Source organism: Chenopodium album, chromosome 18, assembly GCF_948465745.1.
Source record: "Chenopodium album chromosome 18, dcCheAlbu1.1, whole genome shotgun sequence".
Lineage (NCBI taxonomy): Eukaryota > Viridiplantae > Streptophyta > Magnoliopsida > Caryophyllales > Amaranthaceae > Chenopodium > Chenopodium album.
In genome coordinates, this window is record NC_137851.1 from 47,465,491 (window position 1) to 47,609,669 (window position 144,179).

The 144,179-nt window shown below is 35.0% G+C and overlaps 8 protein-coding genes, 2 non-coding genes and 1 pseudogene across 11 annotated transcripts; 10 read left to right on the plus strand and 1 right to left on the minus strand.

Annotated features, from left to right (window-relative positions):
- The first annotated feature begins 24,055 nt into the window (after window positions 1-24,055).
- On the plus strand, window positions 24,056-25,987 carry LOC145592255 (uncharacterized). The gene is made up of 2 exons (XM_081648705.1): window positions 24,056-24,530; window positions 24,966-25,987. Exons 1-2 carry the CDS (start codon window positions 24,056-24,058, stop codon window positions 25,985-25,987), a joined length of 1,497 nt encoding a protein of 498 aa, XP_081504831.1.
- A 20,191-nt stretch (window positions 25,988-46,178) lies between these two features.
- On the plus strand, window positions 46,179-51,171 carry LOC145592465 (mechanosensitive ion channel protein 6-like). Its single transcript, XM_081648917.1, has 5 exons — window positions 46,179-48,391; window positions 48,912-49,035; window positions 49,235-49,528; window positions 49,642-49,844; window positions 50,636-51,171. The coding sequence occupies exons 1-5, from the start codon at window positions 46,452-46,454 to the stop codon at window positions 50,922-50,924; spliced, it is 2,850 nt and encodes a 949-aa protein (XP_081505043.1). The 5' UTR covers window positions 46,179-46,451; the 3' UTR covers window positions 50,925-51,171.
- Window positions 51,172-56,442: 5,271 nt separating this feature from the next.
- LOC145592466 (glutathione S-transferase-like) lies at window positions 56,443-59,680 on the plus strand. Its single transcript, XM_081648919.1, has 2 exons — window positions 56,443-56,746; window positions 59,092-59,680. The coding sequence occupies exons 1-2, from the start codon at window positions 56,542-56,544 to the stop codon at window positions 59,556-59,558; spliced, it is 672 nt and encodes a 223-aa protein (XP_081505045.1). The 5' UTR covers window positions 56,443-56,541; the 3' UTR covers window positions 59,559-59,680.
- An 857-nt stretch (window positions 59,681-60,537) lies between these two features.
- Window positions 60,538-60,754, plus strand: LOC145593367 (small nucleolar RNA U3). The gene has a single exon (XR_014102709.1). It is a non-coding gene; the product is annotated as a small nucleolar RNA U3 (small nucleolar RNA).
- A 35-nt stretch (window positions 60,755-60,789) lies between these two features.
- On the plus strand, window positions 60,790-69,687 carry LOC145592256 (26S rRNA (cytosine-C(5))-methyltransferase NOP2B-like). The gene is made up of 17 exons (XM_081648707.1): window positions 60,790-60,867; window positions 61,695-61,716; window positions 63,811-64,073; window positions 64,206-64,269; window positions 64,482-64,618; window positions 64,716-64,799; window positions 64,908-64,982; window positions 65,076-65,147; window positions 65,231-65,304; window positions 65,611-65,663; window positions 65,834-65,943; window positions 66,933-67,001; window positions 68,376-68,450; window positions 68,704-68,796; window positions 68,887-68,972; window positions 69,080-69,179; window positions 69,440-69,687. The coding sequence occupies exons 1-17, from the start codon at window positions 60,790-60,792 to the stop codon at window positions 69,452-69,454; spliced, it is 1,470 nt and encodes a 489-aa protein (XP_081504833.1). The 3' UTR covers window positions 69,455-69,687.
- LOC145593368 (small nucleolar RNA U3) lies at window positions 61,914-62,128 on the plus strand. Its single transcript, XR_014102710.1, has one exon. It is a non-coding gene; the product is annotated as a small nucleolar RNA U3 (small nucleolar RNA).
- Window positions 69,688-73,692: 4,005 nt separating the features above from the next.
- On the plus strand, window positions 73,693-78,007 carry LOC145590969 (uncharacterized). Its single transcript, XM_081647349.1, has 2 exons — window positions 73,693-75,450; window positions 77,040-78,007. Exon 1 carries the CDS (start codon window positions 73,769-73,771, stop codon window positions 75,197-75,199), a length of 1,431 nt encoding a protein of 476 aa, XP_081503475.1. The 5' UTR covers window positions 73,693-73,768; the 3' UTR covers window positions 75,200-75,450; window positions 77,040-78,007.
- Window positions 78,008-78,860: 853 nt separating this feature from the next.
- On the plus strand, window positions 78,861-83,819 carry LOC145590970 (putative disease resistance protein RGA1). Its single transcript, XM_081647350.1, has 2 exons — window positions 78,861-81,618; window positions 83,091-83,819. The coding sequence occupies exon 1, from the start codon at window positions 78,861-78,863 to the stop codon at window positions 81,030-81,032; it is 2,172 nt and encodes a 723-aa protein (XP_081503476.1). The 3' UTR covers window positions 81,033-81,618; window positions 83,091-83,819.
- A 4,709-nt stretch (window positions 83,820-88,528) lies between these two features.
- On the plus strand, window positions 88,529-93,124 carry LOC145590971 (U11/U12 small nuclear ribonucleoprotein 25 kDa protein-like). The gene is made up of 4 exons (XM_081647351.1): window positions 88,529-89,485; window positions 89,572-89,677; window positions 91,907-92,006; window positions 92,204-93,124. Exons 1-4 carry the CDS (start codon window positions 89,221-89,223, stop codon window positions 92,297-92,299), a joined length of 567 nt encoding a protein of 188 aa, XP_081503477.1. The 5' UTR covers window positions 88,529-89,220; the 3' UTR covers window positions 92,300-93,124.
- Window positions 93,125-96,285: 3,161 nt separating this feature from the next.
- LOC145590972 (rhomboid-like protein 19) lies at window positions 96,286-104,818 on the plus strand. Its single transcript, XM_081647352.1, has 9 exons — window positions 96,286-96,435; window positions 96,551-96,686; window positions 96,915-97,039; window positions 99,560-99,620; window positions 99,736-99,902; window positions 101,419-101,524; window positions 101,656-101,852; window positions 101,946-102,083; window positions 104,507-104,818. The coding sequence occupies exons 2-9, from the start codon at window positions 96,663-96,665 to the stop codon at window positions 104,607-104,609; spliced, it is 921 nt and encodes a 306-aa protein (XP_081503478.1). The 5' UTR covers window positions 96,286-96,435; window positions 96,551-96,662; the 3' UTR covers window positions 104,610-104,818.
- An 838-nt stretch (window positions 104,819-105,656) lies between these two features.
- On the minus strand, window positions 105,657-106,475 carry LOC145592257 (high mobility group B protein 9 pseudogene; annotated as a pseudogene). Its single transcript, XR_014102362.1, has 3 exons — window positions 106,424-106,475; window positions 105,981-106,382; window positions 105,657-105,873 (listed from the first exon to the last, which is right to left on the minus strand). The product of XR_014102362.1 is annotated as a high mobility group B protein 9 pseudogene (transcript).
- Between the last annotated feature and the right edge of the window lie 37,704 nt (window positions 106,476-144,179).

Genomic DNA, 144,179 nt, shown 5'->3' on the forward strand with positions numbered 1-144,179 from the left:
TAAATATAATGCTATATGTTTGAAATTTTATTATTGTTCTATAATTTTGGTCTCATACAGCAATCAAGCATATTTCTTCATTAGCCTATAAATTTCAATATTTCTTCTTAAAATCGATTGACAATTTTAGAGCTGATTATAATCAATCATGTTGAACATAAGCTTCTTAGGAATTTACATCAATCATCATATCATGACGAGGTAAATTTATAAATCTCTATCCGATTGATTGCTATTAAAAACCCTAGTATGCAAGAGAGCTACAACTTAATCTGTAATTAATACTATAATAAATTTTTCAATAGGCTAAGCAAATGTAATCAACTGGTTGTTGGTGCAGTGGTGATTGAAACTGTATTTGGTAGAAAGGACTGTGTGTTCGATCCCCCACAACAACAATTAGGAGGAGACTGAAACCTAACCTCCTAGAATTGATCTCCGAATCGGGATTAACCCAAAAGATGAATCGAATGGAAAAGAAAAACGGGCTAAGCAAATGTCGGAGGAGACTTTGATTCACTTACATGCCCTCATAGGTTAACTCTTCTTTCGTACAAGATATTGTCAACGAGTCAATGGTACTTTCTCACTATTTTTCTTCCTATGTGGATCAATTTCCATGTGGGTACAAGTGGATTTTCAATGATGTTTGAATTTCATTTTCATATGCATACTCAATGTCTGATAATTCATTTATGAAATATTAATTCATTTCTTAGAATTAGCTTGTTTTTCCAGACATACATATAGACTAGGTTGTTTATGAGATCTTAGAGGCTTAAGAGCGAACTTATAACTTGAAAGTTCAGCTAATGCCATCAATCCACCCACATTAATCCTACATTAACATATACAAAATCTTTATACCACATCTTGTTCGTATTATATGCAACTTTGGTTATTATTTGTGGGATAAAAGAATTCCAAAGTTGCATATAATAAGAATCGGAGGTAGTAGCTTATTATGTTTTTATAAAATCTTCAATAGACTAGACAAATAATCGGTACTCCCTCACATACGTAGTAATAGAGAGAAGTAGGAATGTAATTTAGGGACGGAGGGAGTACTTTAATAAGAAGACTACTTGAGTAAAGATCGTCATATATATTTTAAAATACTTTGAGTTAGTTAAGATGTTATGATTAATGAAAAGTTGAAAACACCATAATTTATCATGTTTTTCATATGAATAGTTTAGAATTATACCATCCCTTTTAGAAATAGTGATAAGACCATCTTCAATGGTGAAACTCAAATTTGAGTATTGAAATACAAAATGAGTTTTTTTTTACCTCCAATGGTGATACCATACTCACTTCTCATTTTAGCAACTCATGTGAAGCCTAATTTCCCAATGGTGAAACTCTCTAAAATATACAAATGTCACTTTCAATTTATGGCTCACCAAATCCATTTATTTTTAATATCAAACTAGCATAGCACCCGTGCGATGCATGACTTACAAATCTTATTACTTATATTCATTTCACAAAATTTTAAGATAAAACGATTTAATGAGTAATAATGAATTCACTTACATAGATGTCTTCATCATGCATTTATAACCTCTTAAAATAATTATATCTACTTTAAAGACAACTTTTTTATTATTAAATTGAATGTAAAGTGTTTAAATATAATTCAACTCAATCAATGAACTACTGATAATCAATCCCTACATTAAGTCAATTTTTTTTTCTCATTTCTACTTGAGTCACTGGCCACCTCATTTTAAAAATGATTAAACTCTGTCCACCAATTCAATGTATACAACGCTTTTTTTGTGTGACTAGCACGGCTGACATACGCCAAAACACGAGTAACCCCAAATTGACTGAGTGTCTCTTAACCAATCGAATAACCCTGACCAAGTAACTCCGGACCGACCGAATAACCCCTGACCAAGTAATCTTGGCCACACAGTGTAGCCAATGCAACTAGATATGAAACTTTGCGAACTCAATATATGCTTGGAAAAATAATTTCTATTATAAAACAACATGATCACTGTATTAATATTATGTTTCGTATATCACAAATAATGTCATATCTTTTTTCTCTATGGCCTCTAAAACACTTGAAATTTAACATGTAACTTCTAAAAAAAGGAATTTTTATATTTACATATAGCATGAATGTAGTCACATCTTTTTATAGACATTTGATATGTTTATCACAATTTTTTGTATGCGGCCTGCTGTCGTGCGACAGGGGTTACTTGAGTTACTCGGTCAAGGGTTATTTGAGTTGTCGGGGTTACTCAAGTGACTCGGTCAGGGGTTACTCGAGTTACTCCTGACCGAGTAACTCCTCAAGTAACCCCTGATCGAGTAACTCCTCAAGTAACCCCTAACCGAGTAACCCTTCGAGTAATCCATGACCAAACCCCTCAAGTAACCCTTAACTGAGTAACCCCTCAAGTTACCCCTAACTCCTTAAATAACCCTTAACCAAATTACTCGAGTATGTAACCCCTGACCGAACACTTTAAATAATCCTGGCCTAGTAACTCAAGTAACCCCTGACCGAGTAACTCAAGTAACTCATGATCGAGTAAAACCCCTGACCGAGTAACCCCTCAAGTAACCCTAGAACCGAGTGAACCCCTCGAGTAACCTCTGTCCGAACCCCTCAAGTAACCCCTGACCGAGTAAGTCGAGTAACCCGTTACTGAATAACTCGGGTAACCTCTAAAAATATAACTCGGGTTACCCCTGTCACACGGTGTGGCCTGTTGCACCAAAAAGTTGTTGTAGTTTTATTATGTATGTAAATATTAGTTCTCATATTTTTCTTTCCCTCATGGAGAATAAAAAATATGAAATTATCTTGTCTCATCACCTATTAAATTTTATCACATGATGAATCAACCTCATCACCACACACTTATTGCATCTTCCACATCCAAAAATTTGCACGTCTAAAAACTGAGAAGTCACTGCTTAGTATAATTTTTTTTTCAAAAATTGTAACCTTTAGCTATATATGACCTTAGAAGGATGCGTAGGCTTGCCCTTAATTGTTTGATTTATTATTATTATTATTATTATTATTATTATTATTATTATTATATGTAATCATTTGATATTTTTATTGCACATACAAGTATATAATAGTGAAAAAAAAATTATACGTACACAGATATAAGAGAAGTCAAAAAAAAATAATGCATATTACTCTTACATATCACTCGTGACAACATATACAAATATACAATGCATTTTCTATGCGACAGGCACACCGTGTGGCTGCTTGTAAGGAGAATTAGTAACGCCTATGACACCGACAAGTTAACCCCTATTTTATTAACAGATTAGAGTAGTCCCTTATTATACTTATTGAATAACTCTTAAATTAATAAATAAAGTATCCCCTACAACACTCACAGTGTAACCATTATAACACTTACTAATAAGTAAGCCCTGTATTTTCCTCAAAAACAAAAGAAAAAAAAAAGCCCTATATCACTAATTGAGTGACCCTTATAACACTAACTGAGTAACCCTATGCTGGCTGCCCACATTGATGAATAAAAAATACAATCAAACTTTGCATACATGTCGATGCAATAGTTTGACTTAGTTTTTATGTAATTAAATATCAATAAAAATTATATTCTTGCTTAATTATAAAACCTTAAATCAATATCTATTTAACAATTTAAAATGATAAAATATGAATTTATTACATTTATTAAATAAAAAATTAAAAAAAAAAGTAAAATAGATAAACTACAATCAATGTTAATATTATAGATAGTGAAAAAAAGTCTAACATGTCAGTTATAATAGAAAGAATGGAGTAAAAATTAGTGTCGAACTATGTATTTAGAAATGAGAATTATGGTTTATAGAGAATTATATATCAATCAACTTTTTTATAATTTGTAGATGTTATGCATGAGTGTGTTGTGACTTTAGTTGTCGAATAAATGGTTTGTTTATAGGTTTAGCAAAAGTTTTAAAACTTATTATAATAATTCAGAGATTTTGCGTTTAGGAGTTCTGTAGCAAAATATTATAGCAAATGAATTATATATAGCATGTATAATTTTTCTTAAAAATTAAGTATGATATACCTAAAATCATATGGTAGAAAATTAGTAAAGTCATTATAATTGTATCACAATTTACATTTATTTTTTTAGAGAAAACACAATCTACATATTTATAAGCTATTTACGATTCACAACGTGTCTAATTGTTTAAATATAAGCTAGAAATCACATTATTATCAAGTTTGATCTTATTAGATTAAAATTGTTATAACTTTTGATCAATATATCAACTTTGTATAATTTAAATTAATGCACAATTATATATAAAAAAAAATTATGGTCAAAATAGTGAATTGGAGATCGTTTAAATGTAACACTTAACAAAGTGGAGGTAATAGTGTAGTACTCCATATTATATTTTTTAAAATAAGATATATAATTTATACACATTAGTATATTTGAGTGATAATCTACATTTATAATAAAATCAAATATATCTTTTACTAATCCGTAATATAAACTTGACTTAAATATATGGAGGGAGGCCAGGGTGAGATCAATGAAGAAACTTGAAAAGGTCATATCCCACAAGTGTAGTCTCAAGTTGAATTTTTCAAGATAAATAATTAGTTGAATTGAATTTGATAATATTAGTGTGGTTGACAACAAAGCACAATTAGCTTCAACTTCATTAGGAATGGTGTTAGTAGCCATAGGAATAATGTGAAGAGGAAAAATAATTAGGTTGAAGGAATAACCTGCTTTAATATAGATGTACGCGTGCTAATAAAGAAACCTAAAATATAATGTATGGAGTACAAAATAACAAAATATACTCTTCTTGAATTAAGCAATCTAAAGTCAAATGATATGGACTAAATATATGCTGAAAATTCATGAATAATATTAATTGAGAAGCGGTGTATTTTTAATAATAGAATCTTTGACAATTATACATTTTACCAAAAAAAATAATATAAAATTAAAAATTAAAAATTAAAAAATCTAAAACAGGGACACATGACAACCATGGAACTAGTGTACCCTATTTTAGTATAGTATATAGATAGATATTGTAAGATTAAAAAAAAAAGGTAAAACTTAAATAAATTACAAAATAATTAGAATATTGACAAGGGACCCACACTTTTTGTCAAATGAGACTCAAAATTGAGTATCTAAACTTAGCAACTTTCTTTTGGAGTTGCTAACTTTAAATACCAACTTATTGGTATACATTGCAAAAAATACTCTTTCTCTCTTAAAATACTCACTTGAGCCTCACCATTGGAGATGGTCTACAAAACATAAAATCGAGTACTGTGAAAAATCACAAAAAACCTCAAGAGGGTAACTTATCTAGTTATACTCTAAAGTCACTAACATACACGAATGAGAAGAAGCAATAGAGTAAATATAAAAACAAGACAATTAAAGACCAAATAAAATGCCATAAGAAGACAAGAAACAGTTACCAAACAAGAGGCTGCTTTGGCAAATTAGGGAATGATAAAGTACAATTCTATCATCTTGTGCTGCACCTCTCATTGTCCACTTTTCTTTCTGTTTTTCTTTTTCCACATTTTTCCTCTTTAGGAGACACAAATATCAAATTTTTAAAATGGATATTTATTCTATGTTTTAACATATTTTAACCCACTTATATTTTAACATATTTGATACATTTGGTTTTTTTACCCAAAACACTAGCTTCTTTTAAATACAAATTCTTAGTTGTTCTCGGATAATAAATTTAAAGTTATGAGTATACACAGGTACGGTGTTTTTTTGGTTCATTTTGTCAATTTTACTCATTAAAAATTCTTTAAATAAGCAAAATTGATACGTAGAGTAAAAGAAATACTCGTATTTAGTTACACCTAGCGTTAGGTGTACTTGAAAACAAGACACATTATGTGTATTGTAGCATTATTTTGCTCTAAGAAAAGATACACAATTATGCATGATTGAGCTCGTTTTTGCTCAAGACTCAAACCTTGACTTAGACCAAATTGATCAAAACAAAGAAAATAAGAGAATTTGTTAACAAAATAAAAAGATACTCCCTTTATCCCAAAATAAAGGACACAATAACTTTGAACGAATCGAGTAGATAGATAGAAATGCGGTAAATTATATTAGATTAGCTTTAAAGAAAAAGAAAACTCTAAAACCTAGGGAATACTCTTACTTAGGTTCAAAGAGCAAGGACATGTGATCTTTAAGATCCAATAATATTTACTATTGGTATGAAATGACCTAGTTCTTTTTAAACCAATCGATTAAAATTGAGTTTTACTCAGCAGCGATTTTGATAAGTCGAAGAGAATAGGGTCTAAGACCAAAAAAAAGGTAAAAATGGAAATGGAGAAAAAGAAAAGACAATAGCATAGCATAGAGGGGATAATCAATCCCCTATGGCAATAAGTATTGTCATGCCAAAGTTGGTTCAAAAATAACATCACCTCACCTCACCTCACATCTCTTTTGCACAAACCCTCGCAATTTATTGACTTCATTTTTTAAACGACATTAATATGATTTTTGTTTCCTTGTTAACTCTTCCTCCCTTTTACCAAAACCAAAGTATTTTCGCATCGAATAGGACGTACATGAGTGTTACATTTGCTTTTCATAATCGAATCCAAACCCGAAAATTACCTAATTTATTTGCATTTCGAATCAAAGTCCTTATCTTATACATATATCCTTAAAAATTAAACTCGTTGACATCTATACAATATTATAAAGTACAATATGTTAAAAGACTTTACTTAAATGACTAGTATATAATTTATTTCATGGAGGATACGAAAATTAAATAAATAAAGAATAATTGTCAAATGTAATTTAATCATTTAATGTTTAGGTATGAATTAGACGAGTATTACTTGCGATGACGCATTATACATTATAAATAGCTACAAAAAACGAATCTTCTACCCTTTCTTCATTAAACAAGAAACAAGAAATAGTAAATGCTACTGCTTGTATTATTAATCTTGAAATTATACAACTTCTTCAATTTTCTTTAGAAAATGAAAACAAAAAAAGGCTACATTCAAAAAAGCAAACACAACCACGGTTTTCGATAATAATAAAAAATGAATCTACAATAATAATAAAAAATAACATATTTATACAAGGACAATAAAAACCATCATGAATACACGATGACCTAGCTAATTTCATGTAACGCTAAATTATTTCTTTTTTGTTAGATTTGAAAAATGAAAAGTACTAAATTTCACCAAACTAGAAAGCTAACAATAGAGTACAGATAATTGTATAAAAAGTTGATAAATTTTATACGATGAGGGAAAAAAAAAAATGAGCACAAACCTCGTCATTTGTGTGATGCGTCAAGAATTATGAAAGTGTATATGAAACCAAAAAATCACTTATAAAACCCTACCATTTCTTAGTCGAAAGAGCCATAAAGGACAATTATATAATGAAATTCGATTCCATGAACAAACCCCATGTGGTAAATTATATGGAAGAAGCACTAAGATATTGGCACGGCTCAATCAAAAGACCAATAGAAAGAGAATTTTCTTTTTTTCAATATAAACAATATAATTTTAGCAACAAAAAATATTTAAAAATCTCTTAAATAATCTCTTGAGTGAACCGGGCCAACATCACAATGACCCTTCCAAAATGATTACTAACAAAAACAGAAAAAAAAAAAAAAAAAAAAAAAAAAGTCACAAATTTATGAGAGAAAAAAAATATTTGAAAGAGAGAAAATAAAAAAGAAGAGAAGAAAATGTGAGTAAAAAGGGAATGTCTTGATCAAATTTAAGGAGAGAAGAGAGGAGAGAGTGCATTAAACAACCTCCTCTACCAAAACCCAAAGTTAGGACCAGAGCATTTATGTCACGCGGCCCCCCATTTTATTTAATATCAAGACATTGGGTTATTTTTTTATTTTATTTTTATTTTTATGTTTATGTTTATGTTTATGTTATGTAGTGTAAGTGTGTAACAAACCAAGCAAAAAACATGGCAAAAAAGACTCAAAGTCCTCATAAAATGCACATTTTGATGATCAAATAAACGTTATGAGTTGAATATGAATGAGTCTTGTTTGTGATGTTTGGTGTGTGATTTGTCGAGTTTAGACTCTAGATGAATAGCTCGTGTATGTCGTGGATGGATGCTTTCACAATCAGATCGTTTTGTTTAGTTGCTTATGAGTGAAGTATGACAACTTTACGTTTGAGTGATGTTAAAACTGCGAGTTAAAAAATAGATATTTGTTAAGAAATATTGTGTGGATATCTAATATCCTATTTGTATCATTTCGGAATATTCTAGATCTAGGGTTTATTGTTATAATTATATTGTATGTATATATCTTATCCCCCATTCTATGGAATAGACTAATCTATTTTCTTCCTAATTTCTCTCATATTCCCTTTATTTCACAACAATATTGTAATTATTTTGAAATAACAATCCTAATTATTTTTAACACACTAGTGTTAATTATCTTGCTAACAAGCAGTCGAGCGCCCTAGGGCATTGAATAACTCATTAATATATCACCAGAAATAGTATTTCGTAAGTTAGGAATGCTAGTCAAAATTGCGCGTCAATCGGTATAATTAATATATATTTAACTTTGAAATTTTCACTCTTCTATAATACTCCCTCAGTTTTTATTATTTGCATCAGTTTGACCGGCACATTTGATGAGACGCAACTTTGACCATTAATATCTTTAATTGTTAATTAGTACTCCCTCCTCCCCAAAACTTCGACCCTTTTGGCCTAATTTTAGTCCCAAAATGATCGACCAATTTGCATTAAAATACCCACCAATTTACAACAATATTTGTGCAAAATTAGCTTCCCCATATAAAATTTTGTTTTTTCATGTATTTTTAATACTTGATCTCTCTATTTTTTTACAAACCCCATGTAAATTTAGCTTTCCAATATGTTTTTATTTCTTTATTTAAGTTTTTTAATAACCGCAAAATCAACCCAAAATGGTCGAAATTTTGGGGACGGGGGGAGTAAAAATTATAACAAAATTATATTATAAAACTAGACATTGTGACGAATCTAATGATATATTATATAATAACATTTATTTATTTTATAGAGGTGAAAAAATTAAGTCAACCATGGCATGTGAATAGTACAAAGATCAAAGTGATGCATTTAAAAAAAACGGAGGGAGTAACTATAACTAAAGTAATCACTGCTGACATCATTACTATTCACATGTCAATCTTTCATAAAAAATTTCCCGCCAAAGCTAATAATGACATCATTATTTTTTTTTTCAACATAAATAATAGTTTGAAAATGGGAAATTAATTATACATTTTTTAACAGATTTTATATTTAAATTGACTAATTACATAATTTTCAATGGAATATTTTTTTTTTTTTAAAAAAAAAAGGTAATTGGACTATTTCATTTTCAAATAAAACATTATATTATCTTTCCTCCTATTCCATATACTTTATTATATGAAATGAGATTTCTACTCTTTATTAACTTATCAATTTATTAGATTTTGCTTAACTAATTATTCTACATATTACACACAAATTAGCTAAAAAATTATTGTTAAAATCGTACATTGCGTGAGCCTAACCTAGTAGTTCTATTATCTAAATCCCCAAGGGTGCTTGTTAGCTTTTGTCATATATATTATTATTTACTCTCTCCGTTTACCTATTGAAAGAGTACGTATATGTTTTAATTATGCATATTCATATTTAATCTAGTAATCCAATTTTAAATAAGTAAGAATTTTAAGTTGCCCCCTCTTCTCTCTTTTCTCTCATGAATAAGTAATTTTTTCGTGAATTAGACTATTTTCAACCATTTTATTTAATTGAATTCAGTTTTTTGCCTTTTGTTTTGATTTGCTTTGCTTTGTTCACATATGTGAGATTATGTCCCAAATTTTTTTGGATTTTTTCTAATTTTATGGGATTTTGATTCTCATCTATAGATGAGAAATTTATTGTTAAGCTTTTATAATAATTAGGAAGATGATTTGGATTCAAATATATGGGTTTAGGATTTGTTATCAACTCTTAGATAAAATATATATATATATATATATATATATATATATATATATATATATATATATATATATATATATATATATATTCAATGCAAATTGCAAATATCTCTATTTAAAAAGATGTGAAGATATCGAAAATCACACTGATCGTGTCAAGGTTGAAGTGGTGGAGTGTGAGTTATGCCAAATATACAAGATAGTTATAGTTGTGATTGTAAAAATTAGATTATTTTCTTTAATAATTTCGGGATTTACAAATCTTTATTATATTGCAGATGTCATATGGCTATTCATTAATGTATTATTTTTCTTTCCATCCAAAAAAAAATTAAGCGTAGTTTTCAAAGCATGCAATCCAATTACGCTCTGTTTTTACAAATTTCCAATGCAATCTACCGTTACATAAGCAAAATAAATCAACTACTTATAATAATATTTTCGATATAAAACCGCTAATTGAATTTGTTGTTTTACCTTAGACTTTAATATGAAAATAAAAATGCTTTTTTTTTAAAAAAAAAAAAAAAAGAAAAACTTTCAAAAGGTAATGTACAAGGTAAAACTGCTAATTCAGACAAAACATCTAATTCAGGGCTTGTTTTCAGTTTCCTGTTTTTTTGAAAACTAAAAACCAAAAACAGGAAACAAGAAAAAGGTGTTTCCACTTTTTTGTTGTCAGTTTTCAAAATTATCATGATTTTAATAAGTCTAAATATTTTTTGATCCATTATGTGACATATATAATGTACTTTTAAAAAACAAAAAACCAAAAAACAGAAAACCACAGCGATGCCAAACGGACCCTCAATTAACAGTTTTTTATGTAAATTGGTAAAAAAGTTAATATTTGTAAATAATGTTGACATGGATGGTAGATTGAGATTTTTGTTTAAAAGGGCATTATTGAGGAACTTGAATATCTTTGGGCAATTTATATGGAAGTCACTCTATATTTTAGTAAAAATTGGATAGTACACCTAGCTGTACCATATATGCGCATGGTGCTTCCAGTTAAATAAAGAAAGGCGGAAAGAACATACTTCTGTTTGACAAAGAACATGCCGTGTTTAACAAAGAACATACCTTTGTTTGACAATATGTTCTTTGGGTTTGATGAGTGTAGGTGTTCTTTGGGTTTGATGAGTGTAGGTGTTCTTTGGGCATGAACTATATTTCCTTTACATTATAACTTATGCTCTTTATCGTATGTTGATTATACATTTTTTTTAGTTTCAATAATAAAAAGTATGTTCTTTGAATTTGGCTCGTATGTTCTTCGAGATAATGAGTGACACCTAAATCCTATTTTTTTATTATCATATATCATATTTAAATTATTTTTATTGTCGTATATTCTTTGAATTTGATTAGTGTGTTCTTTGGGTATGGACTATATATTCTTTATATTTTAACTTATGTTCTTTTAACATATGATCTTTTGAATTTCGAAATTTGAGATTTAATTGGAAAATGAAATCTTGATTATTTTAAGTTTAAAATAATTTTAGAGGGAGAAAACTGAAATTATTTAGATGGATACCTAAAATTATTATGGAAAGTTGAATTTTTTTTTAAGTAGATAATCTTGTGCATATTCTTAGCTCGTTAGTTTCCTTATTTCTAGGCTAATTATGCTCTTGGTTATTGTATGCATTATAACGTTACGAATAAGAGAAAACTCTTAGCTTTCATGGTATCAAAGCTAATGATTTATACAGGAATTACCTAATAAGGGGTATAAGGGGATACACTGTATATTATTTAGGTCGGCTGATCGGGGTTACCAAACATGAGCTATATAAGGGTAACATGTTTGTGTGTTGTAGGAGTAACTTGTTTACCTATTTAATTGTTAGCAAATACATTTTACTTGATTTGGTTGTACGTTGGTGCTCTTAATTTTTTGATACAATACATTAGTAAGTTCTGTTCTCTTCGATTTCAATTGATTTAGAAAAAGGAAAAAAAAAACATTAGGTTCTTCAGTCATGGTACGTTATGTAGATGATGCTAAATCACATTTTTATTGTTAAAATTTTTATTGATGTTTGAATTTTAGCCTTTGATGTGTATAATTTTGTAAGGAAAGAGGGTTACTAAAAGGAGCAAAGTCAATTAAATTTGAGTACGTGCATTTCTCAATTTGACAATGTTAATGTGGGTTGACATAGCGTGGGGCCATACGGATTGCTAACGATACAAAAAATGAGTTGTGTTTTGTAGAAGTCGTTCGAAGCGCACCTACGTAAACATGCGGTAAATATGTTTGACACTCTTAGGAAATGAGAATTGACATATGATTAGGGACTAAGCAAAATAGGGAGCCGCCAACAAGATTTTTAAGAAACTTGTAAACAGTTCACGGATCATAATAAGGCAACCATGATAAGGGACAACGAAAAGCAACAACGATTGATTTGTGAAGGTTACACCCCATTCATAATTCCTGAGATTACTAACTCCATATGATTCGAAACTACGAAAGGAGGATCGGAGATGATGGTACGAAGTGAGTCATGGAGTCAGATTTGCCTGTATTGGTCTCTACTCGATTCTTATTATGAAAAGTAATTCCTGCAATCTCAAAGGCATACAAACAAAGATTCAATTTGCTCCAAACTAATACTCCCTTTTTTTTTTAAATGCATCATTTTGACAGGCACATTTGCCAAGATGTAAATTTGACCATTAATATTTTTAATTTTCAATTAGTAAAATTTTTAACAAAATTATATTATGAAAGTAGATATTGTTAAGAATCTAATGACATATTATATAATAACATTTATTTATTTTATAATAGCAAAAAAATTAAGTCAAACATGACATGTGAATAGTGTAAAAGTTAAACTGATACATTTTAAAAAAAAATGGATGGAGTATTAGACTACATTGGTTGAATGTTAATGCAACAAATGATTCTAAAATATTAGTGATCACTTTATTAAACAACAAGATTAAAAATGATCCTGAACCGGTCGTCCAAATTATTTTATTAGGCATTATTTTCAATTATATATTCCCTTTAACATGCAATAATAAGGTGATCAACAGTAAACAATAGAATTAACATTACCATTAACATTGGAAGCAATTTAATAACCATAATAACACTATTAGTATATTAAAAACATAACAAGAATCGTTAGAAATATAACAGGAACAAACTTACTTTGATTGCTTTTGCTTGCAACTATAAAACAATAAACGCGTTAGTAACTTCAAAGGAAAATCAATAATAAAATGGAATTTAAATGAAACTAAAGTTGATTTGGGGCCCAACCCTCAAACAGTTCTACCTTCCACGCCTTGATGTAAGTTTAGAATTTCGGGTGTTGTATGGAATCCGGGGAGTGCTTAAGAGAGGAATGATGTAATTAGGAAATAGGTTTAAATATATATATATATATATAAAATTCAAATGAAACTAAAGTTGATTTGGGGCCCAACCTTCAAACAGTTCTTTGTACAGAATTAGGCTCCACTGAAAGCTTCCAAAAAAAAAAAAAAAAACCAGGTACCTCCACTTCATCACCTACCATCAGATCTGGACTTATGGAAGAAATCTTTTGATGATTTTTTCGATATCAACCAACTGTTGATGGAGCAGGATAGAGATATGGTAACAGATAACAACAGCACACAATCAGGGTCAGATTCAAACGAATTTAATCATCAGCAAAACAATGAAGGCAGTGATATTAGGGACTCACAGTCAGAAGCAGAAGAGGAAAATCAGAATGCAATCCATGGCAGGCACAGCAGAGAACTTAACATTGAAGAAAAAAGGCAAATAGTTAAAAATATACTGCTTAATATGGAAGGGGACTCATTTCCAAGAGGCATACTAACCTCATCAACAATCAAGCACCATGTACACAGATCAACTACAAGTAGATAGTTCAAAGAAATAAAAAAACAGATTCAATTGGGGAATGTAGTTGATGTCAGGAGCAAGAAATTAGGCAAGACAGGACCCAAGCCCAAGGAATACTCAGATGAGTGGCTTATGTCTGTGCCACTGTATAAGAGAACCACAAATAGGAGTTTTGGTGCAGCACTTAGAGTTGGCAATTTCACCCGAACCCGAGAATAACAGATCCATCCGACCCGAAAATATGGATAAAAACCCGACCAAAGGCGGATTATAAATGGATGAGGGTGGATTGGGTGACGGATCGAGTCGGATTCGGGTGGACCTTCATCCAACCCGTCACCCGATCCACCCATCCATCCACATATATATATTATTAGCCATTTAATAAATATAAACAAATATTAAAATAAATAAATATATATATAGTATTTTCTACATCTAGAAGCTACTGATGGAATAGAAAATCAAATACAGTCTACCGTTTAATTCATGGGTGTTGATATAAGTGGACTACTTTTCCAAATCCGATTTTTTTAAAAAAAATTAGAATGCAAATAGAACTTGAATTTCACCCATTTATCACCCGATTCATCCATGGATGATGGATGGATCGGATATGGATGGAGTTTGGATCGGGTGACGGATGGTTCGGGTGATGGATGGGCATAGGCGGATGGATGCGGATGGAGCATAATCCGACCCGTATCCGATCCATTGCCACCCCTAGCAGCACTGAAGGTACCTCATGTTGTCATACATAGGGTAAAAAAAAAGGGAGACTGAGGGCAGTTACAGCAACAAATCACCCTGCATTAAGTGACAATCACAAAGTGGCAAGGGTGAAATGGGTGCTAAATCATGTTAACCCTCTTCCTAGTGAGGGTGACCCTGCTTCTATGGATTTACAGCATTACATCCACATTGATGAGAAGTGGTTCTATTTGAACCCACAAACAAGGACTTTTTACCTTACATCAAATGAAGAAACACCATATAGAGCACAACAATCAAAGAGGTTCAATTAAAGGCCATGTTTATGGGAATGATTGGAAAGCCTCTATATGATGAGCAAGGACTTTTTACCTTACACCAAATGAAGAAACACCATATAGAGCACAACAATCAAAGAGGTTCAAGTTAAAGGCCATGTTTATGGGAATGATTGGAAAGCCTCTATATGATGAGCATGGTACAATGATTCACTCATGAAAGTATGCTTTGTTTCCATTTGTGAAATATGAGATGGCCAAGAAGAAAAGCAAAAACAGAGATGTAGGCACCATGGAAACAAAAGCAATTCAAAGTGTGAACAGACAAGCTATTAGAGACATGATTTTACAGCACATCATTCCAACAATACATGCACAATGGCCAGCACAATTGTCAAAGAACATAATCATACAATGGGACAATGCAAGGCCTCATCAAATTCAAAGAGATGAGGAAATTTTTGCTGCCACTCAAGCAAATGGGTTTAAAATCCAATTTGTATTTTAGCTTGCCCAATCCCCTAACCTGAATGTGTTGGATCTTCGTCTATTCAAGGTAATACAGTCAATACAATATCAGTCATTCCCAAAGAATTTGGATGAACTTTTGGAAAAAGTTGCTGAGGCATTTGAGGGTTTTGATCCAACACCGAACAAGTATTCATGAACGATCACTCTACAGTCATGCATGATAAAAAAAATATTGGGAAAACAAGGTGGGAATAATTTCAACCCACCATACATGGCAAAAGAAAGACAAGACAGGGAAGGGACTCTCCAAGAGATACTTGAAGTGGATAGGGACCTCATTACATAAACTGTCAACTACCTAAACACCATTTTTATTCCAACAACAGGAATTCAAGAAGAAACACAGGAGATGGATGTGGATGCAGATTGAAGTTATAGGGATGAAGTAAACAACCTTTTGAAGTTGAAGATCAAGATGAAGATGCAAGTTTTTGAAAATGGAGATGCAGAACAAATATTTTTGTTTATCAAGATGCAAACAAAAACATCTACACAAGATCACTGACTGCCACACATAACCAGTAACACTTATACTTTTTTTTTTTTGCTTGTTTTTGTATTGGTTATGTGTCTTTTGGTAAATAGGATAGGAACATCAGTAAGGCAGTCATTGTAGTGTAGAGTACATGAAATAGGACTTATGTAAAGTGTCAATATTTTGAATATGAAACAAACCCAATCACACATATGGTTGTTGTAGCATCACAATAAATTAGGGAGCAATATCCATCAGATGGGATTGTCTTAAACATGGAAAATTCCCTACACAGGGTACCTCAACAACAACCTCTACTTGAAGTAGTTGGAGCCATCCCTTGGTAGGGAGTGCTATCAGATGAGTCCCTTAATCATGTGAAAATTAATGATGGTATGATGCATGTATGTAGAGGGACTCAATGCACCAACAACACAGGTAAAAGTTGGGACTCCAGAACATAACATAGGGTACACAGAGCAACACAGAGCAACCAACAGAGAAGGGACTCAACATGAGTAATCTGTTGCTCATAAAATACCAACAATGAAGCTCAACATCCATGTACTACATCATTCACCTCAGTTTACAACCCAACAGTTATTTCTCATCAACTTAATACAACACCAAGGGACTCAATCAGTGAACCCAACAACAACAACCAACACAATGAACCAAACTAGACCTAACAAAAAAATCCAAAGCGCTAACACATACAACATCATAACAAATCCAAAGCACCAACTGATAGAACATCAGAACAAATCCAGCACAAAGAACCAAACTAGGGTTAATAAGCCAAAGCACCAGCACTACAACATAATAACAGATCCAATCACCAACATTAATGAGTAAAATGAAAAAAATACTAATTTCAAGGACATCAAAGTGAACATATTAAACACATCATAAGCAGTTTGACAAACACATAGGATAAGATCATAAAAATCAAAGAGTTGGGGATAGGAATCGTTACGCTGCAAGATCGATTACTGGGAGGGAAGTCATGAGGGTATTTTTTCCACAAAAAAGCCATATAATTAGGGTCCCAGTTGCTGCAGTCCTCCGTCAACACATATCAGACCCTTTTCTTCCCTCTAGAAGACCTAGCAGTTACGAAAGCCTTGAGGGAGTTAGGGAAAACTTCGGCAACGGGATCAGGGGACTCAGGATCGTCCAACACAGCAATAACCGCCTCACTCCCTCTGTGCTCCACCAGATCTGACTCATCAGAAGGGTATTCCTTTTGAGGAACCACTTCACTTGGCCCTTCTTTCAAAGCCAAAGGACCACCAACCCCAAGATCTAGACCCGATATAGCCTCAGTAACCTTTGTTGTCACTGGATCTACGCTCACAACCTCCTTTTCGTCCTCACTTGAACTGTTCGGACCAATTTTAGCCCCAATTTTTCCACGGACATACCTCGAGAAAGAAGTCGAGCATCGACGAACTGGTTTCATGATTTCAGTTCCTTGCTGCGCTTTGTAAAGTGAGAAGGGAGGGTCATTGTCCTTCACACTTCGATCAAGGGACTCTTTTTCATTTGGGTGGGAACTCATTTTGATTTTGATTAGGGTTTCACAGAGAGAATCAGTGGGAGATGGAAGAGCGTAGAGGAGAGAGAAGAGGGAATATGAAGGTAGATCTAAGGTTTATAAAGGAATTGTGGAGAATTCTCCATAAGTTGTTCAAACTGGGCAGCATATTCAAAAGGAATTGAATGCAAATCAATGAATGAGGTGGTTGGGAGATCAGTGATCTGTGATGAAATAAGTATGAGGGGTTAACTTTTGGTGGGAGTGGTTAAATTAATTGATTAGATTAAGTGATAAGTAATTGTGATTAAAAATCTTAAAACACATTAAAAAAAAATAAAGTAAGGGCAAGATGGACATTTTACACTAAAAAACTTACTATAAAAGGAAAACAAAAATTTGTTGTGAGTAATGTAAAACGACCATTTTTGGTAATTGTTGCGAGTAACTTGAAACGGAGGGAGTATATATATATATATATATATATATATATATATATAAGGAAGGCTCATATAAGAACCCTCCTCTATATATAAAAACCCAATCTTATATAAGAATCAATCTCAGCCCTTTATTAGTTTTGATCTAACCATCTAAAATGATCCTTTAGTAATGACATTTCTGTATTTTGTGGAGTTTGTATTTAGAACATAGAAAAAAAAAATTAAAACATAGGAAAAATTTTAGAACATAAACAGAAAAAATTTAGAACATAGGAAAAAAATTTAGAAACATAGCAAAAATTTAGAACATAAGCAAACAAAAATTTAGAACATAAGAAAAATAATTTAGAACACATGTTGAAAAAATAATTTATGAACATAAGCTGAAAAAATAATTTAGAACATAGGAAAAAATTTAGAACATAAGCTAAAATAATAATTTAGAACATAGGAACAAATTTTAAATATAAGCTAAAAAAAAAATTTAGAACATAGGAGATAATTTGGAACATAAGTAGAAAAAATTTAGAATATAGGAAAAACTTTAGAATATAAGCAGAAAAAAATTTAGAACATAGGAAAAAGTTTAGAACATAAGGTGTTCTTACATAAGAAAGAGATCTTATATAAGGAGGAATTCTTACCGGATCCCTCTCCGATATATATATATATGTGTGTGTGTGTGTGTGTGTGTGAGAATGTGTGTTGGTGCCCCAAAACTGTGAAATCAGCCTCGTATTTATAGAGAAAATGCGAGGGGTGAGCTACGGAACCCTAAAAGTGAGGCGTCACGGAGAAATGAAACCTAGAAATTTCTGTTTCACAACAGAATTGTCGTGGCACGGCAAAAAATGTCGTTATGCGGCAGAATTCGCCGTGGTGCAGCAATCAGATTTCTGGAATTTCGTCCAAATTCATTTTTATCTTATTTTACATTAAGTTTGGGATAATTAGGCGTCATTTCAGCTATTCCTAGCTTAATTAGGTTTTAGGATTTTACATATTTATTAATCAGGCATAATTAATAAATAAAAAGAAATGGATAAAAAGAGTTTGGGCTAGAATGAGGATTGGACAATGTTTGAATAAACATTTGGATTGAAAATGTGGGTTGATTTGTATGCTGTGTTTAATTAAAAAAAAAAAGAAGAGGATTTTAAGCATTCTCGAGATTAAATATTTGACCCGACCAATAATGGCGGTGAGCCGATGAAAGGTTGTTCATCATCGAGTTTGGTTTTGAGAAGACATTTTTAAGTGTCTACATATATTTTCGCTTCATTTCATTTGTCACTTCTGCCTTACCCTCATCAACTGGCTCCGCTATATTATACTTTTCCATGTTTTTTTTAATAATGCATCAATTGTCTATCTTTTATAGCAAAATTCAACTTAGCTTAGAGAAATTTTGGCCGGGTTAATCAATGTTTTAGCTTTTGTTAATTTTCAAATTACAAAAAATACAAAAAAAATAAAAAAAATAAAAAATAAAAATAGTTTGAGAGATCATGTCCTTGTGAAGATTTTTTTTTTCTTTTTAATGATCTTTGTGATCTTGAAGGTAATTCATCAATCTCTTGTTTTTTTTTTTTTTTTTTGGTTGTTGTTGTTGTTAAAATCAATCTCTTGCTTTGTTGTATGATTATTGTGAAAATAGAATAGTGTATCCGGAAAGAACTTTAGACATATTTTAAAGAATATGGGAGAAAAAAAAAAGAACATTAGACATATTTTAAAGAACATGGGTAGAAACACAATCATGTTCATCGCTCAAATGTGTTAATACCTTCTCTTTCTTAAACAAAATTCTTTCCTTAATATCTTGCCAAAGATACACACCAAACATACTATTCACACACTTGAATATGTGTGGTATAAAATCTACCTCCCACTTTCTCCACTAAGTTATACTAATGTATTACCGAGTACAATATATAAACAAGGAGAAATACTCTTTTCTAATGTGAGACATTTCTGTCCTTGATTTTTCCACTCATTTCTTTCACATTACATCAAGAATTTCCAACAATTTCTTGAATCAAATCGTCTCCAATCCCTATAATACAAACGAATAAACGATCCATCAGAGAGGATTGTTCGAACCTCTTTTTAAGATTTTTATTTGATACTCGGTAATATATTTAGATCTTTACTCCATAAACAAAACATTAAAAAATACGAAGTATACATCAAAAAACAGTTGACTAATATTTTGACATTGAAAAAAAAAAAAAAAAGGTAACATTCACAAATAAGAAGCAGGCACAGGATCTGACAACAAAGGTAGGGAGGCAGGGGAGCTCACAAATCATTAATTGAGAAGTGTAAGTTGAAAAAGAATCAAATTAATCATCCCACAAATTTCTTCTTTGTTCAGACTCGTAAAATAGAGTAAGTTGCTCTACATTTATTGCAAAAATTAGCAAGGAATCTGAGCAGAAGAAAGAAAAGGAAACCCAACACATACAGAATTACAGGTACAGCTCGTTGGACGTTGGGTTGCTTTTTTACATTTACATTATCCCAACCTAAGATTTACAATTATCATTTATCAAACAAACCCACTTCTTTATTAGTAGCATTTATTTCATTGCCCCTTACCATGTTCCTGCCCTACGGAAAAGGAAAGCTTTTTCAACTTATTGTATTTATTTCGCCTCGTTCTTGTCCTACCGATCGAATATTATCTTTGGTAACCATGTACTATAGGGTATAGGTCATGTATTTTTAGACCCCGATTCATTTACTACAAGGTTGTCTCATCAAAGTTTTCATCGACAATATTGATCCTTTTGAAAATGACCTACGTATAACACAAGATTAATTTCGTTAATAAAAATGATATATAAATAAAACCAAAATTTGTAAGGTTTTTGAAGACGAGCTAGCCAAAGAGGTTAGGTCTCGAAACATAGCCTTGTAAAATCCACGTGAATAGAAGTTGTGCAGATGGTGTGCAAGGTGAGCGATCATACAGGTCCCCTAGAATCCTAAAAGGGTCTCAAATGAGATACAAATTCATCGTTTGCAATAATACCAAGAAAAAAAATACTCTGGCTCGATGATAAGAACTTGAGAAGTGATAGTCCCCAAATTAATAAACAACAAGTAGTACAAGTTGAAATTTTGAGTTCATGTTTTTGTTGGGCATAGTTTTTGAACCATGAAACAAAGACTTATACAAGTGTTATACCAGGCTATGCCCCGCCCCTGCACGGCTGCACAGGAGATGGCATGGTAATTGCCCTAATTGGTAGATCAAATAAGAAAACAGTATGTATGTACTAGTTATCAATAATCATATCTCCCAACAAATATTAAAACACATTCCCTCGTTCCTCCCTGTGACATTACTGAGCACTCACGATTCCTAAAGATTACTTCACCATCAATGTTTGTTTGTTTCAAATATATGTACTTGTATAAGAAAATATTGGAGTTTACACATTTAAAATGAAAACTTTATAATCATCAAATTTTGGATGTTTGACCAAATGAAAAAGCCAAAAGTCAATCAAAAAGTTAATAAAAAGTCATTTACCCAACAAGGCCTATAAAATTCGAGGTAAGACATGTTCACATTTTCTAAACTGAGTAGAGTTGAGCTGAACTGAATTGAACTGATAAGAGCTGAACTGAAGTGCACTGAATAGAGCTGAAATGAATATTTTATGAGAGATGGAAATTAGGAGCTGAACTGAAGTGCACTGAATAGATCTGAAATGAATATTTTATGAGAGATGGAAATTAGGAGCTGAACTGAATTGAACTGAAGTGAACTAAAACTAAGCTAAAGTGAACAGGCCTTACCACTTAATCAATTTAATAAACAAAATTTGTTTATCAAATGGCAAAATGGTAAATTAAACAACATATATGTCCAGTCATCATGGCATTTTCGTAAATAAATCAACAACAGTAGGACCCATATTTAATACAAAACAGTTGATTTACTTACAATTTTGCCACTTGATAAACAAAATTTGTTTATCAAATTGATTAACTGGTATTGTCTGATAAAGTACACTTAATAGTTTTTCAAGCTGGTCAAGCAAAACACATCATGAGCCATGACTAGTGTATTAGCTATTGAACCCAATGCTAAAAGGTTTCCAAAATTGACACACACACCCTTTAGCCATTTTAAGGTTACAAGTTTGAGCTCAACCATCTATACATCTATACATGTGCTTGGGAGTAGAAATTTCTTTACTTTCTCCCTCTTCTCAAGTATTGACTTGTGCAGATGGAATTCCTTCTCCTTACCAAGTAGATAAAAAATAAAAAATAAAAAATAAAAAATAAAAAATAAAAAAATAAAAAAGGAATAGAAGGGGTAATAAATGAAACTAAGGGCTTGTTTGGACAATATAATAATGAAGCAAGTTGTAGCATACGTACACCCTCCTTGGTAAGTAAAACTTCCAACGGGAAGTAGGACTTTCCATATTAAACCATGCAACTTATTAATATAAACTTCTTATACATTAAAAAGTTATGGATAAACAAACGTTTTAAAAAAGATACTCCCTCCATCATTTTTATTTTTCCCATTTATAATATTAACACAATTCATATGTTAAGAATATTAGCTAAATTACTTCTAATATATAAACATAACATAATCATATTGTGTCTTATTTGATTTGTTTTAATGAGTAGTTATAAACATTTAATTGTTAAATTATTTTTATTAATATGCAATTATAAATATATATATTCAAAGTAATGCATTGACAAACATACATATTCAAGATGAGAAGTATATTTAGAATCACAGGGAGTACATTCCTTTAGAAAACCACTTAGTGGTTTGTATTGAGAACCAAGGCTGGCCTAGTTGGTTCAAGGCTCTTCTTTCAATCCTGTAAGAGAGGTTCTATTCGCACCCCAAACAAGTGGATCCCTAATTTCTCCCCTACTTGCAAGAGATTACTCCAAAAAAATAAATAAATAAATAATCAAGAACCATTTACCAATGAAAAGGATGAATTTATTACCCCTAGAGCCAATGAGATTCGAGATGGCGACAAAAATACTAGCTATTTTCATCACAAGGCCAGTCAAAGAAGGGCTCGAAACAGAATTATGGGACTTAATGATAGCTCGGGAGTTTGGCAAACTTCGAAGGAAGGGATAAATCAGATTATTGCAGCATACTTTGATGACTTATTCATTACGAGTGCTCCCTTTAATTTTGATGATGCTCTGGCCGGAATTAACCACCTTGTTACCGATGAAATGAACGATAGATGCCTTAGAATGTGAACCTACTGCCGAGGAAATCAGAGAGGTGTTCTTCCAAATGCATCCTAATAAAGCTCCTGGCCCTGACGGTATGCATGCACTCTTTTTTCAGAAATTTTGGGATGTTATTGGTGGGGATGTAATACGGTTTGTGTAGGGTTGGTGGAGGGGTAATTCGCTGCTGAATGATGTTAACTCCACTTGTATTGTGCCTATCCCAAAATGCAATGATCCAAAGAGTATGACAGAGTTTCGCCCTATTAGTTTGTGCGATGTTCTATATAAGATAATTTCAAAGACTCTTGCAAACAAACTAAAACCCCTTCTTGAGTCGATAATCTCTATTCAACAGAGCGCTTTTGTTTCGAAAAGGTTAATTACTAATAATGCTCTAGTAGCTTTTGAGATCTTTCATGCTATGAAGAGAGAGGGGGGGGGGGAAGGTCGGGATGGGACAGCAGCTCTTAAGTTGGACATGAGTAAGGCCTACGATAGAGTTGAATGGTGCTTTTTGGAGAGGTGATGCTTAAATTTGGTTTCCGGATCGCTTGGGTCAAACGTATAATGCAGTGCCTCACAAGTGTTTCTTTCTCCTTCAAATATAATGGCATGATTAAAGGGTCTCTTATTCCCTCTCGTGGACTAAGACAAGGGGATCCCATTTCTCCGTACCTTTTTCTTATCTGTGCAGAGGCTTTCTCTACTCTCATTTCTAAGGCAGTGATAAATAGACAGTAAGTGGGGTTCGAATTTACAGAGGGGCTCCCAGAATATATCACCTCTTTTTTGCCGATGACAGTATCGTTTTTTCTAAAGCAAACTTGCAAGAATGCTCTAAAATTGCTGATATAATCAGTACCTATGAAAGGGCATCAGGTCAGAAAGTCAATCTAAGCAAGATGGAAGTCGCTTTTAGCAAAGGTGTGTCAATGGACCAAAGGAATCTGATTGTGGAAACTCTTGGGGTTCGTGAGGTAGTACATCATGAAAAATATTTGGGATTGCCAACTATAATTGGGAGATCAAAAAATGTTGTTTTTGCTTGTTTGAAGGAAAGGATCTGGAAAAAATTGCAGGGATGGAAGGAGAAATTATTATTTCGTCAGGGGAAAGAAGTGATGATCAAAGCCGTGGCTCAAGCTATTCCCACATACATGATGAGCATATTTAAAATTTCGGATGGCCTCATTGATGATATCCACTCCCTTCTTGCTAGATTTTGGTGGGGATCAAATGGGGCGGAAAGGAAAATGCATTGGCATAGTTGGGAAAAATTATGTCTTCCAAAGTCTATGGGGGGCTTGGGATTCCAGGACTTAAAGTGTTTCAATCAAGCGCTATTAACAAAGCAATGTTGGAGGCTCACACAAGATGGTAACTCTTTATTACATGCTATTTTGAAGGCTCGGTATTATAAGAATTCTGATTTTTTAGGGGCTTCAAGAGGGCATGATCCGAGCTATAGTTAGAGAAGCATATGGGGTGCGAAGTCTCTTCTCCTTGATGGCTTGAAATGGAGGGTTGGGAATGGTTCTTCAATCCGAGTGTGGGAATATTCTTGGGTATGTGGCGAAGGCCAACATTATGTGCCTACTCCGCTTCCTAATCATAATTCTGAGCTTCGCGTAAGTGACTTGATTGACTTTGATGGTGGATTTTGGGATATACGTGAGTTGAATGCCCATTTTAATGATGTCGACAGGAATGCCATTTTAGACGTACCTTTGTCTAATTGATGGCCGTGTGATAAAAGGTATTGGTGGCCAACCAAGGATGGATTATACTCTGTCAAGTCGGGATACTGATTAGGTAGACTTGGGCATTTGCGCACTTGGGAACTTTTCCATGGAGATACTTCTGAACTTTGGAAGAAGGTCTGGAATTTGAAGGGCCCACCGAAGCTGTGTCACTTTGTTTGGAGGGCATGTATGGGTAGTTTGGGAGTTCTTGATGTGTTACACAAACCCCATATCAGAGCTACCAGTCGCTGCAATTTGTGTAACAGTGAAGACGAGACCATAATTCATGCACTTTTCTACTGTAATGCTGCCACAAAAATATGGGAACAGAGCAATCTTCTGGAATTGCTGACTGATGCACCTAAGAACTCATTTTCTGATTTGTTTGTCTGGGTGTGTGATAGGCTGGATGGTGGTATGCTCAGTTGTTTTACAGCATTAGCGTGGGCTGCCTGGTACTGTCGCAATAAAGCTATTTTTAGTGCAGAAATAGTGAATGCTCTTGTTTCAGTGGCAGTTGGTTTTGTTAAATTATGTGCAGATTATAAGTCTTACAATACGAAAGTATGTAAGAGTGCTACTGCCCCTAGCGTTGCTGTCTCTAATGCACGATGGTTCCCTCCTGCTGCCCCTAGTGTGAAGATTAATGTTGATGCGCACATCTTGGATGGAGTGAGTGTCAGTCTTGGGGTGGTGATTCGAGATGCTGCTGGTGGTCTGTTGTTGGCTGCAGTGAAGAAGGTTGCGGCGAGATGGAGTCCTGATCTAGCTGAGGCAGGTGCGGCGGCTTATGGTGTTCAGTTGGCGAGGAGGTTTGGTTACAGCAATGTGATTCTGGAGAGTGACGTGCTGCGTGTGGCTTCTGCAATCAAAGGACAACAACAAGGCAATTCCCCTGTTTACTTGTTATATGAGGATGTATTCCTTGCTAGTTCTTTCTTTAATTCCTTTAAGTGTATGCATGTTAAGCGTAGTGGGAATGTACTCGCTCATAGTGTTGCTCGTTGGGATACTTATAACTCTTCGGAGCGTATTTGTTTGTCCTTGTTTCCCCAAAGTTTAATAACTTTGACGGAAATCGATTTACTATAATAAAATCCCGCTTCCTTGCTTGCTTCAAAAAAAAAAAAAAAAAAAAATGAAAAGGATGAATTTTGGAGTTAGGGCCCTAAAACTTTGTGTCAAATTTCCTAGTCCAAGTGTTGAAATGGGCCGTCATATATATCCATCAGCTAATTTAAGCCCATTTTTTCACTTATGAATAAATGGCCTATTTCTTGCGTTTCTTTAGATTAGGCCCATTTTTTATGTTCTCCATTCAAATTTGTATCCCTTTAACAGCAACAAAGCCAAGTAGCCAACAAATGCACCTGTGCTTCTTTAATGACTTTGTGAATAATAACAATATGTAGCTCTATTACTCTTTAATACACATTTTATATTATTATATACTATCATTTGCAAAAGTACTAGAAATAAAATTTATTTTATAAGAATAAAATAGTAGTGAGAAAGTTGAGACATGATATAATAATAACTTTTTTTAACCCGAATAATTACTTAATAATGAGTACACATTTCAATGGTTCTTAAAATATTATAGCATGTACACTAGATGTGTGTGGTACAACCGATTAGATGTATTGCGATGAGTAAAAAAATTAACTTACGGTTAAACTAATGGCGAATACAAGATTTTAGTTTTAGATGGTTGACAATTTGACATCATATTGTACTGAATACTAAAAATTGCACAGTTTTAAAATATCTTGGATATTAAGTGCCCAATAAAAGATAGATGTTATGGAATGTTAGAAGACACCCCTTACCTCAGCATAGGTCTACCACTTTTTAGAATTTTGAATCATTCAGGTTACTGCTGAATAAACTTTTTTGTCTTATTTCTCTCGTTTCTTTTTCAATTTTTGCACCATCTTCTAAGTCTAGCTATCTAATGTCATTAAAAAAATAAACTGAAGAAATTATTTTTACTATAGGCATATTCAGGAACATTTTTTGTAATAGTGATAGATGGTAAATAATAGCTTTTAAGTATTGCTTCACAAACTAACAAAACTAGATTTTGGAGTAGTGTCTACGAAGAGATACCAAATTAACCTTTGAATTACAATCTTTTAAAAATTACAAAGCTAGTACTTAATTGTGTCAATAGTTAATTTATGCCGACCGAATACTATATAAACATTTATAAACCGTACTGTAATAGACATCTAATGACATGTACAAATTCCTTAAATTTGTTTTACAAATAGCTAGATGCACAATTGACATGCATACCAAATTTAGTTTTTTTTTTTTTTTTTTTTTTTTTTTTTTTTTTTTTTTTTGACAGTGAGTACAAAGAAAATAAACAAACAACCTAAAAAGACCAACAAAGAAACTCCCGAGTACGAGCTTTTCCAGCCAACCAATGCGCTAGGGAAATCCACGACCTAGGAACCTTTAGAATCCTGTAAGCATCAAACAAGGAAAAAAGAGCATGGATATCTTGAATTAACCAACATAAAGAAACATCACTCCATTAACGGCGGCCTAAAATCAAGCACAGGGTTTCACAGTCCGAGTAAATAAGGATCCTACGATAACGAGTAAATATCTTCTCTATTTTGTGGGCAATTTGGCTTTCTCGTAATAATGTTCGGTTTCGACAATTGGATGTTTCTCCTACTGAGGTGTTGAGTCTTGCGTCCCAGTGGTGTGCTCGGGGTCAGCAAGCTCAGGATTTTCGCCTTAAGTCATCTAGTTTGCCTCTTCGTCCTAGGCATACCAAATTTAGTTAAAATGCTGTAGTTGGACTTGGTAGTCTTGGACCTTGTACTTATGGATAGTGATTCAAAACTCATGACTTTTAGTAAATTAATTAGTTAGTTAGAGTTAAAGGGATTTAATTCAAGTGATAAACCAATCATTTTCCAAGATAAGTCGACCAAATATAATTATCCAAAGTCAAAATCCAAAGTTGTCAAACTCATATTGATTGTCCGAATATACAAACAAGACAAGATAAAATAGACCACACGTTATGTCATTTACTCCTAATAAGCTAACATGTATAACTTGGGTGGTTGGCTCCATCCTCCAATCCTCCAATCATAAATCGGCAAAACGCTATGATAACAACTCTTCCTACAAAATTAAATCATTGATTAACCTTCACGATTAGCAACATTTGTAAGGTAGATATTTAGAAATTGTACTATTAAGTATACTAATTGCTAATTATTGATGCACTTTGTTGGGTTGTTATCTACTTCCTCTCGTACGATAAATATTTTAATATCGTACAAAGTACAAATTAAACAACATAAGGAGTACTTAATTTATGTTATGAATCAAAAAATACATTAAAGTGAAAACATGAGGTCACGTTTGATGTGTTTTAAAATTTTATGTTTTAGTTAATTATATAGGTGTATCAAGGTGATGAGACATGAGACATGTGTTTTAGCTTAGCCATGGATTTTCAATCCGTAGCTTTGAAAATTTTATATCTCAACCCTGCTCTCCAACATGGGGGCTCCAATAAGAAATTATTGGGGGGTTTTTAGTATAGTAATGGTCTTTTTCTTAGAAAAGGGGTCAAAGGTATCCATAGTTAAGGGTACCGAGTCACTTGAATTTGTGACTCAATTTGTGTTGTCGACCCATGTCCGCTTTGTTTCCTTCCCCTTTTTACTTAATGTTCTCAAGTTTGTTAAAGTGTATGCCAGAAGCTATGGATTACCCGCCCTTTCAGTCATCTCCCAAGTTCAATGGGACCTGGAATGCAAAAGTGATAATTGGTGTTCCAAGAAGCAAGTTCGAAGATAAGTGATTGGAGTTTCACGACAGCAAGATTAAGAGAGGAAAGTGAAATGTTGTTTTACTTGTTTTTGTAACAAAGGGGCAAGTAAAGTTCCTTTGAGCTGAGATTGTTAGCAAACCTTTTACCTAGTTTGTAATAGTTTTGTTGATTAAGCATATGTTAAAAAATAAATAAATAAAGGAGATGAGACGGTAAACAATTCTTATTTTGGGTTATTTTTGCTTGTAGCTATCATCTATATACCCTACTTTTGGTCCTTATAGCTTTGTGTTGATATACTTCTCGGTTTTGTTCTCCTAGTGTTCTCTTCTTTTTTTTTTTTTTTTTTTTTTTGACAAAAGAGCTATCAAATAAATGGGAAACAAACAAATACAACATCTGTCAACGAAAAGCTAAAACAAAAAATACAACAACAGACGACGCCGGGCACAACCAGCTAACCAGTGAGCCGGAGTAACCCACAAACGAGGAACCTTTTGAACCTGGCAAACCAAAAGGGATTGAACCAAAGCTCGCAACTCCTAAATGAGCCACCAAGCCAAAATTTCCATTGACCCAGAAGGAGGAAAAAGAGCAAGGAGGGCAGCACAATCTGTATAAACCCGGATTTTCAAGAAGCCTCTACGGATAGCAAACTCCAAACCCCAAACACAAGCTTGAAGCTCAGACTGCAACGCCGAACTTACCATAAAAGCCCGACATCCACCTCCTAGAACCTTAGAAGAATGAAGCTCATGGACTATCCAGCCTGCTCCAGCCCTATAAGTAGAACAATCCCAGGCCCCATCTATGATCAAACAAACCATTGGAGTGATATTAGGTAACCGTCGCAGACAATGCCACCTGACATCCTGCTTATCCTCCAAACGAACCAAACAAGAAGATTTCGAAGACCTCTTCCAATTTTGAGTCTGCATAGCACGAAAAAACCACTCTAACGCCAAACCAACAATAGTCCCAGGCGACCAAATAGCTTTCCTGAACCTCAAATGATTACGAGAAATCCAAATCTCCTAGAGAAGAGCAAATAATGAAGCAATACCCTTCCAGTCCCTCAATGACGAAAATTGAGAAATTGTACGCGAGAACCAAGCACCAAACGAAGGAAACTGCATAAGATCCCATTGAATACCCAACGCTCCAGACAGCCAAAGACTGCAGATAACAGGACAATCTCTGAATGTATGAGACATAGATTCCACATCCACATAACAAAAAGCACAAACTAGATCAATCGGGAGACCTTGAACATAGAAAATAGTCGCTAAAGGAAGAGCGTCATGTAGCAATTTCCAACCAAAGATTTTCCATCTAGGAAGAATTGGTAAAGCCCAAAACTTCCTCCACCTTGCTGGAGAAATTTGAGATTGACTACTAGACAAGACCCTAGGCTCACAAAGAAGTGCATAAGCAGATTTTGTTGAAAAAACACCATCCCTAGTGAACTTCCAGTAAACAAAATCATCCATCAACCGCACTGGCCGATCCAATGAAAGAATTCTAGCAGCAGAGCTAGATTCAAACAGGCCATGAATAATAGTAGCATCCCACGCGCAAGAATGCAGATCAAGTAAAGAAGACACAAGAGTCGGTCGAACCGATTAAGTCGGAAGATCCTTAAAATGAACCGGTCCCCCCGGAACCCAAGAATCCGCCAAAATACAAACACGAGAACCTGAACCAACCTTCCAAAACAGACCCTTCGGCAACACGGTAAATCCCGACATAAGACCCTTACAACCCCAAGAGGGACGAGAAACCAAGATCAAATCAATGGAACGAAGAGCCGGATATTTCGCAAACAGAAGCCGGGAAACCAACAACTAAGGACACTGAATAAGCCGCCAACTCTGCTTTTCCAACAGGGAAGAGTTAAAAGGGGCAATACTGCGAATTCCCAATCCTCCTAAACCCTTTGGAAGATGGAGCAACGACGAAGAACGAACAGCTAATCCTCGATTAGAAGAAGAGGACTTCCACCAAAACCTGGCTAACAAATTATCCATTTTAGAAAATATAGAATCAGAAATTTGAATACAAACAAAATATGATTAAAGGAGGCAATGAGCACTTAGTTGAAAATAACAAGCTTCGTCGGCGGTGAAAGCTGTACAGCTGCAAAGGCCTATAAGCGTTTTGCCACCTTGTCTAAGAGGAACCCAAACTCTAAGCATTTACTACGGCCCAAATCAACAGGAAGCCCTAAATAAGAACCCAATCTAGATTCAAACCGCATTTTCTTACAACCAGAAAGATAAGCTCGATAATCCTCTAAAGTATTAGGACTAAACTTGACAAACGACTTCTGAATTAAGCTTTTGACCTAAAATATCACGTAATGCAAAAAGCACATTAAACACTTGTTCACACGCATGAGGAGAGGCCTGGAAAAATAGTAAGGAGTCATCGGCAAAGAACAAATGTAAAATGGCCGGAGCCCCCCTCGCTATTTTAATACCTTGAAAAAGGCCTTCAGATTCTGCCTTACGAAGCATTGTTGAAATAACCTCCATGCACAAAACAAACAGGTAGGGAGATAGAAGATCTCCCTGACGCAGACCACGCTGAGGACGAAAAACCTCTGTAGGAGAACTATTAACTAGCACCTGATAAGAGACCGTAGAAACACACTGCATAATCAGATGAATCCAGTAGGGAGGAAACCCAAAAACCTAAAGTTCCCGACTTAGAAAGTCCCACTCGACTATGTCATAAGATTTGTTCATGTCTAGCTTCAAGGCTGCATAAAAACGTTTCCTAGCTTTGGAAGCATTCATAAAGGAAAGGATCTCATGCACCATCAGGCAATTATCAGGGACAAAGGCATTCTGAAAATCCGAAACTATGTTTGGTAGAATCCAACGCAGACGACAAGCAAGACACTTAGCTATACATTTATAAATGATATTACAGTGACCTATCTGTCTAAATTGAGAAACAAGTTCAACGTGATCTACTTTAGGGAGAAAAACTAAGAACGTCTGATTCCCGTCCTTAAGTGAATAACCATGAGCAAAAAAGAACTGAATAGCATTCATAACATGATCACCCACCTTAGTCCAATAGGTCTTAAAAAAGGCTGAAGTAAAACTATCAGGACCTGGTGACTTACCATCAGCAATACTAAACATCACCTGCCTAATATCATCAGCCGAAAAAGGAGCAAGTAAGGACTGACGATGTCTGTCAGACAAAGAAGGGAGGTGAAGGGAATCCCAAGGGAACTGAGAAACTGAAGGCCGATCTGATTGCCTACTATAAAGTGACTTGTAAAAGTCCAGAACCACGGAACGAATGTCCCCCGCATTTGAAACCTAAGAGTCGTCATTATCCTTAAGACCATGTATAGTGTTCTTCCGATGTCGAGCCTGAATTGCAGAAAAAAGCAACCGAGTATGCTCATCACCAAACGCATCCTACTTCACTTTTGCTCGTTGTCTCCAAAAAAGAAAGGTTGCCTGAGCCTCTTCAATCTTCTCCCTCCTAAAAGTGCTAAACAAACAACGGCTATTCTGAGATCAAGATTAAAATAAGCATTAGTAACATCCGCAACTAGAGCTTTCCAATCAATGCCCCACGCCTTTTTATGAGAAACACACCAAGCAAACAGACGATGACGAATAACACATAGCCTTTTTGATAATGAAAACATAAGAGACCTCGAGATATGATCGGCAAAAATAGTCTGAACCATAGTAGCAACATCCTCAGAGTGTAGGCACCAATTTTCAATTCTGTAAGGCCGTTTATAACTACCAGAAGGCAAAGAGTTACACAAATAATAGTCGCCTGATCAGAAAACAAAATAGGCTAGTGATGAACTAAGGTAGCCGGCCAATCCTGAAGCCAATGAGAAGTAGCCAATGCTTTATCTAACCTCTCAAAAGTAGGGTCCATAACTGTTCTCCCATTAGTCCAAGTAAAAGACGGTCCTGAAAACGGAATATCAAGTAACCCATTGTCCAATTTCCATTGTATAAAAATCATGACGGCCAGGAATGTCCAGATTACCTCCGCCCTTATCCGATAAATATTCAAACTGGTTAAAATTGACAACTAACACAACATTCGGATAAGAATATAAAATATCAGATATTTCCGACCACACGGTCATACGATCAGAAACTTAAGGTGTTCGATACAGAAAAAGGACATGTTTTATTACCAAATTCTCCACAACTCGACACAATATTACATGCGAAGAAACTAAAAGAGGTTCAACCACAACTGGGGCAAAACAAAACCCACATAACCCACCACTAAGACTCACTGAATCAACACCCACAAAACCTGAACATGACAGGGAAGATAACTTATGCATTACAGAATGTACAGACACCGTGGTTTCAGCTAAGAATACAATATCAACAGCATAAGAGCGGACTAAGTTTGAGATATAAGGAACTTTAAGGGAGTCTGCCTGAACCAAACCCCTACAGTTCCAAGCCACAAGCTTCATCTGTCGCCTGGTGGCCTTAAATGGACGGCCACCGAGCCCTCAGAGAAAGAGCTAGAATAAGACATCTGAGTTGGAGAAAAGGTACCAATTCCTTTACGTTTCTTAACAGAGAGACATGAGAAACACCTAGCAGCTGCAGCCTCCGCTCCATTCTCCTCAGAGCAGAGCATTAAATTCTCAGTAGAAGCCGAGGGCGATCTCTTCTTAGGACAAACTGAATTCACCCTTTCTAATGGTGAAGTGCTTTTAGGCCCCTTTCGCAATGAAACTGACGAAGAGACAGAGAAATTTGGTCGTTCATGAGGGTTAAACCTCGAGAGTCGAGGAGATTGAGCAGATTGGGTAGTAGTATTAGAAGGTGATGGTGGATAGGTGTCAGGGAAATGTTCGTTGTTTACTTTAGCGTGTAAAGGTTCTTTGAGGGCTGAGATATTGGGTTGGAATGGTGTTTGGCACAATTCATTTGGAAAAAGGTTTATGTGGGTTGTTTCTGATTGTGATTTCTTCTTTTTCAAAGGTGAGAAAAATGGAGTAGCAAACTCACGGGGTCTTTTGTTGGGTTGAAAGTTCTAGGGTCGGGGTCGATCGAAGTTTTTGAAAAAGCTCATGAGATTCACTGCGGTAGTTCTAAATTTCTCCGTTCTCTTTAGGCCAATATTCATATTTGAGAGATTATGAGGAAGCAAAGTAGCAAACTTAAACGACCCGTTCTTATCAACAAAAAAAGGAGCAGAGCTATGATGATTCATAGGGCAAGTATTCTGCTTATGGCCAACTCTATTACAGTCATAGCACAAAATAAACACATTCTCATATTTGAAATTAATCCATTTAAACTCAGATTGTCCAAGGTCCAAGTAAAATCCGGATAATAACGGTTCCAAAACATGAATGTGGAGTTTTACTCTAACTAAGCATCTAATTGAACCTGGAAGGGGTCATCAACGCACAAAATTTTCCCAGCCAGAGCAAGCATTAGATTAACGAAATTATTCTCGCATAAGTTCAGAGGTACCTCATCGAGATGAACCCAAAAATCAGCCTCGTCAAATTTCATATCTCTAATTATATTACCCCGAGTCCAAGGTGTAAAGATCAAGAGAGCCGCTTGGTACGCAGCCGAGCCTCGTTGTAGCATAGCATCTTTATCACAAACATCCTCACAAAGAAAAAGGAAAATACTGTTGAACTTCTGAACTGTAATTTTCCCAAATTAAATCCACTGGTTCGAAACCCACTTTTGGATTCGAGTCTTTGAGAAATTCCTGTAATCTATGAACTTACCCAGTACCAGATGATTGAGAAACTAGGGATTAAATCTTGAAGATGAGCGACTTCGGCATGTGTGAGCAAAGGGTTGAGTAACCGTCATCTTAATCGAAACAAGGAAACAACAAAAATAGTGGAAAATGTACTATTAAGTAGGAATACTGCAAAGAACAAGGAACTTGAAGGGGAAAAGTGGTTATCAAGCAAAAAAAGTATCAAACTATTGAACTAAGAAGATTGAAATTGAACTTTAAGTACTCCTCTGTTTTTGTTCTGCAACCCTTTTCCCTTTTTCATTTGCTTTCCTTTTTTTTTTTTTTTTTTTTTTGCTGGATTGATGATTGAAATTGTGTTAAGATGATTGATGAAGTTGATGAAGGTGGAAGACGGTGGAAACGGTTGGGGATAAGGCTCTATTTTTCTAGAGAGATAAGCTCTCAATTTAGAGAGAGAAAGTCTCAAATCAGATTGGTCCATGACTATTATATTTGGACGATTTAGTGTTTTGGATTCCAAATTATTTTTTCAAGTTTCCGATCAATCTAAGTTTTCCAATTAAAAAAAAAAAAAATTGAACAACCCTAGATATAATTAGTTGAATTCATAACTATTTTTTTTGCAACAAGCTAATAAGCTAGATTTCACAGGCAAATTGAGTATCCCTATCCCTATCTACTCACCCGCACCCTAAGCTACATGGTTCCAACAATGTTGTCTGATTCATATGCAGAGCAAGAGTGTTTACTATATTAAATTTCGTCATGGTCAATATAAGCACCCACACCCTAAGCTATCGCCGTGGCATATATGAGTAAGCCACACCCTAGTCATGGTATATTGATATATCTCTGGCTAGCTCTTGGTATCTGCTATGCCGCATGAAATATATGTGGCTATTATCTATGCCAAGCTTCCAGCTTTGTTTTAATGAAATTTGTTTCTAACTACAATATCTAATGTACATTGTTTAAACAATTTAGTTTTAGCTAACAACTTATCTTATTTACCCTCCCCGTCTTAATCTAATTATTAAACTTTTTTTTTACGTCTATTTCAAATTTAATTAACACATATCTTCTGACATAGACCCGTCAAGATTTAATTAATTCTCTTTTTTAATTGTTTTGATAAGGTTAGCCTTGAACAAAAGAAAACCTAACTCATTATGCAAATAATTTGAGAAAATTACTTCTCTTTTTTTTATACAATCAAAATTTAGGTCTCACACCTAAACGTGGTCATGGGTCAAGTCTGGTTAGGCTATGCCTCGTTTTCGTAACTTGGGTCTTGCCATGTCAAACCCATCTAAGCCCCCTTGCTACGTAGAGTATCAAGATTTTCACAAGGGCAACTTAGACACCACCTAAGCTCGTGTGCTAAAGTCAAATTTGACTTATCTGAACTGTTTATCATGTCACATTATTTTGTGCTTCTCTAAAATCACATGGTCTAAAGTCCGACATGCAGAATAGCATGTTGTGTTGTGTCTAGGGATGGCAATGGATCTGGACCCGATCCGGATCCGTGGATTCAGATTCGTTTTTCACGGATATGGGTCTTCAAATTTTGGACTCGACGGATCTGTGTCCTTCTGAAAAAAACGGATCTGGATCCGGGTCCAACCCTCAGACCCGGATCCAGATTCGTTTACCCGTTTTATAATTTAAAATTGTCTGAAAAAAACTAAATATTCTAATTATACATTTAGCATTTTAGCCCAGCCCACAACTCTGAAAGACACTTTACAAACTTTACCCTAAATTATACTTTCTCTCTCTACCCCTAAATCCCCTAAAGCCCATCAAGTCTGCAACTATGGCGAGCAAGATCCTCCATTACTAAGCAAAGAGGAGTTTTTCTAAGCGCTGGCCAACCTCCATACATCAAGATTCATCCCTTTGTTGTTTTCCTTATATAATTTATAACATTGATTAATTTTTTGCTTTTGATTTTTCTGCAAGTGTTTTTGTGTGTATTAATGCTGCAGTATTGTTTTTTTTATTTAATTTGCTTTTATTTGTTTTAATTTTGTGGTGTTTTATTTAATTTCCTTTTATTTGTTTTAATTTTGTGTTGTTTTCTAATTATGTAGTCTACTGACTTCAAATCTTAATTTTTTTTTTTTTAATGTAGGGATAAGAATAAGTCATGTCTACATATATGAAGGATACTACAAGTGTACAAGCTATAAGAATTGATTTAATAAAAATTGAAAATAAAGGAAAAGTTTGGAAAAAGCATGTAGGATCCGTTTTGGACCCGGATCCGGTAGACCCGTCGGATCTGGATCTCTAATTTCCAGACCCGACATATCCGGGTCGGATCTGGATCCAAGGTTGAAAAACGGATCTGGATCCGGGTCCATCCGGACCCGGTTCAAATTCGACCCGTTGCCATCCCTAGTTGTGTCTATTAAGCGTTTATGTTGTTGGCATTTTATTTTATTTTATTTGGTTTTGGGCCCAACGCCACTTTACTTTCACCCACTCTAAATCAAAAATAAAAAAAATCTTCAATTACATCTTTGTTTATTTATATGCTATCTCTGTTAGATGTTATGTGTAATTTTAGAATATTTTATATCTTACAAATAATACCCTAAAATTGCACATAACATTTAACGGATGTAGTACATAAATGGTTAGATAATAAGTCAATAAAAACAAAAAAAAATTCTTTAGCTCTTGATAATATCTAACATATAAAGTGGACTCTCTCCTTGTGTCGGGTATGCCCAAACCCGTTTAACAATTCTTAGCTCTTGGTAATCCATATTATCTAAAGTATGACGTATCAAACATTTTTTGATTATCGTATGATTTTTTCAAGTTGAGTTCAAGTTGCTAACAACTTATTTGCTTGCTCACTCTCCCCCATCTTAATCTAACAGGTATGTATATATTCCTTTCACATCTAATTCAATTTAATTGACATATAAATTTTCTGACGTAGACGCATCAAGATATAATTGCATGTCTTCTTCTTCTTATTATTATTATTGTTAGGGAAGGAAATTAGGACGATTTTACGGTGGTCATTTGAAAAATGATTATTATATTATTTTAATGATATATAATATGATCAATTTATTTTTTTCTAATCTTGATTTTAATTATATAAGTGTAAATTGTATTTCACAATTATTGCGTCACTCCGGACTGACAAAATGCGGATTTTGATATCCTTAATGAGATGGATCATATCCTCTATTAGCTGGATGATATCCTCTACTGGCTAGATGATATCCTTTATTGACTATATGATATTTCTACTGGCTGGATGATATTTCTACTGGCTGGATGATATTCTCTATTGGCTATATGATATCATCTAGTCATGGTATATTATATAACCAATAGAGGATATTATACAGCTAATAGAGGATATCATCCGTCCATTAGAGAATATCAGTCAGCCATTAGAAGATACTATCAAGACAATAGAGGATATAATCCACCTAATTAAGGATATCAAAATCCATATTTCGAACTGACGCAATACCTTCTCGTTATATTTATACACTTTGTTTCACCCAATTTATTACCCAATCCACCCCATTCTTACACAAATTGACAAATACGGAGTACTACAGAAGGAGAGTCTAAAAGTTTTGGAGTGTGCGTTGAGCTCATGTATGATGGGCGGATGGGCCTAAATGGCGAATAGGTCCCCACAATATACGAAGTAATAAATAAAAAACAGAAAGTAAAAAGGATGGCACAGTGCGTGGCGGGAATTTTGGTCGTTAGTCAATTATTTATTCTTTTTAAAATAAATTGGGGTGCCACCTTTGTAGACATGCACGTGCCTCTCACTGTACCTCACAACTAAGTGGGCCCCACCCTCTACATATTCAACAAGACAATGCTTGTAAGTCCAAACACAAGAGGAAAACAAACTTCAACCAAACCATATTTCTAGTTGCCATTTCCAAAATGCCGGTTTTATTTATATTATTATAGTATTACTATTTCACATAACATTTTTTTTTTTTTTTTTGTAATTCAAAAATTCAATACTATTTCACATACCTCAATTTGGTTTGTCATGAATAAATCGTACTCCAAGTATGTTATGCATGATCAAACACGTCATGCATGCAAGAATTTTATGTTATACTTCCAAGAATTTTAAATTAGAAGAGGAGCATTACCAATAAAATAATAAAATAATAATAAAATAGAAATGAATTGATTATCTTCTACAAGTACTCCATAGTTTGTTTTGGGGGTGGGATTGATAATAGAGACTAGAGAGTGAGAGTCCAAAATTCCACATTTGTTTTTGTTCTTAGTGGAATGAAAAGGAATTGAAAATGGGAATAAAAGCAAATAAAAAAATTGAAACAATAAACACTACTACATTCATAATCCCAATCAATTCAAGGCCATTATAGGAATGAAAATTAGGTTTATAAAAATAATTTGCTAAATACAATATTTGTATAAGATTATACTAATATATACTCTTTGTTATTAAAATATAAAGAGCTAACTTTAGCAAAATAATACACCAACTTTAAATAGAAGCACTATTCCCATATCTATCAATAGGCTGTTTATTATATTGATGGTTCAAGATTGAAGCAGATCAAATCGGGGAACAAATTTGATTCAAAAATCAAAAATTTATCAGAAATCCATGCAGCTATGCTCAATCAAGAAGTTAGGTCGATTGTGATAGAACCCGACTAATTAATAAAATCGATTTAAAGCTCCAAAATCAGTTTAAACATATTTTGATGTCAATAAAAATAGAAAGAAAATAAATCAATGAAAATCAAAGTTTTTTTTAAAACCCAATATGAAATATTTCATACGAAGTAATATAGATATCTTCTCAAAATATTAAAGAGAATGTATATCAATTATCCTAGATATTCTTATGTACAACAAAATACGCTAACTCAAGACTAACTTGCTTGTAGAGGATTTTGACCAAAGTAAACCAGATCGAAGATTGAGCTTTTTTTATCCGAAATACTAGACAAGTTCTTTTAAAATCTTGCCCATCTTTCTATTCGGACTAGTTTTTGTACCCCTTAATTATATTCCACCCAAAGGTCCTTTTTTATTTTAATTTACTTGTTCATTTTTAAGACTTGCAATTCGTATCTTTTATATTCAAAGCTACAATATAATTTTTGTATAATTATCATTAATAAATTTTTAGGGGCCGTTTGGTTCGCACGGGGTAACTGGAATGGATTGAATAAAGAGAATGGAATAAAATGGAATGAAAATACTTTATTTTTGCTTTGTTGTTTGTTTTAAAAACAAAGGAACAAAGGGAAACAATCCCACCACCACACTGCCACCACCACAACCACCACACTACCACACATTTCATTAATTTTCCACCTTTTCCAGCCACCAAACCCCTCCCCGCCCTTCGCCGGTCCTTTCCCGCTTCTCGCCGCCCTTCCCCCGCCCCTCGCTAGCCACAACGAGGCTCATCCCTCCCTCGAAAAACCTCCCTTAGGAAGAAAAACCCTAAAAACTCTTCTCCCTTCCCGTAAAACCCATCGGTCAGCCCTCCCCTACCCTCGAAACCCTAGCGCCTAGGGTTTTGAGGGTGGTGGGAAAGGCAGCTGATGGTTTTAAGGTGAGGGAGAAGCGTTTGTAGGGTTTTGCGGGGGGTTGTGGGATGTTTTACGGGGGAGGGGGCAGATCTGGGGGGCAAGGGGAAGGGCGACGACGGGCAGGGGAGGGGCGGAGGCGTTGCGGCGACTGTTAGGGGAGGAGCGGCGGTGCGGTGGATGATTTTCCGGTGTCAGCAGGTTGCCGTTGTCGGTGGTGTATGTAGGTAGGAAGGTGGTGATGTGGTGGTATGGTGGTGGCTAGGTAATGGGAATGGAAATACCTGGGGGGGTGGGGAATGAACTTAGAGGAATTTGGGGGAATGAAGAGGGTAAAGGGAATGAGAAAAATGATCTAACAAACAACAAGGGAATGAGGGCAGTTGATTCTCATTCCCTTTGATGATTAACCCCAACCAAACGACTCCTTAGTGTTTCTTTTTTTTTACGAGTAATTTTTCTTTTTTTAAAAAAGATATACAATCAAATATCTTATTGTTAAGTTTCAAGAACGTGTTAAATGCTTGATGCCTTTAAATGTCTGCCTTTAAGGCTTTACGATTTCAGCTTCTTTTGATCTGGTGTTGCCAAACATATCGTAAGAAGCTTTTCTATTTTTTCTTTTTGTTTAATACTGTAATAACAAATTTAAAAGAATTTCCATTAATATTAGGACATTATCGAACTTGTCTTTGTAGCCATATAATTCATGGTGGAAACTTGAACGAACCTTCCCAACTTTATAGGATGAATTAAAAGCACCAATACTATATCTTATATGTTATAAATATCTTAGCTTTAATTTAATTAAAACAAGCATGTTTAATTTGCAAATTAAATACTAAACTAAATTTCATACACCCTACAACCTCCGATGCGATTCTCCATTGTCTTTACTTAAGCATGAAGTATACTCCGTTCCTATTTTTAATTTCGGTTTGTTTTGCGCATTTTCGGATATAAAGACCTTAACAATTATTCTCACTACTACGTTTGTATATTAGAAAATACATGTAAACATTATTATAACAAGATGTTAGGTTCATCTAAATGTATAATTATAATATTTTAAATTATTATACAATATTACAAGCACGTAACGATAAAGATATTTTTAGTTAAAAACACATATGCGATTATATGTGATCATAAATAAGCTATGGAATCATGCATGGCTTCTGAAGTTCTAACAACATCCTGTTTTACAAGAGAATATGCAATGGAATTTTCCTGCTCTCTCAAATGTACTACTATGTAATTTCGAACAAAAGATTGACATCATCGATCCATGGACCATATCATAATCGACACATGTAAATAAGTACGTTACATAAAATTATCATCAAATGCCAACTTTCTTAGTTGATTACAATATTAGAGAATGGTATATATTAATTATATATATCAAAATTCAGGATCAATTTCATATAAATCATTTTAACATATGCACCAAGGAATAATAAATAAAACGATAGATAAATTTGGAGTAAATGTGTAAACATAGATAGATATAGATTACTCTGATCTACAGGCGTTTGTACACTCCATCGACAAAATGTAATTATCTTTTCCATCAATGGTTTCTTTAGCCTCTACTCTCTAGGATATTCTTAAAAAGGTGTGGATTATGGGTTACAACTTATTCTATATCATCATTTGGTCTATTATGAAAAGATGGAAAATCCATACTCTTTTAATAACAGCCATACAACTTAATTTTGTACATACCACTGTAGAAAACTCCAAATTTTGATCTTGTTTTGTATATTTACGTACTTGATATGTATAGCAGTGGTTTCACATTAACATCTGTAGACGTTATTAGAAATTTTTCTTAGTATTATTATGCTAGATGAAAAAGGCCAAAATTCAAAATCCAAGTTCTTAGCTTTGATAAGGCCAACCTCTAGTACTCTGGTGGTGTGGTAGCTCAGTATGTATGGTAGCTCTGCCAACAGATTAATGAATAAGTATGTAGTTTTCAGGCCCGTATCTGAGCCGGGGCAACCGGGGCGGCTGCCCAGGGCCCCCAAACAGAGAATTTTTAATGTTATAAATAATATTGGATCCTCATATTACTATTACATGTTAGTGTAGCTTAGTGGTAAAAACATTTTGTGAATCCACACATTCCCCTGATGTCACGGGTTCGAGCTTCAAATTGCCACATTTTTTTTTTCCCTTTTTCTCTCTTTATTACTTTAAACCCATCTCTAAGTAAGACCCATAAAAATTAAATACGGACTACTACAACATATTTTCTAAATATTTGAACTTTATAACTTAAGCCATAAATTAATTGTAGTTCTTTTCATATACTAATTTGGTAAGTTAATTATTTTACTATCGTATATTTTTTTTTTGAAAGACATTTTACTATCGTAGCTAGTATACTTAACTTTCTTTATTTTTAATATAGTTGCACCCAAATATTGGTAATATAGTAAATTTAAAAAAGATTCTCGTAATAGATTATCAACACATTTTTAATCTATTAACGTATCTACATAGAGTGAATGATTTCTTCTATTTCATGAATTCGTGTATTATATTCCATTTACACTAATGATAAAGTACAGACCTTCGTTTCCGAAAGTTTTGTACACTTACTATTTAACAGACTCTATAGCGATATTAAACCATTCATTATCTAATTTTATACGTGAAAAAATTATTATAATTCAATATTTGAAAAATATAAATAGAGACACGTCTAACAAGATGCCACATTATTATATTTAAAAGTATACAATAATGAGAATTTATGGTAAATAATTTTTAACCAAATTGGAAACATATTCCAAAGTGTCAAAATTTTTTAGTAATTTAATTTAATGGAGGTAGTAATTGGATTTTTATAAGCTTTTCTTTCTAAATAGATAAACTAAATTAGACAATTTGTTCAAAATACTCATGTTAAAAAGAATTTTTCTTTATATACAAGTATTAAACAAAATTATTGTTATGCACTTATGTTTATAGGGCCCCAATATATTAGTTCGCCCTGGGCCTCCGAAATCTCAGAAACGGCCCTGGTAGTTTTGTTACTTGAACAATATCATGTGAAATGCATGTCATATAAGAAAAATGTTAATTGGGTGGGTAGAGATGTAAATAATACTTCCTCCGTTTTTTTATAGTTGCAACAGTTTGACTTTTACACTATTCATGTGTCTCACTTTGATTAGCTTTAACGATTTATACTTAAGTAAAAATATAGTCATAATTTTTACATATCGGTAACTAAAGATATTAACGATTGAAAACATGTATTGGCAAGCGTGAAAAAAGAAGGGTTGCAACTATAAAAAAAAAACAGAGGAAGTATTGAGTAGTAACGTTATTAGAGTCGTAATAATTAAGCTGGTAAAAATTAAACACTATTTTTGAACTTTTTACAAATGAGTTTATTAAACTCAATCATCTTGTTGAAAAAGTTCTTTTGCCAATTGACTATTTTTATTTTATTTTATATTAATTTTTGGTAATGAATTGATTTATCCAATTTATTAGGTGAGTTGATTTGATATTGCCCAACGGCTCATATAATATTACTCCGCATTTATGATTTATATTTTGAGTTAATAACCGAAATTTTTGGATTTATTTTCCAAAATTTTAACCAACAAATTAAAATCGATTAAATTTAAGATTTAGGAATAGTAGAAACTATAGTAGTTGTAAAAATTTGGGATGAAATATCAATTAGGTATGTACAAGTATACGCCATCTAGTGTGTGCTTTCCTGTACCTAATAATTGATCGAAAAACGTTCTTACGTTATGTACTTGTGTGGGAGTGTGGGACAATATTGACGCAGAACATATTACATGTATGTAGGCATGTAGCATCGAACGTTCGTCACTGAATCAAACCCATAATATTACAGTAATTATTTTATTAGTAAACCAAATGATTTGGCAGTAAGTAAAATCATTAATCAATGAACGTCGTCTTCAACTTTCCTTTGGCAACCCCTAGGTATGAAGATAAAGCAAAGAATTCAAGCCTCATTTCACGTCATGCAATATCATACCAATGACTACCAATTAACAAGTCATCGCCATTTGCCCATTTACTATATTACTGGAATAACCGATTTTTTTTTTTTTTTTTTTTTTTTTGTTTTTTGTCGGGAAGATTAAAGATTTCATTTATAAAATAGTCAAGCGGTACTTACAATCAATTTTTGAGAAATTTAAAATTCCAACAAAAATATATAAAACCCTAAAAATAACAACATCGCAGAATCGATTGTTATTTCTTTATATTTTGTCTATATCTATAGGACAAAGCATCACACAATTCAACATGACCAAATAAATGTACTATTGTACTAGTATTTTTAAAATTATTCGTTAATTTTACCCTGAGAGGGCTACTCCCTCCGTGTTTTATTAAGTGTTACAGTTTGACCAAAGATGCATGCTGAGACACAACTTTGACTACTAATTTATCTAATTATATGTTAGTAAAATCATAGAAAATTTTATAATATGAAACTATACATTATAACTAATCCAACAATGTCTTATACAATAACAATATTTTTTTTATATATTACTCGTAGTAAAATAATCAAGTCAAAGTCATTATGTGAATAGTGAAAAAAGTCAAATCGTAAGATTTATTAAAACATGGAATATGTACATATAGTCATATACTTCATCTGTTTTTTTTTTCTACATTGTTTTGTTCCATAATTTACCACCAAAATCTTTTACCCTTGCGAATTACATTGTCTTGTACCATAAAATAAAATTTGCAAGTATGATCTCTTCTTTTTGAGCAGTTGAGGTGATGAATTTAAGCCATACGATTTGTGCTTAGGGCCTGTTCACATTTACTGAACTGAGCTGAACTGATTGGAGCTGAACTGAACTGAATTGAATAGAGCTGAAATGAATATTTTATGAGAGAAAGAAATTAGGAACTGAACTAAACTGAACTAATTGGAACTGAACTGAATTGATTGGAGCTGAAGTGAAATAAAATAAAATTAAGTTGAAGTGAACATGCCTTAGCCATCTCTTATGTACAGCTAAAAGAATTCTAGGCACTTAATCATGTTCATGGATCTTTAGCATCAGGAAAAGATCAATGACTTTATAGAGCTATGCACCAAAGGATACGATGACTTTTCCTAAGGGTCACTATGATAGGCTAATTACTTAATTAGGCTTGAATGAAGCCCACTATGATCAATTAGTAAAATGCGTTAGCATGCATTGTTAAAAGTTAAAAGTTTGTCACGTATTATTTGATAAATTTAGGTATACTATCTAGGTTTATGTGTAATGCTCCATTCGACCTACATCCAAAGATATATAGTGATATACGATTAATAAGAATTCATTTGTTTCATAATGCTTGATTCATTTCAATTTTTTTTTTTCATTTTTTTTTGTTGTATTTAACTTTGTTTTTCTTTTACTTTTACTCTTGGCCATGGGCTACCTTGATTTTTTTTGTTTACCCCTAGTTTATATACTAAATTTGTTTGATATAACTAGTGGATGATTTTTTTAATACAAAATTAATTCTTTAATCAATATTTTTACAAGAAAATCTAATCAGCGCATTTTGTATGCGGCTGATCATACCATGTGACCAGTTGTAAAAGAATAAAACTGACCGAGTAAGCCATTTAATACTGACTTAGAATCCCTAAAATACAGACCGATTAACTCCTGTAACACTAATCGAATAACCCCTATAACACTAACGAAATTACTCTCATGTTAGCCACATATAAGGATTTGTGAAATGTGATTAATTAGCCAAATTTAATGACATTAACCAAACTCTTATGTAAGCAATCATACAGATTAAAAGTGTGTAAAACTTACCATATAAAAAAATTTCCCGATAATAATTCATTTACCAAAACAAAACTGGTATTATTTCAATTGCCATATTAACTTACCATGATCCTAGGGTCTACTAGAACATACAATTCCAATTTTACTCCTTGTCCTTCTCAAAACACTATAATAACCTTAACTTAAACGTTAATACCGCCATCCTTTCCATATTTATTGTAAAGAGAATTCTTTCAAAAAAAGAGTCGTAGTAAATCCCGCAAGAGTAGGTAAACACACAATGACCTAAGACAAGCATAAAATCCTCTTCAATAAGACCTTCTCTCAATTGTCAAAATTATACGCATCTTTTTTCATTCTCTCTCCTCTTTTCTTTTTTTATTTTCTCTCTCCTCATCTTTGCTGCTACTACTACTAAAACAACAATAGTACTGCTCATTGCTCAACTCCAGCTCATTCATAATTTTAAGTTTAATTTACAACAATAGTACAACTTTCAACTTACCATAAACTACAGGTGTTCGTCTCCAATTTATTCCCTTTCATATTGTAATAAAATCTTCATTATTTTGAATCTTTCCATAAGAAAAAATATTGAAAAAATGGAAGCTTTTAAAGGGAGTAGTCCTTTAAGAAAATCCCCTCCTAAAAACTCTTCTTCTTCACCTTCTTCTTCTTCAAATTCTCCAAATAATAGTGCTAAACATAGTAGTAGTACAAGTAATAGCAATACTAAGAAGAAGAAAAATAGTGTTGAAGAAGAAGAAAGACTTGGATTACTTCAAAGTAGAAACGACCCAATGAATACTTCTTTTAACTCTGATTTCTTTGTTAAAATTGAACCTTCAGCTTCAACTTCTTCGTCTGCTGGTGTTACCATTGCTCCCGCCGTTGAACCCACCAAATCTCCGCCACCCAATAATGCTGCCGCTGGTTCCGGACTTTGTCCGCCCATTGTTCGTGGGTCGAGCTATGATTTCCAGAATGACGCGTTTGCTGCTCAAGCTTCGACAATGAAAAAACCCCTTAAAATTAACAATGATGTGCAACAGCATAATACCGGCGGTGGCGGTGATGATGAGGATGATTCATCTTCGGGGGAGTTTGATTTCCCGAAAGGAGAGGTGGATTTGGAGAACCAATGTTTATCGCCGGTGAATGAGAGCCCGAATGATTACGGGAGGATTACGCCTCGAACGCACCATCATACGGTGTCGTTTAAAGAGAGTGAGCTGGTTCAGAGGAGGGTGAGTGATGATAGTGGGCGGAATCAAAGCCAAGCTATGGCGGGGGTTAGCGGAAGAGATGACGGAGATCAGGTGGTTCAGTGTAGTGGGTCAAACGCATCGTTTCAGCAGAAGAAACCTGGGTTAATGAGGATGAAGACTAAGTCCAGATTAATGGACCCACCTGAAGATGATAAAAGATCTGGGAGATTAAATCGTTCTGGGTTTATTGGAAAGAGTGAAGAAATTGAAGAAGATGATCCATTTGGTGAGGATTTACCAGAAGAATATAAAAAAGGGAAGTTGAGTTTCTTTACTGTGTTACAATGGGTTAGTTTAGTGTTAATTGTTGCTGCTTTAATATGTAGTCTTGTGATTAAACGTTTTAGGGATAAAGCTATTTGGGATATGCAATTATGGAAGTGGTTTGTTATGGGGTTAGTGTTAATTTGTGGTGGGTTGGTTTCTGGGTGGTTGATTCATCTTGTTGTCTTCTTTATTGAGCGTAATTTCTTGCTTCGAAAGCGGGTTTTGTATTTTGTTTATGGATTGAGGAGTTCTGTGCAGAAGTTTTTGTGGTTAGGGTGGGTTTTACTTGCTTGGATTTTGATTTTGGATAAGAAGGTTGAGAAGGAGACTAGGAGTCAGGTTTTGCCTTATGTCACTAAGATTTTGATCTGTTTTATGGTGGCTACATTGATGTGGTTGATTAAGACTTTGTTGCTTAAGGTGTTGGCTATGAATTTCCATGTTACCGCCTTCTTTGATAGGATTCAGGACGCGTTGTTTAATCAGTATGTGATTGAGACCTTGTCTGGACCGCCTTACCTTGAGATTCAGCGTATTCAGGAAGAGGAGGAGAGGGTTGTTTCGGAGGTTAATAAGCTTCAGAATGCTGGGGTTTATATCCCTCCTGATCTTAGAGCGAGTTGTTTGCCTAATGAAGGGAAACCGCCAGCAGGGAGTGGAAGGTCGAGTGCAAGTGCCTTGCAGAGGAGTCCTCGTATTGGGAAGAGTCCTAGGAGTTCAGTGATTGGGAAGAGTCCTAGGGCGCCGTCAAACTCTAGGAGGGAAGAGGAAGAAAAGGATGACGGGATTAGTATTGATCACTTGCACCGATGGAATCAGAAGAATGTATCTGCTTGGAATATGAAGAGGTTGATGAATATTGTTCGTAAGGGGGCTCTGTCTACTCTTGACGAGCAGCTTGATCCAAATTTAGAGGAGGATGACTCGGCATTGCATATTCGTAGTGAGAAGGAAGCAAAAGCTGCTGCCAAGAGAGTATTCACTAATGTTGCTCCACCAGGTTCAAAGTAAGACATTTTATCCTTGCACTTATAGTTTATGATTTTCCTGAAACCATACATTAAGTTACACATTCACAAATTATTGAAGGCAGATGTCATTGACTCATTGGCTTTGCAAACTATGAACTTTGAGCTGAATTGTGTTTTTCTATTCTAACTTTGATTCCATATCTGATTTTGAACTGTTAAGTGTGTTTAGGAATCCTCATTTATCATAGGAAGTTTCCTTTTTCAACTTGTTATAAATTTATAATACATATGCTCTTGTGCTCCTAGTTTATATCGTTTCCTGTTACAGCGTTACAGTCTCCAGTGTAGGATGACCTAAGCTTTGAAACTAGCTAAACTGTTCGATATAGTGAAGGCATTAGAGGGTGTCTGAAGTTATGCTTCTAGTTCCTTATCCCTTTTGTAGCAGTCATCTGTTATCATCCTGTTACATTATCCTTGAGTTTCCTGTTTGGCATCATTGTTCTCCTGTCATGATGTATCTTAGTAATCTGTGTCTGGTTTTTCTGTGCTGAAGATATATACAATTGGCGGACTTGATGCGCTTTCTGAGGGAAGATGAAGCACACAGGACAATAAATATGTTTGAAGGAGCTCTTGATGGTAAAGGGATCAGTAAACGGGCACTTAAAAACTGGGTGGTAAGAGATCACATCCATTTCTAATTTTGTTGTAACCTTCAACTAATTGCTATGAAGTATGAACATTTGGCTAAGTAGTACATTTTGTCGAATTGTAGCTCATTTTGAGCTATATTCTTGTCCCATTCCTTTTTAATCTCCCTCTCACTGTCCCCTTGTTTTCTTTTGCAAACCATCTTACTATATTATACTTTTCCAGGTTAATGTGTTCAGAGAAAGAAGGGCTCTTGCATTGTCCCTCAATGACACAAAGACAGCTGTGAACAAGCTTCACCATCTGGTGAATATTCTTGTCGGTATTGCTGTTATAATTATCTGGCTTCTGATCCTAGGTGTCCCCGTTACTCACTTTCTGGTCTTCGTGAGCTCCCAAGTTGTTGTACTTGCCTTCATGTTTGGTAACACTTGCAAGACAACATTCGAAGCAATCATCTTTTTGTTTGTTATGCATCCTTTTGATGTAGGTGATCGTTGTGAAATTGAAGGAGTCCAGGTAATATGTCAGTTGTCTTAATTAGAAATTTCAAATTTTAGGGCCTCAAGGGCATTGTCTGTTATGCATCAGATATAATGCTTACTAATACTTCTTTGCATTTTTTTTCACAGATGATTGTGGAAGAGATGAATATATTGACAACCGTGTTTTTGAAATATGACAACCATAAAATCATTTATCCAAACAGTGTGCTAGCAACCAAGCCGATCAGTAACTACTACCGAAGTCCAGATATGGGAGACTTCATTGATTTCTGCGTCCACGTCTCAACTCCGGGGGAAAAGTTATCTTTGATGAAGGAAAGAATAACAAGGTAAGCTGTGAATTGCATTTGTTATCCTTGTTGAAGGTCGAGCATTCTTCTGATTTACATATTGCATATCATAAATATCTTTCCGTATATCTTAATTCTTTCCGTCCCACCCAAAGAAAACAATAGCAACTTGTGTGATGGTTCTCATTCTGTATCACTTTCAGCCTTTCTGTGTGTGTGTGTGTTTGGGGGGGGGGGGGGGTGGTCCTTCGGCATTTCTACCACATCTTATTATGCGTAGGCTAGTTTGGCTTGTGGAGTTGTAAGGTCCCAATGTCCCTATTTAATCCAAACTTTGTGGAATAAGAATATGTTATAAAAGCACTATTTTTAAACGTATAAGATTATATTCCTGTGCATTAGTTAACGAATAGAAAATGGTCAATAATTTTGTAGTCATCTATAAGAATATATGAAGTATGTCGTTTTCAAGAATGTATTGGATGATCATCAGTAAGTCCTAAATATGCCCTTATTCTCACTACCTGATTTTGCTTTTGTTGTTTACTACTAATTTTTATCAGATTAAACCTGATTTTACCGAAACTTATTTTTGTAAGTCGAAGAGGTTATGGTTTATTTGCTATGTCTCTGTACGGGTGGTCAATCTAGATTATAGACCTTCAATAACACAGCCTTATCAGAGTTCAAAATAAGGCTCTTGTTGATTATGATTTTTTGCCTACAATGTCTTGCTAATCACTTTTGGGTTTAATCACTTTAATGCATCTCTAAATGATGTAGATTAGTGCTGCAGCCTTTTTAATAACTGGTTTGATTGTCTGCTTCAGGTACATTGACAACAAGTCGGATCACTGGTACCCAGCGCCAATGATAGTAATGAGGGATGTAGATGACATGAACAAGATTAAGTTTTCGCTTTGGGTATCACATAGGATGAACCATCAAGACATGGGAGAGAGATGGGTGAGGAGATCCCTTCTTGTCGAGGAAATGGTCAAGATCTTCAAAGATCTTGACATTGAGTACCGCATGTTGCCCATGGACGTCAATGTCAGAAACTTACCGCCTGTGGTATCCGATAGGGTTCCATCTAACTGGGCTACTTGTGCAAGATGATGAGTTTTATGGAACACGTCTGTGGAGAGCAGCTCTGTCAGTGCCTTTGGTTGACATGCTATTATGCTACATTGCTAGCAACACTAGGCGGAATCATGGGAAAGGTTGAGGAGATTTTTTACTCCTTGCCTTTCCTGTGGCGCCAGTTTTTCCTGTAAGAACTGGCCAGAGTTGCGAATCTTAATGTATATTATCATCTTTATTAGGTTTTGATAACTCGATTAGTATTATTCTATTATGTGCTTTATATGTTCGATATGGACCAATGTTAGTTCTGGTTATATATAATATGAGTATCCTATCTAAATTATATTCTGCAACCTCAAACCAGAGCAAAAGATAAAAGAATTAGACAAGCCTATTAACTTTTTGGATAGTTTTCAAATGGTCAAAATAAAATTGTGGCTATTGTATTAAATCAAATTACAACCATTCATTTTTATTGACTAATATAAACCGTTGATATTTAATTTTTATAAAAAAACATGACCAAAAAAAATTAAAAATAATAGGCCACTTTTTGTCAGTTTTTCTTGTTTGCCGATTAGTATTTTTTTTTTTTTGGGCTTTTCTCCTCCATCTGCAATGGTGACTATAATGCATGAAAGAAGATGAAGTTAGTGTCCCACAAATTGATTGATTCTAATACATAATGGCTTCACTGGTAAAGCTTGGGAAAAAGAAAGATCATAGTCTTCATTGATCTTGGAATTTTCGATGGATTGGAATAACTCAGATAAGAACGAAGGCAAAGCCAAAGCCTATTATGTATACAAAAGAAACTGTCAAAATAACGTGCACTTTTATTTTTAAATAAAATATAATCTATATCAACGGTTTGTATTAGTCAACATAAATGAATGGTCGTGATTAAATTTAATACAATGGCTATAATTATATTGTAGCCACTCAAAAGTCATCATTTTTGCTGTACTTAAGTTTCATTATATTGGATCTTTAATAAAGAAAGTAATGGAATAATATGGAAGACAAATGAAGTATATTTTACTATGTTTTTCCAGTTTTACTTTTTATGGAGTAACAATCATAGAAAATTCCTTGTTTTGAACCTTGTTTTGTTTTCTTCACCTTACAAACATAATGTTTAGAAAAAATAATGTCAGTTTAATAAAAATCAATAATTTTAAAGCAAAAATATAATGAAAATTTAGTATAAATGATTTCAATTCAATAAAAATAATTTTAATTCAACAAACATGATGTGAAGTGAACATGGCCTATAAACAACCGAACACACTGTATTATTTTGTTACAAGAATTATTGTTTGATGCTATACTGTATCATATTGCAATTATTTGCAAGTTGGTGGCGTATCTAGAGAATGGTTGTCTAATATTGAGATTTGAGGCAATAATTGTCGAATGTTACCAGCAAAGTTGATGAGTACATGACTCAGATCCTGGCTATCAACTAGAAATACATGTGCAACTGTTGAATCTTTTTGAATTTTAGTAGACTTATATTTCATATTCATACAATTAAATTAGGCTTTTTTGTTTCTTCCATTTGCACTATTTTTACCGTAAATTGCGGCTTGATATTTTTTTAATTATTTTTATTTTTTAATACGTAGTAGTATTCTGGGATTTTAGTAATTTTATGTTATTGGTAGTTTGTTACAGCAGTAGGTTTTGCATGAGAAGATGTTACTAGGAGATTAGCGATAATCGTTGCCATATCAGTTGCTGAATGCTGAATATTCAACGACCTAAAAAGAATATATAAAGTTCCAAAAGTACTAAATGGTAAAAGCAGGCCCGTCGCTGAGCCGGGGCACCCGCCCAGGGCCCACGGACGGAGAGGGCCCCATTTTCTGTTTTAAGTTCATGAGACAGCTATATTTATTTTATAGAAGCGATAGCTAACATGAGTATCTCGCCAGTTTGGTGGTTAGGATAAGTTAGTGAAGTTAAATGTTCTCTATGGTCAAAGGTTCGACTACCATGTTCACCAATTTTGTTTTATTTTTTTTGCTTCCCTGTTTTAAAAATTAGTAACCATTTACGTAGTATATATATCGATAATAACTACAAAATGCTTCCTTTATAAATTGTTTTTTTTACTACCGTATAGTTGTAGTAGTAATGTGGTATATAATCATAGAAGTATTATTTTTACATTGAGTTTTTTTTTTTTTTTTTTTTTTTAATGGAATTTTTACATTGAGTTTAACTTATTATAAGTTTTTTTCAGCAATAATTAAAACTAGATTATTTGGTCAAAACTTTTTTTTTTTAAATGATTATTTGTTCATATATATATATACTATAGGGCCTCAATTTATTATTTCGCCCTAGGCCCCCGAAATCTCAGAAACGGCCCTGGGTAAAAGTAATTCTACATGTCAAAGGAACACAAAAGTTGTGTTTCTAGAGGCTTAGGCTTTTACCTTTAGTAATTTTTGACGTAAAAGAAAGGAAGATCAAAGTTTATACCTTATCAGAGGAGTGACCAAAATGGATATTTGAATATTTTAAATTAAATCTGATATCCAAAAAATTTGCTAAGCAGTTTTTTAATACTCCTACAAAGTAATAATTTACTGTAGATAATGAATTTTAAAAGATTATCCAAAACCAATTTAAGAACTTTCAAATATCTGACTTGAAATATCAGAAATAGAAACACCATATCGGATATCCTAGGACTTATTTGACATCGTTTATTATTTTTAGTTTTTTGTTTTTTTAAAAAATAAAAAACCAAAACACAGGAAACAGAAAACAGAAAACAAGAAATTAGAAAAAAAAAAGAAAAAAGAAAAAAAAAGGGAGGGGGGGGGGGGTGTAATCCTATATAAAGAAATCTTTGTTCTCCTCAACTTCCAATATGGAAGAGCAATAGACACCTTGAGGTTGGTGGGAAGTTTGGAAATTGGAACTCATGAAAGGGAAGTTTAGTGGGAAGTGGGAAAAAATATGTGTCCCACACTGTAAAAATATGAAATAGTTCTCCAAATTTTCTCATACAAGTATATTTTTGCCTCATCAATCTGGAGCTAACAAAATGACAATGCTTTCAGCTAGTGAATTGGGCTGGACATGTTAGCTTTGCTCACGTCTAAGTGGGTTTTACGAGGAAGTCCTTATTGACCTGTAAAATGTTATGAAAAAGACTTGTTTTTAACAACCAAACTAGTTAGTGAGCTGGGCAATACCTTGGGGTTTGTTTCTTTTTTCATATTCCATTACATGCATTATGTCTTTTTTTAAAAAATAAAAAATAAATGTGATACCCTTTCTTAATTGGATGCACAAATGAATCATCAAATCAATATTCAACCACCGACCATAAGTAGTGAATAATGAAAATTTTTATAAGCACTAACCTTGAGAGCTTTGAGTGAACTATAAAGCAAAGCAATCAATGGAATCTCATATGGTATAATACACAAATACCCACCTAACACAATACTCACCTAGTAAAATGTTTCTCCAAGAGGTTTAGACTATTTAGTGCATCATTTCCTTGTGTTGTTAATTTGATAGGGATAAATATATTGAATACATATAGGCTACAATTTTACAAATCAAATGGGTCAAAACAGTTTAAAAACATTCAACTTTTCAATTGTGACCAAAATAAATACTTAAATGGCTAGTCTATTGGTTTGCAAGTAACACATTCTCTTTCTTTAAAGTTGAAATCAATAAATTCAACTGTGCTTAAATACTATCGGTTGAAAACTTAATTTGGGTAATAAAAGCTGATTTAATTTTTTTTTATTTTTTTTATTTTTAATTGAAACAACTAAATTAATTAATATATTATACATTTGATCATTCTTCTTAGGCATAAATAAAGCATATTTAAATACACCAATAAAATTGAAAAGTGACTAGCAAAAAATTAAAAGTAACGTGGCAAAATAACAAAAGGAAATTGACACATGGCAAAATCACACTCCTTGCCTTAGAGTTTTAATAATGATATAAATGATCCAGATGTCTTAAGACTAATCTACTTTTTTTTTTTTTTGGTGCTCACTAACTTTATTTTCCTAAGTCCTAACCATAATTAATATTGAATCTTTTGGGGAATTTTTAAAATTCATTTCTACCCACTTCTATATCTAATTTTGATACCCCAATTTCAAATTTTCATCATCGAATACTCTACATTATTTACAATATAACGCCCCGTTCACTTCACCTTATTTTTGCTGAACTAAAATTATTTTTGCTGAACTTAAATTATTTTTATTGAACTAAATTTAATTTTTACTGAATTGAAATTATTTTTGCTGAATTGAAATTATTTTTATTGAATTTCTATTATATTTCTTCTTTGAAGTTATTGATTTTTACTGAACTGAAATTAATTTTACTGAACTGAAATTATTTTTACTGAATATTATTTTTTTTAAGGTGAAGTAAACAGGGCCAGAGTACTATATTTGAAATCCTTGAGCCTTGATGTAAACCTTAGATTTAAATTAATAAGCAACTTAATGTTTTAATTGGGTAATATATATAATTAAAATATGAATTTAAGGTAAAAACTAACTAACGCTCCAAGGACGGTAGATAAGTTAACTAAAAGTAGAAATACCATTAATTTCACCAAATCGACATGTGATTTTGGCATATCTTTCCTAATAAATATCATTTTAAGAAATATTTTAAAGTGTTATTTAACGTTTAGGGGGCGCTCATTAACGAGATTCATGTATTAATATAAATTCAATCGATAATTAGGTAATTCTGACTTTAATTATATTTTAACGAGTGATTTCCATAAATGATTCTAAAATACAAATTAATTCCCTATATAAGTTGGTTTAAAAACTATTTCCCACAATACCATCCACATAGGATCAGTTCCTAGGTTCAGAATTTGGCACTACAGAACCGCTAATACCAATAGAGATTCTATACATAGAACCTCTACTTTAGCTTTCAATAGCGGCTCTTTATATAGAACTGCTAATGGTATTAGAGGTTTTATGCATAGAACCGCTAATACCAAACCTTGAAACCGAGCCTACGTGGACGACATTGTGGGAAATAGTTTTTAAACCAATGTATATAAGGAATTAGTTTATATTATTACATTATTTTGAGAATCACCCATATTTTAAAGTACACATTTATTTGAGTATTAATCTATTGACTTTGACTAATTTTATTTTATTAATGTATTAAAAACAAATGTAATGACTTAGAAAATTATACTCGTAGTGTGTTAAAAGAAAAGGGCCATTCAAATAATTCTTAGATATATCATGCAAACCGGATCAAATTAGATAATGAAGGTTTTTTATCATCGAACTTTGATTGTGATGACATTTTTAAGTATCTATTGTCTGTAAACTATAACCTAACTAGGCTTAAAGGGTAAATCATGTGGGAAAACCAAAAAAAAAAAAAAAAAAAAAAAAAAATGAAGTATAAAAAATTGTTAAGACTAAAATATACCCTCAAAAAAATTGTTAAGACTAAAATATTCTAAACGTGTCAAACGAAATAAGGATATCAACAAGAAAAGGATAAAGTCAGAAGTCATAAACTCTCCAAAAAAAACTAGATAAAGTTAGCCATTTTAGCACAATTTCCACTATACACTGTTTTCAATTTGTAGATCCTGAAATAAAAAATGACAGCAACGCCGGTGAAAGTGTACGGACCACCGCTGTCAACGGCGGTATCAAGGGTGTTTGCATGTCTTCTGGAAAAACAAGTTCAGTATGAACTCATCAATGTCAACATGGCTAAAGGAGAACACAAATCTCCTGATTACCTCAAACTTCAGCCTTTTGGTCAAGTTCCTGCTTTCCAAGAAGATCACATTACTCTTTTTGGTAATCTTTATTTCATTCTAACACTCTAATAATAGCATAATTTGCGTTGCATGAAAAAAAAAAAAAAAAAAACTGTAATGTGATTCACTTGTGCACATCTCTATTTTTTATTTTTTTTAAATAATTTTAAGGTTATGTATCTTCTGTTCTTCGATTATACAACTGAAAATAAGGGATATGGGGTTTGGATTAATTTGAATATTGGTAATTTGGTATAAATTATGTTGGAAATGGTACTCCGACTCTAAAAGTTTTTCTTGTTTTGACCACGGTGGTCGGTGGGTGTATAAAATATTAAAATGGATATAGGGTAATTGGGAAATCCCTGATTTTAATTTCATGGGATAGAAAAGTATAAAGCTTTTGAGTAATTGAACTGATTTCAATTTCATGGGATAGAAAATTACAAAGCTTTTGAGTAATTGGACTATTGGGTGTCATAATGTATTTCTAAATCTATGGAGTTGATTGCTTTGCTTGTAAAATTCTTGTGATTTAAGGCCAGTGAGTTATAAGTTGAAATTGGGTATTCCAAGTTTGATTCATAGCTTTGATAAGACCGGATAGATTAAAGATTAATTTATGGAGGATTATTTGGCTCTGGTACTATGTTAGATGGTGTAAACCAACATAAACTAGTGGAAGCAACAAGCTAAGTCTTCAACAAAGGGAAAAATGTAGTAATTTAGGAGAAAAGAGGGTTATTTACTGTACACTTTGCTTTTTATATGTTGTGTTTTTAGTAACTCTGGTCTTAAAATGTTAATAAAAAAGTTTAGACTTGACCTAGGAATTAGATTTCCATATACATATACTTCGTATAACACAAATATTGCGTGTACTTGTTGTATAGACATTACCTGATATGAAAAGCTTGGGCATTGTTAAGTCTTAAAACTTGTATCAGACTTGCATATACTTGTGAAACAATGGTTAAAGTTTGATAGCCTACTATTTGGCTTGCAGTAGCAGTTATCAGGCTTTCAATATTACTAGTTAGATCAATGTATTTCATAATGATTTGAAGTATACCTTTTATCAGGCTTTTGACATAACTAGTAGTCTAATATCAAAATTTGCTTCTCATATATGTCATTTGTTGTATGCTTCTTAATGACTTAATCAGTTATCAGTTTATCACCCTTTTCTCAGTAACAAAAAAATAAGTCTGTAACCAAGGGTGTACAATGGATTCAGTGTTACTTTCTCCATTGTTGTAGGAAATTGTCACGATTCCTGACTATAATATGTCTGAATTAAGTGAAATATAACTTTTGATTTGTTATTGAACAAGACTCAAGTTAGAGGTTTCTCAAATTTTCTGTGACTTTCCCTTTCAAATGCTGCTATACTGGTTACAGGTTAAGCCGTTGGGGGGTGTTAATTTCTTGTTGTAGGAAGTTCCAGCCTGTGTTATCTCTTGCATTATATAGAATGCCAAGATTTCCCAAAACACAGCATTGTCTTGTACTCTTGTGTTTAGTGACTTTCAGTCATATTGAGTTTCTTGTTTGCATTTAGGAAGTATTAATTGCTTGAAGATGGATACTCATTTTCAGAAGTTTTGAGATACTTGTGGACATTGTAAGTGTCTGGAAAGAGATAAGCATGGAATTTTATTTGCACTCTTTTGATCAAGTAATAATGTGTTTGATCAGAACGTGTCAGAGTAGTGTTGTCACAACAACTGCAGCTATCTTCTGAAATGTTTTAGTTCACTCTTGTATCAGTTTCTGGCTATCAAGTTCATCCGATTGCCTTCTTTCAGGAATGGCTCTTACTGCAGAACATTCAATTGGTGTGTCATGTCTTTAACTATTTCAACTAGAAATGTCTAGTCGGTTGGTATTCTATGTCATAACTCACAAACATCTGCAATATCCAGTTAGAGCACATCACCTTGAATTGTTTGTGCACATAGAACAATTGGGATTCCCAAAAAACCTAGTCCTTCTATTATTTGATGACTTAGCACTTTCTGTACCTTGAATAAAGGATCAAACTATAAATCCTGTCATACTCTCATCTCTAAGGACCAAAATGATAAAAAAAAATTCTCAAGTCCGGTCTTGAGGATTTATAATTTTGAGCATATGCAAGGGTAACGTGAGATTCAGATTTCGTACATAAGGAGGATGGTTTTAAACTTGTTAGTCCAATTTAATGTATGACTTAATTATCTTTCAGGCATAGCTCTTTCATCAGTTTCAAGAATGCCTTCTGATTCCATTGTCCTTCACTATTCTCTTCCTTAAATTGTATATTATTTTACCTAGCAGGGTTGCACCTTCTTTGAAATAATGTACTGTCATATCTTATATTTGTGTGCGTATAACTCCTTGCAGAGTCAAGAGCAATATGTCGTTACATATCAGAGAAATATGCAAGCCAAGGAAACGTAAAACTGTATGGAATAAATCCATTGGAGAAAGCGTCAATAGAACAGTGGATAGAGGCAGAGAGCCAGAGCTTCAATCCTCCATCAGGTACCCTGGTGTTTCAGCTGGCGTTTGCTCCTCGCATGAACATCAAGCAAGATGAAGGGTTGATCAAACAGAGCAAAGAAAAGCTGGCCAAAGTGCTTGATGTCTATGATAGTAGGCTGGGGGAGAGCCGTTACTTGGCTGGTGATGATTTTACCTTGGCTGATCTCTCTCACTTGCCTAACACACATTATTTGGTGAATGGTACTGACGTAAAGGAGCTGTTCATGTCGAGAGATAATGTGGGTAGGTGGTGGGAGGAGATTTCAGGCAGGGAGTCATGGAAGAAGGTTGTTGAAATGCAAAGCTCTTCCTTTCCTAAAAGTTAAACAGAAATCCTTGACTTCTTTATGGTTCTCTGAAACTATGTTGGTTGTACTTTGATTTAGTACTGTTATTATCTTAGAAGGCGGATTTTCATTTGAATAAAAGGGATTGCTGATTATCTGAAGCAGTTCCTGCATTGTTTAAAGCTGCTCTGTTAATCCTTAATCAATAGTTTCTCACTTATATGGTGCAAAGTAACCATTCTAAGATTACAGCTGTCGTTCTAGACTGACTTGATACATTCCTGATGCATGCATTGATGTACACTTTTAAGTCATGAAATCTTCTTTCTTCTCTTTTATAAAAAGAGATTGGAGATGTTTGATCGTTCACTTGTTCAAATCTGTAAGACATTCTCTTATCATACAACCGGGCTTGAGTAATTTGATTGCTACAAACCCATAGGCTGACTTCTTCGTTGTCATTATGCATTTTAACAAAGCTAGTGCACTTAGTTGCATAGTGGCTGGCAAAACACGTGCCTATTGTTGTCCTAAAAGCCAGGCAACAGTTTGTTGTTCTCTCTAAATTTCACTTACTACATGAGATGACTTTCATGGATGTCGGGTCTCAGGATCAAAGTACTGCCTTGTGGCATTGGAGAAAAGTTGCAGGATCATATGCAGGAATGCAATGGATCTGTGCGACTTGGCATCAACCATGAGACAGGATGAGTTGGCATTGGCGAGAACCTACAACATGAGGATTTGGCTGTTTTAGTCACCCAAGTAGGTAAGTGTTTGATAAGGACGAGATGTTACTTTACTGTAATGCTGCAGCTCTTAGTGACCGTAGTGTTGGTCTTGCCCTCTTGGTACATTGACTCCAGAGCAAATTGAGGCTGTAATTTGGAGAGTTGGGACTATGCTCCTGTGTAGGCAACAAGTTGTATGGTTATTGGCTGAAAAGTATGAAGTCCCACATTAGTCAGAAACAATATTAATTGCATATATATAAAATGAAGAGAGAACTTAACATGGTACGACCTTACTTGAACAGGATCTGTTCTATAGGATCGTACCTCTGTATCCTTGAGTTCTAAGGAGACAGAAAACCAAGTCTGGTGGATGAATAATGACCGTGTGGCCAGAGCGTGATTAACAGCTACTTGGGATCGTTCGGGTTCACTGGTGCAGTAGAGGATCGTTCCCGGCTTCCATTGTGAGCTTGGGATGGTCACACGGTTGTCTGACAGACTTCAACTTTTTGATTCCCTTGATAGGGTTTACAAAAATGGCAATGTACGGTGGACTTGGTGCTTATACAGAACTATCGAAACGGTGTCAGGTTCAACTTGGATTTGGGGTTAGTGTAAGTTAGTTCAGCAACGCTTAATGCTGCTCATGATTTACTGTTATTGTTTATCCTTAATCAGTAGTTTCTCATCTATATGGTGTATTGGTGTGTGATATGAGCATGTCTTGTACAATTAACTTCCGCTAATTTTGCCGCAATCTACTTTGGAAGGGAGCTGATAGACTACCTAAGGAATTTCTGCATGTGAATACAGGTTAGAATTGCTCCTGATAGTCTGATACCATTTGTTTATCGACTTTAGGAAAAAAAAAAGGTCTTTATAGATCCTTCAAAGTAACAATTCTAAGATTACAGTCGTCGTGAAAATTACCTTGATACTCTTTTGATGCATATAATTGATGTATACCTTTTATGTCATGAACTCTTCTTTCTTTTCTTTCATATAAATAAGAGGTTGGTGAATGGTGATATTTGATTTTTGACTTTCTTTGGTAGTCATATGTGAACTGACCAATCGCTCCTTGAAATGTCTAAGACATTTTCTCATACAAGCGTGCTTGAGTGAAGGTTGACACAGGCGTATGCTACCATCTTTGTTGTTATGCATTTTTACAAAGCTAGTGACTAAGCTGAGTAATGGCTGGCTAAACAAGTGCCTCCTGTTGCCATATGAAACTGGCAACAGTTTGTTGTGTCTTCAAGAGAGCTTTCGCGCATGGAGTGTCATATGAAGGAATGCGGAGGATCAGTGTGACTTGGCACTTTGGCAGCAACTGTGAGACAAGATGAGATTGGTGAGAACCTAGATGCTCGCGGATTTGGCTTTTTAGTCACTCAAGTGTTTGATAAGAATTTGAGCTTAAGTTTTTGTAATGCTGCAGCTCTTAGAGACTAGAGTGTTTGGTACATTGTCTCCAGAAAATTGAAGCTGCAATTTGGAGGATCGGACTTTGCTCCTGTATAGCCAACATTTTTTTTTTTGAAGAACCTGTATAGCCAACATAATGTATGGTTATTGGCTGAAAAGCAAGAAGTCCCACATCGATAAAAAAACATTACTAATTGCACATATATAAAATGAAGAGAGAACATAGCAGATTACGACCTTACTTGAACAGGATCTGTTCTATAGGATCGTACTTCTGTATCCTTGAGTTCTAAGGAGACAGAAAACCAATCTGGTGGATGAACTATGACCGTGTGGCTAGAGCGTGATTAACAGCTACTATGTGATCTTCGGACCACTGGTGCAGTAAAGGATCGTTCCCAGGTTCCATTGTGAGCTTGGGATGGTCACACGGTTGTCTGACAGACCTAAAACTTTTTAATCCTGCTTTTTTTTTTTTTATAGCAAGACGGTCTAATTAGTATCCAAATCCATATCTTTCATCGACTGCGTAATGCTGCTCATGCTTTACGCTGGGGAAACCAAAAAGGTAGTGGAAGCAAAATAAACAAAAGGTGTAGACGATAGTATTTACAGCTAAGAATCTGTGAAGTGTTGTTACATATGAAGTATCCTGGAGCATAGAGTGAAGCTTCAACTTGGAAGGTTGGACTGTCTATGTTTCTCTATAGGCACCATATATTGGAAGTTTGGAAGTTCATAATATGCTCTCAAAGGAAACCCACTTCAATGGCCAGAGGAAACTAGTTGCAACAAAATTTTTAAAATTGGTGATCTTTTGCAATATATTTTTTAAAAGGTGGTTATATGCAAAAAATACAAGATTTAAAAGGTGATTTTATGTAAAATTTCCATTTTAATACTTCGTATGATTTAAGCAATGGTTTTACATTTTTACTCACATTTTACGGAAGTTGCTCAAAGAGAAAATTGTTTGATTTTACTCTCTTTTAAGTGGACTAACCAGATTTTTTTTCTTCCAAAAAAAATGGACTAACCAAATGGTTATTTTCCTAAACCCATCTATTTTGGACCCATATCTTAACTAAAACCTAAGGGCTAAGCCCACTCTTCTAGTTTATTTATTTTTTTTTTTTTGCTGAAAGAGATCTTACTACTAGTACCAAAAAAAAAAAAAAAAAAAAAAACTTTTCTACTCCCTTCATTCACGTACACTAAAGAGAGAAAAAAAATAAAAAAAATCTGGTGGTGCATCACTGCCTCCCACCGTTGGAAACCACCGCCCGGACGGCCACCTGACAGCCACCGCGCGCCAGCCGGTCCTCCCCTCTTCTCTTTCCTCATTATACTAGTTTGTAAATTCATGCTTAATTTTCATAAGTAAGTTAAACATGCTAGAATTCTATTTTCAAAGGTGTAATTTGGTGAATTTTCGATCTAAACTCATAATTCTACTTATAAACTAATAGCTCATGTGTTTGGGAGGCTTAAACGTGTTGTTTTTAATGATTTTTCAAAGCTTCTAAAGTCCATAAGTATTGCTGTAAATTTTGTGGCTTGCGTATTGATTGAATTTTGGTTACTTGGCTTAGGAGGAGGTTTCGTAGAAGGTGAATTTTGGTTACCATGGAATTAAAAACTTGTGATGCTCAAGAACAAGGTGCGGAGTAATTTTTGTCCAAATTCCGTCAATTTAGGGTTACAGTTTCGAACTTTTTGGCACATCTATACTTGTTCTGCGGTTGAAACTCACATTATTACCATGTTTTATATACATATAATGTACGCATACATTGGCATTGCATGCTATTTTGGATTTTATTATTTGTTTTTATTACTTCAAATAAAGAATGGATTTTGTTGTCATTTTCGAGTTTGATTTTGTATTTTGGTTTGGCCACATTCTAGTTGACCTTTTTTTCTTCAAATATATATTTGTTGTTTGGAAAATAATATGGCTCTATCATGATAAATATGGAGGCTATCTTGTGTATTTAACATTTTTTTTTTGTTTTATATATTTGTTGTTTCGAATATAATATGTCTCTGCCTCAATCAACCATGGAATGTTTGTCATGCTGTATGTTTTTGGAGTATATGGTGCTCAAGAATATAATTCTATATTGCAGAGAAGAAATTGGATACTGGGTCGTACTTGGGCTCTAGTTCCGAGTTTGATTCAGATTTAGATGTCCAGGAAAATTCAGGGTCAGATTTAGGTTCGACTTCTGATTTGGAGTTAGAATTAGATTCTGATCACGAGTCAGATGATAATGTGAAGAAATCAAGGGCAATTGACAAGGAACAAGCTAGGCAAGAGTGGGAAGCATGCCAAGATTTGCAGCTCAACATCCAAGAAGAATCTGATGGATTTATACTGCCAACAGAAGAGGTATTTTGTGTGTTTAATATTCTTCCTGTCCTGTTTTGCTTAAGTGCATTTTTATGAAATGTTTTTCTTCCTGCTTCGCTTAAGTGCATTTTATGAGATGTTTAACTAACTGCCTTTCTTTTAATATTATAGGAGCTTGAACAAGAGGCTAATCAACCTCCTGATCTTCCAAGCCTTCAAAGGAGGATAAAAGAAAGTATGTTAAGCAAGACTAGTATCATGTATAGATGTGAGATTTGACTAGTATTTTCTCAGTTATCTTCTAATCAGTATTACGTATTATGAAATATGATCATTTGTCCTCTAGTTTTTTTTATGCAAGTACTATTCCTTGTTTACAATTAACAATTCAGGTTATATATTCTGTATCAAGTTGAGTATGTCTAATATCTTTTTCGATGGTGTTAGCTGTGAGGGTGCTTTCAAACTTTAAGGCTTCGAGGCAAAAAGAAGGGGCAGGGAGGAATAATTACATTGAGCGGCTGAAGGCGGACTTGTCCTTATACTATGGCTATAATGAGTTCCTTATAGGGATGTTGGTGGAGGTGCATTTATATGACTTTATTTTATGCAATGGAGTTACTGCTTGTAAATTTAGAATTTATGTTGTATTTTGCTTAGCTTATCATTGTTCTTGAGCAGATGTTTCCAGTTGATGATCTACTGAGCCTTATAGAAGCCTTTGAAAAGCCTCGCCCTATCTGCATAAGAACTAACACCTTGAAGGTGTGCTCATGATTTGGATGTTCATGTGTTCTTATTTCCTCTTTGTCAACTTCTAACATAGTGCTCATATGATGTAAGCTTTATATGCATTTGTTCCTTTGGATGTAGACACGTAGACGAGACCTGGCTGATGTTCTTTTAAACAGAGGAATGAACATAGAACCTGTTAACAAGTGGTCTAAGGTAAATTTGGCATTCATGGTTCGTGGGAAATGAGTTGATGGTTTTGTAGCTCACTTTTTTAGAGTTATATTGATGTTTGTCTCTCATTTACAGGTTGGGCTGGTTGTGTATGACTCACAAGTGCCAGTTGGTGCCACTCCTGAATATATGTCTGGTCACTACATGGTAACATATGAACTTATAGTGTGCATTATGTGTGTTCTTGTTAAAATTTTATGCCTAAGCAACTGGCATCTACTTTCCTGCAGCTTCAGAGTGCAGCTTCTTTTTTGCCCGTGATGGCCTTAGCTCCACAAGAGAAAGAGAAAGTTGTGGATATGGCGTAAGTAATCATTGGTGCTACATCTTTTACATGGAAAGTCATGACTAAGTCTTCCCCTTTCTTAGCCCCCACTCCTTTTCGTGTATGAGAGAGAGGAGAAAAAGGGAGGGAAGGAGAAATTGGTAGATGTTTATGTAAGCATCGTTCTGTCATCTGTGTATGAGTGCCCTTCATGCGCTGGCAGGGCTGGGTCAGTTGGTAGTTCTCCTTAGTAGTGGAACAAATTGGTATAAATTTGATGATGCTAAATGTGGTACTCAAACTATTCATCCCTAATGTGATGCCTTGTTGTTCCTGTTATTGTAGGGCTGCACCTGGCGGGAAGTCCACTTATATTGCAGCTCTCATGAAAAATACTGGTATGGCTGTATATCATTTCTCACTGATGTGGTTTCAACTAATCTTTATTTTTGTATGTCTGAGATTAGCAATTTGTTTTTTATCTTGTCTTTTATCTATATTATTTGTTTGGTAGGTTATATTTGTGATGATTTTTTTTTTTTTCCTTTCTATATTTCCCAACATATAGGCCTAGCGTTTGCTAATGAAATGAAGAAGCAGAGGCTCCATTCTTTGTCAGCAAATATTTGCCGCATGGGGGTTACAAACACAATCGTTATCAACTATGATGGGAGAGAGGTCTGATTCTTGTGCTTGTTAATTTGCTTTTTTGTTCTGTTTTATATTCATTACAAAATATTGTAATTTTGCATAGAAACTATTAATAGATTTTTTTTTATTTTTTTATTTTTTTTTTTTTTTTTTAAAAAAAAAAAAAAAATGGTCCGACTTAGATCAATTAACTATATTAATATTAGTAGGTTAAAAATGATAAGAATTATATCGAGAAACTGTTGTATGTAAAATTGTAAATCAACTCAGCACCACAAATACATCAACCAATTATTATAGATACATCAGGGTATACATGAAGTTACATTTAGATATCTTTACATATGCATCTAGCATGTACTCTGGTACATCAACAAAATCGAATTATAATTAAACCAAAGTGCTCTCTTCAAAAAATTCATTCATCAGTGATTGATTAAATATTTAAACCTAATGGTTATGATGGAAACATTACACAAGATGTTGCCACATTTTGACAGTTGAGGACTTGAGGTAATAGAGAAAATTAAAAATTAAAAATTTATATATTTGCATTCCAAGAGTTAAAGAGATCTTTTATATACTCCATAATATTTAGAAAACCAAGCATGGGACTAGTTTAGTAAGCAAACTAGCTATTAGCAATTCAATTCTAATTTGGATCTTAATTATTTGACAATCCAGTGCAGCTACCACTTCAAACCTAATTGCTTATGTAATTATTTTAGTCATATACACAATATGTGGGATGAAAATCAATAACCTTATGGAGAATTTAGCATATATTATACTGATGAGTTTTATTTTGCTTTGTTGAACTCCATTGAGTTAGAAACATGTGGATTTGTTAATTTCTAATTGTATTAGTAGACTTTATGGTCCTTGGCTTAAATGATTGTTTTTTTTTTTTTTTTTTTTTTTTTTTTTTGGAGAAAGTTTGGCTTAAGTGATTGTTATAGACCATATCAATTACTTATTTTGATTTGACCTTTCTAACCTGGATTTCTTTCATTTAGCTCCCACAAGTGCTAGGAATGAATTCATGTGATAGAGTGTTATTGGATGCCCCTTGCAGCGGTACTGGGGTAAGTAAAGCTTATTTGTTGCTTATAGGTCTTAATGGTAATTATTTGCTTTGTTTTCGAAAAACATGTTATCGTTTTAGAAAGGGAAATCAAGAACTTTTATTAAGTTAGAGATAATTTATCCATTAGACGACATATCCGAAGGATGAAAATTCTCCCTAATTTGCTCTACACCAAAGAGAAAAACGCTCAGTACATTATGAGCCACTTCATTTTCTTCTCTCTTCACATGGGAGGAAGTGATAAAATTAAAATGATTGCTAAGCACAATAACATCTTCAAGGATTGAATCAAAATCCGTGTATATGGATGCCTTGTACAATTTGCTAAATATCACTTTGCTATCTGACTTAGTGATAATGCTTCTTAGTCCATACTTCTTCCCAAGTTGAGCTGCCATTGCTATTGCTTTTGCTATAGCTATATTAGGCGGCCCCCAAGCTTTTTGTTGCTGCCCAACAGCAACAAATAGAACACTCATTTCATAATCTCCCACCACCACTCCCACCAATCCAACCCTTCAACATTTAGGCGCCGTTCTCTTCACCTTATTTTTGCTGAAGTGAAATTATTTTTATTGAAACAAAATTATATTTGCTGAACTTAAATTATTTTTACTGAAGTTAAATTAATTTTACTGAATTGAAATTATTTTTGCTGAATTGAAATTATTTTTACTGATTTTCTATTATAATTTTTCTTTAAGAAAACTGAATTTTATTAAACTGAACTTATTTTTATTGAACTAAAATTATTTTTACTGAACTGAACTTATTTTTACTGAACTGAAATTATTTTTACTTAATATTATTTTTTTAAGGTGAAGAGAACATGGCCTTAGAGCTGTGTCCACATTCAACATAATAACCCCTCATGACGGAGCAGTCCAGATATTCTATAAATGGCAATTTGGAAATAGAAAAATGGTAAAACACAATGAATTTTGAGGAGGAATCTTTTCATCATCGTATAGAAACAATTTTATGTTTTGCTTGAAAAACACCCACCCTCTCTAATGTATTTGTATCAATACAGTGTATGTATGCTGGCCCCCGTAACCCTTGCTAGCTACTCTTTATAATTTTATATTGTGTGCACCTATCTCCCTGGACCCTGGTTGGTTTTATTTCCTATATCCCTTTGATATTTTTCTCCTGTCTGGTGCTCTTTACTGGCACATGTGTATTTGATAACTACCAATTTATATGTAGGACATACATCCACACTTAAATTTAAATCAATAGTAATCTATTACTATTTGAGGAGCGGAAGGTTTGCCAATCTTTGGCCTTAAAAGAAAATGGACGAATTCAAACTGTCATAATTTTCTTTAGATTTTCTGATATCAATACATGAATTTCCTTGTCCATCCAGGTGATATCCAAAGATGAGTCTGTAAAATCAACCAAAAGCTTTGAAGAAATCCAAAAGTGTGCACATTTGCAGAAGGTTTGTAACTGTATTTTTTATGTAAAGAAAGAATCTGTATGCCAGATAGAGTATGAAAAATGTAACTTGAAAAATTAGCACCTTCATAAAAATGTCATTGCATATTACAAATAATAGTGAAAGCAAAAGAAATTGATTTGGGGGTGGTGTGTTTTTTGCTATGAGTTCTGTCACTCTGTATGCCATTAGGGAAGAATTAAATGCTCTTAATCATTTTATGTTTTTACACTAATGTGTTCAACGGTGAGTGCAGCAACTTCTACTGGCTGCTATTGATTTGGTTGATGCAAATTCCAAAACTGGAGGATTTGTTGTGTATTCAACATGCTCTATCATGGTTATGGAGGTTTGTAACAGAGACAAGTGTCCCCTTAACCCACCCACCCATCATCATAAAATTCAGAATTAGCACTATACTAATTATAGAATTGTGCAGAACGAAGCAGTTATTGACTATGCCTTGAAGCGCCGGAATGTAAAGCTAGTCCCTTGTGGAATTGATTTTGGTCGTAAATGTGAAGGGTAATGTAACTTCTGAACTAGATGGAGTTACATAAAGTGTTTTTTTATTTTTAAATGGTTCTGCATAATGAAGTAGATGAAAATGCTCTCTTCCTTCCTTTCTGCAGGTATGCTCGCTTTAGACAGCACCAGTTTCATCCATCGTTGAAATTGACAAGGCGCTTCTACCCAAATGTTCATGAATTGGATGGGTTTTTTGTGGCCAAGGTAGTAGACCTTCCTTCTGAACATAATTTAAGCTAACCATGAATGTTTAATTTTCCTTCACCGTCATTAAGTTTTCCTTCAAAGTTATAGTAAAGACTAAAGACCCTAAAAATTTTTGCACTTCTTTGATAAAGCTATCTTATTGTTGTTGCTGATGGCAAACAAATGCTAATATGCATCATCTTCATTACACAATAAAATGTGGATGTGTGATGTTGAATTGTGGCTTCACTTCTTTGATGATGTTTTACCTTATGCAGCTCAAGAAAATTTGACAACACGCAGCCTAGACAAAGTTCCTTTGAGGTGCCTGAAACTGTAGAGAAGGATGCCGTTTTCAATGACACTGAGGAAACTGGTGAAGAGAAAACGAAGAAACGCAAGAGGATTAATGGTAAGGCACAAAAGAAGCAGCCCCCACAGAACAGATAACTACATATTTCAGAGAAGGAACTTGTGAGATTGTCTTATGAAGATCAGACAATCTTTTAAGTTTTATTCAATTATTATTCACACTAAAAAATGTTCTACCATTTGTTGTGTACATGAACCTTTGGGTGACACACTAATATGGAATTTCAAGGAAAGATTAAAAATTGGTTTTGATTTCGGTTTAGGAAAACACTTGTAGAAATTTGATGGTTTACACTTGAGCGAGGTGTGTTAAATGGCGCCTGCATATTACTTAGTACTTACTGACGCCTGTGAATAATAAAGTGAATGACGAAATACCTTAACCCCCATTCCTTTCTTTACTCATCCCTGACCAATTATTTCAGCGATTAGATACAAGTGAGATAGTTCATCTCACCTTATACATAGTTTTCCTTATATACAATGGACGAAGTTATAAAGATGTATAAATATCAACATATGTATCTGCATTTGGCCACCAGACTGATAAAATCCAAGTAATATACAATCCATTCCATGGGCAAAAAATCAAACATATACTTAGGCCCCATTCTTCAGAGCTGCTCTGCTTTGTTCAGATCAAATCTGCTCTGCTCTGCTCAAAAGAAATCTGCTCTGCTCTGCTCTATTTTCAAATAATAATTAATAATAATAATACTACCTCCGTTTCGTATTAGTTGCAACTTTGGAATATTATATATCTCACAAATAATACCCTAAAGTTGCAACTAATACGAAACGGAGGTAGTAATTAATATTGTATTGATGATAATAATTTATTATTTTAAATAATTATAAATATTAAAAATAATTATTAATTTAATAATAATTAATATTTATTAATCTTAATAATTACTAATAATAATTATCAATAATAATAATTAATAATTCAAATTATTAAGAATTAATATTTAATAATATTATTAATTAATAATTTCTAATAATTATAACAATTCTTTCAAATAAATAAATAATAATAATAACAATTAATAACAATTTCTTTTCTTTTTTTTGAAAGAAAAATAATATCAATTTGCAGTATTTGCCGAGAATAATAATAACAAACAGTCTATATTTTTTTAGGGAATAATACTTAATATTTTTTTTTTGAAAAGCAATACTTAATATTTATATACATAGGTTGTTAACAAAAACTCTGACAGAATGTCAAATTCAATTAAGACTTGATCGAAACATGTTTATTCAACTATTGAACTTGATGATTGAAAGAGATCTACTACATGACGGTAAATATGTGAAAGTAGCAAAACAAGTAGGTATATGTCTATATATTTTAGCAAAAGGATTTTCATATCGTGATGCTTCCGACAAATTTAAGCATTCTATTTCTACAATATGCAAGTATTATAACGAAGTGTTGAAAGCGTTGGTTAATTTGTCCTTCGATATATTAGACCGCATCGTGACTTATCCGAGGTAATAATTTGTCTTTTATCTTTCTACTATTAACATATGTTAAATATGGTACACATTTATTTATGTTTTCACTCACCTAAATCAATGATATATGCACTTAACAACAACAACAACAACAACAACAACAACAACAACAACAACAACAATAATAATAATAATAATAATAGTATTAATAATAATGTTGAAATCTGATTTGCTTTGCTCGGCTCTGCTCTGCTATCATGAAATCTGCTCTGCTCTACTATGCTGAAATTTAATCTGCTCTGCTCTACTGACCCCTGCTCTGCCCAGAAGCTCAAAAGAACAGGGCCTTATGTCGTTAACTTTGCTCAGGCGCTAATAACGCACTTTAGTTATTATAATATGTGTTGAAGGAACGTGAACTGGGTTCGGGTTTAGGGGTTAGGAGGGTGGGTTTGATCCATATCGAAGGATTGACCACAAACCAAAGGCTGGATTCTGATAGTTTGAAGAGCAGTGTGAGATGAGATATGGAAGATGTTTGTTATTGATGGAAAACATGATGATTCTAGTAGTTTCGTCATTTACTTTTCGTTGTTAGCTACACCGTGTTTTATTCGGAAAGGATATCTTCGGGTTTGGGGTTTCCAGCTTCTACTCCTCCAAGTTTCCCCTATCGCCGCTGTCTATTGCTTGTCGGGTTTCATCGACCTTGTCGGAAACGGAGGCTCCCTGACTTCAATGCTTGGGGTAAGCAAAGTCTTTCAGTTTCTTGCACTCTCTATTGGTGGAGGTGCAAATAGAGAACTTGCATATTGGTGTAAGGTTTCTCTTGGTAGAGTCATTAAGACATATGGCTCATCAGTTGTGGTCCCAGACTCCAAGGAAGCAGGTTTGGTTTACGATCCCTTGGAGTGGACTTAATGGAGTGGTGTCGAGGGTCCGTTGTAAGTCAACAGGGTATGTTCATCTATCAAGTAGTTCAACTTTCAATATCTTTCATTCCGAATTTGCTTGCTTCTATTTGCAAGTTTTCAAGAGGGATTGAGGGTTTGGTGAGGCCGAACTATGGGATGGGGTTTAGGTTGTAGGATCCAATTTTATGTCTTAGGACTTTGGTTCCTTTGTTGGTGTGTGTCACCGATGAATTGTGGTAGCCGGTTCTTTGTTTTAGGGATGATGGAAGAGGTTAGCGGAGATCCATTTCAGGATTCTCAAGGCAGCTCTCAAGTTGTATTGTCTATGTTATATGTGGGATTCCTTTCTTCAGTTATGAGTGCTATGGTGGTGTGGATTAGGTTAGGGATTAAAAAGAACTCAACCTCGTGTTTGGTGATGATGGCCAATTTAGCCATTATCATTGTTAATCAAATCTTGATGGAGGCTCCTCATTTGGATTGCTTGAGGGAAACAAGTTCCTCCTTGAAGGTCTGGTATTCTCCTACTCAGGAGACTTTCGATATGGAGTTACTAAGGAGAGTAACTCATGGTCTAGGATCCCAGGATGTTCGGTGTTTGTTAGGACCTTGGGATGGCCTTAGAGGCGAGTGTGGGTTTTCGCCTTCTGTGTCATGGCACTTAAGTTTTGAAGAAGTAGTTATTTACTCGCATCGACTTCCATCGACGTGGTGTACTGTTCTCTCTGATAGGCCCCTATGCTACTCCCATTTTCAATTTCCTCACCTTCTTCACTCTGGCTTGGGTTTTTTATGGTGGCAGCAAGTTCATGGTTCGGTAAGTTTTAAGTGGGTTCATCTAATAGCCTTTTGTTCAAATGTTGGCAGTAGCAGCGCTCTCCTTCACGCATGTTGTGTAACCAAAGCTTGTAATAGGGTTTTAGTTTGTGTCCTGTATTTTAGTTTTGTCTTTTTTGCCTAGGTTGTAATATCGCTTTTATTTATGAGTTCTCTTTGGAAAAAAAAAAAGTTAGAAGAGGTGGGTTGTGCCGTCATGGGTGTATGAAAATTAAAGGGACTATTATGTCATTTTAGTTTTCATTTTGTCATTAGCAACTTAACCATAGTTTAAAATTTAATAAAATTACCATTAATGTTATAATTAACTTAGGATTCATTTGATATCACTGCAGTTTTTTGTTTTTCAAAATCATACAATATATGTCATATATTGTATAATAAATGAGTCAAACTTATTAAAATCATGATTTTTTTTAAAAATGATAACAAAAAATTAAAATATCTTTTTCTTATTTTCTATTTTTGGGTTTTTATTTAAAAAAAAAAAATAATGCCAAACAAACCTTTAATAACATAGTTTTTTATTTTTTTTTATTTTTTTATTTTTTTTTGGCATTGAACTAAACAGAAAAAGATAAAATTCAACCTATAAAATTTCCCAAGTACTCCCTCCGTCCCATATTATAGTTTTTGTTTTCCTATTTTGGATATCCAAAATGTTATTCCTTTTTCTATTTTTAGATAGTATATAAAGACCATTATACCCTCACTTTTTTAACTTTATTCTTTGTATTTCCTAATTTACCCTTAATTTTACACTTGTATTGTATTTTTTTTCCATTTTCTCTCCCTAACTTTTGTATGTGATTGTACTTTTCACTTTTATTTTTTATTTTTTTTGGTGAGGACTTTTCACTTTTATTAAATTAAGGAGTAAAAGTGTAAAACAAAATGTTGAATTAGAGTAACAGGCCTAACAGCGTACTCTTATTGTTATTGCTATTGTTCATTTGTTCTTCATCAAAATTTTCGTTACTCCGTATTGAGTTCTGGGATTACTGCCTAATTTTGTCATCAATCATGGAACCAGGTACATTCGATTCTCTAACCCCATCTCGCTATATTTCATTTACTCTTCCAATTCACTCTCTTTCTTGCGCAATTCACTATTTTCATACCAAAAACCTTCAAATTTCTGTTCTTGATTCACCTTTACAACCCATTAATCCCCCCCCCCCCCCCCCCCAAATTGCAGCTATGTTAGTCCCAAAACACCGTGAAAATGATTGGATTTTCGCCACTGAATCTGGGCATCTCCAGCTTTTATTAGGTTCTCCTGGAATCTCCAGGTTAATTTTAATTGGTAATGCTTCTAATGGTGATATTAATGTTGGTAATTTGTATAAAAGATCAATTGAAAATTGCCCAATTTATAGGGAGAAATTGGAGAGAAGTTTATACCCTTTGTTGATGGCTTTATTACCCAAGGAAATTGCTCGATTGGGAAATGTTGAAGTACCCTTTTTGAGTTATGAGGATAGTGTAATTAGTAGTGTTGTATTAGAGAGGTGCACTGGGTCTTGTGTTGGGGAAATGCTGGTTGAAGATGTCGAAATTGAGGGTTCTAGGAGAGAATTTAGGAGAAGGTTGAGGTTTAAGAGAATGCCCAATTTGATACAGACTGAAATCAGTGTTGTGCCAAATAGTGGAGTTGATGATACTGGATTGAATTCTGTATGTATTGAAGAGGCGGAGTTTTGTCCGGATTTATGGGTGTTGGTGCATCCTTACTTGGAACCGATGGTGGCCGGTCTGTCCTTGATCAGTGGGTATTTACAGGAGTGTTTTGAATCTAAGGTTAGGCCAAAAGGGCTTTGCATTGGTGTTGGAGGTGGGGCATTGCTTAGTTTCCTATCATTGCAATTAGGTTTTGAGGTTGTTGGTATTGAGATGGATGAAGTGGTTTTGAGGATCGCAAAGCAATATTTTGGGCTACAATCTGGTAATGGTATTCAGCTTTGTTTAGGAGACGGGATCGAAATATTAAAGAAGGTAGCATTGTTTGACTGTGATAATGGATTAAGTCCTTCGGTTGCCAATAATGTAGGAGAGGATCATTATAAGAATGATTATGAGTTATTCGGTCCTAAGTTTCTTGTTATTATGGTTGATCTGGATTCTAGTGATTCTAAAATGGGTATCAGTGCCCCTGCATTGGAGTTTTTGCAAAAAGATGTACTTCTAGCGGCCAAGACGTCTCTTTCTGAGCATGGAATTCTAGTAATGAATGTAATTCCTCCAAGTGGGTCATTCTATGATATGCTGATACATGAATTGCAAGAAGTGTTTGTGGATTTGCATGAAATAGATTGTGGGAATGGAGAGAATTTTGTTCTTATAGCCTCAAAAACATCTGTCATTTGTAGTAACTGTGTCTCTGAAAATGCATTTCTGAGAAAGCTGAAGTCTGTTATTTCAGGAACATTTGTGGATTCTATCAGGAAAATGTGAAGTTAATGGTCAATTCTTGTTGTGGGATTCTGATTCCAAGGTGCTATGATTTGATTGAGAACACTCCTGTAGCTCTTTGTCATACTGTTAGTGGATAAAGCAGAATGCTATATGTAAGCTATGTCCTATGTGTAATAAGTGATCTTTGAGCATGTGAACTGAGTTCATGGGATAAACAAAAAGAAGTAATGTCTTCAACTTGTTGTAGGCCCTGATATGAACTGAAACATTGAGTGGGAGAAAGTTCTGAGGTAACTTAACCTTACCATTTTATTTTCTTAACATGTCCTTATGCCAAATAATGTGGTCTTATAATATTAAATTACGCTTTTGAAATGTCTCCTTTTTAATCTGCTTTGTGTTGGTAGGCTGATGCTTTCTTCTTGTCATTTATATATGTTTTTAAGTATTCTGCTTGCAAGTATCTTTGTTCCAAAAGCGAAGTCTGTTACTTTGAAAGTAGTCATGCATTCTGTCATGAAAACAAGAAATCTATTCAGTGAACATTTGTCTGGTATATCTAACTTCTAACCAGTTTTAAGTCACTGCCTTAGTACTCGATCTTAAGCCTTTTCCAAAGATGATGGGAAGTTTAGTTTCTTTGGAAGTGTTACATTAGTATTGCTCCTTCTGGCCCAAATATTGCACACTTGACTTGGTACGAAAATTAAGAATTATGGATACAGTGAGCAAAATGAAGACAAAGTATGGGTTGGAGAAAGAAAAGTGTGGTTGGAGAGAAACGAAGTAAGAACATTTACTGTGAAATGGTAATTATGCTCTCAGTTCACGACTTAAAAAAAAAAAAAGAAAAAAAAAAAAAACAAATTAGCATGAAGAATAATGTGGGATGAAGAAATTATTGGACTGATTTGTAATGGTCCACATGCTTTGGGTGATCTAGATAGTAACTTTCTCCATTTTGTGATAATTACTTAATTTTTTTTGTTAATCAATTGACTTCACAGTTTCTATTCCATACTTTCCAGGAGTTTGTATTTTTTGTGTGTTTCATGTCAAATGAATAGCTGTTTTATCTTTTTTAGGCAAGTGGTAGGAAAAAGGGTGTTGCAATTTATTATGTCAAATCGGGAAGTCATTTATGGGACTTATCACTTATGTTACTAATGTTAGTAGGATGTTCTTCAGCTGTGGAGTCAGGCAATTTGGCCAATTAACATTAAACAAGACATCCTATATTTAAGCTTTTTAAGTTAGCAAACACAAAACAGTTGTTCAAGCTTGAGTTAATTTTGATATTTATCCTTCATCGACTGGCCAGTTTGCTTAGTCTGTTCATGGCTCAGTTTTGTATCTTCAATCAGTATCATGTTTAGGAGGGTGGGACCGTGGGAGGCTAGAAATAATAAAACAAGCTCTGGGTTGAAACTTTATATGCAAGTGATTGAACTAACTATTGAGGTTATCAAGGAGCATTAAATGAATGAATATCTCTTTGCTTATTCCAGCTCATATTTTGGTCTTTAAGAACTGTTTATGCTTGATTATCCTTATATTTATTAACATTAAACAATCTTGGCTGAGCAGCATTGTATAGGTACACTTGGTACTTGGTAGTTGCAATATTATTCCCTTTTAAATAGTTATCACACTTTACATATCAAGGGTGTTCCTTGGTGTCAGGTGTTTATAATAATATGCCTGGGGTGAGTTTAAGCTGAAGTGTTCAATGATCATACTTATTTCATGTTTACCTTAGATAAGCATTGTTTTTCTAATTTGGGAATTTAGAGCATTATGTGGGGGTATTTTTCTTAACCCTTTAAGTGATTATAATTTACAAGTTTTAATTGGAAAGCATGCTTTTGTTTTATTTCAGGTAATATTATCTCAGTAGCTCTGAGTTCATTCGATGATCATTTTATAATATATGTACAGCAACTCCATGATGCTTATGCTGAAGCTTTGTATATTTTTTTGTTGGGGTGATCGTACATATCAATCTCTTAAATTTCAACCATCACCTTTGTCTTCAAAGTAAGTGTATTGTTTCAGAAAGAGTTACTTTTTCTTTCAAGGCTGTGAACGTTTTAGTTGAGAGAAAAAAAAAAAAAAAGAATCTTGAATCTGACTCTGATAATTAATGCAATTTAATTTTTTTTTTTAAATCCAAGTAGTTATAGTCCTGGATTGGGCACTTGGGATCTAGTGCTCAACTGGATTTGTGTATGCTGCATTTGTCCCTTACTTCTATTGACTGCCTTGTCTTATATTTCCTTTTCCACCTTTAATGCCCTCTACATAGCCTGTCCTAAAGAAAATATATAGTTCACTTTATTTTTTTGATTTGTGGCATATTGTGGTAGGACATACGATTTTGTTGAGAGGAACTTAGCTCTTGAGTTTTGTCTTGATCATGCATTTTAGTTTGATGTTTTCATAATCTAAAAGGATGAACTTTCATATAGTGCCAATATGTGGTGAGGGCTAGGTTGTCAAGATTGATAAGGAAAAATGTACCTCTTTATCATAATACTGTACATAATTGAGCTGTCCTTTTGGAGGATTGCACAGCCAAGACATTCCTTCCTATAACTTGGCACTTGTGTAGTATTTTCTTTACTATCTTGTCTGATGAGGGATATATTGTTACAAATTGCCAAAATCTGCTTGTAATTACATGTATGGTTATACTTCTCATAAGGGAACTTCTGTAGTTTTCAATAACAGTATGCCTTCTGCTTCGTATTTGCCACTACATTGTTGACTAAAGGTGGTGAAGACTGGTGTGGTTCTAGTGGCTAACTTGTCTGAGAATGCATCATTATTACAATGGTTAGAAGCATTATATAAGAGCTTCAATCCCAAAATTGAGCATCCGATATATTCAGATAAGATTTGATACCCTCAAGAACTAGATCAGTCAAGCAGAGGCGAGGGAGCCATATCCTGCTGTCTGGTGTTATCACTGGAGATTGGAATATTTTCAGCTGCTTTCCTATTTCAATTTTTGGGCTATCTTGACTTGTATTTAGTCTATAAACACTGCATCACAGTATCCTACTAGTGTTGGATCTAGAAGTTTTTTAAATGGGGTCTCATTACTTGCTTCAAAGGTATTAATTTGCTAAATTTCTTTTTCTAATTCCAAAATTTTACGGAAAGCTTCTCCTATTCTAACCTTACTAGTACCAAATTTTTGCATATATTTAGTGGAATTTGACGTGTCATTAGTTCATCACCTTCCCACACTTCTAATAGTTGCCAACTTATGTTGATTAGCCTACTCTCCCCGTCCATATATTATAGTCTATTTTAAGCCGTCCCATGATCACGGGGCTCACGTATAATCCTTAATAGTACTTTATGTGTAAATGTGTCGGTTGGTCTCAATAAGAGTTGAAATAGAGTTTTCTCTTACTGTAGTGGCAGACTCACATGCTTATGGTGGATAATATTAAAATTAATGGGGTGCCCTTTTGATGTCACGAATTAATTAATACTAAAGACAGAACTAATTATTTTATACTAAGCATATGTTTTTCTGACTGTTGAACGGTTGGCCTTTCATTTTTCAAATCACTCCAATAAGCAAACAAAATGACAAAAATTCACAATTTTAAGTATTTCATCTTCCCTAAATCATAGTTTTTTTTTTTCTTTGAATCCATACTTTTTATTCTTGGAACTTGGTACACTAATGGTTGATGCTGGAGCTATACTTACTGTTGCTCAGACTTTATTTGCAGCACTGGAATGTTCAATCCTTAAGGAGATTTTTACCATTTGGGGTTATAAATCTGAATTGGAAGAGCTCAAAGAAACGGTTTCCACCATCACAAAAGTTCTGCTTGATGTGGAGGCAAAGCAAGTATTCTCCAATGAAGAGCAATATTGGATTGAGAAGCTCAAAGAGGTTGTTTATGATGCTGATGATTTGTTTGATGAGATCCTTACTTTTGCTTGGCACAAGCAGCATAATGCTGGAAGAAAAGTCCTTGAAGAGGTGCTTGACTTCTTTTCTTCTAAAAACCAATTTAGTGTGGCTTACAAAATGTCTCAACGGGTCAAAAAAATCAAGAAGAAGTTGGATGCTTTTGCAGATAATCATAGAAAATTTGGCTTAGCTGTCGCCTCCCACCAACCTGTTGTGAGAAGAGTGGAAAGCTGCTCTTATGCTTGCTCGGGTGATGTTGTCGGGAGGGAGGATGACCTGAAGGCTCTGATGGCTGTGTTGTTGGATTCTGGTTTTAGGAATGATGTTGGTTTTGTCACTATAGTGGGAATTGGAGGATTGGGGAAAACCACTCTTGCCCAGTTAGTGTATCAAGATGAAAGGGTTAAACATGAATTTCCCTTGAGATTGTGGGTTTGTGTCTCTGATCAAAATGGTGAACAATTTGATGTGAAATCGATTCTTGCCAAGATTCTAGAATCAGTCACGTCCAAGAAGCAGGATGGCTTTGGAATGGATTCATTGCAAAGTGAACTACAAGAGGAGCTTGGGGGTAAGAAATACTTGCTTGTTCTTGATGATGTGTGGAGTGAGGATCGGTATAAGTGGCTTGATTTGAGGAAGTTCTTAATTCTAGGTGGAAGGGGAAGTAGGTTTATTGTGACCACACGCTCGAAAATGACAGCAAGTATTATAGGAAGTGAGCACATTACATATGAGTTGAAAGGCTTATCCAAAGTAGATTCTTGGCGATTGTTTGAGATGACCGCTTTTGGCATGGGGAACAACCTAGTTCACCCTCCTGAGTTAGTTGAGATTGGGGAGAAGGTAATTGAAAAATGTCATAGTGCTCTCCTGGCTATAAAGGTGGTTGGAAGTCTTCTATTTGGTCAAGACATCAGCAAGTGGCGCTCATTTCAAGATAGTGATCTAGTCAAGATTAGAAAAGGAGATAATGAGGTTATGTCAGTTTTAAAACTCAGTTACCATAATCTTGAATCCCCTTTGAAAACTTGCTTTAGGTATTGTGCATTGTTCCCCAAGAGTTTTGTCATATGCAAACAAAAGTTGATTAGCCTTTGGATGGCACAACAGTACATTGTGCCCTTTGATGAAGGACAAAGCATAGAAGATGCTGGTGAGGAATATTTTTCTATTTTGTTGAGAAGATGTTTCTTCCATGATGTAATAAAGGATGAATATGGTGACGTCAAAGCATTTAAAATCCATGACTTGATGCATGATGTTGCTCAAGATGTAGCTGGAAAGGAAATTTGTTTAGAGAATTCTGTCACAAGCAATTTGGCAGATACAACACGCCATCTATTTCATGCTGGAAACACATATACTAAAAGTTTCTCTAAACTTAAAATCCGTTCATATCTTAGAGATGGTTATAGCCGATTTGATGTGAGTACATTATTAGCAAATTGGAGTTGGCTGAGGATTTTGGACTTGCATGACCTGGGTATTGAATCTTTGCCGGATTCAATAGGTAAACTGGTGCATTTAAGGTATCTTGATGTGTCTGGAAATAGAAAACTTAAAGCATTCCCTGATTCAGTTACGAAGTTATATAATCTACAAACTTTAGATTTGTGCAATTGCTTTATGTTTTGCAGTTGGCCAAAGGACTTCAACAAACTAGTTAATATTAGACGCTTGCTTATCTATGGCTGCACTTGGTTGTTGCATATGCCTCAAGGCTTGAATAAGCTGACTTGTCTTCATGCTCTTTCTAAGTTTGTTGTGGGAAATGAAGATATATATGGAAAGCAATGTGTTGGCCAGCTGAAAGATCTTAAGGCTCTCAAGAATTTAAGAGACAACGTCGACATCTCCATTTATGCAAGTGGCTCAGATGTCAAGGAAATTGATAGTGAAGAAGGTTATTTGGAAAGCATGGAATATCTCTGAGGGGTATCAATAACTTTTGAAGGTTGCCATTTACCAGACAAAGATTATGATCCTGTAGCTAATTATCATGCATCTGTGTTGAAAAGCCTGCAGCCACATCCTAATCTCAAGAGCTTAAAATTGTCAGGATTTCAGGGTTTGAACATTCCATTCCCAGGAACAGAGTGGACGACATTTCTTCCAAATCTGGCCAAGATTAGTTTAAAATATTCCCATAAACTGCAGATTCTCCCATCGCTGAGCAAACTACATCTTCTAAAATCACTGGAACTTATTGAGCTGCAAAATTTGGAGTTCATAGAGGATATAAGCAGCAGTAGTGGTAATGCAGCAGAGTTGACCTTCTTCCCTTCTCTTGAATTTCTAGAAATCAGGGATCTACCAAAGTTGAAAGGATGGTGGAGAGAGGAGTTAGTTTCTGATCAGGTCATTGACAGTAGCAATAGCTTGAAACCATCATTTCCACATCTTTCTGTATTGGCCATTGATAATTGCCATAACTTGACATCATTTCCTCCCTGTCCAATCTTGGAACAACTTTGTTTGATTGGTTTGAACAAAACTCTGCGTATAAGAATGGGTAAGGGTACCGATAGAGGTGTGGAGGTGTTTGGGTAAGATTGGTATTGATTGGTTAACAAACCTTTTCAACAAGATATGGACGGCTACAAGGATCCCACAAGATTGGAGGAAGAGCACCTTGGTCCCGGTTTATAAAAACAAAGGAGACGCTCAAGATTGTTCTAACTATCGAGGAATTAAGCTTATGAGCCATACTATGAAGTTGTGGGAAAGGGTGATTGAACAAAGGTTGAGGGCATGCACAAGCATTTCAGATAACCAATTTGGTTTTATGCCTGGGAGATCTACTATGGAGGCAATCCATTTGATAAGACAAATGATGGAGTTTTATAGGGTAAAGAAGAAAGATCTTCATATGGTCTTTATTGATTTAGAGAAGGCATATGACAAGGTGCCAAGAGAGATACTTTGGTGGGCAATGTTGAAGAAAGGTATCCCACGAAGGTATGTAGACCTAGTTAAGGATATGTATCGGGATGTGTCAACAAATGTGAGGACATGCGGAGGGTTGACAAAAGATTTCCCTATTACAATCGGATTGCATCAAGGGTCTGCATTAAGCCCTTTTCTTTTTGCAACGGTTCTAGACGAATTAACTAGACCAATTCAAGATGAGGTTCCATGGTGTATGCTGTTCGCAGATGATATCGTTTTGGTGGATGAGACTAAGGATGGGGTTAATGTCAAGTTGGAGCAATGGAGGCAAAGGTTGGAATCTAGAGGGTTTAAGCTAAGTCGGAGTAAGACTGAATATTTGGTATGTCGTTTTGGCACTCAGAGGGGGACAAGCAATGAAGTGGTGAGTTTGGATGGAAAGGATTTGACCATGAGTGAATGTTTTAAGTACCTAGGGTCGATCATCCAGAAGAATGGTGACATTGATCAAGACGTGACCCACAGGATTAAGTCAGGGTGGCTTAAATGGAGAGCGGCCACGGGAGTGCTATGCGACCGCAGCATTCCCTTAAAGTTGAAGGGAAAATTCTACAGGACTGCCATAAGACCAGTGTTGCTCTATGGTACAGAATGTTGGGCTTCTAAGAAAGAGCATATTAAAAAGATGGAGGTTACGGAAATGCGCATGTTAAGGTGGATGTGTGGAAACACTTTAAGAGATAGAATCAGAAATGAGGTTATTCGCAAGAAAGTAGGTGTGGCGGGCATTGTAGATAAATTAAGGGAAAATCGTCTGCGTTGGTTTGGACATGTAAGACGGAGACCCGAGGGTGCACCGGTGCGAAGAGTGGAAGAGTGGGACCATGGAGGGATTAAACGAGGAAGAGGGAGACCAAAGATGACTTGGTTGGAAGGAGTGAGGAAGGATATGAAGTGCATGGATTTACGTGAGGATGAAGTTTTGGATCGTAAGGGATGGAGGAGAAGGATTTATGTTGATGACTACACGGAATAATCAAATTTGGTTCATGTTAGCCGACCCCACTTTTGGGATTAAGGCTTTGATTGATTGATTGAAAGATGATGTAGGGTTCGTTTCTTCCTTGTCAGATTCTACAATGTCAGATGCTGGTAGTTCACATCCGAAATTGAGGCATGTAGCATTTGATGACATGCTTTATTTTAATACAATTCCTGTGGAATGTCTTACTAGCATGTGCATTAGACAGGCTTTGGAGTTGGAGTGTTTGTCAGAAGTAGGAGAGCTATTTAAGAGATGTTCTTCTCTGCGAAAACTTGTGATTTCTTGTTGCTTCAAACTTAGGAGTCTTTCGGGCGGTTTGGAGTATCTCACTGGTTTGGAGTCTCTATCAATTCATGTCACCCCAATGGTCTTGTCCTCTACAGAGGATAATGATGGTTTGCCTTGGAGACCCCTTGCTCAGAGTCTCCATTCACTGGAATTAATTGAGACAGTTCGAGTGGAAATTTTACCCAAGGGATTGCAGTACTTGACCAGCCTCCGACATCTGAAAATTGATGGTTGTATGACTTTGAATGCCATACCAGAATGGATCAGCTGTCTATCATCTCTTCAATCCCTGAGCCTCTGTGGTTGTTATAATCTCAAATCACTTCCCAGTGTAATGCAAAAGCTCACCTCACCTCACCTCTGAAATAAAGCGTTGTTCAAAGCATCTATCAAGAAGATGTCGAAATCCAAATGGGGAGGATTGGCCCAACATCCAGCACATTTCCTCCATTTCCATCAGTGAATAGTTCAGAAGGTACTGTCAATTGAATTTTTGAACTCAGTCTCTGCTTTGACAATACCTATCACATACTGTACTTTGTTTGTCACAGAAATAATTTTATGCTCCTTGAGAAATTAGCCTGTCATTTTTTTGCAAACTTTTGATCTTCCTATTGTTTCTACACATAGTAGATACATTTTTATTTAAGCAATGAAGATAAATGATATTTTGCACCACTACTGTATTCAGTTTCATTGGTTTCAACAAGGCCAGTGTTCACATAAGCTTTGATCATATACAATCCTTTAACAACACTCCAATGCTCAATTCTCAAACTTCAGTGATGGCTTGTCAGATCTGTAGGTCTTTTCAGGCTTTGACATGTTTATGAGTGAATCTTGTTTTGTTTATTATTTATACTCAAAAGTGAAATTTACTAATCTTATACTTGTGTTCAATTCATGTAAAGCTCTTGTCAGACAGTATTTTTTTAAAAAAATATTCTGATGCCTGCAATACGAGTGAGATTATAAAGACATTCTGATGCCTGCAATACGAGTGAGATTATAAAGACTTTCATAGTTTGAATAAAACACAAAGCGCGCAGCTAGATTATTTGCTGTAGAACAACAATCAAATACTAGGCACAAGTTTATTATGAAAAGCAACTGAAAATTATATACTTACAGGTAGCTGCAAGATTCAGACTACAATACACACATCAACTCCCAAGTCTTAGCAATATAACAAAAGATTTTAGAATAAAAATGACAAGTTTCATAAATAGCTGACTGTTAGGCACCTGGTACTTGTACTCTTCGTTATCCGGCTCGATTTTTTGGTTTTCTTTGTCACCACCAAATTCTGTTGTTCTGAAAGGTGAAACAAAAATCTCAACATAACACACTGTTCTATCAATATAACGAGGAAAATCAATATTGTCTCTTGTTCTAGATCTTCTTGAACTGGGTCAATCACACTAAGTTGCTTCCTTTTATCCTCCTCATGATGGACTAAACACTTGCTGCTCTCATAGACTTGAAATAGATACAGAGGCCTTCGTCAAGAGAAAATTTTCGCCCATGTATCCCAACTAATAAGTGACTTCAACAAGCACCCATTAGTCATAAATAATTGTATCTAATCTTTATCATAAAAATAACGATTGGATACAATTAATGCTTTTAATTCTCCAAAAAGGCGGGTGTATGTTAACTTATTGAAAGACTGGTTAAAGTTATATTATAAGTATTTAAAATTACCTTTATACAAAAATACACATAAACTTATTTTACAAAAAACTTATAATATAGTATTAAGTTAATCATATTAGCCTTTATAATATGTAATCATGAATCTATAAGAAATTACACATTAAAAAAAAAAAATTCAAACCAACGACAAATTAAAAGTTACCCTTTAAGGAATTAAAGTTACCATAAAAATAGTTAAAGTTACCCATTGATCATGTTACAATAAAATTAACGTACACCCGCCTTACACAGGACTTATTGCAAGTTTTTTATGAGGCGATAATACGTGAATTCTAGGGATAGTTTTGGGGTTTACTTTAGTATAGTATATAGTTTTAGATAGATTGATATAATATTGTAAATAAATTCAAACTTTAAATTCATAAATAATATGAGGAAACAATATATGTACAAAAATAATATACTAGCTCTCTTTCTGAAATTTCAACTCGCTTACTATTCATGCGGTCAAAATAAATAACTTTGACTACATTTTATGAATTATACAGCAGAAATAAATTAGCATGTGAGATCTTATTAGATTTCCTTATTGTAAATTTTCCAAATATCAACTTTTTATAATTTTCACTGATATGTAGTCAAAGATAATAATAGTTGAACATGTTTATTGGAGATCGTGCAAATGTAAAGTGAGTCAAATTTTTAAAAACGGAGGTGCCATGTACAATAATATGTGTGCAATATATGTACAATAATATTAATAATATGTATTATAGTTTGTCGACTCCCATATATATATAAAAAAAATAAATAAAAATTGGCTATGGCATTATAAATACCTTCCACTTTAGTGACACTTTAGTCCTTCTTGTTAGTTGTGGTAGTAGACGGACGTAACCCTGCACCAAAAACCATAACCAGAACAACAGAGCAACCAAATGCATACCATTAATTGTCAAAACTTTCAAAATGTTTGAGTATATAGTTTTGAAGAGATTTAGGGAACTTTCGAATTATTCATGAACCTACATATTAGAGTACATTCCATGTTATTCCTAGAAAAGTTTGTCCACGTATCACGACATAAGATCTTTTATATTATCCTACCCCTCCACATAATAATCATAACACTTTGACCTACACATATGTCAATACACAACTTTGACCATTAATATTTTACATGACAATATATGTTTTCATATATTGATAAAAAGTAGAGTCAACATAAGCATATAAGTTGTGCAAAAGTCAAAGTGTTGTGATTATTACGAAATGAATCGAGGGAGCGAGTATAATTATTAGATATTATTCATAAGAAAAAAAAAGGAAATGTATTAAGCATACTTTTATTGTTGAATATGATCAAGTGTATGCACATTGGCATTTATAGGCCAAACACCATGAAGTCGGAATGTATGAGAAACCAGCTTATCCTACTTGCAGTCATATAAGTGACAAAGGGTCATAGGCCGTATCATTGGAATGCAACCTTCATATAAGGTCGTGCAAGAGCAAGAGCAAGAGCAAGAGCATGAGCTACTTATGTTGTTTAAATCAAACATATTGCTATTACAAATAAAACATATTCCTATTTTATAACCTTTGGTTATGCGATTTTTATGTATATACAATCAATCAGATTGATTAACCAATATATTTTTTCAAGATTACAATATATTTAACAAGATTGCCTACGTTTGCTTACAATATATTCAATGATCAATAAGTATGAAACTTAAGTTTATGTTTACAATGCAATATTCTTGATTTTATTCATCACTTTTGAGTGTACTCAACTGCAAACTAAAAGTGATTTTTGAGTTGGCAATGCTAAGTTGAATAATCAAGAATCTTTTCTAAAATTGAATGTAAACATTTTTAATAAAAGATTGTTAAAAGTAAATTACTAGTAATTTTTAAAAGAAAAATACAAGTTTATCGCCTTAATAATCAAAATTGTAAATAAATCAACAACTTTGTATTAAAATTGGGTCCACAATTGTTGATATGATTACATAAGTGTCATGTTGATTGGATAATTTTGATGATTCATTTACAATTTTGCATTTGATAACGAATTTTGTTTATTAAGGTGATGATGGGGGTAATTCCAAGTTTCTCATATTGTGAGACATGGAATGTATATCATGGGGTTAATTAAGATTGTACTTTCACATAGTCAGTTAAGGGTAAAAGCATCTTTCTCTAAATTCTGTCTAAATTCTATTGAAAAATTTGCCAATTGTAGTCATTTAAAGTTATGTATTGCAGATTGCAGCCATTTAAAAAATAAATTGCAAATTGCAGCTATTTAAAAAATAAATTGCAAATTGCAGCCCAAAAGGACTTTTAACTTGTTAATTGATAGCCAATTTTATTTTCTTCGATTTGTGCCAAAAAAATGTCCCGTTAAGGTTTTAGTGGTCATTTTGGCCCATAAGAATCTAAATTAAGCTCGAAATTAGCAAAAAATTAATGTAAGTGCCTCGTTTTCTGTATCAAAAAATGTATTGATTTGTGTGCAACTGTTTTTTTGCCGGGGTTGAGAAGGTCGAAAGGCGAGTTTCGGAGGTGGGAAGGGACGGCCGACCGTTTTCAGGAGGTTAAGGAGGTGGGAGGTGGCCGGCCGACTAATTTTCTGTAAGTTGGGGTTGGCTTATGGTTTCACGGGGTAGGGGAGGGGGTGGCTGAGAATTTTTCTTTTAATATTACACGAATTAGGTGTTGACACACGACTTTTAAAAAACAAAATAATTAAAGGCTTTTTTGCAAATTAATACACAAAATTTAAAACTTTTATTATAACACCACAAAGAAAACCCAAAAATTGGATTTTGCCACCACTTTACTGATGCCATCCTAAAAGCTGTCAGTGGGCCCCACACTATACACGTGTCACTTACCTATTGGTTAAAAAGAAAAGTTAAAAAAAATAAAAAAATTTAAACCCTGCCACCACCCCTAACTCTTAAATCAACCACCACTGGCAGTGGCAGTCATACAACCCGCTGCCGAGAAGCCACCCTGCTACCAGTAACACCGTCGAAACCACCACCTATCCCCTCCCCTAACACTAGAACACCCCTTAAACCCATATTTACATCCTGAAACCCCTCCCCTTAACACCAATAACACCTGAAACCCCCTTATTACTGGCACCACCTGAAATCTCCTTCCCTAACACCAACAACGACCGAGACTTTCTCCCCTAATTTTAATTTACCTAGAAATTCCCACCTTCAACAGTGGTTGCATTTGGGGTTTGATTTTTGGGTTTGCAACATGGTTATGGTGGTGGTGGTTAGCTGAAAATAAGTCAACCTTTGTATTAACTAAAAATAAGTCGACCTTTATATATATTATTATTCCAAAATGAATGAATCGTGAACTGTTGGTTTTATGGATAACCGGTTGTTTGGGGTTAATTAACATAGTATAAATTTATAATACCCCTCCCACTGCAAAGAAGCCCCCGCCGGCCGTTCCCCCACCCAGACCACTTTCTTCTCCCCCTTGCACCACCAGTCGCCCCCACCACCGACCAACCCCCCTGTCGTCCCTTTCCCCCACCGGCGACCATACTCACCCCAAACACCGACCCATTTTCTTTTCCTGTAAGGGGCAATTTTTATCAAGATCACTCGGAAATCGAGTTATTCCAGAGCTCAAGAATCCGCAACTAAGGGACAGAACCTGATAACTTGTTAAACATCAGGTTTTTTAGCTGTAAGTTCTTCAGTTCACCAATTTCACAAATCAAGTGAAAGTAAGGATAAAAGATTATCAATTGTAAAAGAAAATTTCACAAATCAGCCACTATCATGGTTTCTAAAGATGACAGATGTCCGAGCTGAGGTGGTATTCGACCTGTCAAATTGTTTCCTAACTGGTCGTTAATCCCCCTATCTTCTTCAATGTCGGCCCTTTTCTCTTTCTCCTGCCTAACAATCAACCAAACCCATGGTTCCTTGTTCTTCCTCAGTTCACTCTTTCTCTCTCTTAAAGAGGTGGTTGGGTGGATTTTACAGAGGAAGGGTGAGACGGTGGGGCCAGGTTTGGGTAGTAATTTACAAATTTTCCCTAAAATCTACTTTGTATTTTTTTTTTTTAAAAAAAACCCTTTATCCAAAGAATCACACAACTTAAAAAAAAAAAAAAAAAAAAAAAAAGAATCACACGACTACACGAGTCTATAATTGGTTTTGCCTGTGTATGTGAGAAAGGAGAGCTGAGAAGAGGAGCATGGAATTGAGTGAGAAGAATGCCCCTCTAATTTCTACTTCGGCCGGCGACGGCGACGGTGACGGTGACGGCGGTGGAGGAGGGTATAGCATTGAGAACGTGAAGAAGGCAAAGCTAAATTCGACGTTAGCCGCATTACTCGACGATCCCATTCTCTCCGATGTCCCAAAGAAACCATCTTTATCAGATGTCGACACCCTTATCAGCTTGGAGCTCGGAAGTGCCATGCGCATCACTATCCTCAAGCTCGACTCCACCTCTTTTGGTAATTTTCTCATTTTATTCTCTCAGTCATTTTCACAAACACTTGGTGTGCATTCTCTTATTTGACAAATTTTTTTGCTCTTGTAGATGTGGTGGTCATGAACTCGGCGACGGTGAAGGATTTGAAGCTTTGTATTAAAAAGAAAGTTAATGAAATGGAACAATCAAAGATGGGTCATCGTCATATTTCTTGGTACTACTCTCTAACTTTTTTTTTTTTTTTTCGTGATTGTTTAGTTTATTGTTAGTATGAGACTTCCTACATTCCTAGCAAAAAGATTAATTGTGAAACCAATTTGGAGTTTGGAAATAGAGGGATTAGCTCAGATGAATGATTTAGTTACACTTCAGAAATGATTTACCAGGTTGACAAATAATGGTAAATTATAGTTTGGGTGCTCTAGAGAATGTTTTCATAAGGACACAACTGCGTATGTTGCCTTTCAATGAGGTAAAGTCAATTATAGTTTGGGGGATGCTCTAGTACTCAGTGCCATTCTTATGCACCTGCCTCCCATGAGATAGGCGGCAGGTAAGTAGATTTGAATCACGGTTTATTGTTGTACTTCATGATGGTGTATTTAAAGCTGAAAATTGTCAATACGGAGAAGAAAACATTTCTTAGGTTGCCTTGGTAAAATTTGTATGCACAACAATCGTTTAATTGTAATTCTATAATAAGTAGTCTAATTGTACTTTTCAAACAAATTTGATAGTTAGTATAAGTTGCAATAATATAATGGTTTAGTAGTGATTATGTGATGTAGAGTTCCCTGTATAATGAGATTGACTCATGAGTCAAATGGACTGATTCTTCTTCTTAATGAGAGTGTAGCGAACTAGAGATTAATAGAGTGGTATTCGACGCTTCTAAATGCAGTGTCACTTGGATTTTGTTTCAGTTTCCTGAATCAATTTAGCTGCCAATCTGGGTAATTGATTAGTGAAATTATCTAACTGTAAACTTTGTTTTCAATACTAGTATCAGAAACTACCTTTGCTATATCTTGAATTCTTTTGAACCAGTCTTTCTCATGGTTGCACTTTAGCATGAAATGCTCATGTTTTTGTGCTTGGGTGATATTATACATTAAATTTCAGGGGAAGGTTTACTTCTTACTGTCAAGTGTCAACTAATAATTAGCATAAAATAGGTTTAGACTTTACAGCTTGTTTGGATAGAAATTTTGGAAGGAGAGGGAGGGGAAGGAAGATGAAGGAAGGGGAGGTGAAGGAAGGGGAGGGGTGAAGAAAACAAAATCCCTCATTTGGATAACAGAAAAAATGAAGGAAGAGAGAGTGAGGGAATCTACTTATTCTTGAGATAATATGAATTGAAATTCTCAATTTTCCAAAATCAATAACTCACCTATCAAAATTTCAATAATAAAATTCTGGAAATATAGATTCTTACATATAAATTGTCCCTGTCGATTTTCCAAAATGAAATTTTCAAAAAATTGATTTTTGAAAATAAAAACCAAAATTTCTGAAAATTGATTTTCGAAAATCAAAACAAAATTTTCTGGTTTTAGAAAAAGAACACATTTTCGAAAAATTGATTTCTGTATATTAAGACCTTTTTTTTTTTCTTCAGAAAATCGATTTTTGAAAAACCATAACTCAATTTTCTGAAACTTGATTGATGAAAATAAAAACCAAATTTCATGAAAAAATCGATTTGTAAATCAGAACCAGAAATTTGTATCTCAACATTTGAAATTTTTATACTTAAAATTCAATTTCAGAAAACAAAATTTCTTAAGATTGAATATGACGGTGGACATGGCAGCGGAAGATGACGAGGCTTGTGGTGGAGGCGTCAAACAGTAGATGTTGAAGGAAGCAGAGTTTTCCTTCCAAATCTTCTCTAATTTGGAAAGATTTGTTTCTTAATTGTGAAAGGAATTAATTTTCTTCCATTTCTCTTCCTCCCAATTCCCTCACCTCCCACTTTTGCTATCCAAATGGAGGAAAACTAATCTCTTCCTTTCCCTCCCCTTCCCTTCCCTCCATTACTCTCCATCCAAACAAGCTTTTAGAGCATTCTTGTATTTTATTCACTCTAAGCTGGTCTCACCAAAGTAATTAGGCTTTGGTGGTTTGTTTAAGCTTGATACAACTATGATAACAGACATTATATATTAATGTTTTAGTTGCTGTTTGCCACACATATTTTGATGCTTGATAATACAGTATAGAATGTGACGAGCTAGTACTTCAAAGTCATTATAATGCCTTTGTATTCAGCATTTAAACAAATTCTTACAGTTAAAAAATGCTATATTGAACTTTTAAAATTGGATAATTTGGGAGTTCAAGAAAATATTAGAAGTTTTCTTTCTCTTAACCCAACTTCATGCTTGACTTTTAAATCTTTCACGCTACCTTTTCCTGAAATTACTTCATGTTGAAATTACAGGAAACATGTATGGGCGAATTATTGCCTTTTGTATCATAATGAGAAGCTACTCAATGAAAGTGCGGCTCTTCAGGATTTTGGTATACACAATAATTCTCAGGTACCCTTTGTTTCCCCAACTTTCTAGTACTTCAAATTTTGAGTTCATGGAATGCTACACAACTGCGCCTTTTTACCTCAATTTGGAAAGTGCTTGCTTTAAATTTGACTTTTGGAAACAAATAAAAGCATCACTTCGCACATGTATCTGGTTCCAAGGTAAAAGGATTTATTGGTTTGCACTCCTGTGTTATGCAGGTGCAATTTATACCTTTCATTGCAGCAAGGCAAAATAAGAAGCATACGAAGAGGAAAAAGCATCGTTTTTTCCATGGTTTAAACAAACGCTCATAAGGCTACATTATATGAGTGCATGATCACCCATACTTCCTACACTTGATAGCTAAAATATGGGCTTTATGGACTTGTGATCTATCTACCTTGATACATATTACTAGGTCCACTTTGCGTGTTGCTGCTCTTATTTCTGTGACAGTGTGTTTCAGTTCTTCTTTGGTTGTAGATGACTTTAGTAGGCCTTGAATAACTTGTGAGTCTGATTTGATGACAATATTGGAGTAGGATTGTGAAACTGCGTTAAGAGCTGTAAGGACAGCCAGCCCCTCTGCTTGGATTGGAGTGCTAGCAAAAACTCGTTCTGCTACCTGGAAGGTGTCTAGATGCCCTGCTTCTGCTACCCAAGCTATGGCAGCCTGCCATTGCCCTTTTTTGCCCTTTCTTGTCTCCTTTCAGGCTGCATCAACACAAATGGTAATAACAGGTTTGTACTGGTGCTCCAGATTTGAGGGATCTTCGCTTTCTTCTGATTTGGTTCTTCTGGTTTTGCCAAGGATTTCTTCAGGGCAAGAGCTTTTTCCCATCTTGTGACGTGTGGCTGTGCCTCTCTCAGTACAATGATGCCTTATGCAATACAATGTGAGTTAAGGCGACATTGTAGGTAAAATTGCACATGATGGTAGTTGTACATGTCCCATACACGAAAGATTGCAGTGGCTCATCTATTATTGAATGTAGTAAAAATCTCCCCAGATGTATCACTTTCTTGTACATAACCCCAGATTTATGTATAATTTACCTCCACTTTTGTTATTCATCCTTCACGGAAGATAATATCTCTTGCTCAAACCAACTATTTTTAGACTTTCATGAGCTCAAGAACAGAACAAAATAAATTGGAAAGAATTTTTTTTTTTTTTAGTTTTCGTATATGATGGATAAATTACCTCATGAGTCATAGCTGTGTTCCGAAGCAAACCATAGCTTTATATTGGTAAGAATTGTATTAAGTTCACTAATAAGTAGTGCATGCTCCCCTTATAGCAACCCATGCCAGCCCCTTAATCGTCACCACTGTCAGCAACCAATTCCGTCACCATCTTTACCATAGCCATAATCAACTATACCAACAGGCAAGCACTTCGTTCTCCTCCAACTTCCTTCTCTTAAGAACACTATCAAATATTCATCCCAACATTCAATAGAGGAAGTTCTAGTTTGGTACTCTTAGGAGCTAAAGGAAGGTTGTCATTTCTTCTCATAACACAGAGCAACATCTTTGTCAATGGGAGGTATGAGGATTTATGACTTGAGCAAATTGCTTCGACATAGCTCATATTGAGGTTTTATTTTAGAGCATTCATAGTGGTGAGAAGAATTTTCCTCGTCCATGAGAAACTTGGTAAAAATGAATTTCATGGATCCAACTCATGAGATTGTTCTTCGTATTATTTCTATTATTTTTAGAACCGTGACTTGTACACAAAACCTTTAGTATTTGCCATTAGATCAAAACCTCATCAAAATGCCACAAGAGAATGATAAATATTACAATAAACAATCCAAAACTTGAAAGGATTAGATTATAATTGATTTGTGTTTAAAAAAAATAAATAAATAAAAAGATAAGCATTGACTTGAATCACAGATCAAAATCAATTTAGAGAGTATTTTTGTTCACATACATAAGTTATGATATGTATATACATCTGTAATAATCAAAACTCTTAGTCTCTTACCCAATATTTATGTGAACAAAATTTAATTTAAAAATTTATACCTTATACCTTGCATGAGATATAAATGTACACCACATAGATTTATCTACAAGAGGAGGTGATTATAAAACTATTAAGTGTAAAGTGTTCATGTCAATGGGGCAGGGCAGTTGTTGGCCTTCTCATCCCCATCCCCACCTAACGTCCCCATTCCCATCTCCCCATCCCAATCCCCACAACGGGTCTAAAATTCATCATCATTCCCACTCCGACGAGTACAATTTCAAAATCACCCCGTCTCACCCCCTACTTAGATATCCACCCCACCTAATACCTGTCTAATCCCCGCCTCTCAATAGGCCAATACTACATAAATTTTGATAACAATAATAAAAAAAATCATTATTAATATTACACATTTTTTGTTTGCTTATAAAATAAGTACATTACAAATTATTATACTTTTACTACATTATTTTACTTAATTTATTTTATAAAATTATAGAAGTACATAATTTTATTTTTTAAAATATATAAATTGTGGACGTGGGGTGGGTACGAAGTGGGGCGGGGTGGAAATAGAACACCTAAAATCCACCCTTGTCCCATCACCCATGGCGGGTATGGTTTTTATCTCTATTTCCGCCCCACCACCCGTCAAACGGGAGTGAGGCGGAGGTGAAATGGGTTTCCTACTTGACCCGCCTCACTGACATCTTTACTATTAAGCATTTATTTGTCAAATAAAAAAAAATATTCATTCTCGAACAAAGCCAAACAAGAGATACAATAATTAATTTCCAAATCATACCATTTCGATGTCATTCCTAATTGCAAACTTGTACCACCCTATGAACCAAACAGTCTGTGTTACTCCCGCTATCTAAATTTCAAAAGAGGTGTCAAAAACTGAGTTGACCGACCTAATTCGAAACCAACCCCTAATAACCAAATTTAAAATTTAACTATGCACACAATAATTTTAATACAAATTTTTCCCCAAATGCCCCTGAGTTATTTTTTTTATTCACCATATACCCATGAAAATTTTCAAATTCACCAAATACTCCCGAGTTTAACAAAATATCACAAAATGTCAAAATGACTAACAGACATTAACGTCGTTAGTCATTAAAGGGCTTAATTATGCCACGTGACAGCATTTTATTGGTTTTTTTATTAAACTATTTAAATTTAAAAAATAATGAATTGATTATTTATCGAAAATTTAGAAAAAATAAAAAAAATCCACCCACCAAATCCTAGCCCCAGCACCACCCTTCCCCGCCACCAACCCCGCCGCACGGGATTTCGCCTGAACCCCTTCACCGGCGCAGATTTTGCCTGAACCCCGACACCGGAGCCACCCCAACCCTGACACCTCGCGCGCTGATGTGTTCTCCCCAATCCTAAAAACCCCCTTCTCTCCCCCCTCGAAAAACCCTATCCTCCTCATCGTTGGCGTCCAAACCCCAATCCCCGCACCGGTGAACCCTAATCGTCCCTCCCCCTACCATTTTCCACCCCCACAACCACCATGTCGAAACCCCAAAATAAAAAACCCAAAATTTAAAATCCAGGGTTTTGATTTTAGGGTTTACGGTTTTCGGGGTGGTAGTTTTGGGCAAAATTGGGTGGCGACGATGTGGGGGAAGAGATCGTGGTTGCCGGCAAAGGTGTTTTGGTGATTGTTGCTTGATTTTGGCTTAGGTGGTTAGGCGGGGAGGGGTTTTGAGGCAATGAGCGAAAACCCAAGGCCATGGTTCAGGGGAAGGGACGAGAAACCGGCTTCGAGTTGGGGCAAGGGCAACGCCGGTGCGCTGGGGAGGCTGGGCTAAGTTGTGGCGAGGTGGCTTGGCTGTGGAGGTTCGCCGACAAAAAGTGGTTGGTTGGTTGTGTAAGAGGTCGTCGGTGTGAGGTGGCTGGCTGGGTCGTCGGTGCAAGTGGTGGTTGGGGCTGGGTCGTCAGAGCGCAGGAGGTGGTGGTTGGGGCTGGATGTGGTGGGTTGGTTTTTTTTATTAATTAAATAATTAATTTTAACTTTAATTTATTTAAAAGCCAACCAATAATATTCTGCCCCGTGGCATACTTAACGCTAATGACTAACGGAGTTAACGTCCGTTAGTCATTTGGGCATTTGGTGACATTTTTGTTAAATTCATGAGTATATGGTGAATTTGAAAAATTTCATGGGTATATGGTGAATAAAAAAATAACTCAGACATATTTGATGAAATATCTGATTTTAATATTAGCATCAACTCGATCCGACCTAACTGAACTCGACTCAGACATGAAAATTTACACTTCTAGTCCCAAATTGTAATCATGACCAAATTCCTAAATTGAGTTTCACTCTTTCCCAACTCCGGGCTTCCGAGAAAAAGACTCGCCATCCATCATTATCATTCTCTCTCCTGAATTTCTCAATCCAATATCTTCTACCTTTCGGACACTGGGGAGCAATATTTTCAGGTTCGTTCAATCCCTAATTTCATAAATTTAGATCTCACTTGAATTTGTATACACTTTAATACAATAATTCCAGTTTTTTTACGCACAGTTTTCTTTTCAATTTCAAAATTCTCAGGATTTGAATTCAAAGGTGAAGAATTTCGAAAATCAGCAACAAAAACAACGAAGATCATTGATAAGTGAGTCATTATTGGTTCATATTCGTCGTCAATCGAAGTCCTTAGGACATGAGTACTCCGGCACTTTCTGGAGTATGATCTCTGTCTCATCACTTTAATTTTGATTAATTTAAGTTTAACTGAGATCTATAGATGTTCATATTTCTAGCTAAGTAATTTTCGTTTGATTATTGAAGGTCCAATTTGTTAGATTGATTGCATTCAAATTGTGTTAAATTGTAAATTCGCCTTTTGTTATATATTCACTGGTGTTGCTATTTTTTTTTAATGGTGTTGTTGCTTCGGTGTCGGTGTCGGTAGGGCGGGGGCTTATTTACCGGGTTTACGAAACTGTGTAAAGGGCTTGCGGTGGTCCTTATTGGTGGACACATTCTAGTTCAGCTTTTCCCTCCGGCAGTCACTTATCTCGCTCTTATTCCTGCAAGGTACATTACACTGTCTTTGATTGGATAGATTATGTTACTTCAAGAACTTTGTGAATGTTTATGTTTGCTATATTATTGAAAATTGGAAATATGGTGTGTTTTTTTTTTTTTTTTTTTTTTTTTTTTTTTTTTTTTTTTTTTTGTTTTGTTAGATATACTATGTGGTAGTTGGCATATGTGATGAAAAATAGCTATATAGGGGCTATGTTGTCATAAATTAGTGTGTATATTATTCAGTATTCTGGAGGCACTATTGGCATCATGTTAGAATTGATAGTTTTATACTGCCTAAATAACTGGAAAGATACACGGTGTGTAGACACTTGGGATTAAAACTGTACAAATGAAGTGTTAGGAGCTTGATTTGTACGTAAATTTATTTTATGGATAGTGAACACTAAATAATAAATGTAGGCAAGAACTTGAATTTTGTTGGAACCTTAGTTTTTAAGGGTGTAAGGCGCATCAAGGCGCAAAAAGTCCTTGGAGCCTAGGCGCAAGGCGAAGGCGCGCGCCTTTTGTAGGTGAGGCGCACTTTATTCATTTAGAAAGGAAGTAATAATTTCTATTAAATTGTGTAAAAATGAAATTATGAGAAAAGGTGAAAGGGCCATGTGATCAATAACAAGAGTTCTTCAAATTGAATCATAGGATATGGGATTTCTCTCTCCACTAGAATTGAAGAAAACCCGCCCATAACAAAGTCTCATGGTATACTTTAGGAAAAATAAACCTACATAATAGTTTTGATGCTTTAAAACATAAAGCGCAAAATAAGGCGCAAAGGCGCAAGAAGCAGCCTAGAAAAAAGCACAAAGACGCGCGCCTTTTGTAGGTCTTTGAGCCTCAAAGAGCTAAGGCACCAACTCTCGAGCCTCACTATGCCTTGCGCCTAGGCACGCCTAAGGCGCAGTTTTTAAAACTAAGGTTGGAACTCTCAAATATTTAACGCTTCTTGAGATCATAATTGTCCATTAATGCAAGAATCTCACTCAAATTATTCTTCATGATGTTATTGTGAAGGATTAATCTCCACCTAAACGCAATTTTTAGCTTTATTTTGGTCCTTGATGAATCTAAGTCAGTCAGGTGTTCTATTAACCCTTCTCTTTGATGCATGTGTGGGATGAAGCTTTGGATTTAAATGAATTAGATTCTCGCCAAAACTCAAGGATTACATTCGAAGATTGCTAGGTTTTCAATTGTTAATTTCTGGAAGTAATGGAAGGAACAAGGAAATGTGAGCGATATGAATTTAATCTGTGACATATAATATGAATTCAACAGAAATCAGAGACTAGCTCCATTATCTAACAATTAGCAAAATACTACAAGATCCATATATACTCCACTTGGGTTCTCCTTTTGGAGGAAATCCACATTTGAACTCTTTTGATGAACTCTCTCTTTCAAGGATTCATTAGAATTTGATTGGAGTAAGGTCTGCTTTTCTCTTTCTGGAAGCATAGCTTTGATCATAAATTTTTGCTGGTCTTGTCCAAGATTTTGGCTTTTATTGAAAATAAGATTGAGAGGATGAAGAAGAATATATTTTGTCCTGGCATCTAGCAACATTAGGGATGATCATCTTGTGAGTTAGGATTAGGTGTGGTGTGGTAAGTGAAGGTAAAAAGCGGATGGTCTTGGGAAATTGGTGTCAAAAGGTTTTGGCAGTTGTAGGAATATGGTTGTGATGTTTTCCTTGTGATTCTAAGTTCCTTTGGCATTGAGTCCTCAAGAAAATCTTGCATGACAAAGGTGGGATGCTCAAAATGCCTTTATAGTAACACATGGTTCTTATTGGAAGTTTGTTGGATAGTTTTCTAATCTTTTCTCATGTTTAATGAGGTTCAAGATAGGGTATGTTTGTGGTATTCAATTTTGGGAAGATGCTTGAAGGGAAAAGCAGATGGGTTTTCTTTCGATAATGTTTTGGATTTACAATTTTGAAGGCTAGTACATGATAGGGAGTTTCAGGGGTTCTCTTCTTCACTGAAGGCTTTGGATTTTCACCTAGTTGATGTGGAGGATCCTAGGGTATGGATTGGTGATTCATGACTCTTTTTCTTGTAATTTTTTTTATGTTGCTTGAATTGACCCCCTCTATTTCCAGCTTTTCTTGTAGCAAACTTCATTTGGAAGGTGAAGAATCCCTCTTAGGCCTTGCCTGGATTTGTTGGTACTGGGCCGGAATAATCATAGAACAATAATTATGGGACTCTAAGTCTCTAACTAAGCCTGGAATGAGGGAAAATGTTTGGGCCTGAAACTATTGCCACCTAGATTGAGACTGTCTGCTACATTTCTTGACAAAGGTCTTCATTTGACTTGTATAAATACAATCTTGCATTGTTGCTTTTTGAAGAGGAAATTATTTTGACATTTACTTAGAACCTTGAGGTGGTTGCATGAGAATTGCTTCTGCTCTCTTGATTTATATGCTGTTTGTGCTTGAGCTGCTTGAACTTTATAGTTTCATGTTTTTAATGGATTTATAACCCCAGTCTGTTTGATTTGTAGGACTATTCCTTTTGCATGGAACCTCCTAACAGCTGGTTACACTGAACAGACAATTTATGGGGTAATTGCGCTGTTCATTTCTTCCTGGCTATAATAGTTATTTCCATCTATCCTGGATGACTCTGCTATCCCAATATTTCTTTTTTTATTTAAATTCTGAATTTTAATATCTCCAGGTGGCGATTAGTGTATTTGCTCTGCTTTTCATGGGCAAGCTGCTTGAGCCGATCTGGGGTTCTAAGGAATTCGTGAAGTTCATATTTATTGTCAACGTTCTTACTTACATTTGTGTCTTCATTACGGCAATAGCTTTGTACTATGCAACTAGGCTGGAAGTTTATCTGTAAGTGCTTTGAAATTGTCAGATTACTGTGACTTTTTTTGCTTTGTTCTTGTTTTTTGTGCTTATTATGTAATAGTATATTTTATGTGTTTATTAGGTTTTGGCAGAATATATGTATCCAAAATCCAATGTGTCCTCTATCTCATTATCAACTGTCTCAAGTTGACTGCACATAAATCAAGGGGGAAAAAATGGAGGAGCAATAATTAAGTGCCACGTGTTATTTAAAAATCTATTTTGAGCATGTAAAAAGATTATGTAGTACATGAGTTTGTGAGTTAATTTGATTATGTGTATCTTTGGAGTTTGGACAAAATAAACCAACAAGGGACTGTTGATATGGAGTAGATTGAGTATTTTTGAACTAAATGGGAGCACTTTATCATTTTAAGTTTGGTAGTTGTGTGTTACATGTTCATTCTGTTTGTCTTATTAGAAACTCTCTTAACCATTGTTTGATTTTCATTAGTGTGGTCCAGTTACCCTGTGGATACCCTCTACCTCATCACTATGTTTGCACTTCTGTTAATGAAGATTAGTATCTTTTACTGGAATTATCCATGTCAGAAATTGGCATCTTTCTAAGCACCACTTGAATGCCTTGATTTATGTAACTGAAACTAAAATAGAAAGCCGCATTAGCTATTTTAAAGACATAATGTAACTTAAAACTGACTTTGATAGGCAACATGAGGCAATCAAAGTAGCAAGGCTTTCCTGTGTGATGGTGCTCCCTAGCATCTTTAGTTTCCTGCGTCATTGATGCCTAACATGCTATTTTTAGCTCTGCCGTGGACGTACTATTTTCTCTGTTGATCAATTCTCCTCCTTTACTCTCTAACTCACTTTTCTGCCTGAGTTCTCTTCTTTCAGCTATCTCTCCACTTTGTCATCTGTGTCTTGTCCTCGTTATCCACTCTTGCGACCCTTGAGCTACATCAGATATCTTTTGGCGCACATGTTTGTATCTTGTATGATTTTTGTACCCAGTATTGCTTTTCCATTCATTTAGAGTTCATACAAACAAAATTCTGCTACCCAGTTCCAGGACTTTGCACTTTGCCAGCAGCCAGTACATTTTTGGTTGTGGTGTTACTGATAGAATTAACAGTTTGTTATCACTGGATTTTTCAATCTAAATTTTATTTATATTTTTTAAATTTATGGTTCTTAAAAGATCTTATGGTTTTAATAACTTCTTGTACTAATTAGGTTTGACTAGAATATTTTCCTGCACAATTAAGTATGAGTATTATTCCTTTTGTAAGCAATTAATGTTGGGTCTTGAAAGTCCTGGGAATAGGGATCTATGATCAGAGTGTATCTGTATAGATGCCTGTCCATTATTGTCATTTTGGTTTAAGGAAGTGCTTGATTTTGACTTTAGCCAACTTCAGTTACATTACTTGTCCTAAACCTTATCTGGATGTACAAAATCAGTTTCTTGTTAATCCCTACACTGCATTAAGCTCTTTCCATTTCATTTACTGATACATAACCTTTTCATCTTCTGCAGCTATATGCCAATCTCTGGCTTCCATGGAGTGCTTGCAGGATTTTTGGTTGGTATCAAGCAAATCGTCCCAGATCAGGAGCTTTCTGTAATTGGCATCAAGGCTAAGGTATTTTTTTACCTCCCAACAACACTATCCTTAAAAAGATGTACAAAATTTACAAACACCTAAATATGCAAAATATATACTGAAATATAAAATTCTGATTATATCACGGCTTTTGTGTCATTATAATGCAGTGGCTACCGTCTATCATGATTCTCCTGTCGATCATTGCAAGCTTTTTCTTGGCAGATTCGGCAGCTTACCTTCCCATCTTTGGTACATATATGAGCTGGATCTACCTGAGATACTTGCAGAGAAGATCAGAGACTAATTTCAGGGGTGACCCAAGTGATGAGTTTGCATTTGCCACTTTCTTCCCAGAATTTATAAGGTAACATCATGTTCACCTATTTAGGTCTCGGAAAGTGAGTTTCACTTTAATTATATCTTCATTTGATCCTCTTTTGTTGCTGCCAACATGCAGACCAGTTATCAATCCTATATCATCTATTTTCCATCGGATGTTCTGCGGAAGATCTGATATTTCTAATGATGGCAAGGCTTATGAAATGGGAGGTTTTCCACTTCCTGGTTCTGATACCTTTGAGGCATCAAGACGAAGGTAATATGTGTTCTTTTTCTTTCACAAGCAATTGTCCATGCTATTTCCTGCATCCCATGCAGATACTCTGTCATTGTGTTTTGACTTTTGTGATTTTCATGATAGTTAAAGCCTCTTAGGGGGTGTTTGGTTCTCGGAATATAGGTATGAGGTATGGGTTTGGAATGACTAAAACCCATACCATATGTTTGGTTGTCAAAAGTATGAATTTTAAACCCATACCTCAAACCCACAAAGTATATGGGGTTTAGAAACCTTGGGGGGAGGTGGGTTTGGCCCATTCCATTCCCTTAGATATCAAATAAAAGAAGGGAATCGTGAGAGATTCCATTCCAGAATTGAACCATACACATGGTATTAAGTATCAAGTTCCAACCTGATACCACCTAAACCCCATTCCTGATTCCAAACCCATACCACTATGTGAACCAAATGCCCCCTTAATGATTTAAACTGTGCTAAGACTTGTGTCTTATTTATGAGTTCTATTGCCCCATCATTAAATGTAAAGTTAATGTTGCTAGGGAGATAGATTGGTACTATATGTATCCTCCAGTTTTAGTTTGTACTATAGATACGTAAGCACCAGACTACAGAGAGTGTAAAAGGAGCTATGCTGCATAATTTTACATTGTTTTCTATATCATCCCTAACATAATTAAGTGTGCAGTGGTACTCAAGCTTTGTACACACAAGGGGAAAAAAACTTTATCTACATCCTCCTTTGTGCCTGACATATCTATCCAGATGTTTTTACTTTATATATATATATATATATATATATATATATATATATTTTGTCTTCTCCGCCCATGAAGAGTCTACTTTCATCACCGTGCCACATTTATTTGCTAGGCTTAATGTACCAAATCATGCACAGTGATACCTGATTGCATCTTTTTATCAGTTATCAAAATATGCCCAATAAGTCACTCTGATCCACCTATTTCTATTCTTCTATTTTCCCTATTGAAGTTTCTTTCAGCCTCATTTGCTTTCGTTCCCAGATGCGCAGCCTTCTGTCACATAAAAATCCATGTCACAATTTTTTTTCCTCCTCTCTCTCTTCATACCTCAAGCCATTCATTCCACTCCCCCAGCACCTATTGCAATCATGTCCTTTCGTATAACATTAAATTGTACGATTTGTACCTATGAGGGATTGATCATTTTAAAATAGTAGAATGTTCACAATCTGAAATCCCTTATTTTTGTGTGCTCACAAATCACAATAATATATTTCCTCCGTTTCTATTTAGTTGAAACGTTTAATTTAGGCACACATATTAAGGAGAGGAGAGAGAATGAGAGAAAATGATAAAGCAAGTGGGGTACACTAGTAAGTGGAAGGTATAAAAATTACCCAAAAAGGAAAAGTGTCAACTAAAAATAAACTTCCTAAAAAGGAATACGTGTCAACTAAAAAAAGCGGAGGTAAGTATTAGGTAGTGAACTTGGTTTTTTAAACCGAAAAACCAAAAGAGATACAAAGTATAATTTTGGATGTCCATAATTAAAAAAGGTGTGAGAAACTTTGATAGACAAAGGGAGAAGCATCGTTACTTGTGTGTCTTTACATTTAAAAATGATATTACGACATTAAAACAAGATCAAATAATTGTTGGAGATATAATTCTAGACTTCCAAACTTAATGACCTTTAGTACTTGGACTCAAGTACCCATGTTCGACACGGGTACGTGTCCAAGTGTCCGACTTGGTTTTTTTGTGAAAACTATCTATGATTTTGAACTAAAATAAAGTGGTCGAATTGTCGTACTCATGACTGAGTGTCGAGGGTCTAACATGGGTACCTGAGGTGAAATGAAGAGTTGGAGCATCATAGTCAATAACTGAAGAAGAGGGTTAAAAGAAGATGAAAACGGATTGAAGTTGATGGTTACTTGGCTAAATTTGAAAGAAGAATAGCTCAACCTTTAGTCTGATCAAAGATGCAAACTGAATTTCATTTGATTAATTCTGTACTTCTCAAATCAATTATGATTCTACCTGTGAGTGTGACTGTATGAGCTGCTTTTGCTGAAAGCCAAAATAAGCGGCTGCATTTTAGTCCTTGGGATTGATATGTCGAATAGAAAACCTTAAATTATGCCATACATGGATATATGGTTCTACAACATTTTTATCAGCACTTTGCTGAGTCAGGCACTTTGAGATGTTTCTTAGCTCACACTATAACTAGAAGGTATCTGTGTTGTCCGATTTTGATCTCCCTGAATCCAAAATCAGCACTTTTTTCCTTTCTGAAGCATTTCTGTGCAGCAGTGCAGTATACCTGTTTTTTGTTTTTCCCTTACTGTTTTGTTTTGGCTTGCGTTTATGTTGTATGTTTTTTTCCTTTTCCACTGGATAAACTGTCATAGTCATCATTGTGCTTAACCTCCATTTATTTTAATATATCAGGGAAAGAGGTGCTCGAGCACTGGAAGAAAGGTTAGCAACGGAAAAGTTGCCTGTTGCAACAAGTGCAGATGGATTGCATATTGATGCCTCTGAGGAAGTTTGAATCTGAACTGCTCCATTTTCAGCAAGCAGCTGAATGATTGTGGTAAATTTTATGGAGGTGGATTCCTTAATTTTAGTTAGAGAAGTGAAAATTTTGATATTGTCTGACCTTTGAACGATAAACTAAATGAACTCTTTGGTTTCTGGCCCCTGGTTATAATTTTTAAAAGGAATACTTGTTCATATCAAGTCGTTGGGGACTTCAGATTGCTAGCCTTGCGTATAAAATTCCTAAGAGCATGAACTGGCTTCAAATTTATGCTTATCTTTGATAGTAAAACTTGCTAGTAAATGAAGTCCGACTGAAACTACTGGAGTACTAAAAAAGTGCATGTATAAATGGTTAAAATTTTTCCTTAAATTAATAGCTCACGAGAACCCCGTCCACCTCATGGCTGAATTATCATAGCCTTGCCTTTCTGGCAAGGCCTGCATCTAGCCCCCTCCATTTTTTGGAGCCTAGCAGGCGAACTGCAGTAGCTTTCTCATGTTTATGGTACTAGCATCACGGTATCTGTAAGCTCCGATTTAGTCTTATCAGCCTCTTGGTTTAATCAGGCAAAATGCAATGGAACGGCACCTTTGATATATGGAAAATTGGAAGTCATCTTGTCTCATTTTTTTATTCATCATTCTCGAGCTGGCCACCGTGTGGACAAAAGCTATCATGTGTGGCTTGTGTCCATAACAGCTCGCAATGTAAAACCTCTACTAAACAGCTTAATGTCAAATACATCTGCTTGAACATGTGATGAATAAAATGTTGATGTAATTGGTCGGCATTACCTAGCATGAAGATCAACATTATCTTTCAAGTTGTTCCATAGTGTTTCGGACTGCTTGACTTGCTTCTATCCTATCCCACAGATTTTGGGTTCATATAGCAACCAAGGCAGTAATTGAAAAATGATTTACTTCTGGGTATCGGATATCAACCCAAAATTTTATTCAACTAAACTAGTTGACATATGAGGTAAATACAGACTCCTAAACTTCTTCAGTCTACTTACTGCTTTTGCAATAACATGAAAGGTAATTTGCATCATCAGCCAGTTTATATAGTCCGTATCTAAGCATTAGGATTAGGTACACTGTGTCTAGCTCTAAGAAGTATTGTGTTCTGCAAATAATACAACAGTTTCTTCCTGTCAGTCAGTAAACTATGACTTATTTGTATTGACTTTCATTGCTGCTAACTTCGCGTTGTATTCCTGAAGTTCTCTTTTATATCTTTCCTTATCCCTTTCCCCTATATTCTGGTACACCTGCACTTAAACAAATATCAAAGCAAATTTTGTAAATCAATCACAATCTTCTATATTAAGACTTAAGAGCCATATGATAAGGCCATATGCTTCTATAATTAACTAACCTTTCTCTCTTCAGAGTTAAGATTGTTCCATAATTCTCCTATCATTTTAGTAAACTCCCTCTCTCGACTATTAGGATAAAGGGATTTGAGGACTGAATGCTTCCCTGAAAAGAAGAAATTGTAGCCACTTCTGTTGGGTTTTGGGTGGCTGGGATCTCCACCCCATCGCTTCCTCTTTACGCCTTCTCTTTCCTGGTACCTGGCGAGGTTGCTTATTGGGATCGTAAGGGATGATTGCCATGCTAAGATCATCAGCTGGAGAGGAGGAAGCGCGTTGCTTATCTACAGTATGGTAAATCACTCCACTCAGCATTTCCTGTCCTAGTCTGACAGAGACTAAATACCCACAGTTGAATTTCCCATGAATTGTTCCTAGTGCTGAAATGCTCAAGGAACTAGAATCTGGAAAACAGAAGAAGAAGAATTTTTACTACTAGCAGGACAATAGGAGAATGACAATATTCTGTATATATACACTTCGGATTCGTACTTCATTAGTTTTACTTTGATTTTCATGATCTGACTTATTAGCCTTGTCAAAGCTTATTGACCCTTACCTTAACTCGGTTTAGTTGTACAAAGTTAATTTCTCAACATGTACTAGGGACCAAATGGGCATTGACCTGCAGCAGTAGGAATCCAAATTTACAAGCTAATTTTTTTAACCTTAAACAAGGATATGACGTGGTTTTACAAGAAGACTGTTTGTAACTTCTCTTTGTAAAAAAAAGAAAATGAAAAAAAAAGTGGGGTTAAATATGTATTATTAACCTTATCATAGCCACCTCTCTTTGTAACTTCCACATATAACACATGCAAATCTAGCTCCTTTCTTCCAATTACTGGTACCCTTTTGGTAGATAACACAAAAACAAAAGTTATACTATGACCTCAAAATTTTTATGGTAAATATTTTTTTAGACAAGTAAAATGAAAATTTAGAGTTACATAAGTTAGATTCTACACTCGAGAATATGATGTGCCGTAGATATTAGGTGGCCTATGTGAATTTGGTGCCCAACATAGAATGGAGACTTTTGAGTGTATCTAAGAAGAGTTGAGGTTGGCTGATAACTTCTTCATGAGTAGCAATTGGAGAAGGGTAGTTGTAATTCTCTTTTTCCGACGCTTGAAACATTGGTTTTCACCGGAAAAAGGTGCCGGAAAATTAATTATTGTTTTTTTTTTTTTTTTTTTTTTTTTTTTTTTTTTTGGGGTAATAGTTGGACTTTTAAGTGTGCGAAGTAGTGTAAATAAACAAGGTGGTTACTACGTATTTGGTTTCCAGATTAGATAAGACAATGAGGAAATTTTCTGACCCCAGATGTGTTTTAAGGAAATAAGGAGTCATAAATGGCATACAGTTGGTGTCAACGGTTCACAATTACAAAAATTTGGCACTTCTTCCTCTTTAACAACATAGTTGTCAAAAATTATTAATTCGACTCAAACCGACAATAGCTTAAGTCTGAAAATATCCTTGGATTGAGTCGGCATGTGACACTATACACATACATATTATGAGCCATTAGACAATACTTATCTACGCTATATACGCAGGGCCGTCCTAAACATTTTGGGGGCCCTGTGCTATTTTTTTAAGTCACAAATAATATTTGAAGTACTCTAATTCATACGAATATGTAAGACACTTTTACATTCATAACTATTTAAAAGACTAGATAGTTCACTTTTAAAATGTAGATATAGAAAATACGAAATATCTTATGTAGAGGTAACTATTCAAATTTTGGGAAAAAAAAAAAGAAAAAGAAAAAAGAAAAAAAAAAGCCTAAAAAACTTGAAGAAACTCATACGGAGTAATACTTTGAAGAAAAAGAAATTAAAAAAAAAAAAAATTCAATAGGCAGCGAGAATCGATCCTTGGTCCGTAGCAATCTTCTAACAAGCTTATACCACTATGCCAAGTAAAATAACATGATTTTGTAGGCGTTGATTCATAATCATACTATGCTTGTTTGTCAGACTTTTGGGGCCCCAAAAATTGTGAGGCCCTGTGCTATTGGGCTGTTTGCACAGCCTAATAGCCGGCCCTGTATATACGAAGTATTACTTTTCAAAAGAAGTCGTGTCATATAACACTCTCTCCCATTTGTTTTCTGTTTTATGTCTTTAACTTATTAGTTTTTCCATTACTTATTAGTTGCTAATTTGGAATTTTTTATGTCTTACAAATAATACACCAAAATTGCAACTAATATATAACGAACTTAACAGAAAAAAGAATTTTTCATATTATAATGTAAACAAGTGACCTTAAATGTCTTACTCCTAAGCCGTGTCATACTTTATGTTTTCTTTTGAAAACATAAATTTAAAAATGCTAGTTAATAATAAATTTAACTACTAGAATATTGAGTAAAGACTTACTATTGGCTAACCCCATCTAATGACCTATTGGCTAACCCTATTTAATGACCTCCGGGACTGCATGCCCCGTACAAGTTATATATGAAATAGCCTGAATACTGTTAAACTCAAGAATTAAGGAAGAATATTGTGGAGAAAACGGCTTGACCTTTGTATTGATATTACTCACATATATATACACAATACATAACTTGCCTAAAACTCCTAACCAGATAAACTTAACATAAATACAATATTAACAAATATAACAAACCAAACTCTAATACTCCCCCTCAAGTTGGAGCATGTAAATCACGAATGCCCAACTTGCGTAAGAGAAAACCAAACTGCTGACGTCCAAGAGCCTTGGTGAGAATATCTGCCAACTGATGACCTGTCGGAACATATGAGGTAGAAATATTACCGTTTATCAACTCATCACAAACAAAATGACAGTCTACCTCAATATGCTTCGTACGTTCATGAAACACCGGATTCTTGGCTATATGCAAAGCCGACTGATTATCACAAAACAACTGCATAGGCTGTGAATGCGTAACACCAAGAACAAACAACAACATCTTCAACCATTTCAACTCACGAGAAGTGAGTGACATAGACCTGTATTCGGCTTCAGAAGAGGATGTGGCTACAGTAGGCTGTTTCTTAGTCTTCCAAGAAACAGGGGAACGACCTAAGAAAACGAAATAACCTGACAAGGAACGCCGACTCAATGGGCACGCCGCCCAATCACTATCACAAAACGCCGTCAAGCGTAAATCTGTCGTAGGTCGCAACAAAATACCTTGTCCCGGACTACCCTTAAGATAGCGCAAGACACGAATGGCCGCATCCCAATGAGAAACCTGTGGGACACTCAAAAACTGTGCCAAAACATGCACTGAATAACTCAACTCCGGTCGAGTGACCGACAAGTAAACCAAACGACCAACCAAACGACGATACTGTTCCGAATGAGCGAACGGCTCACCGGAAGCATGTGCAAGACGATGATTCTGCTCCATCGGAGTATCAATGGGTTTACAACCCAACATTCCTGCCTCAGTCAAAATATCTAGAGCATACTTTCGTTGAGAAAGAAAGATGCCCTCGGGACTCCGAGCAACCTCAATGCCTAAGAAATATTTAAGCAAACCCAAATCCTTCATATAGAAGCATTTGCTCAAATAGGCTTTAAAACGAACAATAGCATCATGAAAGGAGCCTGCAATTATGAACTCATCAACATATACAAGAACATGCAAAGAGACACTGCCCTATACATAGCTAAATAGAGAATAATCAGCATATGAGTTTTTGAACCCAAAACCTCGCAGAGCACTTGACAATTTTGAAAACCACTGTCTCGGGGCTTGTTTCAAGCCATATAAAGATTTCTCCAACCTGCAAACTTTGCCAGGTGTCGGAGTACCGTACCCTGGAGGAAACTGCATATATACTTCTTCATCCAAATCACCATGAAGAAATGCATTATGGACATCCATTTGATGTAACTCCCAATTCAAAGACACATCAACAGCTAATAAGATACGTACCGTAGTCATCTTTGCAACTGGAGCGAAAGTCTCATTATAATCAACACCTTCAACCTGACGGTTGCCATAAACAACCAAACGAGCCTTGAGACGTTCCACTTTTGATTTGTCGGTGTACTTGATTTTATACACCCAACCACTACCAATAGCCCTCTTGTCTGGAGGAAGATCCACAACGGTCCATGTTCCATTGCGTTCTAGAGCATCAATCTCATCTTGCATAGCCTTACGCCAACCGACGTCTTTAACCGCCTCTTTGAATGAAGACGGTTCCTTTCCCTTAGTGATCGTCGCCAAAAAACAACTGTGTCTGTTAGAAAAACGATTATATTCAACATGACAAGCTATAGGGAAAGGTTTACCTGAGAAAATGTGATTGAGGAGGGACGACAGTTGATGTAGAGGGGTCTATATTTTCAGTGATGATAGTATGAGTGACATAATTCCGATGCCACGAAGGAGGCCGTCTTTCACGATGACCACGACCCAAAGTATCCGACGAACTCCCCCTCAAATATTCCGGATTAATAAAAATATTTTCGTCGACAATTTCTTTCTCCGGAACACTGCTGGACAAAACTCGAGAACTATCCTCATTAGACATATCATTCCGGCTAGCATTAGGCGAAGAAGAAAGAGAGGTAGGCGAAGAAAACAAACCACCGTCAAAGGCCACAACCGGCTGCCGGTGCACCATGGTCGAGGGTGCTGGCTGTCCGGCGCTGGTGGACTGCCCAGCCAAGCCAGGCTGGTGTATGGACTGCCCAGCCGTGGCTGGCTGCGGCAGTTGGCGTGGCTGCTGCTGCGTCAGGGTGCTGCTGCCCCAGCCAGCGGGCGCAGGAAAACCTGCGGGCTGGGCAGTAGCATCAGCAGGCTGGCCACTCGCCACAGCCTGCGGGCGCAGGTCCACCCTGCGGGCTGGCAGTGGCTGTAAGGCCTGCGAAGCACCCGTAGGTGCTGGACGCGAGTGGGGCTGCGGCTGGGCTGCTTCTCGATCTGGGTCAGCCGTAGCTCCTCCCCCTTGCACACCTTGACCCATCAAGTCATCCCCATAGTCATCCTCCCACACGGGAGGGTTAGCAAAATACTTTTCCCACAAAATTCTCCGGTCATCCGGAAGAGACTCAAGGTATGGGAATTTATCCTCAAAAAATTGTACATCTCGACTCACAAAAAACTCATTTGTATCCAAATCATAGAGGCGCCAACCCTTCTTTCCATGAGGATACCCAACAAAAATACACTTTTGGGAACGAGAATCAAACTTGTCTTTAATTCGAGGACGATTTGCGGCATAAGCAAGGCAACCAAAAACTCGCAGGCTATCAAAAGATGGAACTTGACCAAACAATAATTCATGGGGAGTCTTACCCTTGAGAACAGGAGTCGGAGTCCTGTTAATCAAATGAATAGCTGTCATAACACACTCACCCCAAAAATACTTAGGCAACTTTGCTTGAAACCGAAGAGCACGTGCCACATTTAAAATGTGATGATGTTTACGTTCAACTCGACCATTCTGCTGAGCCGTGTCAACACACGATGTTTGATGCAAGATGCCCTTCTTAGCAAAGAAAGAACCCAAACTGAGAAACTCCTGACCATTATCACTACGAACCACCTTGACCTTTCGACCAAATTGAGTCTTAGCCATAGCACAAAACTCACGAACGAACTGAGCAGCTTCATATTTACCAACCATTAAGAACACCCAAGTAGAGCGCGAAAAATCATCAACAATGGTAAGAAAATACCGAGCATCACAACTAGACAAAATCTTATTCGGACCCCAAATATCACAATGAATCAAATTAAATATACCAGATGCTCTATTCATACTCAATGGAAAAGAGTTGCGGGGTTGCTTCCCCATAAAACAAATATCACAATCAAACGAACAACCAGAAGAACTACTATGACCATGAGTACTACGAGAAACTCCCGGAAGAGAACTAACCACTTGCATCGATGGATGACTAAGACGCTTGTGCCATAACAAACTTGCATCTGAAGTTACCACTTTGTTTGCCTGAGAAGGTCGAGCACGAACCGGACGAAAAATATAGACCCCATCATACTGCTCCCTCGCTCCAATCAGGTTCCTCAAACTGCGGTCCTGAATAATGCATAGCTTGTCAGTGAACATAACAGAATAAGATTGTTTTTCTAACAATTGAGACACAGACAACAAGTTGCATTTAAGAGCAGGAACATAAAGAACATTATGAAGAGTTAAATTATCAGACAATATAACTCTCCCTTCTTTAGTAGCAGTAGTGCTCTTCCCATTAGGCAAACCAACAGGAGACGAAATATCAGATAAATTTGTAAATAAATCGATATTACCAGACATATGATTTGAAGCTCCAGTATCAATGAGCCAATCGACTGAATTATAGGTGCGAATAGACGAAGAACTCGAGCACTGAACGACAGATAGAAGTTCGTTCCATTGCTCATCGGTGATAGTAGGAACATTCCTACGATCTGCGGCAGTTAGACGCTCAAATGTACGGTTAGATTGAGCCCCCATTGAAAGAGAACACCAAGCAGCTCAACAACACACCAACCGAACAATAGCAATAAAAACCAAGAACCACAGTAGAGCACAAACCACACCCACCAAAATATAATAAATCACCAAATAGCACCAAACTTCACCAAACCGACGAAATAAAGAAGAACTACCAAACTTGCAATAGAGCACGAAACTAGCTCAACAAGAAACCAAGATACGAGCTATAGAACCACAAAACCAATATGATACGTTTAGTAGCACAAATACCACCAATTTGCACCACCAAAATTACCAAAGAGACTACACCAAACTAGTTGATAAACACCACACAAAAAAAATTAATGAGCTACAAAGCACAATATAATATGGCAGAGGATTAAAGCAAAAGTACCTAACTGTTGCAATCCACGAGAATAGGTAAAAAAAATTAATTACCCAACTTTCAACCAAAATAAAACAAATTGCAAACCACTAACTTGTTTTGCCTTGGAGGAAACAAATTGGAAGCCGACAACGCTAACAAACTCACGCACCCAAAGAGTATGCTGCAGCAGCATAATGAGCACTACCACACACTCGCAACAATATCGCAACACAAGCCACAGAACCACACAGCAACACGCACAAGGGTACGCACCACACAACCAAACCACAGCACGCACAGATCGAATGCGCACCAAACCGAACCAAAATTAGGGATTAGAAACCCTAATTTAAACAAGTATGATTATTAAAAGTAATCAAGAAAAAAAATCGAAGCCCTAATCTCACAAATTTGCGGAATAAACAATTAAGCGGAAGAACAAACCAAGATCGAAAAAATTCTCTAGAAATTAGAGAGGCCTGATACCATGTTAAACTCAAGAATTAGGGAAGAATATTGTGGAGAAAACGGCTTGACCTTTGTATTGATATTACTCACATATTTATACACAATACATAACTTGCCTAAAACTCCTAACCAGATAAACTTAACATAAATACAATATTAACAAATATAACAAACCAAACTCTAATAAATACAATCTGCCACGAGGTAGCCACATGTCTAGTAATCTGGTACAATGAGAAAGAGACGTTGATGGACATTGGTAATGCATGGACATCAACATTTTCTATATTATTTAGCACAAGCTCGACATGAGTTTAATGGTTGGCCCACTTATTTTGACCAATTTCCAAAAAAGTATATGAATTATTAAGAGGATTCGCTGCAGTTTGTATTAGCTAGTCCCGAGACCAGCTAACTCTAGCTGGTCCTTATTTTAAAAATGAACATTTAATATAATAAAAATGAACATCTTCTTATTGTGGCTGGTCCTTTCCAACAAAAATGAACATTTATGAGGAAAAAAAATGAACATTTACTAGAAAAATAATGGACATTTTTTGCTGGTCTCATGACTAGCCAACTATGGCTGATCCTTCATTTGAAAAATGAACATTTAATATAAAATAAATGAACATTTTTTTTAAATGATAAAAATGAACATTTTATTGTTGAACATATTTTGGCAATGTACCTAATAACATTGGAATAATACATACAAATATTAAATGAACATTTACTAACACGAAAGTGTACAAAATAACATGTGCATTTTTTATTGAACATCCTTCAACATATAAATGAACATTTTATACAACTAAGCAAAAACATAAATTTATATTAATTGAAAGAGAAAATGAACATTAATTTTATAAGAATGAACATCTGATAGTCTGAAAATGCACATTGCCTCTCTTGAGTCCCTTCTACTATGTATGTGAGAAAGTTCAAGATTGAGTAGAAAGAAATTGAGCACCTCGCTGTCCAGTCTACGATATGATGACACCAAATTGAGCTTTTCGATGAGTAATTAGCAAAGTTGGGGTCGAGTTAAAAACCGTGTCAAGTTGGATTGGGTTGAATCGTTGACAAAGAAACAAGTTTTGAACCAGATTTGGGATGGGTGATCTCAAGTGATAATAGGTTGTGGTGGAATGATTAAGGGAGTGACGAAATAATGAAGCAGCCTATAAGCCAGAAGTTTGAAATTTGGAAAGAGGAAGGAGGAGATCGAGATAAAAGCCATATTTGAAGTGGAAAAACGGTACCGTTTTACCTCGGGACCAGCCAACAGTAACTGGTCTCGGGTCCAGCTAAATATTTGCGGATTCGTTGACGAGCATGATGGGTAAGGCCATGCATGAGTCCCTTTAATAAAATATCGGCAAAATCCCTGCATGGCTACAACACATGGGCTTGCACAGCCTGTTTTGTACCTAATTCTACCATTTAATTTGGGTGTTGTTAAACGTCGCTCGTAAATTACATACTAACGCTCCCATTTTTATAAAGAATTTCCTTTTCTACCCCTAGCATATAATTACGGAGTTTCTACTCAACGAGTCATATATTTCACTCTCTAACCTCATTCACTCTCATTTTATCTCTCTAAAAATTTAAATCTGAAATTTTTTAAAAAAATCTGGAAAAAAAAAACCATCACCAACAACCACCTTACAACCACCACTTGAAGAACAAGGCAAAGGGACGGCTGATCCGAGGCGAATTAGGGTGACTTACGGTGGTCGTGGGTTAGGCGGCGGCGGCGAACAGGTAAAAGGTTTTTTTTTTTTAAAAAAAAAATGGAAGTCTTGACTTCCACCCAGGAATTCCGGAACTCCCTTGGAGGATCCGCCTGAAATTTCTGGATCCTCCAAGCTTTTTCCGGAATTTCTGAGCGGAAGTTAAGATCCGCTTGAAATTTCCGGAAAAACCATGGAGGATCCGGAAATTTCAGGCGGATTCTCCAAGGGAGTTTCGGAAATTCTGGGCAGAAGTCCCAATTTCCGATTTTTTTTTCGTGAATAAATCTTATTATTATTGTTATGATTATTGTTATTTTTATGATTTTTATTATGATTATTGTTATTTTTATGATTTTTATTACTACCTCCGTTAACGGTTATTTGCAACATTTGCCAAAAACAGGTGCTATATATTATGTGCAACAAACTGATTTTTTTCCTCTTTTGGTAAGTTTTTTTGTTTGAAATGACGAAACTGCCCTCACTTAACCAACTTACTCCTTTAATTATTTCACTAACTATACTCTATTATAACCCTAACTTAACTCATCTAATCTTCTAAAGAAAAAAATCAAATCTGTAAAAAAGCCAAACCTCTCAACATTCATCTAGTTCATCACATTTCTCACTCCTCATTCATCATCATATTCATCAAAATCTAACTCCCCCTTCGTGGTTCATCAATAAAATTTCTCTTTCCTCCTTCATCATCAAAATCTCTCTCCTCCACCATCAAAATCTCACTCCTCCTTCATCATCCCCATCTTCCATGGAGATCTAAAATTGGAGGTGGTTTTGTGCGGCATGAGTATCATGGATATGGTGGTCAAGGTTTTGTGGGTTTCGTGGGTGGATCTAAGTGTCGGGGGTCTAGGTGGTGTTCAAGGTTTCGTAGGTGTCGTGGGTGGTCTAGGTGGTGTTGGGTTTTATGGTGGTAGTTGGGATTAATTCAATTCGTGGTGGTGGTGGTTGAGATTAATTTAATTCGTGGGGGGAAGGGGGTGGTTTGATTGGGGATTTCGTGGTTTTGGTGGTTGTTTTCAGTGGGTTTGGTGGTTGTTTTCGATAGGTTATAGTGGTGGTTTTCAGTGGTGGTATTTAGTGGATTTTGGTGGTTTTCAATGGGTTTTGAATCTTTTGATGGTGGTTTTCTGGGTGTTGGTGGTATTCGATAGTGGTGGTTTCAGTAGGTTTGTTGGTGGTGGTTTTCGGTGGGTTCTGGGTGTCGGTGGTGGTGGTTTTCGGCGGGTTCTGGGTTTCGGTGGTGGTGGTTTTTGGTGGGTTTTGGGTTTCAGTGCTGGTGGTGAATCTGGGTTCTGAGTTTGGTGGTTTATTGATTTTGGTTAATTGTGGTTTTTTAAAAATTAGATTAGTACTTAAATACTACCCTTATATTTCAATAATCATGTTTTAAAACTTTCTCCTAGGAGTCCGCGCATGTCCCTTTCGTTGCAAATAACTGTTAACGGAGGTAGTATGATTATTGTTATTATTATTATTATTATTATTATTATTATTATTATTAGTAGTAGTAGTAGTAGTAGTAGTAGTAGTAGTAGTATGTTATTGTTAGCATGATTTTTGTGATTATGATTATTGTTGTTGTGATTATGGTTGTTGTTGTTGTTATTGTGATTATTATGTTATTAGTACATTATTTGTAATGTTATTGTTATATTTAGTAATAGTATTATTATTATTGTTATTATTATGATTGTTGTTATTTTTTTTATTATTATTTTTGTTGAAACCTTATTATTCTTATTATTATTAGTAGTAGTATGTTATTGTTAGTTTATTTTTTTGATTATGATTATTGTTTTTGCTATTGTGATTATTATGATTATGATTATATTTTAAAATTTGTGGTTGGTATGATTATTTTTGTGAGTATTATTATTATAATTATTATTGTTGTTGTTGTTGTTAATGGTGTGTTGGTATGAAATTAATTAATTTGAATAGTATTTTTTGTAGTCCAACTTTAAACAAGTAGTATTTTTTTTTTGTAATTATTACTGAAATTGTTTTTTGTACTTATTTTATGTAGCTTGAGGGTTCTGGTGCTCGACATGCAATATCACGACGTTTAAATGCGTCTGTTAGGAGACAATCATCTCGTTCAGCACCGTTTCAGCCCGAGCAGCAATAAGGGTCTACTAGTGGTTGGTCGGGAGACCTACAGTCAGGAAGTAGTCGGCCCAAGTATTCGCTAGGTGGAGTACCTACATCTAACGAGGAGGAAGTCTCGGCTAGTCATGCTGGTGACCGGGATGAAGAATCGAGCCCCCCTCAGGATTATCATATGGTATATAGGGGTCAGTATGGGAGATTTGTTGGTAGTGGATCGACTCAGCCTACTACCAGCTCTGTAGAGGCATGGTTAGTGCAGGAGCCGATGCTAGGTGGTCCTGAGGATGGGACTATTATCCCTAATTTTGATGGTCACATGGCACGATATATATGGATCGAGCAGGAGCAAGGTGTTTTGCGGTGTTTGAGTAGGTCAAAGCTGTGTTCTGACTTGGTTACGTGGCGAGGTCGTCAATCATTAGAGAACCTCCAGTTGATTGATGGTAGTTGGTTGTCTCACTTGCTCGGGCTGATGTTTAAAAAACTTGATTGGCTGTTGATTTCTGCTTTTGTTGAGAGATGGCAGCCAGATACAAACACTTTTCATATGCCATTTGGGGAGATCACGATCATGTTGCACGTTACACCATGAGTCACACGGTACACCATGAGTCACACGCATAGCACATCCACAGCGTTCATAAACCTGGTAACTCAAATCCCGCATCCTTTTGGTCTCCGCATGAAATACTTTCAAGCAATGTTGAGACACTTTGCCGTTTATACGTGACAGTGGCAATTGTCTGTACATCTCCCCAATTTTAGACCTTGATGCCTCCAAACTATTACGAATTTCAATAATTCGATTACCGATATGATAATGGACTCGGGCTCATACGGTATCCAAATAACCTGCCATTGATTCCAATTAGTAAAAACATTTTGCTATTATTTATTATAATTACAGTTACGAAATAAAGATAACAACTAATATAGTAAAACAACTAACCTGTGGATGATTCAAACCACGTTTTCACTGCTGAATGTTGGTTCTCAACTCTAAAGTTGGTGGTGTTACCAAAGTGAAGAATTTGGTTCGTCCAATACGTCACAAATTTGGTTTATGACACAACCATGTTCCCTCAACGTACTCAATCACTACTGGAAAATTTGCTTCCATGGTAGCCAGAGCATGATCATACTCCGCCTCAGTTGATGCATCCATAATACGTTTCCATTTGCCATTTTAAAAACTGGCACCAATCTTCTTGTTTTTGAACATCTTCGTCACCCTAGCCTCCACGTCTTTGTTAATGTGCCATTGACAGAGTAAATGCGACGTCCCTGGAAACACTTCTCTCAAAGCCGCACATAGCCCAAGTTCACGGTCTGACAAAAATACCGATGGATCTTTATCAAACCCAATCAATTCCCTTAATCTCTGCAACACCCACCGATAGCTAGCCGTGCACTCGTTGCACATGAAAACATAATCAACTAGAAAATTCTGGTTTGTCAGTGTCACGCCTACTATCTCAAAGAACGGCATGCCATATCGATTGGTCTTGTAAGTAGAATCCATCCCTATGAAGTGTGGGTATGGGCGGAGTATGTTGACCGTGATCGGGTGCACCATAAATGCATTTTGCAAGACGTCGAGATCATCAGACATGACCCAGTAAATGTACTTACTCTCTCTCGCCAAATGAAGAAATTGCTGAATAACTCCTCTTCCTTCGGACATCTCCATCCTGAAGTCATTCCGGCAGTTGTAAATGTGTCTGATGTTTGGATGATCATCAGGAAATTGCTCTGCAATAGTTTCCATGATGTTACGGGGCGCAACCTTGGACTTTGTCATGTCACACACAACCTGTTTTGCACCCGGGCTCAATCCGCTTACTTTACGATGACCCTCTTCATACACAATCATTGGGTGGTTATTTGTCCCAATGTGATCATTTTTCGCACGGATCTTCCAACTATCAGTGCTGACTTCATAATATATCTTGATGTAGAAAGGACAACCATTAGCTTTGGTTTTTGTGTCCTTCCATATCGCGTTCTCCAAATCTCTCGGCTTGCTCCTCCGTGACCAATCACATCTCAAATATCGATACGACCGACCATCTCTGGTTTTGTTATAAGACGATTTCACCAAAATAAATCCCAGATTTATGGAAACAGCATCCGCCCATGTAACTGCATCCTCAAACGTTGGAAATAACGTATTTGTGACGAAATTCCCACTATAATTCACACCGTCACCGCCGTCTTCAGATTCCATATCCTATACAAATTAAACAAAACAACGGTTTTTGTCATTATGTTCTTTTTTATAATATTAATAATAATATTTATAAAACAATATTACAACTAATAATATTATTAACATTAATTACTAATACTAATAACAACAATCATAATAGCAACAACAATAATCATAAACACCACCAACAACAATAACAATATTAATAATATAAATAACAAAACAATTAATACCCTAACATAATTACTAATTAATATAATAATAATAATAATAATAATAATAATAATAATAATAATAATAAGGTTTCAAAAAATAAAATTACTACTACTACTACTACTACTACTACTACTACTACTACTACTAATAATAATAATAATAATAATAATAATAATAATAATAATAATAATAATAATAATAATAATAATAATAATAATAATATTACTACTAATAACAACAACAATTACAAAACAATAATAATATTATTACTAATTACTCAAATTATCAAAAACTAAATCACAACAACAATTAAAAAAAAATTAATTAACTTAAACAATATTACAACTAATAATATTTATAAAACAATATTACAACTAATAATATAATTAACATTAATAACTAATACTAATAACAACAATCATAATAGCAACAACAATAATCATAAACACCACCAACAACAATAACAATATTAATAATATAAGTAACAAAACAGTAATACCCTAACATAATTACAAATTAATATAATAATAATAATAATAATAATAATAATAATAATAATAATAATAATAATAATAATAATAATAAGGTTTCAAAAAATAAAAATACTACTACTACTAATAATAATAATATTACTACTAATAACAACAACAATTACAAAACAATAATAACATTATTACTAATTACTCAAATTATTAAAAACTAATCACAACAACAATTAAAAAAAATTAATTAACTTAAACAAAAAAAAAAAACTGAATAATGGGACATCCGCCCAAAATTTCCGGATGTCCCATGGTGGATTCGCCTGAAATTTCCGGATCCACCACTGAACATCCGAAAATTTCAGGCAGATTCACCACGGAACATCCGGAAATTTCAGGCGGATCCACCATAGGACATCTGGAAATTTTGGGCGAATGTCCCATTATCAGAAAATAACTTACAGAATGTTCCGACGCATTCTCCGGCGTACGAATGTTCCAGTCATCCATCATCCAAGACCCGTCGGAAAAAACTTGATGATTAATTTTTTTTTTAAAAAAAACGATTTAAGGTGGTCGTGGGGACCGATTTGGTTTGAAGGTCGTGGGGACCGATGTGGTGGGCTCGGGATTCACGTTGTACTACTTTAAGGGGACCGTTAGTATGTAAAATGTGCATGAAGGGAACAAAGTCCTTTTTAAATATTACAACTTGCATAAGGGGCATATTTGTCCATTGAAGTCAAAATGGGAGCGTTACTATGTAAAATAGGAGCGACGAATAGCAATTCACTTTAATTTGTGTCACAACTGTGTCTTCTCAACAAAATCAATTCTATGCATATTTATACCTTGTACATATAGGGAGGAATAAGGGAGCCCCTTTTCATCTTGATGATAAACAAAATTTGTTTATGTAATGGCATTTTCGTAAATATATCAATAAATCATCCCAGTCAACTTGACATTTTTGTAAATAAGTGAACAACTTTTATTAAAATGCGGGTCCCACAAATGTTGACTTATTTACGAAAATGCCATGTTGACTGAAATTTTTTGTTGATTTATTTATGAAAATGCCATTAGATAAACAAAATTTATTTATATCAAGATAAACTTGTATTAAAAAAAAATCATTTAATTAGATTAGACTTTGTATATATTGTTTTTGCTTGTAGTCATTTGGCTTGATGGTTATATTAGTGTTTTTGATGGTAAAACGAATTCGAGTAAGCATGTGATACAATTGTCTTAGTTTTGCAAGTAATAGTTTATCAATGAATTGTGGAATTATTATTTGACTCTTACCTATATGATCCACTCATGATATTCTATCTTTATTTGCTTTGCTACTAATCACTACTCTTTTATCATCTTGTATATGAAAGATACTACTACATCAAGGTCAATGGTAACTCCTTCCCTTTTATTCTTTTTTATATTTTCTGAAATTTGCATAGTACACCAGGGTGTACCATGCTCACGATACACCTTGTAAAAAATAAAGGCATTTTTCAATTTAGTTTTTTTTTCTTTAAAATGATTCCTCCTTAATTTAAGAGATTGGTTAGTTAATCCCTATATTAATAGTTTTCAAAAATAGATTTGATATTTTTGGAGATATATAATTACAATTTCGAAATACAGAGAGAATTTCTAGAGAGAGAAAATTTTTAGCATAGAAAATTAATGGCAGGTGTAAGAAATTCGACATGATTACATTACAGATTTATTGATAATACGTATGAGAATGAAGATTCGGTTAATAATGAAGATGAATTTGAGGATTTCATAATCAAATGTGAAGGTAATTTATTTATTTTTTTAGGTTTTTTTGTATTAAAATTTGTAATTATAATTACGATGTTGATGCTAATGATAATGTTCTTTTAAATTATTAAATTTCATAATTTGTTGATTTCGTAATCAAAGGAAATTGTTATATATACATATATATATTTTACTGTTTTTGTATTATTTTCAAAGGTTGAAGATGATGTTCTTCTGATATGATGAATGTTCCTTTATCATGCATTTTATTTGTTAATTGTAATGGAATATGTTCTTTGAGTCTAAACTATATGTTCTTTACATTACAAATTATGTTCTTTAAGGTATAATGTTCTTTGTGTTTCAATAATATGAACAATGTTCTTTTTACTTGAATAATATGTTCTTCTATTTTCATGTTCGTTTGTTTTAACTCTTATGTTCTTTTTGCTATTGAGTGATATAGCACATATTATTTTAAAATGAGTTTTTACATTATTTTTAATTATTAAACTATTCATCTTGAATATTATTTTTTAAATTTATATTTTTATATGTTAATAACATTAAATAATTGTGTACATTATTTTTTTTTCAGGATCACGATGGTTGATGGAGATATTCTTTTAGGACATCATCTATTGATGATTGATTTTCAGATCCAAAGAACATCCATAATATTTATAAAGAACATGATTATATTATGTAATAAGCACTACTTAAATTTAAATATTAAAATATAACAAGGATGGTCTAAACAAAAATTTAATAAACATTTTCACAATAAGCAATGAATATTACATGACAATAAATGTACATTACAATTACAGTTAGAGAACATAGACGTTTAAAATATTTTATCAAAAGGTCTAATAAAGATCATAATATTAATCGTGGACATATGGAAGAAAAATTATGCTAATAATTAATACTCCGTAGTACTTTACATACAAAATAAAGTACATCATATTTTCTAATAAAAAACATTATAAAAATATATAATGAAAATCACAAGAATTACACATGATCATTATTATTATAGTGAATATTATAATAATTACATTAAAAAAAATTGTTGAAAAAATATGATTGATTTTGGTAGAGATTTTTTAAATTAAAGAAAATCAAATAAAATATTAGTAACTAAAATTTTAAATATGAAATGAATTTTTGAATTCAAATTTTGAAAACAAAATCTTGACATATTTTGAAAAAGAAAAAAATTATAAAACGAGAAAATTATTTTGGAATCTTAATTTTTCTTGAAAATATTGTATCAATTAATGTGGGATTTGGTTTATTCCTTTCCGAAATTTACTGAACATACCTAAAAAAAACTCTCGTTCTTTGTTTTACATTTGCATGTTCTTTTTCAGCAGAATGTTTTTTTGTTCCAAAGCACTATGTTCTTTCCGCGTTTTTTTAATTTGTTTGTTGCTTGCGTTTTATTTTTTGGACAGCGTCGTTTTGCCCGGGTGTACCATGCTCATGGTACACCAGGGTGTACAGATCAACGATTATATATTTTCCTCTAAAAGAATATAAAAAAAAATTTGAAAAATGAAAAATCTTTTTGCTTTTAGACTAGTTTTCAATGATGATATTGGATTGTATGTGATGGATATTTGCTTTCTTTTGGTAATAAAATTTCGAGCATGGTTTAGATGTCCTTGGTTGAACATAGAATTGGCTAGTTTAGGCTATTGTGAGAATAACCTTATTGAATGTACGTGACCTAAAGTCTATGATTGTGGTAAGAAGGTCTCGCCCATATCAAAGGAATTTGAACCCCGAAAGGTAGTAATTGATCCCACATTATTGTCCCCAGAAGTGAGGTTTTAATATTTTTTAAGCCTACTACATTTTGAATGAGTGGCAAGGATCCTCTTTGATTTAGTACCTAAATCGAGAACTTGAGTCCCAACTCCCAAGATCGCGGCCTAAACTACTCTTAGTGTTGATGAAGGTTGTTATGTATTGTTTATTCACAAAAGGTTAAGAGATATCATTCTTGTTTCCTTAGTTCAATCTTTAGTTTATTGTAATTAGTAGTGTGTGATGTAAATATCTAAGTTTAAGGAAAAAAAATGATGAAAAGAAAAAGAAAAAAAAAAGAGAAAGAAAGAAAAGAAGTGATGAATTGCCACCACCCTAGCAATTAAACAAGCTTGGGGTGCGTTTTTGTTTCGAGTTAATTCATAGTTTGTAATTTGGGTCAAAGTTAGAAACCTCTTTAGGTTTTCTCTTAGTGTTATACATCTTAGCTTGACTTTAATTGCAAAACACTTCTTGTTTTCTCCATGCCTTAACTTTGTGCCGTAATCCTTGAGTTTTGTAATGTTAGTAGAGTAGTTGAAGCCATTGTCGGTGGCGGGATTTGGTTCACAAGCATATAGAGAAGGTACTTATCATTGAGATGTCAAGTGTTCTAAACGTTCATTTGTCTATTTTTCTTCCGGCTCCTTCGAGGAGTCACGAGACACTACCATTAGGGGGAATTTGAACTTAATGTTGGGGGCGCGGTAAGATTGGTTGAATAGACCAAAGTTGAGTACATTCGCGGAGGTTAGCTAGGCCTGGGCTGGTCATGACCGTGGTTGATCTTAGGCATATACCTCATGCTCGAGTTTTATTGATTAAGGATTCTTTTATATTTACATGTGCTTTTCTTTGAGCGGACTAATCTTTCGGTTTCTTTTGCGCCAAGTGAATTGCTTAGGGACAAGCAATTGGCTAGCTTGGGGGAATTTGATAAGTGTTTTATTTTTCCACTTATTAGGACATTTTTAACAAGATTTTGTACTCTTTTCCCTACCTCAATCCCTTTTTCTAACTCTCACAATTATAGATTTTGGCTTCCCCGATCTTTTTTATGTGTGTGTTCATGTTTGTAGATGCAATGAGAAATTGGTTATATAGCATAAGCATGAAGAACTATATTGGAAGCAAAGCACAGCAGGAGCGGGCGTTCACCCTTGGAGGAGCAGGCGCTCCTCCCTGATCCTCTCCATTCTGCCCAACCTTTTCTTAGTGGAGCGGGCATGTACTATAGGATCAGTGGGCGCTCCTCCCTGATCTTCCATAATATTCCCTTTTTGCTGCAACTAGGAGCGGGCGCTCCTCACTATAAATCCGGTTTTCTTGACGGTTTTTCCTAAGTAATTTTTGGGGGTATAAATACGACCCTTGGCTTCTATTTTACGAATCTTCTTCCCTTAGTCTTCTTAGGCCCTTAGTTTCTTAGAACTCTCATCAGTTAGCTTAGATCTTCTTAAACTCAATCATTTGTAAGGATTAATTGAAGATTATTCTTTTGATTTCAAGTATTTCTCAACTTTGAAGCATTTTAAGTAATCTATTTCCTCTATCTCCTTTAATTTCTGTTTTTATTTACTTTGAGTCGTTAATTTCTTCCTTAATCTTGCTTATTTGTTCTTGCATGTTTTATCCATCCTTGTTTTATCTCTTTCCTAGTTTATTTGAATTTATGTTAACCTTAGATTTAATTGTTAGATTGTTTTCCACCATGTTTAGTGAGTAGTTCCTTAGTTAGGGGTTGAGTGAAAACCCAACCAAGTCATAGTTAATTGACTTGGATTTATTCATGTTCTACTTTGGATTGATAGTTGTTTGTGCTTGAATTGATTGTTGCATGTGTATTTTGGTGGCCACTTTATGCTCATGTGTTCATTCCTCTACTTACATTGAAAGATGGGGTTTAGGAGAGAGTCCTTTCTTGTGCAATTAGGTTATGCTACTTTCATGATTATGGATGTTTGGTTCCATTGAATAGGATGCTTTAATGTGGTAATTAGGTGAGAAATCCCAATAATTTGTGCTTCATGTTAGTTCGGAACGATCGAGAGTCAAACTCGAGCTAGAAACCCACTTCCTATCCTTGAGGCTTAATCCTTGTCATGTTAGTGTTTGATCTAGGGAATACTTATATTGTGACTTTGAAAGAAGACAATGTTAAGTTCCTATTCTACCACCCATGTATGCTCATGATTTATCCTTGTTTTGATTACTTGGATTGGTTGGTGTTGAATCCCGCTTCCCCTAGCATTCATCTCTATAGAAGTTAACTAATCAAAACCCAATTTGTGACCGAATTAGCTTACAACCGTTTCATACTCTCAGTGTTCTTTCTCATTCCCTGTAGATACGATCCTCTACTTACCCTAGACTTGTCTTTACCAATATTGGTTTAGGTAGAAATATTGTTTGGTTTAGGGTGATTGTCCAACGACCAATTATTCCTTTACCAATACCATAAACACACAAGAACAAATGACACAAGTTAAGGCAATTGAAGTGTTGATGATAGCAACAAGAGTACGGAATTAAAAGAAACAAATTTCCCATCTCCAAAGTAAGAGAGGACTATAAAATTCCAACCAATTTTAAAAATATCTCAGGAGAAGGATGTAACTTTGGCGTTGGTACATGCATAACACTCATTATCCGGGTGTCACGCTCGAAACTCAAAGCTTGACACTTAAAAGACAATGTGGCAGCACAAAATCCCAAACTAAGCCAATCCCCCAGTAATTGTCAAAAAGATATGTTTCTCCACCCATCTAACCATAAAGCAATAATTTTGATCCATTATTTGAGCAAGAGTCAATTTGAAGATGCTTTGAAAAGCAGTATCTTACTTTCTTTCTTCTTAGTAGATGTCTTCTTAGTTGTTTCTCTCACTTTTGCAGCCTTCTTCTCTTCTTCAGTCTCATCACTAAAGAGATCCAAATCATCATCATCATCTCCAGCAGGTGCTTCCTGGCAAATTAATGAATTAATTAAGAAAGGAAATCATAAGCCTATTCATCCAATCCTTTAGAAGGAATGAAAGAAACATTAGATGTAAAACGTAATCATATGGGCATATGGCATCACAAAGTTTAAACAACATTGGTTAAATGAAGCTCTACTCAATTTTGTTATCACAATAATTAGGAAAGTACAAAATAATTCTTCTTTTAGCAACCCCTTGATAATTACACTCACAAGTACATTGTACATGTAGTAGAATTCATCCCAAAATCTGCGTAGAATTTCCATTGTAAAAAGGATTTAGCATAACCCCAACTTATTTTGCATAAAAAGTCAACAATTGAGTCAAGGAAAGCAGATCAATTTAAAGCTCTTGAAATGTAGTAGCTTTTAAAATCCATTTCAACTTACCAACTATTGAGTTGCAAAGAACATTACAATAGAAGCCAACTCAATACTGTTTGGCCTAACTTATGCCTTCTTATAGTGGCCATTGTTAAAAAACTTTTCTACTTATCAATTTCTTGCATTATGATGAGAAGCCTTTAAATTTATATTAAAGTCAACTAAGATCATAAGTCGATACATTCTCCAACCCTAATATAACAACTTGATGAGGAGCAAGAAAAAGTTGAAGAGACTATTGTTACTCACTTTGAATATGCAAAAGCAAAGTTAACAAGGGCTGCAAGAACAAAGCTTCTCTTCCTTACCAGGAGTAAAGCAGCTGGAGATGCTTGGTAGGAATACTCCACACCAACAGCTTGGCCAGGAAAGCTGCAACATTTACACAGAAAAGAAAAGTTCAACATATAGAAACATATTTGAACAATAAGATATTATGATATAAGATAGAAGCTAAGGGATGTCTTTATAGAGCTTATGTTACAAGATAGAAAACCTTGCCATATGAATTGCCAACTCTCCGAGAACCACACATTGAATATTATAAATGAAATCATCAAAGGTGCAACCACAATAAATCAATTGAAGCCTTAGGCCTTGTTCTTTTGAGCTTCTAGGCAGAGTAGGAGTCAACAGAGCAGAGCAGAGCAGATTGCAGTAGCGCAGAGCTGAGTAGAGCCGATCTGAGCCGAGTCGAGCCGAGTGGTAAGATACATGAACAAAAATTGGTCATTCCGTGTGGTCGTCTACATAGATTTTCCTCCTCCATCCGTTACATACTAAGGTGCAATTACAAGAAGATAACTTTTGATACCTGACATTTGACTATCAAGAAATTTGAATGGTTTGTAAAAACAATATTTCCAATTTCTTTTGTTTAGCTCTTGTTTGATACAGAGTGTATAATTTTTATACAAAGTTCTAGAACTTTAATAAATGCATCATTTCTATGATACTCTACTTAATTATGTATTAGCACTACCAAAGGCAAGCTTCCTCTAATTAGCTAAAACATTTAATTATTTTATGCAGTGTAAAGCTAATGGCATATTCGATCTCCTAACAATTTGGTGACATAGTACATGGATAAGTCGACATGAAAATTCAAACAAAGCTACTAACTTTAAAGCCCAAATTCAATATGACTACAAACCTTGCAGCAATCTTTTGTTCAACGATCTTGTAAGACCTGCTTGGATTGGGGAAAGAGTCACATGGCTTCTCCAATACAGCATCTTAATCTCAATCTCTAATCACAATTTTTAAGTGTAATCAATTAAATAAGTTTCTGAATAAACAAAACCCCCATGAAAAGTAACAGTCTCTTCACCTTAAAGGGTAACAATCAAAACCAAAACATCTTTTAACAATCTTTAAGTGTAATAAACAACAGCAATTAAGAGTAATTTAAACCAACAAAGACTAAACATAGAAATCAATATTACAGCAAAAAAAAAAAAAAAAGATAAGAAGTAGAATGCATACCAAGCTCCATAATCAAAGCTTATTTTCCTTCTCTCTGTACTCTTTCTATTCTTAAATCTGAACAAACAAAACCTAAATTTAAAAAACATTTGATCATCGAATAGCTGAATATCGTAAGCGATAATGGCGCTGAGCCAAAGAGGGACCTTGAAGTCTTCTCTTCAACGGCGGGTCCATATTTATCCTAAGTGTCGATCCTACCAAAGATTTGAAAGCCGAAACAAAAAAACTTAAACAACAAATATATTATCTCAATGTCAACAAAACTGACCACCACAGCAAAGAAGGAACCAAGTTCAACCCAGAGTTATAAGGTGCCATAATGCATTATAAAACAGGCATTAAGCAATTTGAAGTGTAAAATTAGATAGTTCTGTATAAAACAGCAATAAACCAGCTACATACTTGGAAACCTAAGTGGAACCAGAGTATGATCATGCCCCTCTTTCTTATTTGTCAAAGAAAAATCAAGAACTTGCTTTGAATTCTATAAGAAGGGCAGAAACAATAGTGAGAAAAACAAAGAACACATGTTCGACAAAAAATCCATTTCAAATAATTGGAGCTAACATTAAGGCTTAATGTTCCAGATTGTCTACTTTATCTAACCATATCAGATTACCAGATCTTAACAGTAAGGCATGAAATCCATCATTATTCATTAGCAATATTAAATATGCATGCCACCCTTGTGAGAGATTTTAATATCCCTATATGCTATTTGTTGATGAAGGCTTATAAAAGCTTAATAAGAGTTTAGAGAAAGTAACCTTCCCCCAACATAATGATCTCTTAAGTACTTGACGCTATATTCAATCACACTCCAACCTAACAAAATCATAGCAAAGAAACTCACATTTTCCAAGACTCCGATAACAATGGTCAACACATTCTTTTAAAAGAACACTAAAATGGTACCATAAATACTAAAGAATGTATAACAATATAAATCTGGATGCAAAACATTGATGTCCATCCTACATTCCTACTAACACCACATTTCAACAATACATATTGATATACGAGTCATCTCTACTTTAGCCGGTCTAAGAAGTCATCCTCTTTCCCACTGCAACCAAATATCTTTTGTACAACTCATCAACCTAGGAAAACAATGTTTAACATATGTTAGAATCGATAACACTACCTATAATTTTCTATAATAATTCAAACACACACACACACACACACACACAAACTTACATCTTAGATAGGGAAAGGAGAAAATCATCCTGGAAAACAATGTGTAGCATATGTTAGAGCAAATAAACCTCCTAGAATTTTCTATTATAATTCAAACACACAAAAATAATACTTACAATTAGGAAAAGCACCAAATCCGACTATGAGATTAGCCATCATAATATTCGCATTATTGAAACCATTGCGTGCAAAATCAAAGACATAAACTTGTGTATCCGCAACCATTGATTGACGAGAAAATTCCAATCTATTAGTTGAAACTCCACACTTTGGATGAAAAAACATTAGGCATCACTGCCCTCGCATGTAAGATGCATCTGGTTGAGATTTTCCCCTATAATATCCACCCTATTAGCATTGAGAAAAACTTTTCTAATTTCTCTATAAGGTACCAAAGAATCGTAAATTCTCAAACGACAACCAGATTTGTACAACTGTTGACAGATAAAAATAGAGGGATAATAACTAGTATAAGATGTTCCCTGCTTAAATGCAAACCCCAAAACTGATATTGTTTTCCAATTAAATGAGCTCATGGAAATTTGCATATCACGGAGTTGTCGAATCAGTTTTTCTTCATTAGCAGCAATAGCATGTCTGATAAACTTGGTGTGATCACTTAAGGTATAGTGGTGAGTATGGGCGGATCTAAGTTCAAAGCAATGGGGTCAATTGACCCTTCTTGTCTTTAACTAAAAATTACATGAATTAACTATGCAAGATATAATATTTACATAGTTACACATAGTTTGTTATTTTATAATAATTTCACGTAATTTGTTAATGCATATATAATTTTAATATTTCATATGTTAATAACTAATTTTATTTCAACAATAATACTGATGGCTTACACAAGCTTTAATTAGATAATATTTATCTACACCGAAGTAATTATTAGTAAAACAAAATTGTGCTCATAATTATTTTCATAACAAAATACATTGTCGTTTTTCACTGATATATTTGTTTTGTAAGTCATTAGAAAAATGCATTTAAATGTTTCTTTTAATGATTCATATATTTAAATTTATTTTATTTGAATCAAGTTAATTTCTATAATTTGAAACCACTTATAAAAGATGCTAGATTCGCCACTGGTGGTGAGTGATAAATTGTAGAATGTGCAAGTCTCTAATCATGTTGGGACCTCCAACGACACTAGTGGACTCTAAAATCCCATTACCGATCGTAGTCAGGACAACTCCCATCACATCCTCGATGTTAACCTCAAGTTTCCGACTAACAGTGGCTACCAAATTGGAAAAAATTCCCATAACACCAACACAACAACTTAAAGCTAATCTACTGAATGGTGCCGCTTTAAAGTTCGAACCCAATGATATTTCTTGCCCCATTTGAAGATAAAACTCCCGAATTAAATCAAGAAATTGAATTGTATGCGCAGATTACATAGACAAAACAACTAGGGCATGATTAGTTAGTTCATGAATTGCATTTTCTAAATAAAAAAATTGAGGGCTTGATACCAGAATATGCTCAGGTGCACGAAGCAAGCTAGATAAGTTGTTGGTATCAATGGGAGAGAATGAAGAAAAGTCAATGATTAACTTTATATAGTCGGGCATGGTTGGCATGTTGACAAATTAGACTTATAGGTTTCTCCCAATGAGAGAGGTCAACATTAGTAAAGGCTCTAATTCTTTGGCTAGGCTTCAACAACTCTAAATCTGAACAAATAATCACAACATGGGCATGCCTAATTACATTGACGTGGTTCACTTGAAATCGAAAAGTAACATTTGGATTAGGACCCGTATGTTTATCAACGAACATTTGATTGAAACCTGGCTCTTGAAAAGGCATATTTACTAGTGGAAAAACTCCAATCATTAACCCAACAACCATCAATTGATACCTTTCTAAAATAGTATTATCAACATCAATCACAATAAATTGTTTGAGAAGAAACCTTTGAGCCAATACATATGTGGTTAGCATTGCTAGTGGACTAGACCCAATGCAGCATATATTTGTTAAATCAACAATATATGGAATCTTAAATTAAAAAATTTGGAGAGCATTAAAATAGATAAGAATATGTGGAACCATATTGTTATATTATTATGTGGTTATATAATAATAATCACATTTCACATGCTATGATATTTATAGTCGCATAATATAATAGAAAAGTAAATAAATTAAAAACTTTAACGAATTAATTATATTGCATTAAAAATAGAAAATAAGTTATTGTTGCCATCCTGCCCATTAATTGGGTTATTGTTGCCATCGTGCTCATCCATTGTGTAGAACCATTGCAGTGAAAAGTAAAAACCAAAAGAATTGTTAAAATTAATTAATTTAGGAAATTTGTGAATTACTTTCTATTTAAATTGAACTGATTTTAGATAATTAAGTGTCTACTTGTCTTTAACTAAAAATTACATGAGTTAACTATGTAAGATATAATATTTACATAGTTACACATAATTTGTTATTTTATAATAATTTCACGTAATTTGTTAATGCATAAATAATTTTAATATTATTTTAATATTCCATATTTTAATAACTAATTTTATTTCAACAATAATACCTATGGATTACACAAGCTTGATATATAATATTATATAAATATATTCGAGTTACCGTATTAATTATATGAGGAAATTTTGTCCAAAACCACCCGTTAAAAATACTTTTTTGTCAAAAACCACCCATTTAAAAATTTGTTGCCCTAGACCACCCAAATTTAAATTCTTATTGTCAAATGCCACCTGACTTCATATTCCGACATTGACCCAAAACTCCGGCGTTGACTTTGAATGACCACCAACCAAACCATATCACCACCATCACAGACCCAGCCACTGTCATAATCTATCACCTCAAAAACCCAATGAGTTCCACCGCCTAAATCCACCCTTTCACTCGAAATTAATCCAAAAAAACCCACCTACCTTGCCATGAAATGCAGCCACCTCCACCAATCACGAAAAGTTGAAAACCCGACCACCTCCACCACCTAAATCCAACCCTTCTCTAAATCCAAGCCCACCAACCAAAAACACACCACAACCTTCCCCCCCCCCCCCCCCCCCACGCAGTCATGCACTCCTCTATCCCAGTTACCTTCTCTCCTCTCAATCCTCCACCAGTACTCCAACCTTCAAGCCCACCAAAACAAAATCTGATTTCACATTTACCACCATACCAAAAACCAAAAAACCATCATTCCATTTGTAAATCGGCCATATAATTCAAGATCCAACGAGAAAGTAATTAAAGAAACAGAGATCAGAAAATCGCTGGTTGTTTTCCGACGAAGACGAAGTGGGTAAATAATTACACAGTGGAAGAGGAGGTGACAAGAATAGAGAAAGATCAGAGGGAAAAAGTGTATTGGCCAAAAGGGTAGACAGCGAGGAGAGAGCAAGATTGGAGAGAAGAAGTAGGCGGCGGTAATGGCTATAAGGGCCTGTAATGAGGTGTAATTGGAGAGAAGAGATTGAACACCAAAATTTTCGAAGAAAAAAAAGGGAGGGGGTTTATTAAAATTCACGTGCAAGTCACGTGGGATAGGTCAAGGCCGGAGTTTTGGGTCAACGCCGAAATATAAAGTCAGGTGGCGTTTGACAACAAAATTTTAAATTTGGGTGGTCTTGGGCAACAAATTTTTAAGTGGGTGGTTTTTGACAAAAAAGTGTTTTTAGCGGGTGGTTTTAGATATAATTTCCATTATATAAACATATAACACACTTATCTACACCGAAGTAATTATTAATAAAACAAAATTGTGCTCATAATTATTTTCATAAAAAAATACATAGTTGTTTTTCACTGATTATATTTGTTTTGTAAGTCATTAGAAAAATGCATTTAAATGTTTCTTTTAATGATTCATATAATTAAATTTATTTTGTTTGAATCAAGTTAATTTTTATAATTTGAACCCACTTATAAAAGATGCTAGATTTGCCGTTGTAAGTAACTCCCCTCGCCCTAATTAACTCTCTCCCCTCACTTCTTTCTCCTTCTTCCCCACAAACACTTACCAACAACTACAGAAACCACCTAACGCGATAAAACTACCCCACGAAATCCACCATCCACCATCGACTACTAAAAAAGAAGAAGAGAGGGACCAAGGATGACCTGAGTCTGACGATAGCTGCGAAAGTGCAAAAGGGAGCGGAGAAGGCGAGAAAGAGGAGCACCAAGGGTGGGAGTGTTTGCGAGAAAGAGGAAGAAACAGACGTTCGGGGTGGTTGTACAATTCGCCGGCGGTGGATGAAGCCCGGTGGTGATGGTTTGGGGTTTAATTAGGGATAGGAGAGAAAATAATGTTTTTAGGGTTTGATGGCAGAAATAGTATTATTACATAACAATCTGTACATCAGTTTTTTGCTATGGCGTTTTCTCTTTTTTTTTAAAAAAAAAAATTCCTGCTTTTTCCTTTTTTTTTTCTTTATCTTTTTTGTTACAACTTTACTTCATCCAAATTTTGTACTTGTATGTTGTTTACTTTATCCAAATCAAGATATAATAAAAATCCAAGATAATCATATATACACATGATAGAAAAATTAAGATATAAATATAAGTTGCTAAGATATTATTTAGAAAAGATATAACATAATAAAAATCCAAGATAATCATATATACACATGATATAAAAATTAAGATATAAATATAAGTTGCTAAGATATTATTTAAAAAAGATATAAACATAAAACTTAATGTTTTACGACGAATCCACATGTTTTATGAAATGAGTATACTGTTTTATTATCAAATTAAATTAGTAGTAATTATAAAAGTATATACAATACAGTAGTATCCGAATCTCTAAACTCAATGTTTTACGACGAATCTTGATTGTTTTATTAAATGTGTATATTGTTTCATTATCAAATTAGTAGTAATTATAAAAAGTATATACAAGTCGATGGTATCCCAATCTATTGATCTTAATTAATGAATGTTTTATTCATAAAACTCAATGTTTTACGACAAATCTTAATGTTTTATTCGATGGTATCCCAATCAATCTATTGAACATATAGACATTCCTCTTTATTAAAAAAATTATGAACAACAATATAAAACAAATAAAATAAGGAGACAAACAAAATAATGAGGTTTACCTGAAATGTGGATACAAGATATAAAGATATTATATAAAAGGATATAAAACTTAAATATTTCAAAAATAAACTAAACTAATTATTCTCATCCTATGGTTTATTTATTTATTTATTTTTTTCTAATATCATAAGATATTATATCATGTATTGTATATCCATTAAAAATTTACAGTAGATTTGAACATATTTGTTTTATTAATTTAAATATAATTTTTTATGGGCTTAATAATATAACATTACAAAACCCAAAATAAAAAGGATGTACACAGGATGCTTAGAGCATCTCCAATAGCTTACAAAAAGAACCTGTTTACAAATTAAATTAAATTGTAAGCTTGTTGCTTACTATTGGAGTGACAATATTGATTTAGCTACATCAAGCAACGTTGCTTGATTTTTCAAAGAACACTTCATTCATTTATAATTATGACGACATGTGTATAATTAAAACTATATAGTTTTTTTTTTCTTTCAGGCTACAACATTCTATTGCTCACCATTGGAGCACCTTGTAGCTTAAATTATACTAGCTCAAAATTTTGATGTATCAAGGTAAGCAACAAGCCCTTTTAGCTTACCATTGGAGATGCTCTTATACATCCTGTTCCACCATCCACTAATTGCTTTGATGGTCCGCGAACAATGCACTACTTTATTATTAATGATTCATGATAACATCCAAAACTATTTTAGTTACACCACTTTGATTTCTTTATTAAAAAAATTTACTTTCATGTCTTGTGCATGCATAAACATTTTACAAATTTTGAACAAGTTGTAAATGTGTGCTTTTGGTATAAGAACTAGCTACTTTATTATTAATGATTCATGATAACATCTTCACCATTGAAAATCAATAGACTTTAATCGGGCAAATCTTAGTAGGATGATCTAGGAATTTGCTTAGGAATTAAGGGGTAATAACGATCAAACCATAAACATCAAATTCTATAACCAAGAACAATAATAAGATAATGAGTAAACGATTATATTAAAAGAGATAGAGTTTAGAGACATAATACTGAGAAAGGATAGGCTCCTTGTTCAGAAAAGACTCAATTCCGAGAGAATAAGCAAGATATTTTGTTTGTATTGATGTATGAGTGAGTGTACATGTCAGTCATAATGTTTAATTATACTATTTATACCTAGGATTAGCTAGGGTTACAAGGATATCAGAATATCTTCAAACGGGGGAGATCTCCTTGATTTTATTCTCCTTTCCTCGTTCAGCAGGTGTATTCTTGGCAAGTATCTTCCTAATTGATTTTCTGATCTTCTTTGCTATACTTGTGTTAATCAAGCCGCTGTTTGCTTCTTGGTGTATTCTTGAGTTGTTTGGCTGTGCCCTAGGTTTATTGGTTTGCTTAGTGGAACGGGCCCAACAATTGCCCCTAATTTCTATGTTCAAGCATTGAAGATGGAAATTACCAAAGGGTGCTGTTGGAATATTTTTGAAAATTTGGAAGTTTTTCAATGGTTAACAAAAATAAGGGAGTGGGGTGGCAGTTTTAAGGAAAGTATTTTGATAACTATGAAGGGCGGTTTATTTCCCTTGCTGGATTTATTGGGTGTGCAGGCTTCCGTCAAATCACTTCACTCTTTGCCCTAATTTTGAACTTCCTTCTTTAGGTATTTTCTCTCTAATCTCTGTTTTTCTCTGTTTTTCTCTGTTTTTATTTCTTTTGTTTTCCTCGTACTTTGCGATGGGTGAAATGGTGAAAGTGGTGTTTGCTGGGGCTGAGGAGAGTGTGAAAAAACCGACTCTTGTCGCGCAAAATGTCTTCCCTATTAAAGATGTCTACCCTTCTCACATGACGAAGGATGATGTTAAGAAGGTCGCCACTATTGGGCAATTTCCTGACGGAGTGGGTGTGTTTCTTTGAGTACTCTTTTGTAATTAGGCACACTTTCCCCTTTTCTCTTCTTGTTTGTCAATTTCTGTCCCAAGTTAGGGTTTCACCTTGCCAATTGTTGCCCTAGACTTGGAGAATTTTGCGAATGCTTGATTTGCTAAGTGCGAAGCTAGGTGTCTCTTTGGATGTGAGGGATCTGTGCTATCCTTACACTATTAGAACTAGTGGTAAGGGTCGGGTTGGTCTTCTCTTGAAGGATGGTGTTGATCCCTTGGTGACGGATTTGGAGAAAGCGTTTGATAAGAAGTGGTATCACAGGTTTTTCTTTGTGAGGATTGATTCGTTGGGTGATGATACTGACTTCTTGATTGACACTGTTGAGGCCCAAGGTATTTATTTTCTTATTTCTTTGTGTTGCTTTCCTTTTTTTGTTGATTTACGGTTATTTGCGTGATGATTGTAGTGAGCAAGTTGAAGCAACGTCCTCAATCTCAGTCTTTAGTTGACAAGTTGTATGAGTTGAGTGCGGACGAGAGATCTTTCATCAAGTTAACGCAGCCTGAAGCAGTTGTTCAGATTGAGACCTTGGACGATTCTGATTCTGAATAAAAAGTTGCTCCTGCTATGTCTCAAGGTCTGTCTTTCTCGTCACATGAAACTTGTCCTTGCTGTAATGTTGCTGCTTTAGTTGTTCTGCTGTTGTATATTGGTTTCTCTGTGTGTTTTTTGTATTGCCCTATTGAGATTGCGTTGTTGAATTTTTTTTGTTAAAACTGCTTTGTTGAGTTTGTCTTGTTGTGATTGCCTTATTGAATTTGCTTCGTTTTCTATGTGTCTTGTAGATACCTCTAGATCGTTAAAGTCCCATGACTTGCTTAGCTCTTCCTCCATTATGGACCGTATTAGACAACGGGCCTCTTCTAGGACTCCTGAGGATGTTCCAGAAAGGATGACATTACTAAGGAATGCTCCTCCTCGTCTGCCTCGTACTGGTCTTAAGAGGAAGTTGGAGATGCCTGTTGACTTGGACGCTGCAACCTTTTCCTATGAAGCTTTGGCTCCTTATACGGACACCTTGCTTTTTCCCTCCTTTAAGGAGCGCCAGTCTTCACAGAATTTTGTCGATTTTTCTCAAGAGGCTGATGTGCAGTCTTTCTAGGTATGGTATACTCCCAAAAAAAAAAAAATTAACAGAACGGGAATGAAAGATTATTTGTCCTGATACAGTTATGTGTTTGTGCAGAGTCTTCAATCGTGCTTAGGTGTGTTGAACAAAGTGCCAGAGTTTACTCGGGCCTTTAATGCTATGAAGAAGGAACGTGATACTCTTGCTGACAAATACAAGGCTGCTTCTGAGGCTTTAAAGGCTGAGAGGACCAAGCATAAGGAGTGTCGTACTGAGCTGGATGGGTTGAAGAGTACTATAAAGGATGCTGCGAATGAGTCTCTTGACATGGGAAGCTACTACTTCGGGAAGGCACGCTTGGAGATGATGGAGGACTATGAGCAGGGGAAGCATGAAGCGTAGGATTACGCTGTTGAGAAGGCTACCTTTGAGAAGACTTTTCCTGAAAGGGTTGCTGCTCCTGGTTCACTGCTACCGAGCTATGCTGATGAGGAGGTCAATTCTCCCATGAACGAGAATGCGAAGGATGGTCCTGGAGATGTGAAAACTGCTGTTGAAGAAGAGGTCCCTGCTGACAATACTGGAGAAAATTAGTTTCTGTGGTGCTGTGTCATCTAGCATTTATGAACAATCTTTTTTCTATGTTTTAAGTGTGTTTGTTTGTTGCTGCCTAAGTGCAGTTGGATAATTTTTATTTTTGTGCTGCCTTGTTGCAGCTAGATGCTTTATCTGTTTTGTTACTTTATGCAACTAAGTAATTCTAGTACGTTTTCTATGCTATATTGTTTTTTATGTTTTCCTGTGTATCCCAGTTGTATTTACAGTTGTATTACAATTGTATTACAGTTGTATTGCAATTGGGATGTAGTGTTGCTTACATGTATGTGTTTTTTGCATTCTTTATTCTGCAAGGACGGTGTATTGCTTTCAGTTGCATTGTGCTCCGTAGCGTTTTGTGCTGTGCTGTTGTCCTTGCAAAATAGGGCAGGGTTAGGGGTGGCCGTGGGTTTCCCCAATGGCCCTCCGATGCTTAAGTCAGTAGTCGTAGTGAAAATAAACTGAATTGACTAAGTTTTTAGAGTAAAGAAGAGTACCTTTCGTGCTGCATCTGGCTGTTGGAGAGTTTTTTCTTTTTGTTGTTTTTTCTTCCTTTTTGTTTTTGTTATTTTTTTTTTGTGTGTAAAGACGAAAAGGGGTTGGAGTAGTGATTACGTACCTTTCTCCACACCTCAGAAATGATAAAGCTTTGGGTGCACTGCATTCCAGCTTCTCTGTACCTCTTTCCCTTCTGTACTCCTTAATTTGTTTGCTCCATTGCCTACTACTTTGATGATCTCATAGGGTCCCTCCTAGTTGGGTGCTAGCTTTCCTGCATTTACTTCTCTTGTGTTCTTGTACACCTTTCTAAGGACCCAATCTCCTACCTTGAAGACCCTTGCTCTCACGTTCTTGTTAAAACTCCTTGCTACTTCTTGTTGGTATGCAGCCGTTCTCATTTTTGCGTCTTCTCTAATTTCCTCTACAGTATCCAAGTTGTGTACCAGTTCGGCTTGAATTCTGTCTTCAGTCATTAGCCCATATCTTGCAGTGGGGACTTCTACTTCTGTTGGGATTACCGCTTCACATTCGTACACTAGTGAGAAGGGAGTGTGACCTGTGATGCCTTTTGGAGTCGTTCTATCTTCCCATAGTATGTTGGGTAGTTCGTCTGCCCATTTCCCTTTAGCGCCTTCCAACCTCTTCTTCATGTTGTCGATGAAAACCTTGTTGCTTGACTCTGCTTGTCCGTTTGCCTGTGTGTACCTTGGTGTAGATGTGATAAGGGAAATGTTCCACTCTTTATAGAATTTCCTTATTTTGTTGCTGATGAACTGAGATCCGTTGCCATTGATGATTTCTGCTGGTACGCCAAATCTGCTCAAGATGTTCCTTTTGATGAATGAAATGACGTGCTTGTCTTTGATGTCCTTGTATGCCTCAGCTTCTATCAATTTTGAAAAGTAATTTGTCATTGCCAAGAAGTAAACTCTTTGTCCTGATGAAGGGGGTAGCTTTACTATATCCATTCCCCATTTCATGAATGGCCAAGGCGTCAGTGTTGGATGTAGCTCTTCTGATGGCTGATGAGTCAATGGTGCATGTTTCTGGCATGCTAAGCATTTCTTGGAAAATTCTACGGCGTCCTTCCTAATGTTGGGGTAGTAGTTTCCCATTATGAGGGCTCTGTTAGCAAGATTTCTTCCTCCTGAATAGTTTCCACACTCACCACTATGCAGTAGTTGTAAGACTTGTTGTGCTTCTTGCTTTTCTAAACACCGTAGGAATGGCCCTGTTGCTGACTTCTTGAAGAGTACGTTACTGATTAAGCAATACTTGGATGCCTTTAAGGGGAGTGCTTGAGCTGCGGCTTTCCCTGTTGGTGTTACTTTGTCTGTGAGATAGTCTTTGAGAGGCTTTGTCCAGCTACCTTCTTTTTCAGCAGGATCTGTTTGTATTTCATAGACGTTCATGGTTGAATCTTTCTCTACAGCTTATGACAAAACGTGCACTAGTGGTATGGCTCCAAACTTATCAGGGTTGATGTTTGATCCAAGATTTGCCAAAGCGACTGCTTCAGTATTTAAGTTCCTGGGTACTTGTGCTATCTTGAACTCCCTGAGTTCCTTGATAAGTTTCCTTGTTACCTTCAGATATGCTACCATCTTTGTATCCTTTGCTGCATATTCCCCGTTGATTTGATTCATAATGAGTAAGGAATCGGATATTACTTCCAGATGTTGTATCTTCATGTCTCTGGCTATAGTCAGTCTTGTGATCCAGTGCTTCGTACTCTGCTTCATTGTTGGTTGCTTTGGAATTACACCTTACTGCCTGTGCGATCTTGTCTCCTTGTGGGGATGTGAGCACTACTCCTAAGCCTACACCTCGTATGTTTGCTGCACCATCTGTATGGAGTATCCACTTCTGTGCGGCCTTAGGTTCTTGTAGGGCTAACACTTCTTTTTGTGCTTCATCTTCGAGAGATGGGCTAAAGTTAGCTACGAAATCTGCCAAGGCTTGTGACTTGATTGTAGTTCTGAGTTCGTACTGAATGTAGTACCTGTTGAGATGTAATGCCCACTTCTCCATCCTTCCTAACATTTCTGGCTTCCTCATGATAGCCTTAATGGGACAGTTTGTTCGTACACGTATATAATGGTTCTCAAAGTATAGGCGCAATTTTATTGAAGCAGTGACTAAGGCTAAAATGATTTTTTCCAAAGAAACGTACCTTGTCTCTGCATTGAGTAGGGTTTTGCTTACGTAGTAAATAGGAAACTGCTCCTTTTCTTCTTCTCGAGTGAGGACTGCGCTGATCGTCCGTTCTGACACTGCAAGATATAGCTAGAGCGGTTCTCCTTCCTTTGGCTTGGAGAGAATCAAAGGATTAGCTAAGTACTCCTTTAACTTCTAGAATGCTTCCTCGTGTTCTTGTTCCCACTTGAATTCTTTGTTCTTCTTCAGCACGTCATAGAAGGCTTTATTCTTGTTGGAAGACTTGGAGATGAACCTGTTCAATGCTGCTATTCTTCTTGTAAGGCTTTGTACATCTTTCTTTGACTTTAGCAGTTCTAAATCTAGGATGGCTTTGACTTGATCTGGGCTGGCTTCTATTCCTCTTTGTGTTACCATGTAACCCAGGAATTTTCCCGACTGTACTCCGAATGTGCACTTTGTAGGGTTTAGCTTCATGCCGTACTGCTTCAAGATGGTAAAGGCTTCCTCTAGGTCTTTAACGTGATCAGCTGCCTTCTTGGACCTGACTACTGTATCGTCTATGTAGACTTCCATTGTGTTTCCAATTTGTTCTGCAAACATCTTTTTCACCAGTTCTTGGTATGTTGCTCCTGCATTCTACAATCTGAAAGGCATTACTTTATAGAAATAAATCCCTTGGCTGGTGATGAAGGCGGTTTTCTCCTGGTCGTCCTTGTGCATGAGGATCTGATTGTATCCACTGTATGCATCCATGAAGGAGAGTAACTCATGCCCTGCTGTGGCGTCTACCATGGCATCAATATGAGGTAGTGGGATGTCTGTAAAGTCGATGCATATTCTCCACTTCCCATTTTTCTTCTTGACTACTACAACGTTGGCAAGCCATTCCGGGTACTTTACTTCTCTAATCTTTCCTGTCTTGAGCAAATTTTGAACCTCTTCATTAATGATTTTGTTCCTTTCTGGCGCGAACTTTCTTCTTTTCTGTTTTATGGTGCATACCTTGGGTCTACGTTCAACTTGTGGGTAATTACATCTGGAGAGATTCCTTTCATATCTTCATGTGTCCATGCAAACACGTCCTTTTCTGTTTCTAAAAACTCTGAGATTTGTTGACGAAGATCTGTACTCAGCTCTGATCCTATTCTTACTTTCTGATCTGGATGGTTTGGGTTCAGCTGGACCTCTATTTCTTCTTGTTCTTTTGCTATACCGAGTTTCTCTTGGCCCAACTGACCCTCTGGTTCCTATGCTGAACTCTTCTCTGTAGATGTTGCTTTCAAGGTTATCTTGTAACATTCTTTGGCTTCTTTTGGATCCCCTTTTATCTCCTAGATTCCCCACCTTGTAGGGAACTTGATAACTTGATGATAAGTAGAAGGGATAACTTTCATTTCATGTATCCATGGTCTGCCAAGAATCATGTTGTATGACAACAGAGTATCGATCACTAAGAACTTGACTTGCAGATTGATCCCTTTTGCATAAGTAGCTAATGTAATTTCTCCGATCTTTTTCTTAGTCTCTCCACTGAAACCCACTAGCATTGTTGACTTGTTGATAATGCTTTTCTCGTCAATGTTCATATGTTTTAATGTATCGAGCATAATGATGTTTGCTGAACTTCCATTGTCTACAAGGATTCCTTTGATCATGCAATTTCCTACTGGAAGTGATATCACTAGACCGTCATGATAGCCTTCCACTGCATCACTTTCTTCAAACATGATAGGGATGTCTATTTTTTATCGTGCCTTTTTGTCGGGTTGGTCCATATTACTTTCCTTAGCATGACGCTTTGTTGCTGAGTACATCTATTCGCACACTTCTAATCCTCCTGATATAAAGAAAATGGTCTTGACTATTGGAGGAGGAGGTGGGGGCCACCTTGCTTAGACTCTTTCTCTTTTCATAAAGCTTTGGACCTATCCGTCAAGAGTTCTTTGAGATAGCCTTTCCTCAACAGGTATGCAACTTCCTTCTTGAGCGCGACGCAGTCATTGGTTGCATGGCCAATGTCTGAATGGAAATCGCACCATCTTGACGGATCTTTCTTTTCTCCTGGCCTATCACACTTTTTGGGCCACTGCACAGTATCTCCCATCTTGTTTAAGGTCCTAATCACACCTGCAGGGTTAACATTGAAACAATATTCATGCAATTTAGGTGGGAGTTTAGGATCTACCCTCCCATCCGAGAATTCTTCCTCAACATCATTGGCTGATCCTTAGTCGAAGCGGGATCGCTGATAAGGCTTGTATCGATGATCTCTCCTGGGGAAGTTGTTGTTCCTTCTTGACGAACGATCTAGCTCGGGAGTCTTTCTTGCATACACGTCCTCCTCGAATCTGACCTGAGCCATTGCCTTGGCTTGCACGTCTTCAAAGGTTGCGTAGGAGTACTTTGTTAACTCCTTATAGAGCTCGCTATGGTCTAGTAAGCCCTTTCTGAATGCCTCAATAGTTGTAGGAGCATCGCACTTATGTATCCCGATCTTCTCCCTGTTGAGGTAATCTCTCAAGGATTCTCCATGCCTTTGTACAACACGGTACAGGTCTGAAGATTGCTTCTCGATCTTCTTGCTGCTAACGAACTAGATCTTGAATAGGTTCACCAATCCTGCAAAAGATCGTTTAGTCCCATTATCTAAATTAATGAACCAAGTTAGAGCTGGACCTGACAGGGTGGCTCCAAAGCCTTTGCACATGATAGCCTCCCTGATGTCTCTTGGGATTGGACTGGTCATCATCTTCTATTTGTAGAGGGACACATGATCATCAGGATCTGTTGTTCCATCGTACATGGCCATATTGGGCGTGCTGAACCTCTTAGGCACTTCTACCATAGCAATCTCTTCTGAGAAGGGTGACTCTATGTAGCCGTCTGCAGCCTCCTCCTCCACGGGCTTTGCCACTCCTGGGATTTTTGCGATCTTGGCCTCGAGAGCTTTGAGGTACTCTTAGACTACCTTCTCTATCTTTCCTTCCTCAGTTTCTTCCTGCTTGATTTTCTTAAAAGTTCCTGCGTCAATAAAGTCTACATCCAGGGGATCATCCTTGCTGTTAGAACCTTTGTCCCCGTTAGTAGGGGTATGAAAAGCTCCAGACATATCAAGCTGCATGGCTACGCTTTCGGTGCTTTTTTTTGGTGT

What these genes read in the sequence shown, in the direction of transcription:
- LOC145592465 (XM_081648917.1), top strand. Translation starts at nt 46,452, where the DNA reads ATGGAAGCTTTTAAAGGGAGTAGTCCTTTAAGAAAATCCCCTCCTAAA. An exon ending in GTTGCTCCACCAGGTTCAAA is followed by an intron (nt 48,392 to 48,911) that starts GTAAGACATTTT and finishes TCTGTGCTGAAG; the next exon opens with ATATATACAATTGGCGGACT. An exon ending in GGGCACTTAAAAACTGGGTG is followed by an intron (nt 49,036 to 49,234) that starts GTAAGAGATCAC and finishes ATACTTTTCCAG; the next exon opens with GTTAATGTGTTCAGAGAAAG.
- LOC145592255 (XM_081648705.1), top strand. Translation starts at nt 24,056, where the DNA reads ATGGAAGTCGCTTTTAGCAAAGGTGTGTCAATGGACCAAAGGAATCTG. An exon ending in TTGGAGGCTCACACAAGATG is followed by an intron (nt 24,531 to 24,965) that starts GTAACTCTTTAT and finishes GATACTGATTAG; the next exon opens with GTAGACTTGGGCATTTGCGC.
- LOC145592256 (XM_081648707.1), top strand. Translation starts at nt 60,790, where the DNA reads ATGGCAATGTACGGTGGACTTGGTGCTTATACAGAACTATCGAAACGG. An exon ending in CTGTTAACAAGTGGTCTAAG is followed by an intron (nt 64,983 to 65,075) that starts GTAAATTTGGCA and finishes TCTCATTTACAG; the next exon opens with GTTGGGCTGGTTGTGTATGA. An exon ending in TCAACTATGATGGGAGAGAG is followed by an intron (nt 65,944 to 66,932) that starts GTCTGATTCTTG and finishes TCTTTCATTTAG; the next exon opens with CTCCCACAAGTGCTAGGAAT.
- LOC145590969 (XM_081647349.1), top strand. Translation starts at nt 73,769, where the DNA reads ATGGAACCAGGTACATTCGATTCTCTAACCCCATCTCGCTATATTTCA.
- LOC145590970 (XM_081647350.1), top strand. Translation starts at nt 78,861, where the DNA reads ATGGTTGATGCTGGAGCTATACTTACTGTTGCTCAGACTTTATTTGCA.
- LOC145592466 (XM_081648919.1), top strand. Translation starts at nt 56,542, where the DNA reads ATGACAGCAACGCCGGTGAAAGTGTACGGACCACCGCTGTCAACGGCG. An exon ending in AGATCACATTACTCTTTTTG is followed by an intron (nt 56,747 to 59,091) that starts GTAATCTTTATT and finishes AACTCCTTGCAG; the next exon opens with AGTCAAGAGCAATATGTCGT.
- LOC145590972 (XM_081647352.1), top strand. Translation starts at nt 96,663, where the DNA reads ATGAGTACTCCGGCACTTTCTGGA. An exon ending in TAATTGGCATCAAGGCTAAG is followed by an intron (nt 101,525 to 101,655) that starts GTATTTTTTTAC and finishes ATTATAATGCAG; the next exon opens with TGGCTACCGTCTATCATGAT. An exon ending in TTTGAGGCATCAAGACGAAG is followed by an intron (nt 102,084 to 104,506) that starts GTAATATGTGTT and finishes TTAATATATCAG; the next exon opens with GGAAAGAGGTGCTCGAGCAC.
- LOC145590971 (XM_081647351.1), top strand. Translation starts at nt 89,221, where the DNA reads ATGGAATTGAGTGAGAAGAATGCCCCTCTAATTTCTACTTCGGCCGGC. An exon ending in GGTCATCGTCATATTTCTTG is followed by an intron (nt 89,678 to 91,906) that starts GTACTACTCTCT and finishes TTGAAATTACAG; the next exon opens with GAAACATGTATGGGCGAATT. An exon ending in GTATACACAATAATTCTCAG is followed by an intron (nt 92,007 to 92,203) that starts GTACCCTTTGTT and finishes TGTGTTATGCAG; the next exon opens with GTGCAATTTATACCTTTCAT.